Genomic DNA, 135,567 nt, shown 5'->3' on the forward strand with positions numbered 1-135,567 from the left:
TAAAAAACAAAACAATTTTAGTTACTTTTAACTATTTTGAAGGACAAACGTTTCCGATAGCTTGTGACAGAAATAATACAACTAAATCGCCATTGCACTTGTAGCCATTACTCAAATACCATACAAATGATTTTACTTTAATTGATTAATTTGGAACAATATTATTATTTAATATATTTAAAAGAACATAACAATAATTAAGATTAGGCTTTATTAAGTGGCCTACACTCATTGTTAGGTTTTTTTTTTATTTATTTATTTATTTATTATTATTTCAACGGCATCCGCCAATATACAATAATTTCACAACATTTTCATGCAACTTAAATATAACATCAAAAAATAAATAACAACTAATTAAATTACAGAAAGTAGTGATTATGATTTTATTGAATGATTTTATTGAATTTACTCAAATAATTAATTCAATATTACAATTTATTTACTGTAACTTAAAATATGATTTCAATTTTATACTTGTAGTAATTTCTAGTTTAAACACTAATCAGCAAGAAGTAACAAATCTTTGAAGAATTTGAAAACGGTAATGAATATGATGAAATTTTGTGAGACATCTTTTAAAAGTGGCTTCAAGATGTGGTTTTGGCTTTCTTAACCTGTTGGGATAATCTTTTCATTCTTCAATTTCACAAAAGCGGTTGCTCACTATCTAGGCAAGCTATAAATATTGTAAATATCTTCTGATAACTTATGTATATGTAGACCATAGTTGGTTTTGTTACAAATTTCTAATTTTATTGTTGAACTTATGTTATTAAAAACTGTAATGTATTATTCTATTTGTTAATGAATTATAATTTTTGTGTATGGTTATTAGTAATAGTTGGACAATATATCAAACTGTTTGATAATAACAATTGAATAAGGAGTGTAGGACACTATTATTAAAGTGTACCCATAATTAATTGTAAATAACTTTAATTAGAATGTGTTAGTATTGGAGGGTTGAGGTATTTATTATTGATAATTTGGTAAACTGATTCGATTGTGGTGGTAGCCGCTTACTATACTGCAGCTTTTTTATGTAAATATTCCTAATGGTTCACCTTTCGCAGTCAATCTAGGCAGGCCAAAGATATCATAGGCTGTCTATAAAGATTTAAAAATTCAAACTTAATAAAACAAACCATCCCAAGTTTCAAATTGACTCAATTAATTGTAACAGGCCTATGCTAATTAAATTTTTTAATTTGTTTTGTTGATATCAATTTAATTATAATATTAGTTAAACATAACCTAAAACACAATGGTACCTATAAAACAGGAGTTACCCTATTAATAGCTTTAAGTAACAATAATGACTAGCTTACCTGTTAGTTTAAAACCGTATCACTATAACGTCACAATTCAATGACAGCACAAAAATAATAAATTAATTTTCAGATGAATTGAAGCTGACCCGAGAGCATTCCAAACCAACACGAAAATATTTTAAAACACAACACACTCGATGTTCGACAAACGATAAATAAAACAATAAGGGTTTTGTAAGTTTAATTACAAAACAAAAAATAAAACAACTATTTTGGGTAATTATACCACTAAAAGCTTTTTGTATTAATTCTTCACTGAAAAATCAATCAACAAGCTTAGTTTGAATAAAGCTATTCAGTGTTGTTGTGACGCTACTAGCGATCATGGCGTCAGTTCAAACAACCATGAATTCAATTTCAACGCCATCTTGATCAAACATTCAAAGCACACATCTGACTACTAATACATAGATAAACATGCCATATAAAAATTCTCCATTTCGCCTCTGATCATGAATCAGTCTCTGGAAAGTCAAAGACATATCTTACACTATATTAATTTCTGTTTGTTTCTTGATTATTAATTGTCAGCTCCCTACAATAAGAATTAACCACTGATTTACATATAGGAAGATCGGGTTTATACTATATAAATAGAAAACAAAACTTATTTTACTGTTTAATCATAAAAAACCATTTACGAATTTTTAATGTATGTTTTACAATAATAGTAGTAAAATATTTCTTAGGGTAAATATTGTATCATTTCTATAAATTAAAATCCACCTATGAATCTGCTGGAAAAAAGTCCTTGAGTCTAACGCGCATTGTGACAATTAACAATGAATCAACTACTTTAGAATACTTATGAACTCGTAAAAAGTGAATAACGACATTATTTCAAACACAAAGAAAATAAGTGAACAATGCATTCATTTTAAGGGGGAATCAGCTGATTTAGGAACAGTTGTTAACTTTTGTTTAAAGAGTGTATTAATATTTCATAGGCTAGTTTAAAAAAAAATAGTAAAATATACTGTTAATAAAAATCAAATTTCTTTATTATTTGTAAACCGATCTTAACAATTGAGGTGTCAAATGTTTCAAAAATTAACAAGCTGTTTTTATGATTCTGTCTACTATGGTTTTTATGAAATCAATGCATAGTATAAATTGAAGTTGATTTTATGTTGGTCTGTTTGTGAATCAATATTTTCTAAACTACTCAAGGATTTTAATATGGTTGTCACTATCGGCTCGATATGAACTAAGGTAGGTTCCTAGGTATGATACATCAAATCATAGATAACAGGAAAAAGATTGTATAATGCGAAAATTAATATTTTTAGCGCTTTCATTTTTAATACTGACTAAAACTTAAAAACGGCTGGACCAATTTGGCTAATTTTAGTTTAAAAATATTTTAGAAGTCCAAGGAAGGTTTAAAAGGGGAGAAACATTGGAAAAGTGTCTTAGAATATATAATAATTCTAGAAAATAATTATATTTCTGATTAATTCTTTAGTTAACTGACTCTAAACAGCTGTTGACACTTTCAGCTGAAGTTCGCCAAAGTGCAGAAACATTTGTTTACATTTAAATTTTATAAAATTGGACCAGTTACGAATAAACCATTTAATGCATTGAAAATAATATTTAAACTGTGTCCTAAAACCCACCTTGAACAAAGCTGTACATTTTTGCACATAAGGTTATCAAATTATCTCATCAATTTTACTGTAGTTAAATGAAAACCAAGTGATGGCACACTCTTCTCCATATATCAAAAGCAGAATACAAGCCACAGAAGTAGATGCATTTGGACCAAAATAGTCCTTTTAAGCTTGCATTTTCTTGATCGGGTTAAAAATCAATATTACTTATAGCACCAGAAACATCGCAGACCTCAAATAACAGTGCGTGTGCAGTACACACACAAACATGCACGTCACTGGTATGCATGTAGTGGATTTAGTTTATGTTTATTTTAATGTTAAATTATTTAAGATGTTGTTGATTAGGTATTATTTTTGTTTACGCATGTTCCTGATTATTTATCTTTTCTTGCATGTTGCTAGTTATATATATTGTTACTTTTGCATGTGTCAAATTTTGTTATCACTTAGTTGTTATTTAGTTCTTATCATACACCACACACATTTATTTCTGTTGCTTCATTTTTATATCTAACTATTTATTATTGTTTTTGTTTTTTTACCTTTTTTTGATTATTTGTTAACTTATATTTATTACTAATTCACTGTTTATTATTTATTTTATCACTGTTTGTTATTTAATTATATAAGTATACATTATATTAGTGCTGTTAATAATTTATACTCTTTTTAACTTACTACATGTACTATTCGTGTAATTCCATTAGAAGAAGAATAAATAAATAACTACTTTTAAATCTAACTTAGATTCAAAAACCCACATATGTGTTTATTTACTTGGTCAGTGAATATAATCGGTTGTATCTGACTCTTTTGGACCAAAATAACTTTTCAGTTGGATGTAAGTTATATCTTTTTTTATCAGGACAAAAAAGTTAACTGTCACTATGGCACTTGGAAAATCTTAGACAGAAATTAAATTAAAAGAGCCGAATGTATACCCTTTTTAATCGAACTTAGTTTTTGTTAATTTATATTTTTTTTATCGAGGGAACAAGTCAAACTTAACTATAGCACTTGCATTAGCTTAGATAGTAAATAAATCCAAACAGAAGAAAGTTGACCCTTTTTGACCAAATTAGGTTTTTGAGACTTATGTGTATATATTTATTCATAAAATAAAGTTTAATTACGTTTTGAATCTCTCAATCACGGATACTGAAATAATATGTACCTGATAAGTCTACTTGTGTTTAAAAAAATGGTAGGGCTCCATCATATTGCATCATAAATACTTTTACTAAGAAACCTAAGCCTTCGAATTAGTGGCTTACCCATTAAAAATTGGGTAACTGCTAGTTCAGCATAAAAACTTTTAAATGATCATCGTTTTAAAACTAGTAAAGATAATTTATTGATCTTTTGCAAAGTGTTACTTCTTAAACAAACAAATACTCTTACAAAATTGCATTCCTATAGATTAAAAAACTTTTGAATTATGAATTTTTAGTCAAACACACAAAAAGTCCGAAAATAAACCATTTTAGGACATGTGTTTATAGGAACTTTTTTTCTTTGTTTTAGCATGACTAATCATTCTTAATATTTTTAATGTAATTTTGTGACACCCTGTATATATACACCACTACTCCGGCAGTGGGTGATAAAACTGCTGTCGGTCATTACGGTACTAAGATATGTCTTGGTTTTTAACTCATAAGGTGGTTTGAACATCTTTAAGTTACTAATATTCTTCCCCACAATCCTGTAGACATTAACACTCATTTTAAAAGCCATGATTATGCATTACATACCAATGAAATACAATTATTTATTTGTTTTTCCCGTACGGTTCTCTCCAAATTTGAAAAGGCATGTTACTGAATAGAAAATTCTCCAGAAAGATTGTAAATACAAATTCTTTCATCCATTTTTTTAACAGAGTTCATAATACACGTTTAACGTTAGTAGCTGCCACTGAAAAAGTAAACAATGAATACAGTTGGAAATGTTACACTTCAGGAGTACCAATATGAGAAAAAAAATTTTGAATCCGAAAATTCCCGTTACTTTTTGAACACACCTTGCACTCGCTTAGATCCATAACAATTAACCATTTTACCTGATGCATTTGCCTATCAATCATTCAATAAACGTGAACTGAATTAGTCGACATTGCAGCGTGCCTAGCTGTAGTATTTGCATTCAAGAAGTTTCAACAATATCTTGAACACAGGGAGTTTGCATTACATAGAGAGTGCTCCACATTGGCTAATTAATCACCCTCGGCATGCAGGCAAAATTGAAACGTGAGTTTATCTTATTAATGCCTTTACATTTGCAGTCCATCACACCATCCATAGCACACAATACTCTTCTTTATAAATTACAAAATTTGACCAAACCTTACATGGTCCTACCAGTTAAACATTTTGATCTCACTTTTAAGCATTACCATGAATATCCAACATCCAGCATTTAGATATAAAAATGTATCTTGATCATATTAATAAATAGTTTTGTTACAAAAGTTTTAATTTAATTATCATTGGCGAGGTAAAATCTTGCTATTTGTGTCAAAGATGCAAGCAAGCATTGACATCGAAGTGAGCTGTCTGTCTTTGGAAGTTGTTCCTAAACCGTGTGAAAATATTTTCATTGATCATATAGGCCCATTATCTAGAAGAGGAAATAAATATCTTTTAATAGTTATGGAACTTTTTCAAAAATGTTGGTTATTTCTTCAGATTAAAAACACCAAGAATACTTCAGTTAGTGTGCTTACTAAAAGCGTTTTTGCCAACTTTGGTTTCCCAAAATACTTGGTATTGGATGTCTTCAATTTTAGATCATAGCAAATGAAGAACATGTGAATAGAGTATGAAATACAGCACATCCATACACGTCACTACTATCCAAAGTAATCAAATGCAGAGCATGTCACTAAAAATCTGGAGGTAGCTATTAGAATTAGAATTTTGAGTATCAAAATAGCTTTTAATTCAGCAAATCAGTAAAGGACAAAACTTCACCTTTCTAATCGATTTTTGGGCGACGAAATTTTCATGTCCTCTTAAAATACAGTGGAATTTAGATAAACTGGCCAGCAATGCCACTCATGACTGAAAATGCAAGAAATGGTCTCAGGCGCTCAAAAATTTTTAGGGAGCTAGAATTTGTAGGTAAACCTAGTATGACGAGAGGAAACCCGCCAAATTCAAACCTGATGATTACGTAATGCATAGGGAGAATCCTATAAGACAGTTGATAAGGTCAACCTAAATATTCTGCCCATTGATGAAAGGAAACCCGCCAAATTCAAACCTGATGATTACGTAATGCATAGGGAGAATCCTATAAGACAGTTGATAAGGTCAACCTAAATATTCTGCCCATTGATGAGAGGAAACCCGCCAAATTCAAACCTGATGATTACGTAATGCATAGGGAGAATCCTATAAGACAGTTGATAAGGTCAACCTAAATATTCTGCCCATTGAGAGGAAACCCGCCAAATTCAAACCTGATGATTACGTAATGCATAGGGAGAATCCTATAAGACAGTTGATAAGGTCAACCTAAATATTCTGCCCCATTGAGAGGAAACCCGCCAAATTCAAACCTGATGATTACGTAATTCATAGGGAGAATCCTATAAGACAGTTGATAAGGTGAACCTAAAATATTCTGCCCATTGAGAGGAAACCCGCCAAATTCAAACCTGATGATTACGTAATGCATAGGGAGAATCCTATAAGACAGCACAGAGCACAGAGGCAACTGTGGAGAGGCCTCACACACAAACGAGTTTGTCAGAACCCTGAGGAAGCAAGTAGCTGAGCACCAGGCGCAGAAACAGCCAGCTAGATAATCTCTCCTTCATCGCAGTCTCCACTCTCCGGTGAAGTTGTTGTGCTCAGTGATATGGGTCTCAGTGTAGATACATTTGCATCTTGTTTGTTCCTCACTGACACACCTACACTCTCACAGAATATTTCTCTCACTGACTCTTCTGCATCTTCACAAAACACCTTTCTCACTAAGACACCTACAAAGTTACAAAATGTCTCTACCACTAATACATCTTCAACAAATGTAAACTGGTAATAGTGTAGATTTAAACTAGAACTTCTTGACAACGACACAGTCCTCGGCAAACTTAGACCAGCCATTAATTCCAAATGTAATTAGCAGAAATTTTCCCAAAGAAGACATGCAAAATCAACTTCATAAGGCTAACTTAGTATGCTCCAAAGCTAGTAATAATATGCATGCTAGAAACTATAATTTAATAATGCACTACAACATCCGAGGTATAAGCCAAGACAAAATTTCAGAACTAAATATATTTTTATCAGAATCAAAAATAAAGATAATCTCACTGAAACGAACATTGGCTTGATAATGAGTGTATAAATATATTTAAATTCATTAAATAATTATATTTTAGGTGATTATTATGTAAGACAAAATAATCAAAGAGGAGGTTCTTGTCTTTTAATAGAAAAACACTATCCCTATATACCAATTAAACTTTTTATTGATTTATATGAAGATTTTATTTTTGAATGTTCGTGCATTGAGCTTCTTGATCATAGCGTAGTCATTGTTTCTATCTACACTATACCAGACTATAATGCCAGAAAAATATTTTTTGCCAAACTTTGAGAAAATGTTTCTTAATAATTGAAAAAGTATTAAAGAATAAATCGATCTTAATAGTAGGTGACTTTAATGTAAATATAATAGTAGAAAATGATATAACAAGCAAATTCTTAGAAATAATTGAATGTAATGGTTTTCAGTGTATGTTTGGTGATCCAACTAGAGTGTCAGTAAATACTTCAACTTGTATAGATAACATATTAACTAGAAAAGGATATGACTGTTATAGCCAAAATGAATATTGACCTAGGTCTTTCTGACCATAATGCGATTTTTTTTTAAATATCCCACAAAAATACAATAGAAAAGCAAGGCTTTAAAGAAATACTGGTAAGGAAAAGGATACTCTCTAGTAAACAAACTAATATTTTTTATGGAATCACTAAAAAATTGTGACGATTTAACAGTAAGCCCAAGTATAAATGCCGAGGAAAGCTACAATAACTTTCTAACTTGTTTTTTAAGACATTTTGAGTCTGCTTTTGTTCCAAAAACTGTTAAAGTTAAACAGAAAAGAAAAAAAGTAGTTTACATTGGATTACACAAGGAATAAAAATATCAGCAAAAAAGAAAACGTGAACTTCACTGGAAATCAAAATTCAGTAGAAGTATACAATTTCTAAGTTATGTTAAAATCCTACAAAAAGATTTTCAAAAAAGTAGTTATTGAGGCAAAGAAGAAAAGGGCAAACTCCTCGTTTATACAGAACTCAGAAAATAAATGCAAGGCTGCCTGGCATGTTGTGAATAAAGTACTCGGTGCAGATAATAAAAACAGAGAAGATAAAATTACTTTAATAGATTCAAATAACACGGAAATAAGTAATCCAGCTCAAATTGTTGAACTTTTTAATGATTATTTTTTCTAACATTGTACAAAAAAATTAGTGTTCCAAAGGCTACTGTAAAAGGAATTCATAATTCATTAAGAAAATTTTTGTACTGAAGAGAGGGTTGCATTGCACAATCTTGAACCTTGTACAGTTGATGAGATCAGGAGATGTGTTCTAGGTCTTAAAAAATAAAATTTTCTGTAGGGTGGGATGGGATACCAATAAAACTAATTAAAATCTCTGTTGATATTCATTTCAGAACCATTGACACAAATAATCAACAAATGTTTAAATGAAGGGGATTTTTCCTGATAGATTGAAGTATTCTCAAGTTACTCCAGTTTTTTAAAAAGGGCTCGAAGTTAGATTTAAATAATTATCGACCTATTTCAGTTCTAAGCAATTTCTCAAAGATATTTGAAAAGATTATTCACTCTAGATTAGTTGATTACTTTGAAAAAAACAAACTCTTTTACGATAAACAATTCGGGTTCAGAAAAAACATGAATACTCAATCAGCTTTGACAGAATTTACAAACAGCATATTACATGGTCTGGACGGTCACGGAATACAGCCGGTATTTTCTGTGATCTGTCTAAGGCGTTTGATTGTGTAGATCATTCGGTCTTACTGTTAAAGCTACATGACTATGGCATTAGTGGAAATTGTTTTGTCCCTTCTAAAGTCTTACCTAACAAAAAGGAAACAAAGAACAGTTATTCAAGAGAACTACAATAAAGTGTATTCAAATTGGAAAAGTAATAGTGTGGGAGTGCCACAAGGTTCTATCTTGGGTCCTCTTTTCTTTTTAATTTTTATAAACGATCTTCCTAGATCTATTACCAAAGATTTAATATTATTTGCTGATGACACAACAGCTATTATCAAAAGCTCTACTAGTGAAGAACTAATAATCACTCTTTCAGAAGTGATGGATGATTTGGATTCTTGGTTTCATTCCAATGGTTTAAAACTTAATATAGATAAAACCCAAGTAATAAAATTTGGCATTAGAAATAATAAAAATGGCAATTTTAACTTTCCCAAATTTAGTTGACTCACATAAATTCTTGGGAATTAAAATTGATAGTAATTTTAAATGGAAAGCTCATCTAAATGACCTTCTGTCAAAACTAAGATCCATTTCTTTTATATTTTTACACTTAAGAGAAAATGTTTCATTTGACGTTCTAAAAATCTGTTTTACCATGGTTATGTGGAATCAATTCTTAGTTATGGGATTGTGTTATGGGGTCTAGCTCCTGGCATTAAAGCAGTTTTCAGATTTACAAAAAAGAATTATCCGAATAATGACAAATTCTCATTTTCGAGCACCTTGCAAATCATTGTTTAGAAATAAAAAAATATTAACTTTAACCAGTTTGTACATATATGAGTTGTTGGTTTATATCCATTTAAGCAAAGACGAAACTAATAGAAGATCTAAGATTTCAACATAATTATAACACTCGAAATAACGCTAATTTTAGAATACCCCTCCATCGCTCAACATTCTATGAAAAAAAAGCCCTTTGTATTCGGGGTTGATATTGTACAATAACCTACCCTTAACATTTAAGTCAATGACCATAGGAAAATTTAAAAAATGAATTAAAGACTGTTCTTATTGACAAAGCTATATATGAAATAGATGAACTACAGCTAAACCTCCTTAGTTAATTCTAAATAAAAATCAAGTGTTTGTTATTTTTTCTGACTAAATTTTATTGTAACATAATAAAATTACTATAAGGCTTTAGTATGTATTGTATATTATGACAATGTACCAGTTCACTATTGTAAAAAACATGTAAAGAACGTTTTTGTACAAATAAATATCTATGTCTATCTATGTCTATGTCTATAAGACAGTTGATAAGGTCAACCTAAATATTCTGCCCATTTGGTCAAAACCATGCATTATAGAAGGGTTTTCATCACCAGTGACGATTCATCTTATAGATCCATCAACTGCAAACTTTATCAGAAGTGCATACATTTCGCAATTAAAAAGGTTTTTTGTACCGAAATACTGATGCTCCGTGGTGATATTTGCTGTTTTTTTTTTTTTTTTTTTTTTTTTTTTTTTTTTTTTTTTTTTTTTAATTTTTCCGTACACTAACACATACTACTATTGTGAGTCTGGAGTAGTTCCGTCTAGGTTTTTTTAGAGTCCTCCTAGAACGAAAGCTCATTGAATCACAACCGGATGATTAATTTCACATACACACACCCTCTGAACTGGCTGGAAATAATTTTACATAGTAAATAAAATTATAATTTTAAATCAGCCTCTCTTAAAACACTAACTTCTTTTTGAAACTTTTGTTTGTCATTTGAAATAAGCCTTCTGATGACTGTGACCGAGGGCTCAATCTGAGTAGACAAGGTTGAACATTGAACTCTCGTGTTGCCAACAGTATCAAGGAAAAGAAAATAACGGACTTATTTTAAGTTACTTTCAACAAGTAAAATGAGACAATATTTACATTGATCTATTTCCTGTAATTTGGTTACTATTTGATATACACAGTAGTTTTAGGTTTAATTTTGCTCTTGGTTGCAGGGAATACTACTTAGTTTTTTCCTTTGCAACTCGAATTTTCTTTTCTTTTTGTCTCTATATCTTGTTTACGTCTGTAAGTCAAATTCTATTTAAAAGTATAACCTTAATAACTGGAACAATTCATATCTCGAACTATACCTAACTTGAAGCAAAATGGACATCCCTTGATATTCGAATTAACGAGGTTCAACTGTATTTTATGTTGATGAACTATTACATTACTAAGTATTATGCAATTGTGGGTTAATTAATTTAAACAATATTTTCATGACTACAGTTGGCTATTCCTTCTCTTGAACATTATTCCACTACATTCACAGATATCTGAAGGTGGCATCAAATTTGTTTTTAATCCTCAAGGGGGTGTGGATACTGCTGCTGTTGATGGCTAGGTGCCCAGACTGATATATATATATATATATATATATATATATATCAGCTGATGTGTGAGTGTCGAACAAATATCTGAACTTTGATACCACTATAAGTGGCAGTAGATCCAGGGTGAGCACACGGGTCAGATCAGGTCAGTGGGAATCTACAGATTCCTCAGAACCCATGCCGTGTCAAGCCAGAGACTATGACAGCAGGGCAAACCATCCAGAGCATATCAGAATCAGAATCAGAAATAATTTATTTCGTTAATAACATAAAGTTACATGAAATAAGTCATAGATAAAATAGTAGATAAATATAATAATAACAATTAAATAAAATCAACAATCAAATAGTCAACATAGGTTATTTCACATGTTTGTGCAATCTGACAGGAATTCTTGAACAGAATATGGGCATTTTTCAAGCAAATTAGTTTTAACGTTTTTTAGAAAAATTTGTGAGCTGGTTATGTTTTTCAGGTGCCGAGGCAGCGCGTTATAGAGCCGTAGAGCTGAATAGTGCATGCCCCTTTCAAAAATTGTCAATCTATGGATCGGGTAGACCATATTACCCCTGTGGTGGGTATCGTACTGATGATTAAAAGTGTTCTCTGCAAAAAGATGTGGGTTATTTTTGAAGAAAGTCAAAACTTCAAGTATATAGATACTTGGAAGAGTGAGGAGATTCAGATGCTGAAAAAAAGGCTTACAGTGGGCACGATTACCTGCTGCAGACATAATGCGAACAATTCTTTTTTGGAATCTAAATACCCTTAAAATTTCACTAGAAGATCCCCAGAATCCAATAGCGTATTTCAGTCTACTGTATACATAAGCATAGTAAATTTGAACGATAGTTTCTTTACCAACTGCAGGCATTAAAACTCGAAAAGCAAAGGTAATTGAAGACAGCTTTGAGCATAGCGCATTACACAATTATTGTGTAATACACATATAAGTCACTACACTTCATGAAAACAATATGTTGGATGGATGTTTTAAATAACAACATAAGTATGGCGTTAGACAGATTTAATTTTGAATAGTACATCAGACTAACAGATTTATCGAAAGCCTAAGATACATGTAGGAATGCAGAAAGTTATTGGTAATAATAAAAAATACTCAAATTTTCACAATACAGGGAATACATTGTACCAGTTTCTTTCTTATTGGAATAGATTACTTAATTAAAAAAATATTTATTTCAAGTATATGGGTCTGATGATGTTTTCTTTAAAAACAAAAGGCCTCACAGAAATAAAATTGAGTGATTATTATTGGATTGTTTGTTTTTAAATTGAGTAATATTAAGGATTTTCACACTCTTGGTAATTTTGTGTATAAAAAAAAATGTTTTATGTATTTTCACTTATAATAGAGACTTTAATTTTCCTTGTATTCCCTGATATTCCAACGAAGCTGAACCCCTTTAGAGACTAGATTTCAGGTCTTTGACTGTTTAGTTGTATTGCTTTCGATTACTGTAATAAAAACAGTATAAAACGCTTGCCTCCTAGTAATCATTAGTTTTGTAATCCATGTTACAAAACAACAGCAAATTCAAATAAATAAAAACAATTCAAAATTAAATAACAATAGTTTAATTTCTATAACAAAAAACTAAAAATAAAATTATATTATTATAAAACACAAAAATAAATATCATTTCCTGATAAAATTATCCATAATAATAATATACATTTGATAAATTGTGTAATAAACATTAACCTAAAAAATATATCTAATTCAAACAAATCATGAAATGGTACATCTACATATTACAGAAAAAATACAGTCATTACAAACTCTACAGCTTATAACGCTTAATAGAGTGTAGCATATTTAATAACATTACTATATCAAAATACTATCCCCGTACAAATTAAATGATTGATAATAATTTGATTATTAGCAACATTTAGGAGGTACAATCAATTTAATATTTCTTCTAACCTACTGTTATTTTTAAAAAGGCACTATTATTTCTAAAACAAAACTAATACCCCATAAATACATTTTTTACAAGTAGGCCTACATGCTTCATAATTGTATTCAAAGACAGTTTCAAATTTTGTACTATGGTATGGTATGGTTGGAACAGAACGACTTTGTATTCAATGTTCACAGCAGAGAACACTCTCTTCACGTTTGTGCAACTGGATCAAATATAGTCTAATAATATTCACAGCCTCTGAATTGGGAACTCCGAAAAACACTTCACGAAGTGAATTAGTTAAACAACAGCTTCACTGAGAGTCTCTGGTTGGACTTGCTCTCCTCTTCTGGCCCTTGCACCCAACAGCTGTTAACACAATCATGTTTTATTTTATGTTAAAACAGTAAAATAGCTACATATTACAAATCTAGGAGTATCAGGAGATTGGTTACAAGTAAATAAAGGATATTTGATATTAATTATAAAATATGCCTGTCACAATAGGGCAATGTATGGTGATTGAATCGGATTATTCAATTATAATGCAGAACTATGATACTGATGGTCTGTGTATGGCCAGAGAATAACAACACTAAAACATAACTGGATTGTTCAATCACACAGTAAGATCATGTGAAACTATGATACTAGCGGTCTGTGTATGACCATAGACTAACAACAAGTTAACCGGATTGTTCCATCTTACAGTAAGATAACGTAGAACTATGATACTAGCGGTCTGTGTATGGCCAGAGAATAACAACACTAAAACATAACTGGATTGTTCAATCACACAGTAAGATCATGTGAAACTATGATACTAGCGGTCTGTGTATGACCATAGACTAACAACAAGTTAACCGGATTGTTCCATCTTACAGTAAGATAACGTAGAACTATGATACTGATGGTCTGTGTATGGCCAGAGAATAACAACACTAAAACATAACTGGATTGTTCAATCACACAGTAAGATCATGTGAAACTATGATACTAGCGGTCTGTGTATGACCATAGACTAACAACAAGTTAACCGGATTTGTTCCATCTTACAATAAGATAACGTAGAACTATGATACTAGCGGTCTGTGTATGGCCAGAGAATAACAACACTAAAACATAACACATAGTAAGATCATGTGAAACTATGATACTAGCTGACCATCTAACAACAAGTTAACCATTGTTCCATCTTACATAGAACTATGATACTAGCTGTATGACATAACTGTATTGTTCAATCACACAGTAGATCATGTGAAACTAGCGGTCTGTGTATGACCATAGACTAACAACAAGTTAACCGGATTGTTCCATCTTACAGTAAGATAACGTAGAACTATGATACTAGCGGTCTGTGTATGGCCAGAGAATAACAACACTAAAACATAACTGTATTGTTCAATCACACAGTAAGATCATGTGAAACTATGATACTAGCGGTCTGTGTATGACCATAGACTAACAACAAGTTAACCGGATTGTTCCATCTTACAGTAAGATAACGTAGAACTATGATACTGATGGTCTGTGTATGGCCAGAAACCAACAACATTCAAAGACAGTTGTACAAAATGTATTGATTCAAGAATTGGCTTCCGCTATTTCCTGTTTAAGGGTCTACGACAAGCTTTCATTTATTTCAGAACTGGGAGACTTATTCAGTTTCTGTAGCCTCCCAACAGTATAAAATAGTTGAGTTGTATATTTAAAATTATTGCAACTTAACAATATTTTTCAACTTAATGTTAAAAATTGTGCCAAAAACCAAAAGTAAACAATGTCAGGCGTTATATGATGCGAGCACAATTGCGGACATTCCACACACTTTGAACTGAAGTTCACAGTTCATATTTAAGACTTCAACTGTGTTTCTTTTGCTTAAACGTAACTACACTTAAACATAAATTGAGCCACGTATAATGTTTTTAGAATTTTTATTTTGTGTAACATGTAACATTTCTAACATAACAGCTATATAAAAATATTTTCTTAAAGTTAACATTTTAGGTAAGTTTAAAACCAATAAAAAAGTAAATTTTGAGTAAAATGAGGACAGTATTAACAGATTTTGATAAAATATCTAATTACTTAGTTAAACCCTCCTGTGGTTTATTGATGATGCATCTTCAGCAATCACACTAACGAAGAGGTTTAATGCTGATGTAATTATTCAACAACAATGTTCCTGAATTAATTACATACAACATTGCATATTGGCAAATAATTACTGTTCATGTTTCTCTATATTATGGCATTTAATGCCATTTTATGTTACACTAACAGTGGTTGGAATGCAGAGTCTTTCCAAATTTTGTATAAATAAGATGCGTTATTAGTTCACTCTTCGGATGTGTGTTCATTTTGAGTTTGTCTCTTTAGATTGGAAGGGTTTTCAGTTCTATTTCTATACATAACGTTTCCACAAGCTGTTCGTTTTATGTGTGACAAATATCACGTGACAATTAATTATAGAAACACCTGACAACCCATAAGACTGCATAGGTTTCAAATCAAAATACTATGTAGGTTATTGAACATCTGAGTGTTTCTGAATGCTTATGTAGTTGTAAGACATGATAACACGAGGCATATCCAGAAAGTAAGTGTACTGAAGCTCTCATGGCCAGAAGGAATTTTTTTTTATGTTGGCTACATTGCCATGTAGCTTGATTCCTCTGCAACGAAACAAATTCGAGGTCAGTACGTTGAAAACTCCAGTCGATGCGACAATACATTGAGTGAAAAATATAAATCCAATCTCCCGCCAAGTGCGAAGTACGTGGTTTCATACATTACCTCGTTTGAAAGGAAAAACCTTTGGTTGAGGTTTATAATGAGGTAAAGACTGTATTAAGTATATATAAAAAAAAGATGGAGCAGAAAAATTTATCTCTATTGAGTTTGTAGTGTCTCAAAAACTTTTTTTCGATGAAATTTTCATGAAACTTATTTTCGCATCGACAATTCTCAACGAACTGTCCTCGAACCGGTCTCATTGCAAAGGGGGAGGAATATACACAAAAGTGTAGCCAACATATCGAATAAACTCCTTTGGGCCATGAGAGCCTCGGTACACTTACTTTCTAGTCGTGCTTCATAGATATACATGGAAATAAAGAAAGATATAAGAGCGATGTTAAGGCATTTCTTAACTGAAAAGGCAAGTATACAATCTAGCTTTTTCTCCAAAATATCAATTAAGGCAAAATAAAACCATGGTACAAATAAGTTATTTAAAGGAAAAATAAAGATAGGAAATGCTAGCTTTGTCTTAAGAAATTGATATCTGTCAAAGACCTGATGATTTTGTTCTCACTTCTAATAAATAATCACAGTTTAATAAGTACAAATCTTTGGGCTTTTGTTAATTTTTATAAATATTGGGGTACCATATGCCAATTTGTATATTTGAAATTAATTATTTTAAAATCAGCAAATGTGGTTCCAGTGTGGTTTAACTAGTATGAGATGTAAAATATTTGTTTGAATGTGTTGTAGTAGATGGACTTACATTGCACATGGCACACAAGTGCTTTGGCTCCCATCTTATTAAGACTGTGAAGCCACACTCGTTGTTTCATTGACAGCTGATCGTTGGGGCTTTTCACCTCAACAAATATACACTGGAACAAACAGAACACATTTAATTTAAAACAGAAATAATGCAAGTTTGCTCTTGTGTCACATATTTTCATTATTATCCTTTAGTTATGTGTTTAAAATAATACTGTAGAAAATAATTAACATAGACATTACTACTTAGATAATAAGGTAAAGTATGAGTCCGTAAAGTATCCTTAATATATTATAATTCTGTTAGCTTGTGAAAGTTGCATTCTAATTTTGTAAACATGTTAAGAAGTAGCTGGTTAACTACGCTGGATTGAGACTAGTGGACGAGAGGGGGAAAAGAAAAATCAATCAATCTGTTTAGTAAAGGTAATATTTTATAGATTATAACATTAACCTGTAAAAGTTGTACCTTATGCTCTATAGGATCCCACAGTGTAAGGTCAGGAAAGCCAGCTCCATAAGTTCTGTGGTGACGCAAAAGTAGTCGGGACAGGTTCAAAAACACGTCAATATCAATAGATCTGATCAAGCTCTGAAACAATTCACAAAATTTTTATTACTTTATTAAAATAACTTTTTATTGAGTAACTACATTTCACTATACAAATAATCTCCAATTAATGATAGTATGACTCACCTTGGTGATTTCATAGTTGTCAATATAGCTCCAATTGACCACACTTTCTTTATTGATGTTGTTTTCACATGATTCTTGAAATGCACTTATGACAGCTTCGACACCACCTTCTGCCAGGTCTTGCAGCTTGCTCTAAAATGTAAACATTGAAATATTAAAATTACTTAGTCTTGTATTAAAACAATACAAGACTAAAACTACAATTTAAGACCACTTGATTGATACTAAAAATATCTGGACAGCTCTCCCAGAATATACAAATATAAGAGCTATCATAAGTAGTATCAATAAATATACGGAAAATATAATTATTACCATACTTAAAAAACTTGAAATGATATTTATTGAGTTGGCTCTTACCTGTTTGACAATTACATTCATGTGTATGGCCAAGCTACTTAAGTTATTATTGTTTTATGTGTTTCCATTATTCAATTCATCAGTTAAAAACTCATTGCAATTTCTTGTACATGGCCTAATAATAGACATCACATGCAAGAAACCTAAGTAGCCTTTACAAATGATTAAAGAAACTTCGCTAATTGAGTTAATGACCATATTTCTCACTTAAACATGATTTAGATGGACAAACAATGAAATAATTTACATTTACCTTGGACAACACTTTCCTTTCCACTTATTGACATCCCATATAAAAACACACTTACATTATCTAAACAATTTACTAATAAATCTACCTTCAATTTCTCTCTCCTCCTGTCATAGAATGTTTCGCTGTTCCAATCCAAGGGCATAGTCTGGTACTCAGAATGGAAGAGCCCATGTCCATCAGCCATTGTTTCTCCATAGATTTCATTCCAGAAACAAGTAAAGATCAGTGATTTGATAATTCCTCCCTCATCATGAGCACCTAAAAAACAGAAAGCTACTGTTACAAAAAAATATTTAGTACTATAATCCAGCTACTTTGAGGGCAAGTATTTGAGATTTTTAATGATAAGGTTTGACGGCACACGTTCTCACATTGTACCCATGTCTAATCCCAGCTAATACGGACACAATAGAGAAATTAAGTGTGTCCTGGTTGATTAGCAGATGTCACAGATCTTAAATAATGTGAGAATTGAGGGATAGCTTTGTCAATCTATAGTCTATTATCAATCAAATCAATATTTAGAGCTACGGAAAGATTAATATGAGGTTCACTGTTATAGATAATTTTGTTTGATGTTTAGCGATCTATTCCATTCATTCTTAAACTTGGAATTTGGTAATAATTTTGTGATTAACAATATTAGCGGCTATGATTAACAATGGGAACACATTTTATCTCTTCTGATACATTTCTTCACAAGACCTTGATATTTGTTAATCTTTTGCTCACTTTGTTTTTAAAATAATTAAATATTCCTTGTACTTCAACTTCTAGTTGGGCAAATTTACTGAAATTAACATTTGATTTTCTGAATACAATGTAACAGTGTTCAGGATTGTTGGATAAATTCTTACCCCAATTCGGGCACCAACTTGTAATAGTGAGAATTCTTAGAATATTGTTGGATGAAGCCTTACATTAGGTATCAATTTGTGTGTGGAATTTGAATATTAAATGAGTCAATTTTCAAAACACAATTCACTGTACTAATAAAATTATAGGAGTCACTAGGTCCTTTCATATAGCTCCAAAACCATATCTTGAATTTATTTCAATCAAAGTTTAGTCAATTATATTTATGGACTCACTTGAGCAATATCACAGCTTATTTAGATATTCGATTCTCTGTGGAAATTTGTTCTCTGTAATTACTTACTAAATGTTGCATTCTTCTATGAATGAATTTTGAGGTGCACAAAATTATCATTAAGTGTGACAGAAGAAAAACTTTTATTAGTGCTCAATTCATTACTTCATACTTAGTATCAACATTAAATATCAGTCTAAGAACTTATGTCTGAGCAATAGGTCAACACGTGGTTACTCAATGTTCACCAATATTACAACAGTTTGCCTTACAAATACTACTATTTCATAGCTAATTTATTCCTCATGTAATGTTAGATAAAAATGTACACACTGTTAGTTCTTTACTTCCCAAAAACTACTAAATATTAAAACAAATATAATGATTTATAGTGAGGGGAAAATGGAAGAAGGTCCCTTTCACTTTTAATCTCGGACCCATACCAATATATTCAAAATTCAATATATCTTTTTATACTCTTTACAAAGTATTAATTTCTGTAGTAATTGTTATAATTTAAGTATTTGAATTTGTTATTATAAAGTTATTTTACCTTTTCCCTATTTAAGTTTATTTTTACGCTTACACGTGGTGAATTTCTCCAGTAGCGACGAAGCTATGTTACGCAACTTAAGTGAATTGTACCCACCCACCAATTTGCCGTGAACATCCACTCCTTTAAAATTTGTTTTGCTTAATGCCAATCTGTCACAACAATAACTAACTTACAATAAATTCAAGTTCCATTCTGGATGTTGTTCTATCATTAGATACATTTTTTTTAGGTACAAACATATTTTTTATTTATATATTAAAACACTACATGTGGCAATTTGCTCATGCACAGTCGTCTAGGTGCTATATATTTTTCACCAGATTTTACAATACTTTTGATATGTTTTTTATATACAAAGTTTTACATGCAGATTATTTAAAGCAATATATTCTAAGAGACAGTTATTCAAACTAGTCCTGCAATTTTTTGAGATTTCACATTCAAGCAAAATCACAATTCAAAAAGTAAGCTGAGCAAATTGCTTTTGTGTGATTTCTTGTGTCCAGAAAGTGGGTGCAATTCTTCCCATGTTAATGTATTTATATCGTTTGTTTTTTGTAACTATAGAAACATGATTTAAGTCTAAGTTCAGTAGTACTTACTTAAAATAAAATAATTTAAAAGCCTTTCAATTAAACGATGGTTAATTCACAATATTCAATAACTGTTCTCCTTATTTACAATTCTTCTTAAAGTAAAACAAGTAATCAAAACAGCTTGTTGTATTCTATATAAGACACTGAATGATTTCAATAATCACAGGTATCATCTTTACCTGAAATATGTATTCATTTTGAAAATCTCAAATTATTTAGTTCTAGTCAATTTGGTTACCGCACTGATTGTTCAACGGTTAAAGCTGTAAATACTCTTGTAAATAATGTTCTCTTAGCTTTGGAAAATAATTGTTGGGCTCAGATCACACTTTGTGATCTGAGCAAAGCATTTGATTGTGTTTAGACCTGATATACTGGTGAACAAATTGGAATTCTATGGGTTTCGTGCAAAGAATTTGAACATGTTAAGGTCCTATCTTGCAAATCGCAAACAGGTTGTTATGGTTAATGGAGCTTATTCCCAAGTGGCTGATATAAATATAGGTGTGCCACAGGGATCTGTGTTGGGTCCTGTTTTGTTTATTATATTTATTAATGATTTAAGTTTTAATGTCTCTAGTTTTACTACTATATATGCTGATGATACCACTTTGTTAAATAGTCACACAAATTTGCTTTACTTAAACAACTTGGTAGAGACTACAATGAATGAAACTGTTAACTGGTTTAATGTAAATGGTCTCTATTTAAACGCAGAAAAAACAAAACAAATGTTAATAACTCTTAAGAATATTAATAGGCCTATATTTGAATCTGAAGTTTTTGTTAAGTTATTGGGGATAATAGTGGACAACAGGCTATCTTGGAAACAACACATTGATTATGTATGCAAGAGATTGTCTAGGGTTATTTACTTATTGTGTAATTTAAAAAAAATAGTATCACAAAGGTATATAAAAATGGCCTACTTTGCATTTTTTGAAAGTATTATTAGATATGGTTTAATAATTTGGGGTAATGGTACAGGCATTGATCAGGTGCTAGTAATCCAAAAGAAGGCTGTGAGAATTTTAGCGGATGCACCTGTGTTAGATCATTGTAAACCTTTGTTTGTAAATATTGGTGTTTTAACTGTTATAAATCTATATATTTATGAGGTATTAGTAGATGTAAGAAAAAAGTCACACATGGTTTTGAAAAGAAATGATGTTCATCACTATAATACAAGAAATAAAGATAAGTTAAATGTAGATAGAGCTAGATTAGGTAAAACCATGAATTACCATACAACCTTAGGCATTAAAATGTTCAATCTGTTACCTTATGCTGTTCAAACTTTACCATGTCAAGTTTTTAATAATAAATTGTATTCTTGGCTAAAAAATAGACCTTTCTATAATATTAATGAATATTTTAGCTGTGAGATTGTTCATAAGGATTTTTAACTTTAGATTAGGCTAGTAATTTAAGCCTTAATATTTGACGAAGCCTATTGTAATTTTATTGAAAATTATTAATGGCCAATAAATTGTCTATTGTCTATTGTCTATTGTCTATACCACTTTTGGGTCACTCAACCATAAGGTCAACTTTATTATTCCAGGAAGTTAGTCTTATCTATTTTTCACCACACTCAGTGCAATAGCAATGAACCACCACCACCATGGCACTTAAAGACCATGTTTCTCCAGTCTTAATTCTAAGTTATCACTTGTACAGTACAGTTCTGTACAATATTACTGTTATCCTTTTTAGTGCGTGTAGCATTTTGTATTTTTATACAATTAACACAATGAACAGAGAAAAACTTAAACAAGTTGTAATGACTATGAAACAAGAACAATTAGTAGCTATAAACAACATTAGACTAATAATTATAATTTTACAGTTTTGAATTTTTGTTTCACCTTTTTTCCTTATCTGATTCAGTTTCTGTCCCATAGGTGTTTGGTTCAGTGCGTGTTTACCGTATTCAAATGCAAAGTTAACCAATTTCTAGTGTAAAGTTTTATACTAACCATATGTGAACCCTTGTTGTCTAAAATGTTCCCTGGCAACCTCTTCCACAGAACTAAGCATCTGTCCATCCGCAGAATTTTGGATATAGACTTGTTTCAATCCTGGTCTGGAGCTAGAATTGAAAATATAGACAATTTATTATTTAAGTTGATAACGTACAACACTAAGAAAGTAAATTCATTATTGTATTAACTCTATAAGCACAACTAATCGTGATCGTAATGCTGTAGAGCGCTTCCAAAGTAGTAAGTGCTGCTGAAGCACAATCGTAAGTGAGTTATCTGCACACCCAAGACATCAAATCAGGATACCTGAGTGGTCTAAGGCGCTACTCTCGGGCATTAAGTATTTTTGTGGTCTGATGTCACTTGTCTATTGGTAAAGCTAGCGAGAGAGCCCACCTTAAATAAATGGTGGTTGAGTTGGGTGGAAGTTAATAGGATCAGTACATTCTTGTTTAAGTATACCAGACCCAAAACACATGGTTTGCATTTTTTATTTTAACTAAAATAAAAACTCGATTTGTGTTCTTTTATGGTTTGCAAGGCATTTATTACTAAATCATAACCACAATAGTAAGGTTTAAGAGGAAAATGGTTTTCACCTTCAGGAGACTGTTTTTATAATTATGAAAATATATACAATACATAACAATTTTATTAATATATTATTTTTATTTCTTAAAGGTTTAATAATTTACCCTCTCCACTCCAAAAATTTGAATAAATCGTATCTGAAATTATTATTTAACCCTTTTAATGCCAGACCTATTTCAGCCGTTTTACTGTGTTTTACTAAAAAAATTGTAAAAATTACAAATATTGAGATATTTTCCTAATTTTTTCATTGTTTTGCAGTAAAATAAATTCCCTTATACAAAACTATAAAGCAAATTATATTTCTAAATGTAATAAACTTAAAAAAATTTAAAAAAGTAGACATTTTACTTACAGTTTTATGTTTTTCCAGCTTCACATGAAAAATAGTACTTTAAAAAAATTATTTCACTATAACACATAATATCACTTGAAAGAGGAATTAAAACTGAACACACATAAAAAGTTTTGATTAATATTTCAAAAACCAAAAAAATCATGTTAATTTTTTTAGAAAGTTACATTTTCACTTTTTTGTGTTATTTACACTATTTAGCTTCTTTATAAAGCTTATATTTTCCACTATGAAACCATTAAAAACTGTCTGAAACTACTTTCTACTTAAAAAATAATGTACACTTTGTAAAATACAAACAAAAAAATTACACACTTTTGTACATAGGTACTATAGTTAGGCGGCGGTAACACAAGTATGGTGAGGCAAACATAAGGGATGCAATCCTTTTTTTACAGCGTTTGCACACAAATGTGGTTTTCTTTCTTTTCCCACCACTTTTAGTGCTAGCTGCACTACATACTGAACAGTTTTTTCCCTTTTCAGGGGTAATTTTTCCAAAAAGTCACCACTAGCCCCAGCATCTCTACCACCATTTCCAATAGGGTCCCCTGTAATAGTTGGCGAGTTTTGGACATTTTTGTTTCTAATCCATTCCCTTGAAAGCTCTTCAATGATATTTAGAATGAAGTCCAATCTAGTCCCAGGATTATCTGAGTTTTGTTTGTAGAGTATATAAGCATTCAGTACCATTCTTGACATGATGTTAAGTGCTACTTTCTTCCACTGTTTCGTTGACCTTCTTTCTTCTAAATAGTGATAGAGCATTTGATCCGAAACATCAATCCCCCCCATATAGTCATTGTATTTTCGAATCATAGAAAGCTTATTTGTAATCTTAACATGTGTCCCAGAGGTTCTGGACCGTCTTTCACTGGCAGCTTTAGAATCAGTTGATAACAGCAGTACTTGTTGTTTTTGGCTTTGTTTCTCTCTAAACCCTAACATGATTAAGTGCTGGGACCTTAAATATTTTTTTTCTCCCACACTAAATCTATTGAGCATTTCTTTAGGAATTCCTTTTCTGTTTTTGTTTAATGTTCCAGTAAGAAAGGTTTCATTTTCATAAAGATGGTTTGCTAAGTTGACGGAATTAAAAAAATTATCAATAAATAAATGGTAGCCTTTTCCTAACAAGTCACACATTTGTAGCAATTTAGTTACAACTACAAAACCAAGACCATGTTTCTTTATTTCATCTTTTTCTGCTCCCCTTGCAGCACCTTTGTAAACACAAAATTGCATGCAGTAGTGGGTAGTAGAGTCGCACAACATCCATAGCTTGACTCCCCAACGGTGGTGTTTTTTTGGCATGTATTGGAGCAATTGGCTATGGTTTTTTGTGGCTATCATACTTTCATCAATACTGATATATTGGTATGGAGTAAAATAAAGTCGAGATACTCTGTTAAAATGATTAACCAATGGTTGAAATCTAGATGTAGGGTCATAATTTGGGTCATTTGGACGTGGAAGGTTTGTAGTGTCACATAAATGAAAAAAAGTCAAAATTGCCTGGAAACGGTATCGAGGCATCATATTTCTGAACCAAGAACTCTGCTGACAAGGGAGAGTGGACCAATAAAGAGCCATAGTGGGTTTTTTGACAACTCCCATATTGAACAAAACTGCCAGAAAAGCAAACATTTCTGCAACAGTCACATCTTTCCACTGTCGCAGCCTGCTTGTGTTACGTAATCGATCTACATTGGACTCAATAAACTTTTTGGCATACTTGTTTGTAAATTTCACAAAGCAGTCAATCAAACCCAAAGTGAAAAATAGCCTAAAATACATAATAGGGGCAGAATTTCTGGGGGGGGGGGGGCAGTGTTTTACACCTGCTTGTTTACCATATATAAAGCTATGTGCAAATCCAGGGTCATTTTCCTCATTTACAGATTGCAATACAGGCCTATTGCCCTCAGTTTCACGTTCTTCATCAATATTTTGTTCATCAAGCATATCCTGATTTAGTCTAGGCCTACCAGCAGGACGGCCTCTAGGCCTACCTCTATTAGGTTGAGTACCTGGGTTATAATCATCTTCGTCACTGCTGCTTAAAGAATCAAACAACATTGGTCTTGATCTGATCTGACTAGGCCTACCTGTTGAAGTTGAAGGCATAGAATTAGGTTCATACCACGGATCTTCATCACTGTCATCAACAACTGAGCTTTCAGCAGACTCGTCACTTAAAGCACCATCACTCAAATCATCTGATTCTAATACGGCACTGAACTGTATTCTCGCTAAGTGGAGATCGCGAGTTTCATTTTATTGAAGTTTACTTTTTATGTTAGTAAAACATTGTTAGTAAACTATTTATCAACAAATAAACACTGTGGAAGCAGCAACACAAACAACCAAACACAGAGGTTAGACGTGAACTATTAGCTGACACAACTTTGTCTGATGCAACAACCACGGCCATTTCTATCATGGCTAAACACCTGACTAACCTTACGATATTACTATTATTATTTTTTTTTTATGTAGATTGGTTCATTCTGATTGTTTGTATACCAACAAATTTATAACAAGTTAAAAAATGATTGCGGTATGACTTTTACTCCGAACGCCGGTATATACGGACGTCAGCATTCTTCGGTAGTTATTCAAACGTCCGTATACACGGACGTTGGCATTTCTCGGTAGTTTTTCAAACGTCCGTATACGGACGTTGGCACTAAAAGGGTTAACTATAGTATTTAATATCCGTGGTAACAAATTTAAACATTTCTTTTTACTACAAAAACATGATGGCAGTACTATCATAAACTTCACCAAGGACCAAGAAAACATTTTTTCTTATAACTATATAATACTTGTACTGTTTTAGTTTTTTGTAATATCTCAATGACAAATGGTTGAATTCCTAACAAAATGATAGTGACAACCTAAAATATATTGTGAACAAAGGGAAAATATATTGTATTTCACACAATAATAAAAATAAACCAAAAACCTAGAGAACCTGGTGTAGACAATTCTGGTCCGAGAATCCATGTATAATCAACAGTGACATTTATATTATCAATACTTCTATAGTTAATTACTTGTGTCACATAATTAGATAATAGTGTATTTTAGTGATTTTTTACAAATATTTACCTTTTGTCCTTCCTTTTCATTACACTCACCTATTCATCATTTGTTGTGATATGGTGACAGAAGGAGGTTCTTCTAGAGACTCTACAAGCCCCCTTTGTGCTGCCAATGCATCCTTCAAATAGTCCTTAAGGCCATTTTTCTTGCGGCCTTCCAGCATAGCTGCCCGTGCGCACAGCGTGTGACGCGATACTAAATCAATATACTCGTCCCGTAGTCCTCTTAACACTGCTTGTGTGGCCTAAAGCAAATAAAACATTTTGTTCTACTTTGTAGCAAGTTAACCATGTTACTTAAATTTAGTTTTTAACACTCCAAAAGCTGGATTAAAATCAAATTTGTAACATAAAACTTTTACTGTAACTACTTGAGTGAAAATATGGCAATTTTTAGTAAAATGCAGACCCCAGTTGAATTTCATATGTTTCCTGCATTAAAAAAAATGCTAAAGTTAAATCAACTGTTGATTTACATAACATAAAACAACCCAATGAAAATCAACATTGAACAGATTTTCATGATTCTTCACTCAACTACTCATAATGAAACTGATAATAAATCTAATATTATAATTTTGTTATTTAATTATTTTTGTATGCCTTAATTTATTTATTACTGTTACTGTTGTTTATTACTGGATAACAGAAAAACACAACAAGAAAACTGTCTATTCAGCAGTCAGTTCTGCTATCATGAGCTGTCAGTTTGACAGCTATAACTTATCATTGTTTTGAGATAACAAAACACTATTGTAGAGAAAAGTGAATTTTACTAATATAAGTAATAAAAAAATACACCTCTGTTAGACAATATCATCTATTTTGTTTACTCATACCATCATAACTGCAATCAACTTATAGAAGCCTGTTTAGTATTAAAGATAAAAAAAACAAAAATAAAACAATCAGAAAAATGAAAATATGTTGTTTGTTATGTCTACAACTTCTCTTACAGATAGTTAGTCGGAGTAGTTCAAGAACTTCCCGCAAAATAGAACTAGCTGTTACCTCGTGTTATATAGACATCAAACCACTTACAGAGATTGTAAGTCGGGGCATCCGTTCACCTTCAAAGCGTTAAGGAGTGAATTTGAAAAATATGTTGTACTATGTCATGATTTTCCTTTTCCCATTGTAATAACTCCCCAACAAATTTCTATCTTTAGGCAGTTTTTATTAAATTGCCACCGCTCTGGTTTATCAATCATCAAGGATACATCTCTTTGATCCACAAGAATACCATTTTTATTACCAGTAACTCTCTTCACAAAGGGTTGCCTACAGTGACGCGGCCACGGTCTGTCGGTCGCGGCCCGCGGGGCCTCGCGGCGTGTTGTGGTTGCTGGCGTCTGACGGTGCTGCCCCGAGCCGGCGCGTGCTTCCGTCAGCCCTCCCGGATCTTCTCTGCCAATCTCTTACTCCTTTCTCCAACTTCTTAAAGGCAGCTCATGTCAATGCTCAATCTCTTTATGGCCACATTGATGAATTTCGTTCCATTTTTCACTTATCTCCTGTTGACATTGTTCTAATTTCAGAAACCTGGCTGAAAACCCCACCTAAGTGACAGAAGTGTTGAACTTCCCAGGTTTTAATCTGTACAGAAATGATCGCCTGCACAAAGGTGGTGGCGGGGTGGCTGTGTACGTCAGATCACACTTCCTTGTCTCTGTCCTCCTATCATCAGATACATCCAGAGATGGACGGCCAGAATACATGTTTCTGGACGTCCTGTGTTAATGGAACACACATTTTAATTGCTGTTTGTTACAGAGCTCCTCACCTGGGCTACATGGCTGAGTTCGAACATGATCTTCTAGGTTTTTTTGGCTCACTACAGTCATGTTATTGTGATGGGAGATTTTAATACTGATTTACTCGGACCAATTACTTTTGACCAAACTTTTTTAAACTAATATGTTTTACTCGTGTAACATGACCATACTTCCTCTGCAAGCCACTCACCACACTGAGACTGACGACACCTGGCTTGATGTCATTGCTGTTCTGTGACCAAACCCTGGTTGCGCACCACGGACAACTTCCTGCTCCTGGCCTTTCCAAACATGACCTTATTTTTCTTGCTTATAAACTAAGAACTCCCAAGATCGAACCAAAAGTTATGATTTTATAGAAACTACAAAAATGTAAATCCTTATTCCCTGCTTATCGATGCTTCTCTAACTCCATGGTATGAGGTCACATCGGCTGATAATGTGGACACTATGGTATCAAAAATTTAATTCATTAATGAATGGTCTTCTTGATAAAACACGCTCCATTTGTTTCAAAAAGAGTAACGAAAACAGCCTGCTCCATGGATCTCAGAATTTATTCGACACCTCCAGAAGCAAAGAGATAGAGCTTTCCTTAAGGCTAAGCGGTCCAAGTTTCGTGATGACTGGGCTGCATAAAAAAAAATTAAGGAACAATGTGCAACAACAAATTAGAAATGCCAAGATCAGGTTTTACTACTCTTCCCTGTCTAAAAAACAATCTAGCAGAATGTTGTGGTCGAAATTAAAAGATCTTGGAGTTGGCAAGCCTAACACTTATTCACCGGTTACCCTTAATCTAGATGATATCAACAACTTCTTTGTTGAGATTCCTGTTGATCAGTCTGGGGGTCAAGATTATGTCTCCGAGCTCGAAGGTGCTACTTTTAATAAACCTGGGTCTCAGTTCTCTTTCACTCCAGTGACAGAGACAGAAGTGTTAAAGGCTATTATAAGGATGTCCAGCAACGCAGTTGGGGCCGATGGCATTCCTATAAGATTAATAAAAGACACTCTTCCAGTCACTCTTTCAACTATCACTGCTATATTCAATAAATCTCTGGCTACTTCAATGTTCCCACTGACATGGAAGTCTGCTTTAGTTCGCCCACTTCAGAAGTGTTCCTCTCCACTAAATCCTTCACAATTCAGGCCAATAAGTATACTTCCTGCTTTATCAAAGTGTTTGGAGCGGATTGTTCATCAGCAGTTTTCAATATATCTAGAAAGTAATAACATTTTATCAAATTTTCAATCTGGTTTTCGCTCCAACCACAGCACTACTACTGCACTTCTAAAAATAGTTGATGATATACGCCTTGGAATTGATAAGAGTCAGGTAACCATTTTAACCCTTTTCGACTTTTCAAAGGCTTTTGACTGTGTTTATTATCCCCTTCTCCTCATCAAACTTAGGAAGGATGGTTTCTCTGATGGTAGTGTCAAGTGGGTTGAGTTCTTACCTTTCGGGACGGCGCCAGTGTGTCAGATCAGGTGAGAAGCAGTCGAGATGGAGACCAGTCACTCGTGGAGTTCCACAGGGTTCAGTCCTTGGGCCACTTCTATTTTCACTGTACATCGATGACATTACTACTCAAATTACCCATTCCAATTTTTCACTTATATGCAGATGACTTACAAATATACCGCCACTTTTCCTTAACAGAAATGCAAACTTGTGTGACTCTCATGAATTCCGATATTGACGCTGTTACTCACTGGACTTGGAAACATGGACTAAAATTAAACGTAGACAAAACTCAGTGTATTATGATAGGTCATCCAAAGCTTGTTCGTAAAATTGACTTTACTACGGCTCCCAAATTAAAAACTAAATGATCAAGAGCTAGAATACTCTGAGAAAAGTTAAAAATCTAGGACTTATTATTGACAAACACTTGAGATGGACTGAACAGGCTTCTTTGACATGTAATAGGGTCTTTGCCGGTGTTCACTGCCTTAAGCGGCTGGCTTCATATCTACCACAGCAAGTTAAAATAATGCTGATAAAGACTCTTGTACTGCCTCAATTCAACTACTGTGGACATAGTCATTAATGACATGACTGTGGAGCTTTCAAATAGACTCCAGCGTGCTCAGAACTTTTGCATTAGGTTCATTTTCAATCTCAGACGTGATGATCACGTAACGCCCTACTTCAATCAATTATCTATCTTAAAATTAAAGGACCTTCGAGACTATCACTCACTCATTCTGTTGCACGCTCTTTTAAATACAAATTGTCCTAGTTATCTTTCAAACAACTTTCGAATTTATGTCTGAAATAAGTGAAAGAAGTACAAGGAGGGGTACATCCTTATTATCTATCCCAATTCATCGAACAACTACCTTTAGCAAATCGTTTACAGTTTCTGCCTGTCGATTGTGGAATGCTTTACCCGTGAACATCAGAGCCATCGATAAGCGCGCTCGCTTTGGGGCGGAGGTCAGGGCCTTGATGCTGGGGGCTCAGGGGGGTATAGCGGTTGGCGGCTTTGGTGTGCGGTACTTAGGGCAATTGCATGCAAGTTGAATGAATGCGAGTGTGTGTCTTGCGATATTATTGTAAATTTGTATATAGTTACACTAATTATTGATGATTGTTTTTATTTTAAGATTCATTTAATATATAGTGTAAATAAATAGACTAAGTTTTAGTTATAAATATATTCATATATATATGTTAGTTTAATTTTTATGAGGTTAAGTGGTAGAGAGGACTTTATAGTCCTAACTTCACCTCTAATAAAGTCATTTTTTCATTTCATTTCATTTCACAGTGAGCAAAGAGATCATTAGCCTGAGAGAATAGTTTGCATCAATCTACTACCTTAACGTTGTCTTTTAAGTTGTGCTGGTACAGGAGAGCGAGCTCTTCGAACCACTCCCCTCTCCGATGTCGACTGAACAACCTCTGGTCGAGGAGCAGTAGCAGGCAAGCCTCGGCCTCGCCTAGTGTTTGCTCTGTCTTCTTCAGCACTTTGATGCCTGAACCGAGCGCTCGCACATAGCATCCACCCGCTGTGAACCTCCGCAGAAAGTCTGGCATTGCTTCCACCTCCTTCCTGTGTTATTGTGGACAGATAATAACTACTCATTCAAATGTTTGCATATGATTGTCAATTATTTCTTAATTAGGTGCCCTATAATTTTTGATATTAGGTGCATTTTGTTCGTTTATTTCTGGCAAGTAAGTTTGTGTAATTATGCATTACATTTGAAATCTATATAATCAAAAATAGTATATTAAAAAAGTCTATAATAATTTGTGCATACAAATATTCAGATTATTTTGTTTAATAACTAATTCTAATTGGCAAGTGAAATATGTTTTAGTAACAAATTAATGTTTATACAATAGAAATTGAAAATTATATTTAGTATTCGAGAAAATGCTACTAGTAGATCATCAACAAAATGGGGTTCCGCAACGGACACCAGGAGTACTCCAAGAAAAGGTTTTGCAGCTCCAATATACAATCACCAATAAAAATACAGTATGTAATAGGGACCAGGACTATTGCTTCTACTAACTAATGCCAACTTACTTATCAAGAACTTGTCAATCAGCGATGTACGAGTATAATAGTCATCTTTATTCATTATAACGAACATTACATGCAACAGATGTAGTCAAATGATTTTGAATTAAAATAATATTTACTTAAAACTAATAATTATATCAAAGTTGGATATATTAGTAAAATTAATTATAGTATATTTAAAACATTAATTGTTGACTTAAAAATTTCATTATTGATTAACTTCATTGAGTTATCTTAACAAACTAAAATAACAGATAAACAGTAAACAGTTTATCAGCAACAACAATAAGTAATCTTAATAATATTATAAATGTGAAAGTGCCTTTGTTTGTTTGTTTTCTTTTCACGTGTAAACTACTCACTGATTGTACTGAAATTTTACATGGACATTATTACAGTTCCTGGGAAGAATATAGGCCTACTCTTATTTCGAAATTCGATGTGGGGTATGCCCACTGGTCTTTAAATGCCAAAAACTAGCGAAAAATGCCATCTCTAAAGTCTCTAAAGTTGTGTAATATTAATTGAATGAGCCTGTCAAATGTAATCAACTGTTCTGCGTAAACATTGTTTACTATTTTCAATTTGTTTACATTTATAGTGAGTGTGAGTGAAGTGAATTGAACTGTAGAAGACGGGGTGGTTCTCCTCAGAGCAGCTTCTGAAACAAATGACTGCTGGAGAGCAATGCATCAGTGTGATACAGCATACACTTTAGTGCTGGGGGAGAATAATACAGTGCGTAGATGAGTAAAGAAGAAGATGTATGTGGTCAGCTTCAAGAAGTCTTACGCTCACGATGACAATACTGGATTTGACTTTTTCTATCCAGCGAAACAGATATCTATTAATTTTTAATTCTGTGTATTGAGTGGGTGGGTTGAGAATCAAGACTTATGGTATTTAAATTTACTATCAATAAATAACAATAAATCCTAATAATTTTATAAATGCAACAATGTCTTTGTTTAGCTTCCAGGCTAAACTAAACTGCGACTGCAGTTCAGCGTGAACTAGCTCCTTGAACCCGGCAGTGAGAAATGTTGTAGCGGAGAAGATGCATGATTGACTACTGCACACGCTGCGGACCTGTCACGTGCTTGAGATCAGAGGTTGAAAACAAAACAAAATGGCCCTTGTAATAATTTTCTTCATCTAGCCAACAAGGCAAACTCGGCCTTTTGTCGTTACTGTAGTGTTAATCAACAAAATGTTCTCAATCAAACATTCCCTCACATAATCACTTCTTATAATATACTCCGGCAACGTATCAATTTAATTCATACACTATTGGATTCAGGAAGAAAAATGCTAATAAAAACTAAGGTTTTATTTCTTTTTATTATTATGGTTGTGATATAGCTATTTGATTATTTCAAACGTAACAGAAAATATCACCTGTTTGTTGTGAACACCATCTTTCCAGCATTGTTTACATCTGTGCCAAGCCATGCATAATTGTAAGTTTTTGTAGTTTTATTCGTGTTTTAGTGTCGTATTAAATTTGTAGTGTGTTGTTGAATATTGCAATAGTGCATATAAATATATCTTTATATTTATTTCTTGTATTTCTTCGTGTGTATGTGACTGAACTCCTCCTAAACGACTGGACTGATTTTGATGAAATTCTTTGTGTGTTTTCAATGGAATTCAAGAATGGTTTAGATTCACAATTTGGTCCACTGGAAAAAGTTTTTTTAGTTAATTTTTCATTTGTAAGTAGTTGTTGATTTTGGAATGTTTTACCTTCGATCTGGCAGACTGCGCTACGACACGTAATACAAAGAGAACTGATACTTAAAAGCTGTTAATACTTTCAGCTGAAGTTCATCAAAGAGGCAGAAACATTTGTTTACATTTAAAATTTAGAAAATTATAATTGTAAAGTGATTGATCAGTAGTGTAATGCAGATTGCGTAGAAAAAGTTACTGCTTAATTTTAGATTTAGATTGCACTAATGATCAGTCAATTATCTAATGCAATGAAAATACTATTAAACGCTGTTATACAAAGCACCTCATTGTACAAGGCTGTGAATTTTTGCACATAAGGTAATCGAATTTGGTTAGATCAAAGGTAAATGAAATGAGCCGAAAGAAGACGCTTTATGATCGAAATTGGTTCTCGTTGATGCACTTTCATAATCGGAGCACAAGGTAAACTCCACAATAATACTGGAAATATCTTAGAGATAATATTAATTTTAACAGACCGAATTTGATTCTTTATAACCTAATTAGTTTATCGAGATTCATCCATATAAATTAATTGTACAGAAGAACTTATTAACATCTAGCAAAAACCACGAAAGATAGAGGCAGGAAATATCGTACATACCTTCATAATGCGCCCAAGAGGCTCACAAAGGAACGACTACCAATTATCTCAGGAATGTTTAGAATGTGATAGAAAAAGAATACGTGAAAAATAGTGTGTTTTTTCAACAGGAAATTGCGTGCGAAGCCGCGGGCAACTGCTACTATATGTATATATTTCTTGTGTGCGTGTATATGTCACTGAACTCCTAAACGACTGGACCGATTTTTATGAAATTTTTTGTGTGTGTTGAAGGGGATTCGAGAATGGTTTATATTTAAAACTCTGTCCAATTTACATTGTTTATTTATTTAATTAATGTTTTATTTATAACTTGTTGTTGATTTTGGAATGTTTTACCTTCAATCTGGCAGACTGTGCTACATCAAGTAATACAAAGTGAACTGATACTTAACAGCTGTTAATACTTTCAGTTGAAGTTCATCAAAGAGGCAGAAACATTTGTTAACATTTAAAATTTAGAAAATTATTATTGTAAAGTGCTTGATCAGTAGTCTAATGCAAATTGCATGGAAGAAGTTATTGCATAATTTTAAATTTAGATTGCACCAATGATCAATAAACTTTCTAATGCAATGGAAATACTATTAAACGCTGTTATAAAAACCACCTCATTGTACAAAGCCCGACACTACAGGATGAAATGACCACCAGTTGTAGGGTTAACTAATTAGGCTATGGACTTTTTTTTTAATTGCCTGCAAAGCAGTGGTTAACAGCTAGTTCCTATTGTTGAAACAGCTGTTGTTAGTATATATAAAATCTTCGACTTAACAAACAAAGGTTAAGAATGTCAGTTTACGTAAGCCTTTGTAACTTATTAATCAAATAAAAAAAAAATACCTCATTTGTTCATCTGCTAAATAACTTTTTACTTTCTGATAGATGCTTCTCACTCTACTCAAAGCCAAATCCCAGTTCTTGTCTTCTTTAGCTTCCGTCATTGCTGATGATTCAATTAATGCAGCTTCGTAACTGTAACAATAACAATATTTGCAATGTTGTATTTGTTTGAATTCTTAACTTCATTGTCCTTAAGTATTCTCTTCTAGGAAACAATAAACAACCTGTGGTGAACCTCAGTAGCACTAAAAAAAGGAATTATAATTATGTTAAAACTTAAGTAAGATGACATTGTAAAAAAATTACTTTTGCTGATCTTAGTAACATGACTACTGTATTTACAGTTTGTATATACAGGGTGTAACAAAAAGGTTGGGGTGGCTCTATGTGAAAAAGATTATATGTGTGATTCTAAGCTAAAAATTAAGAACAATGTGATTTTTTTAAATTTACACTTTGTTTAGTAGCTATGCGACATTTTGTTTTTTTAATATATATATGTTAAAACAATTTTATCTTTGTTGTTATCATTAAGATTGTTACAAAACTTGGTAAATGGGTCTATGTCAAAACGTATTATATCAGAAAATATTTTTAAATCAGTATTAATATTTTTAAAATTGCAGCCATTTAATTTTGGTTTTTTGTTAAATATTTACAGTCAAAAATGCAGAGTAACATAAACAAAATATATAGCTATATTTTTACAAGTGGTAGGTACAATATATATTTTTTTTCTTTTCTTTTTTTTTCTTAGGGTAAGAAGCTTATAAATTGCACCTAGTCCTGTAAGGAATCCTTTGCACTGTTTCCAGAATGACAGGATATTCAGGATGGGTAAGGTTAGGAGGTAGGGGCCGCCTCCTATCGAGATACATGAGAAAGAATTAGGGCACTGATCTCTAAGTCATGTCTTCCTGGAAGAAGGAGAGGCCAGCTCTGAACCAGCTCCTACAATCAAAGCAGGCAAGGGGTGGCACACCCTTGTTGAGGCTAACAAGAACCTCTGAGGTTAGGGAACAAACCCCACCAACTCCAACAGTCATCTCCCCCAGCAGACTAGACCGATCGAATTGCCCTTGAACCCCAGAATCTCGACATTTGCGGTTAGTAATGTGCTGCTCCTGGACATCCATAAGGTTGTCCAGATTTAAGTGACACATCAGTTATAAGTTCAACTGGAAGATACAAACCAGCCATAAGTGATCCCTTCTGGGTTATTTTTGTAAGTTACTAAACTAATAATCATTTAAAGATTTACCTTAAAAAATGTTCCCTGGAGTGAAAAATCTGTGTGCGCGTGATTTCGTATGTGGGGAAGGTCAAGTTACGAACCTGACTCACAAGAGCCAGTTGATCTGAAAATCTGTCTCTCTCCAGTCCACGAAAATGGGGATAAGAGAAGAACAGCAGGCAACGGGAAAATGTTTGACATGGACCATTCTCCACTTTGATAACTACTCCTAGCATCTCATAAATCCTGAAAGAAACCAAATACATTTTTAATGTAAATAAAATGTTGTTAGATTGCTCTTTAATAATAAAAATAGGTTTATTCTATCAATTAATTATACTGGTAGGATACTCCTATCACATTCACAAATCTTAGGTTATATCCACAAGGTTGAATAAATTATTTATTAATTTTCGTATTGTTGATCCCTTTGTTTTATCCTTATTAAAACAAAAATGTTTTTAATCCCAGCATAAATTTTCATGGAAATGACACTACAAATTTTGTAAGGCCAAAATCTAATTTCCCAAATAACAACATCTCACGTAGCAAATATTATACAGATTCTACTATTATTTTGGTCAAAGTAATAAAAATCCATTTTTATAGGCTAACTTTAAGCCTTGTAGCTCAAAAACACATTTATGAACTAATGTTCATAAACAGAAAAGGTTTTATTAATAACCTCTAAGATTTATTCATAAACATCCTGAATGTTAATGATTCCAATAAACAATATTAATAGATACTTACTTGCCACGAAGAAGGGTTTCACCTGAAGAATTATTTGTGTTCTGAGCAAAGTAATTTTTTATAGAAGGCTGCCTGGCTCTTGCTATAATTCTTGATATCAAGTCACTTTTTACACCAGATTCCGGTAATTTGTAAGACTTGCATAGTTTTTTCAAATCTGGCATTGTGAGTAAATTAAGCAAGTTTTCCAAACTTTCATTACTGCAATCTAAACAGAGCAACAGATTAGAAAATATTTCACTTCCACAAAATGTGACAGTCCTACACATACTATACTTTGATACTATAAACTTTGTTTATAATATTGAAACTAATGACAATAATACATGTCTGCATATAACTTATTACGTAACATACAACGTAAGAATTATGAGTACTGTATTTGAATTTACAGGTTTTAGCTGTAGCACATATAACAAACTTCTTAAGGTTCTAAGGGAAATTTATAATAATGAAACAATTACAAAATGTAAGCATTGCATATGTCACAATCAATCAATCATAATATCTTTATTCACAAACTATACACAGATAACTACTACTGTTCTTTTTGTACATTTCTAGTATACGTCTCTCAGAGATTACCTGCTTTATAGTATTATAGTTATGGGTATTACTTACCAAAACGTTACACTGGCTTTGGATTATGTTTTACTGTTTCAAAAATATTAAGATTATAAATGGTCAAAATGCCAATTTCAGAAAAACAGATGTCTGATTGAACTGTTTAGTTTTAAGTACACATATTTCTACTATATTGTTTCCATGAGAAGAATTTTACTAAGGTTATGTTTTTATGTGGACCTATAAACACATATACCACAGGCTTTATATGTATGAATAAATTAAAAGTAAATTATTGAAATATGATATGAAAAGGTAATGGTCCTAAGTTCAAACCCTGTGGGACTCCATAAAGAACTGTTTTTAGTGAAAATGTATAACTGTTATAATATTTACTTTGTTTTGCTTCTGTTTATTTTTTATTTATATCTGTGATAAAGTTTAATGATTTTAATCAATAAATAAAGTGTTTGTTGTTGAGAAAAATAGATACTACGGAATCTGTTTGATAATTGCTGCTATCAGTGCACTAATACTCTATAAACAAAACATATCACATGAAATTTCTATTATCAGAGGAGTTATCTCTAAAGCAGCATTAGAGCTAACATACCCACACTTACTATCAAGATATTCTCTTCAAGGCTTAACTCCTCATGTAAAGAAAAAGGTTAGGGGGCTCAGTGACATTCAAGAAGAACCCCAGAGAAGAGTCAGGAAAATGTAAATACTGATTCCGTGGAAAGGACAGAAAGACAAAGACATTGTGATGCAACTGTAATAAATTACTGTGAGAAGAGCACAGCAACGTGCATTGCAATGGTGTGTGCCAGAATAACAGATATGAAGATCTCAACCTATACTGCACCGTCTACTGCAGCTCTGAAGGAATTGTAATGAACGTACAATGTTTCAAAACTATAAATAATTACATTATATATAATATTTGGCATCAGGCCTGTAAAATGAGTCCTGTTTGTATGAATTGTTTATATTATTTTGCCTACAAAAATGTTGTAAAAGCATGATTATTTTGTTTGGTTTATATATTTATCATTTTTAAGCTATTCTAATACAAAACAATAATTGAACTTCAAAAAATTAAGTGTTACGTTCAATTTAAGGAAAATATAATAAAGACATTATTACTAACAAAAAATCAGCATATTTAAAACAAATAAATTGAAAAAAATGTTTTACATACATGGTTTATTCCAAAGAATTAAGATGTAGTAATATTTAGTGACTAATGTTTTCCATAAATATAAGAATTAGGTATTTTATGACCAAAATAAAATGGGACTTAATCCACCCACGGTTGTGCCCAAAATTGGTGGGTGTGGCTGAGGATTAATGAAACTACTGGACCTAGCTTAAATTTTCAATGGCCATGTCTAGTAATAAATATTTTGAGTTGATTCTATGAAAACCATGAAATAATTTCTACATTTTTTATTTTTATTACTGGTGATTTTGTATTTTTTTTAATAGAAAGTGACATAATTAGCATTTAAAAGCTATCCTGAGAAAATATTTGTACATAATATTAATCATATAATAACCAAGCCACAGTGAAGCGTCGGGTCAGCTTTTAAAATGATAAAATACACTTAACATTGATAGATTTAAGTGTTTTCAGTGTATGAAAAAAATAAATGTACATAGTAAAATTACATATCTTGTTATTGATATTCGTAATCTTATTTAAACTGCTACGAGGGGGTACCAAAAAAAAAACCGGAATTATTTTATAAAAATTATATATTATCAAATTTTTTACAATACGACCTTATCTCCTTCAAAATAATCTCCATTACAACTAATACACTTGTCCCAACGGTATTTCCATTGATCAAAACATTTTTTGTAGTCATCTTTAGAAATGGCTGCAAGCTCGAGCTTCGTTTTTTTCTTAACCTCTTCAACGCTGTCAAATCGTTGACCTTTCAAGCCTCTTTTCATGTGTGGAAATAAAAAAAAAGTCGCATGGAGCGAGGTCAGGCGAGTAAGGTGCGTGGAGCAGCGGAACCATGCCATTTTTGGCTAAAAACTGCCTAACTGAGATGGCTGTGTGTGCCGGTGCGTTGTCGTGGTGGAAGAACCAGTCTCCAGTCTGCCACAAATCGGGTCTTTTCTGGCGAACACTGTTGCGCAATCTTCTTAAAATCTCCAAATAAAATGTTTGGTTGACAGTCTGACCTGGAGGAACAAACTCAGAATGAACAATGCCTTTAGCATCAAAAAAGCAAATCAACATGGTTTTGATGTTTGATTTGACTTGCCGACATTTTTTTGGACGAGGTGAAGATGGCGACTTCCATTGGCTTGACTTTGACTGTTGCTTCGTTTCTGGGTCATAACCATAGCACCATGACTCATCACCAGTAATTACCTTTTCCAGAAAATCGGGATCATTTTCGAGATGTTCTTTCAGAAGGCGGCAAGTTTCAACTCGATGTGCCTTTTGATGGTCAGTCAGAAGTCGAGAAACAAATTTGGCAGCAACCCTTTTCAGTCCTAAATCTCCTGTTAAAATTCGCTGAACTGAGCTCCAAGTTAACCCACTACTCTCTGATAGTTCCTCAATTGTCTGTCGACGGTCGGTGAGCACAAGTTCACGAATTTTCTCAACATTTTCGTCCGTTCGAGAGGTTGATGGACGTCCAGAACGAGGTTTGTCTTCAATCGACATGTCGCCATTTTTAAATCGAGCGAACCACTCGTAGACCTGAGTTTTCCCCATAGCATCATCTTTGTAAGCTGTATTCAACATTAAAATAGTTTCTGCAGCATTGTTACCAAGTAAAAAACAAAATTTCACAGCTGCACGTTGTTCACTTAAACTTGCCATGACAAAAAACGAAACAAGAACAAAACAGGGTTAGTGAAAACAGTCACTACGAACGAACAGAATGCACTAGGACAACGGAACTGGGGTCACTGAGCTCGCAATGGGTTGCGCAACACACGCCTAGCGGCAGGAATGTGTACTACACGCTGCCGGCTGCCAGCAATACAATTCCAGTTTTTTTTTGGTACCCCCTCGTATATCCACCAGACTATGCTATAAGCAATAAATAACTTACCCGATGTGATGAATTTATTCTGCCGCATTAGCTCCAACTGTAAATTAACATCTCCATATTTCATGGTTGAGGTTCTAATCCAATCAAGTTTCCTATTGAGTAAACGTCCGTACAGTCTCTGAGACGGTTGGTCAAATTGATTAAAAGTATTGATATGATCATACTCTTCATCACTGAACAACTTAACGCCATCAGGATCAGTATCATTTATCATTATATCCATTATAATCCTCAACAAAAAAGTACCATAAACATCTTTTGAACCTGTAATTTTTGAAGATGAAAGAGTTAATTTCTTTGTGGATTCTGGTGTTGAACTATTGCTTTTTTCAGGTAACTTGGTTGGAGTATTTTTCTTTGGAGTGGTGTTTGGTGTTTTATTTTCTGGTGTATTATTTATAGAAATTGAGGAAGATGAATTCTCTTCGGTATGTTCCTCTTTGGAACTCATTCCCTCCACAAGTGACTGAGAGTTATTTGTGTTCATATTTGAGGTAGTTCTCAAACTAGAGGAAGCCCAAACATCTTGTAAAGGTTTAATACCTTGGAGTGCTTTTTGAGGTTGACTACTTTTGTTTTCAGGATTGCTTTCTTTAACACAGAAAAACCTCTTTATGCTCTCTTTTGGATTGGGATTATGGACCTTCTTTCTAAATGGAGAATACTTGCTTAGTTTTCGTGGAGTTGTTTTCTTTCTGGGAGTTCCAGGACTTTTTATTGGTGTTTGGGGTGTACTGAACCGGTTAGGGCTTCTTTTTAGAGCAGGTGAAAGTAATAACGAGTTTGAGGTTGGCTGGTTATATGTATAACTATTACTTTCTCCCCATATTGTTTTTAATGGACTTTGTGTATTTTCTGTAGACTGACTACTAGATTCATCATTTCTGGCATCATTTGTTCCAAATAAATCCTTACGAACAGCAACTTTGTTGGTACTCTTCAAACTTAATCGTTTTTTATCCATTTATATTGGTAGGGTATAAAATAAATATCATAATAGATGGTGATTTATTCTGGGTATCTGAAATCAGAGAGATATTATACAATAATTATATATGCTCTAAAATAAGTATTATAAGATAATATTTATTTATAATTTTAATGATGTTAACATATATGCAGGCTAAGCAACATGTTGAACTAGTTCATTTACAACTTAGTCAAAAATTAGCTTAAATTATTGACCTGAACCTTCACTGTAACAGAGGGTGAGGCTGCAGCTCTCTAATCAGTAGGTCATGGGTCCAATTCCTGGGGTAGTCATTAAAAATTTCCTACGATGGATTTTGACTGTTTTCCCTTGAAAATGTTCAGTATGATCAATTAAAATGTGATTGGTGTAAAAAGAATCCTCTAAAATTAACGCTGAATATCTATAATAAGATCACAACATAACGTAACAAGTGAAAAATACAGGTGTCCAACAATAAAGACAAAGCAAAACTCAACCTAATCTTTGAATATATGAGAAACATCAATCTGTTTAAGAAAACATCTAGAGATCTAAACATTAAATTTATTAGGGTTTACTATTTCAAGAAAATTTCAGCCATTACACAATATTTTTGTGTACAAATTACATTGATACGCCTCATCATAAAACAAAATAAATAGATTCATACTTACCTAAGTCTATGCATGGAAAAAAAAATATATATATATATATATAAATGTAGACATTAGTCAAATGCTATTATGAGCTATAAAAAATGTAACAATATTTATAGAGTAAATTAATTTATTCATAAACTTTTCTTATTACATAGTCCGCACAAAGGAGTTAATACAAGATATCAATTTTAGTGCGCCAATTAGAAATTTCAATTCTTATTACCAATTCCTTCACTTAGGACAAAAAGATAAGGAAACCCTCATTGTATGTAGTCTTAAAAGGACCTTTTCACTGCTTACCCTTGACGCTCAAAAGATTAAATGTTTTTTATTTTAAAACTAAGTTATTTATTACAGTTATGGCTGACACCAGTTTTAATTATAGTATTAGCATTTTATATCTTGACAATGCATCTGTTTGTTTTACATTGTTTGTAAATTTGACCAATGTTGGTAATAAAAATCTTTTATCTTTTTATTTCAAAAGCTTCTTTTACTGAATATTCCAGACTAAAATAGTGCTGCAGTTGTAGATTGTTTACTTCTGAAGCCATGTTGAACATCTACTATCATATGATTGTTTTCCACAAAGACCAAGACCAAGGCTGTCAACTGTTTTCAGAAGTAAACAGTAAAGTCCACGAACATCTTGACTGATATTCTTCACTATATTTAATAGTCTACTTCCTTATGACTGACCTCTTTCCAATATTCAATTCTGACAATGTGAGATATGACACTTAGGAGACAACATATCAGTCTGAGACATTGGTAGCTTTTACCAATAAACATTTACCATTTCCACATTACTCCTACACTATCAACTATATCTAATATTACTAAACAAGCTTAAACATCTTGGAATTGAAGGACTAGTTCACAACTGGTATAAAAACTTATAGAAATCTTAGTAATTAAAAGCAACTGGTGTAAGTGAGTGACATCATAATGTCAATAATAACTGTGACAAAGAGAGGAATTCCTCTAGTTTCACTCTTGGGATCATCTTGCTATTTGTGAGATGTCATGGTCATTTATGACATCATTCTCCTGAGGAGCAACAAAGACATTAGAAGTGGATAATTCCATTGCCATTAACTAACTTTGCAAAAGACTATCGTACATATGCAACAATAGCGATCTGGTCTTTAATAGAGAAAAACAATACAGCTGTTCTTGAAAAATATTTAATCCAATTCAACAGTCTCCCTAACATTAAAACTGTAACTTCAACCAAGCACATAGAAGTTGTTCTGGATGACAAATTAAACTGGAACCAGCAAGTCTGCTTATTGTGCAGGAAACTCAGCTCTGCAATTTTCTCATTCAAGCAAGTAATCAGCACATCAGAAGCAATAAGGACAAGTTATTTGGCTTTTTGAGTCCAACCTCAGATATAGTATAATAGTCTGCCCGTTGATCATGGTAGGAGAATCTACAGCTAAAATTAATGCTTAAAAAAGTACACTGGGCTGCAGTATTATAAGCGGTCACCACCACAACTGAATCATTATTTTATGATTATCAAACTACCAAAACCAAAATGTTGAATTGAATTACATTACAGGTTTTTCAAATTACAGTATAGTCCAGATTTAATTATATCTGAAAAAGTATTAATTAAACTCATGAATAGAAACTATCTAAGCTATAGGTATTTATAAAATTAAACTAACTAAACAGAGAATCAATTAGGGGTAGAGTATGATGATAAGCGGACCCGGTTTTCATGTCAATATTGACAAACTATATTACTCAATTATAACCATCTATATAACCAACCCATACTGATTAATTAATTACATAAATATAATTAACTTATACCATCTGTATTAACACAATCATACAAACTTTAGGACTGAAGGAGAGTGAACTTTAGAAAACATAATGAAATAGCTTTAAAAAACGATAACGCATTTTTTTCTTGGCTTCAAGGTATTTGTCCGCTACCGAATAACCCATTATGTAAACAACCATTGTCATAGACATGTGGCAGGCATATTTTGGGTTGAGTGAATGTGGTTTTGTGCTTTTTACTGTCAACATAAGTCACAATTTTTACCCGGCAACTGGAATTCTCAGTCAGTCGAAAACTTGTGGAGAACCATGAAACAAAGTTTAACAATTGGCATACCAGCAGACCTGCTTGTAGATCATCTCTGTAAGTACAGAGTGCAGAAAAATAGTACAGTTTTCTATATATGATGCTTTCAACCACTTTTTGAAAGTGGTTAATTATTGGTAACCAGAAGAAAACAAATAGTTCCACAAATTTCCTATGCTCTGTTTTAATTAAATGTGTGTAATCATTTCTTTATTATTTGTGAGTTTTTCTCCATTTCTTATTCTAATTGTTTGTTTGGTTGTTATGGTTCTTTTATAATTAATGAGATAATTAAATTAATTATTTCAATTTAAAACATGATTTCTATTACGACTATAGATACCTTGATATTGATTGGTAGTCTAGTATTCTATATACGTTATACTAATCAATATTAAAACCGGATCCGCTTATTGTACTCTGTCTACAATTAGTTACTTTTTGTATTTTTAAGGATAAATGTATCTGACAGCTTGTAACACAAATAAAACACATACTTTGCCATTGTACTTGTGCCTATTACTCAAACACCATACAAATGATTTGACTTTGTTTAATTACATTTGGAATAACATTCAATACAATAAAAAGTTATGGGAATAACAATTGTAAATCATTATAATTAAAATGTTTTTGATTACATTGTTGGGATATTTTTAATTAATAATTTGGTACCCTTCAGACTGATTGTGTTGGTGACCCGTTTACTATACTGTAGCTGTGCAGTTCAGTCAATGATTAATCTTCAACAAAGCTAGAACTGTACACAGTTTTCAAAAGCTTGGAATTCTATTTTGTCTACTTGTACGAGTATTATGACAAAACAAAAAAAACCACACAAGTTAGGTTTTGGTGAGTATTTTACTTTACTTTTACTTTTGTATTATAGTTGAGGCGTTATGCAACTAATTTTCTCTTGGCAAGAAACAGCAATCTTTATAGCTATGTACAACATAAAGCATAACAGTGATTTAAACCTGCTCTCTCACCAAACTTATTTTCCAAGAAATAAACCCTCTGCTGGAGTGAGGCTTTCCCATCTGCTTACAAATGTCAACATCAAAGACGAGATTGTGGTACTGGCTTAACCCTTACAGCACCATTACTTATTTTGTTGGTATGGCCTAAAACGCCCAGGCTTATTTTAGCCTAAATGTAGGCTATAGTTTTACATTAACAATTTTAGAGATAATTTCAATAAGTTTATTGTTTTTTAAGTTAGTAAATTGTACTTATTAAATGAATACTGTAAGACAAAATACATTAAATAAATAAAAAAAGTACTTAAAAATTGATTTTGATTTTTTTACTTGGATGGACATAAATATATTTCCGAAAAAAGTATGAACCACGCTTCAACAACTTCCATTCATTCCTAACTTACTTTCTAACATGGTTACCAAATTTGAAGACCTTACCTTGAAATTTTCAGCAGATATGGGTTTTCTAACATCAGTTCAAAATTTAAATATTGGTCAATGTTAGAATATTCTTCAAAATGTTACTGATTGAATACAGAAAAGAATTAATAATTTATTGACGCACTATCACTATGTAGAGAAGAAGTTCATAAGTATTTACACTATTTACAAGGTTATTTTTAGGATTACCACTTATTTTAAACATTTGTGACAAGTAAAGCACACTCCATGAACTCACTTCTCCCAGCTTATATAAAGGGTTCTGGATCTTCTCTTTTCCCCCCCAGTAGCTTTCCTTTCAGGGGTACACATACAACAGATCCAGTGGATGGGTTCTAACATTACTACGATGATACAACATTGTTTTGTAGTAATTCTAATGTAAGTACTCTTTTTAACCAAATTGACAACAGTCTTAAGGAATCTGAAAACTGGTTTGATAGTAATGGCCTTTTGTTAAATGGTAATAAAACGCAATCTGTTCTTTTCACTCTTAGCTCTCTAGAACTTGGTTCACAAGATAATGGCTTTAGCGATAATGTCAAGCTATTAGGAATCAACATTGATTCAAAACTCTCATGGGTTCCTCATATTCAGGCTGTGTGTAGCAGGCTTTCTAGAGTAATATATCATTTGCGTAATTTGAAAAAGTATATCCCAAAAATATATTTGAGAATGGCCTATTTTTCCTTTTTTCATTGTATAATCTCTTATGGTATACTGCTCTGGGGTTGTAGTACCAGTACAAAAAACATTCTGTTACTCCAAAAAAAGCAATCAGAATAATTACTTACTCTAATTATAGAGCTCACTGTAGACCATGGTTTATAAGTGAACAAATACCCACAGTTTTTAATTTGTACATATTTCATTGTCTAGTTAGGGTTAAGTTGAGGATTGATTCTTCCCTGTTTAGGAATGACATTCACAACTACAACACCAGATACAGACAGAGATTTACTTGATTTACCTCATGTTAGGCTTAGCAAGACACAAAACTCTTATTCTTACGTAGGCTTAAATATGCTCAACAAACTTCCTAGAAATGCTTGTGATATTGATTTTAAATGTTCTAAAACAAAATTGTACAGCTGGCTACTGAGGAATCCTTTTTACAGTGTAAATGAGTTTTTAGATCTTTCAACCATTGACATTAGCTTTAATTGATGACCTTGCCTTATCTGTGATATTACTGTTTTAACAATTTTGAATGTTTTGTATATAATGGAATTTTTTACTTTTATTAATTAATTGATGACCTTGACTTATTTGACATATTAATTATTTTGAATTCTGTGTATATAAAGGATCTTTTACATGTATGTTTTTACTTTTTATTATCGTTGTGAATTACCTTAAATGGAATTTTAAGTCTTAATTAGTTTTGTCCATCAAATATTGACTAACTTCAATTGTTGTACTCCGCTTTATCTATACTCCCATTGTTAATTGTATAGTTTTAATTTTATGTGAAGAATTGATTTTATTACTTGAACTCTATTTTAACTCTTAAGTGAAGATGTATCTGTAAAGACATAAGTAGTATTAACTATTATTTGTTGTGTAATGCCTTGTGGCAACTTGACGTCAACTGTATGAGTTACCAACTTGATTTTTGTTGCAATAAAGACTTTGACTTTGACCACCCCCTCCTGCAGCAGGTGAGGAATTATTTTTGGAAATATTTTTATCCAGCCACTGTTTCTAAAAGCTTGATACAATTTCAAGAGTAAACAAAATTTAGTCTGTTCGTATCTTTTCCTGTATTATTTTCCTTGTATATAATATATAAATTTAAAATCATCCTACCTAAAACTAAATACAACTTTTTCTCAATACTTTACTGGTCTCCTCTCATCAACATAAATGTAAAGCTTCTGGTCTGATTAGTCAATGCCTCCCATATATTTATTATAAGAGTCAATAATTTCTGGTACATATTTCATTTTAGTATTATTGTTTCTTTCTTTACAATGTTTGGTTGAAAGAACAACAGGGTTTTCTGGCTACCTTTTCTCTGTATCTAAGCATAAGTTATCCTCATGTCTTAGATAAAATGTTTTACCTACTTAAAGTTTTTCTTTCATGACTGATGGGATTCTTTCAAAATTGTTTCTTAAGGATCCAGTTATAAAGGTTACGTTTCTTGTAAAAGTACTAAGCGAGAGAGATGGATGTAAAAAGAATTATCCACAAAGATAGAATACCCTTTGAAATATGGCCCTAATTTTAGTAAGCTTACAACTACATTGCATGCCAATCCATGTTCTGTAAGAAAAACCAAAGTGACGAAAATATTTCCTCCACGTAGCCCGTCTCCCTGTCAGTCGATTCATGCAATATCACGTTATTTGAGCGGCCTTGTGTACGAAAATAGAAATAAAAGTGAGCGATCCGACCGTGGTGTTTTAGGAAGGTGTAAGGTAATCTGATATATTGGACCGTGGTGCTAAAAAGGGTTAGCCTAAATATAGGCTAATACAATCTAGAGGAGTTTGATGAAGACCTTAGCTGAACTATAGTATAACTTATATCAAATTCAGCTTGACTGTATTGTATAGAGACTATTCTGGGTGTTGATTACTCATGAAAAAACAAACTAGGCTATATTCTAGCAACCTCATCGGTATTGTCCTAATGTTAGTATAGTATTATGTAATTCTACTTTAAACTCTTACCATAAAGCTTACTTGAATAAAAATGAGATATACAAACCAAAAAAAGTAAAAAAATGACAATCGGTTATTGTATATTAGGAGCAAAAAGTTCTATTCTTGATGTTCATAGCAAATTGATTGCTTTAAAACAAAACAGTCACAACAATAAACTGATATATCCCAACCCTTTTCCCCGATTAGGTCACTGTTGACTCTGTTTGAAGATCAGCACTAGCAATTAGAAAACAACTCACATCAAAATAAACATGATAAACTGAAGTTTCCGATGCTGAATTTTACTCTTAAGTTAAGGTTATGTTTAATGTTGAGAAAAGCAAAGCAGAAAAATATTCACGAAACGTGGATTGCCGCGCTTTTGAGGAATGCTTTTTCAGTATAATATATTAATATATAACAGATAAGATATACAGTATAAAATCACAAATAAAAAAAAAACCATAAAAGAACGTTATAAAACTGAAATACTAAGGGAAATGTTGCTAATTGTCTTAATACAAATATAACACACACACACACACACATATACATATATACTTACATATACATATGTATGTATATTATATATATATATATATATATATATATATATATATATATATATATATATATATATATATATATATATATACAAATACAAAATAATTGAATCGTTAAAAGTAAGGGCTCTGTGGTGTAAAGGTAGCACATTCACCCGGCAAGTGAGATATCCGGGTTCGAGTCCCGACGGAGCAAGTACTTTTTGTGATTCAATGTTTATTGAAAAAATTATGTGTATATATACATTAATTAAATTTTTATGAATGGCAACAGCCGAATTTAATTTAACAATCCGGATCTCTCACTTGCCGGGTGAATGTGCTACCATTACACCACAAAGCCCTTACTTTTTACGATTCAATTATTTTGTATTTGGCCATATCTGTCACATATGCGTTTAAATAACCAAACTAACATATGATCATATGATTTGGTTGAATGCGTGATTGCTATCCTTATTTTACTCCTATGTAGAAGTTTTGTGTAGTATCTTGTAAAGTGAGAAACACATTGATTGTAAAATTAGGTATAACCTTGTGTAGTAGTTTATAACAGCCAAAAGTGAGCGAAGCAATATTACATTTCTTGGAGCAGGTTGATTTTGATTGCATCATCTCGATCTTCAACCGGGTGAAAGCCATCAGCACTGTTCTTATGGGCAAGTTAAATACGTTTTCCTTGAACAACTATAACTTGTCTTGACGTATCCAGTCTTCCTTAGAATATTCAAAACGAAATGCAACTGTTCAAGATGTTTAACCCGGTTATGCCCACAAATGCAATTATAATCAAAATACTGAGCTACTTTGTTTATACGAACTAAAAGTTGATACACGAGTTTCTTTTTATTATCTTAGGATCAGTTTTGATATAAAATTGTAGTCTCTTATACGTAAAAATATTACTTTTTGAGTAGTTCTGACAAAATATTTCTTTGAATCCTAATCAACAAGTAATTTTAAACAAGCATATTTAATATAGATAACTAGAAGATCCAGTTAACTCACACATGGTGATCGGTGTCACGATTAATAATTTCTTCGTCGGGTAGTGACGCTAGTTGGGTAACACGCTGAAAGGAGGCTAGTCATGGCTCCTCGTCTCTGATTGGTTAATAAATAAATGGCTTCATAAGTTACTAAGTACTAGCTGTTACCGCGAATTCACACGAGATTTGTATACTCGAAATCCTTATAATACTTAGTAAAGCACTTATTATGTAATATAATATAGTCCTAAGACATATTCCAAACGTATAAGCATACATCAGGTATATAATATTATAGTGGTCATAGTTAAGAGAATCATACTTTAACCTAACTGTTATATAACGTTTTGCAAATGTAGCATAATATCTGGTTCTAATTTATTATACAGTATTTCCGACGTCATAATTGTATTTGCCTTGTTGGCCCAACCAAAAAATTAAAAATTCATAGGTCTCATAAACCTATTTCGGTTTACTTCCAGTCCTTTTTATACATTTCCTGTCTATATAATTTCCGGTGCCATAGTTGATTTTATCTTGTAGTCCCGACTAAGAAACTATAATATACATACGTAGGACTGAGAAGCCCACCTCGGTCAAAAGTTGTGTACTTCCAGTCGGTTAAATTTACTAACGTTGCCATAACTGAGTTTGTCTTATCGCTTTGATAGACAAAAATATATATTTACTTATATAGAGCACTCGGAAACCTACCCTGATTAAAACATGTCTACTTCCGGTCTAAGATATTTCTAATTCCATAGTAGGATTTGCCTTTTTGACCCGATGAATATAATATAAATAAAGCATTTACATACGGAGGATTAATAAGCTTGTTACGGTCTAGGGGAAACTCCTATCTGCTTCATCTATGAGAAAATTCTTATTAAGTTCACGCAATTTTTATTGGGTTTTGCGTTATATAATTCTTGTTGTTATTCGGACAACCTCGACTGCATAAACGCACCCATTAAAAAGGTCTTTCTTTCTTTCTTCCTCTTGTTTGCTGAATTTCAGCAGGTTCTGCTTACTTTGAGCATGGAACCTCGATAAACATTCTTGTATGTATGACCAGTTTACACTTTTTACACACAGTAAGTTCACTATTGCACTCAGTATCCACGAGGGTTGTATGCTTGGAGACAAGGTTGTTCTTGGTGTTCTCGGTGTTGTGGGTGTTTTCTATTTTTTGTTTTTATTTGTTAGTTTTAGTCACAACCTATTAAGTCACAACCTTAAGTCTATTGTTAATACTTCCTATTGTTTGTTGTGTTACTTTGAAAGAAGTTGGGGGAATTTCTTTAAGGAAGGTATTTGATGTGTGTAGGATTAAATAGGAACTGTTGTGCACCCAACTCCAAGGATAGAATGCTTCACGCCAGAGACCCTTCAGGCGGCTTCCTAGTCCAGAAACAGGAAATGGGCCTTGGAGAGAACATTTTGTTATAACCCATGGTGAAGACATTCGTGTTCTTAAGACAGGTCACTTTCAAGACTTAAGTTATGTTAGTATGTGTTTTTTTTATATTACCTTATTTATAGATTTAAGAAAACTTACAATTTCCAGTATTATTTCCATATCAAAGCTCGTTAAAAGATCTTTCAATATATAAGGTGGATCTATTTTCTTCGCTTTCAGTTTAGTGAGCAATTCATGTCTGAAGTCGTTATATTGCACACAATCAAAGATTAAATGTTGAAGACTTTCTATGGAACCTGCATTGCATTTGAGGCATAACGGAGTGAAATAACAATTTATCATAAATAGGGTTTCATTGACCCAAGCATGTTCAATTCTTAGTCTATTTATCGTTCTTATTTTATTTCTACTCAGTTTGTAATTATGATACCATGGGGAGGGGCTATCAGGGGCAAGTAGTGATTGTTTAATCGCGCCAACAAAATCTTCCAATGACACTTTAAAATCTGTTGGTTCTTCACCTGCTTGGGTTGCCTCTTTTGCCAGCCTATCTACATGTTCATTGGGACCTATCCCCACATGACTTGGTACCCATTGAAAAGTGAAGTATTTATTACCTCTCATCATGCAGATTGTAATGGCTGATGCCAGATTTTCTTCATAATCTGCTGAACTTGCTGCCTTTATGGCTAGTATAGCAGCTTTTGAGTCAGAACATACTACAATGTTATCATAATTTTGTTCGTTTGCTATTTCAACAGCTTTCTTTATGGCATACAGTTCTGCGGAATAGCTGGATGCCTGGTTTGGAAGTTTATATTTGTATTCTATTTTTAAGTCCTGTATATACACGGCAGAGCCTTGGCCATCCTTGCTTCGTGAGCCATCAGTGTAAATTCTTAGATAGTTTTCATATTTCTTTCTCATTAATTCTAGAAATAATGCTTTAATGGCTTCTGGTGGGAGTAATGATTTTTTCCCAACTGTGTCATCAATCTCTAGTTCAAATGATATTTTTAAGTTCTTAAGCAGTAGGGGGCTATCAACGAATTCCAAAAGATTTGAATCACTTACTGCAATATTGTTTAGATTCGCCAGATTATCTACTGTGTTCACCAGTTCCATGTATAGTGGTTTGGTTTTTTTGACCCAGTACTTATGATGATAAGCTACTGCATGTAAATATCTTATATTCACATAGCATGGGTGTTGTGGATTACTTAGTGTTTTAAACAATATTTTCTCTGTTAAGAATTCTCTCCTTGTATGTAAGGGGGGTAATGCTGCCTCTGCATGCAGAGTATTAGTTGGGGAAGATTTCATAGCTCCGAGAATGCATCTTAAAGCATGGTTTTGGACTATTTGTAGGCTTTTAAGGTTGACTTTTGGGGCATGACCAAAAATAAAGCAACCATACTCCAGCTTAGATCTAATTACACTTTTATATACCTTTGTTAGAAGCTGCGGGTGGACACCTAGCCTCCCACAGGCCAGTGACCTCAGGATGTCAAGGTCTTTTAGGGATTTGCTTACCAGTGATTGGATGTGCTCCTTAAAGTTTAATTTATTATCGATTATAATACCTAAGATCTTATGGCTATTGACTACAGGAATGACTTGATTGTCAACAGTCAATGTGGGATTTATGATTTCTTTCCTTCTACTTATTATGATAATTTTACACTTTCTTGGATTTATATTAAGCGATACCTTTAACAGGTATTGTTCAAGGCTGGACAAGGCTTCTTGGATCCCAGCTGCAATAATGTATAGCTCTTTATGACTACAGATTAGGGTTATGTCATCTGCGTACAGTAGAGGTTGTACCTGTCTTGGCATATACCTACCGATATCTGCAGTATACAGTGAAAATAATATTGGACTGAGCACACACCCCTGGGGAAGGCCTCTATATGCAGTTCTGATGAAGGTACCCTGATTGCTGATGAAGGTCAACCTTCTACAACTAAACCATTTAAAAATGTGCATTATAAATTTTTGCTGGGACAACATATAACTTACTTGCAAGTGTTGGTATGTGCATTATAAATTTTGCTGGGATTCCTAAAACATATAACTTACTTGCAAGTGTTGGTATGGAGACTGAGTCATAGGCACTACTTAGGTCCAGGGATGCAACAACTGCAGTTCTATCGTTTGTAAGGCTTACCTGAGCTTCGGTTATCAGGGTCAGCAGGAAGTCATTGCTTCCACTCTTCTTTTTGAAACCAAATTGGTTGTCAGGAATAAGTTTGTTCTTAGTGGTAAACCATTCTAGGCGGTATTTAATCATTAAATTGAATATTTTCATAATACAGGATATTAATGAGATAGGCCTATATGAGTTTTCAGATGTCCTATCTTTTGTTGGTTTTAATATGCCTATTACCTTTATGTTTTTCAGGTATTCCGGGATGCTCTTTCCCTGCCAAATGTTGTTAAAGACAATTAGCAGAAGGGTTTTGGCTGAAGGGGGCAACATTCTTAAGATTAAATAGTTAATACCATCCAATCCAGGGGCAGTGGACTTGGACCTAGATTTGATGGCATGTTCCAGTTCGATTTCTTTGAATTCACCCTCAAGTTGGTGATTATTACTATTTTTCATGAAGATGGGGAGGTCAGTTTCTGATTTTTCTGGAACATAATCTGGGGAGATAGTTTTCATGAATTTATAGCTTAGGTCCTTGTCATTTGCTAAATACTTTTCGAAACTATTTGAAGCATTCTTTCCTTGCCTTAGTCCATTTATCATTTGCCATATTTGAGAGTTATTATTATAATTTAATCTTTCGCATAGTGAATGCCATGCAGATTGTTTAGCTTTGACTATGATTTGTTTTGCTTCATAATGAGCTTTATTGTAGTGGCTATAGTTAACAGGTGCCATCTCCTTCGTAAATTGGCTAAAATACCTTCTTCTGATGGCAACTGCCCTGGAACACTCTGGTGTCCACCAGGATTTTGAGTTAAAACCAATACCTTTTGGGCCATTGTGACATTTTGGCACTGCATTTATAATTGATTCTTTCAGAATTTTCATAAAATCCTCATATTCTATGTCACCTTTGGCCTTGACAGTTAGAATTTGTACAGAGGCTTTCTCGGCAGTATTGGAGAATGCACACCAGTCTGCTTTTTTGAAGTTTCTATCCTGGAAATTTAAAAAGGTCAATTAATACCAATTCCGTTCATATCTTCTGAAGCCACATTACCCCTCAAATAGAAGTTTATTTTCCTCCAGATCTGAGTAAAATGTCAGCTGGTCACCGACTACTATATCAATAATTTTAGACTACATAAAGGAGGGAAATTGAATGAGAGCTGCAAACATCAAACGCATCACTTACCCTTTGAAATTGGCTTTACTTTCACCACCTCATAGTACTCCAGAATAGTGTAGCTACTAATGGATTTGTCCACCAACTCTATGAGGGGTTTTGTCAATTCACTATCACAGAATCTGACGGCCATACAAAACCCACCAATTCCTGCTGAAGTTTTAAGCTTAATGTTAACTTCATTGAACGTGTTTTATTACCCTAATATTTTATCATCAATTGCTTTGTGATAGCCTAATCTTAAGTTTACTGTAGGTGCTGAATATTCTTTTAAATTTCCATTACGGTAATTATTTGACCTTTATGTATGAAATATTCATTAACAAATATAAGACTTTTTTATCTACCGATTGTTAATTAATTATTTAAGTTATTTTATAATGTTGAACTATTAATATCTTATTTAAATACAAACACTTTTTCATTTAATAAACAATTTTTAGTGATTATGATCTTGTGACATAAGATCCCATACTGTTTCGTGTGAGATGTAAAGAAGACTTTCCGTAACGTTTTTCCGTTGAATTGAATCGTTATAATTGAAGCATTGAATAAAGGTGAATGAGCATTGGATGGAGTTGGTTTGGTAATGTCAATGTGATTTATCTGCATGTTGTAAGGAATTAGAAGTATCCTTGTATGGTAAGGTTTTAAATTTACAATCTAAAATGTTTTAACATAATTTCTGTTTCTTTAGCATACAATATATAAATATTTTTGTTATAATTTTTGATACATTTCCCAAATGTGTGGTGGAGAATGTTGCGATCATGATCGTTGTTTTGATTAATTTAGACTAGTAGTGTTTAGATTGTTTTAGACTAGTAGAAATTCTTGAAGAAAAAGAGGGATTTAATGGTTAATGGAATATGGTAATATAGTAATAATGAATTATTCAATTAATGTATTTGTTATACAATTCAGATAATATATTCATAACAATAAATAAGGATATGAAAATGGGTGGAATTAAAATATTTTTACAGTTGTCTATCAAGTCTATGTAAAAATTACAAATGCATAGGCCTAAAATGATTTATAACATTGTAAATCATAGCCTGGTTATATATGAAATAGGCGTACTAGTTTACAAGATCAATGTAGCATGATTTGTTGATTTTTTAATGCAAAGTAGGTCATTTAAAAGAGTTAAGGATAGTAAACTGGTGACTGCTTACTTTAGCCACTTCACAGTATTTGTCAAAATTCTAACTTAAGGCATAGGAGAGTAGGGCTGCAGTATAATAAGTGGCCACCAATACAATCGGATGATGATTATCAAATGATATGGAATCATTGATATTCATGACCGTCCAAAGGACTGAAAGCAAAATGTCAGACCAAATAATGTAACAGATATTTCAAAGAACAATCTGGTTATAGCTAGTTTTCTATGCAATCTTTAGATAGTAATGCATATAATTGCAACAAAATAATAACATTTACTTACTGTATGTATTTTTATGGATAAACGTAACTGCTTGTGAAATAAAGATAGTCACAATTTTAAATAAAGCAAACAAGTCTCCACAGTGTAGTACTGACGATTTCTTTAGCCAATCTGAAATGGTATTTCTGCAGGTACTGATGCCGTCAGAACTACATTCATTAATGTCATAGATTGTTTGACTTCAATTAAAATAGTACATGATTTACGGTATACTCACAATACCAAATTTAGATTGTAAAAAAAAGTCTTCTTAAGTGCGATTTTTGCAACGTCGTGTTTGTTCTGACTTGTAAACACTATTTTATTTCTACCTTTAATTCTAGTTTTCATCTTCCCACTACAAACAGGATACTTCAAATTTAAGGAGCTAGCTCCTTTTCTTGCAGCCATTTAAAAATGCTCAGTGTTTATAAAAACATTTTGAGTCAATATTTGCATATTCATCGCCTAAGTCCTCCAAAGTATAATATGAAATATAACTGGCATTCCTCAACTGTTAAGCATAGCTTTGAACTGTTTGTGTTTCTTCTCAGGATTTAGAAAAATATTGTGTATTGCATTTCCTGAGTTTGCACGATGTAATGAAGTTTTGATCTGCATAACTTAAGCCCAACACCATTCCACCAGGATTAATATTGTTATCCCCCTAAACACTTTTAAGAACTTTCCAGAAAGAAATCAATAAATTATGTGAAGTGGACTTGTAAAAATGCACTCTTTAAATTTCAATGGAAAACACCATTTTATACCACAAAACAAAATCAATGCAATACAAAAATGAGTAGACTCAACAAATAAATCCCTAAAGAGTTTTGGACTTGGGAATCCTGTTTGTTTGTGGACCAGCTCTCTGCCAGTTTTTTATATCTAATATTTTAGCGTAGTGTATGTCTTAAAAATAAATGGGCTCATCTAAAAAATTAGAGGGAAAATCTTCAATGTTTTGAAGTTGTAAAATGAAATTTTGTTTGGACAGAAGTACAACATACAAACTGTACATTTCAACTTTCAAAATAACAACTACATATCTCCAGTAATCTGTTTTGTCCTTTTAAAAGTTATATTATTGTGTTTCAATTAATTGTCAATGTTGAATGGTGGTTGTAAATCAAGTGACATTAGAATTCAACTTTTAAAATTATTGATAAATTTATTGAAAATATTAAAAAAGACTTCTACAAAAATCAACCATAAACAAGAGAAACCAAAATATTGCATATTACATATGATTAATACAATTTAAATATGAAAATATGTAGTTCACTGACTAAATTAAATGTACAGAGCTATAGTTTTTGTTTTCAATTATTAGGATGATTAATAACACCTTCACTGCTGCGGCTCTATTCTGAGTGATCTTGACTAATGTTAAAGAAACTGATATGAGTAATTTGTTTTCAGTTTGAAGTTTAAAGTGTGCAAATTAAAAAATGAATACTCATTTCATTCTCTATACGTTCTGGGAACAGATAAACAGATAATCATTCAAAAAAGGTATGTTTAAATTCCCCAGCAGACAAAAAAGACACAAATGTGTGAGCCTATTAAGTGCCAGACTTCAATGACATTCAATCAATTCCATAGTTTAGACATAAACCAAATGAGTACGATCAAACCCCGTTTCGACGTGTCGTTGCAAACAAAACTATGAGCATAGGGTCTTGTTGTTTTTTGCATTGTGACCTGTTTCACTTCACCTCTTCACCTAAGGAGTTGTGTATAAGTAGACGATTTCAGCTACTACACGTCTTCCTTAGGTCAGGATGGAGATGGTAAGAAAATCTCTTTGCAACAAACTAATACTTCATTTTTCCAAACATTTTATTTGATGGGTTAACATCTTTCAAGTACGATGAAATTAATTTCCTTGTTACAATAGATCCATTAGCTGCCTCTTTCGATTGGAATTGAAATAAGAGCATGTTCTATTAAAATGTTTATTATATTATAAATAGTCTTTGTAAAAATGTGACATGTTGAAGTACTTAGTAACATGAATAATAGAAGTACTTGGTAACTTATGCAGTTTCTGTAACTCTTTATATAAGAGAATGCAATGTGATCCTGATTAAAAATAAATCGTATGTGTTATATCCTAATTGTAATTAATTTTAAAATTTTCAGTAAAAATGTCTGAACAAGAAGTTGAAAAAATGGTGCAAGATGATGAACCTACACCAGATTCAAATAAAGACCATGTATTTGTGAAACCAGAGGTAAGTGAGTTATAAATTGTGTTTGTAAGAAATTAAAGACGAGGAGAAGATTTATTAATGAACGTTTGAATAATGTATAAATGTATACATTCGTCTACTGTACATGATGAAAATAAGAGTCAAATAATTGCTATTATTATCTAGTTGACAAATAAATAGGAATATCACAATTTGTAAATGATGCTCATAAAAAAAATTTAGTAACCAAAGTTTTTAAGGCGTGACATTATTCTAATGCCATTTTATCTGCAAAGCTTCTAAACTTAAAAGATAATTTTTATTTTGTCAAAGTTGTTTTATAGAATGATATATATTTATATTCTTTTATTAGATTTTATAACCAAGTAGTTAAAAGCACTAGATCTCAGTAAATGTGTTGTAAAAACAGCATTTGTTATTATATTATTAGGTTTTACTAAATTTTAATTCTGCGTAGCACATAACTTAAAGTATATGGCTTTTTTTATATTTTAGCTTCTGAGCAATTGGTGACCTGGGTTCAAAGGGTCTAAATTAAAAGAAAATGGTAATAACAATGAATGAAGGAGTGGAGTAGTTTCCACTTTAAAAAGTTTTAGACACTTCAACTTGTACATGTCAGATTGTAAAATATATTCAAGTTAGTACTTACCTTAAAATTCACATATATAAGCCTTTCTTCATAAAGTTGAGAATTAATTGTGACAATTGCACCACCCTCTGTAATAAATAATGTCCAACAATACCAATTTTTTAGACCCCATACCACACCGTAACTTTAAGACTGCAGTGGTATTTTATGAATTTCTTGTGGGTATTTTATGAACCTGACCAATAGCGACAATTCCGCTTGCTTACAGGTCCATTCAAATGGAGTGAGCTTCATCGCTCACCATTAAAACAGCATTTTCAGTTGCAATGATATCAAGCATTCTCTCACATAAAATTCTTTGCTCCAAAACACGTTCTTGAACCTTCTGAACAATCATAATCTTCTAAGGATGGAATTTAAAGTCACATGACAGGATGCGCTTTATCGATCAATGTGATACTCCAAGGTTGGAGGACACCGCTTAGTCAAGCGGTGAGGACTATGAAGAACTGAGTCTTTGACATTGTCAACGTTTTGTGAAGTTCACGCTGTAAGAGGATGACTAGTCAATTTATTCTTTGTAACTTATCCTATTGGACGAAACTAGTTTACTCAACATAGTATTGTTTTATGATACTTTACGAAAGTTTTGTAAAATATTGATGACAGATTTAATTGAATTGAAAATACTGTTCATCAGCAAACACCCAATGCTGCACGGTCCACTGTGCTATTGCTATTAAAACTGGATGATCTAACCTTCAAAATAGCATCGCTCGGCGGTCACAGACAGCTCCCCTTCACTGATACTATGCTACTCAAATCCATGCGCTCTTTTTGTTCCATAAACCTTTTAATATAACATTAAGGTTAGCGTTATTGCTGTGAATACTATTATGCTACTATCTCGCTTTCCGTTATGTTCTAAGGCTATAAATAGAATTATGCACATGATGCCATATAATACGCTTTCGGATAATAAGCGTACTTGTATTCACTCTTCACAAAACTCATTTGAAAGGTATCAGTGATTTATCCTTAAAAATTTAAAGATTCAAACAAAATATTTTAAAATTATAGTTTATTAAATAAACAATCATAAAAGAGCTTGGTTATTAACCCTTTTAACCCCGACGTCCGTACTATACGGACGTCGTAAAAATGGCGTCAACTCCCGACGTCCGTATAGTGCGGACGTGCACTTTTTATTACTTTACTGGCCACCTATTTCACCAAATGCTTTGAAATTTCACAGACTTGTGCACAAAGATATTTTGCATCGAAATATATTAGTTTGTAATGGTTTGACTTCGTATTTTGTCAGTCTGTGACTGAGCAATTGCAGTTCGTCTCGACTGACTGCTCACGCTTGTTGCAGACAGCTGTATATCACGTATATCAGCTGTTCTTCACAGTTTTAGGTTAAATCAGTGTAAAGTACGGCAGTTAAAGTTTAGTTTATTATTTGTTTGATTTCAAAATGAGTAAAAGACATCGTTCAAAGTCTCCCGTAAGTGAAAATACACTAATTAGTAACCTAGTTGCAAATGGTGTGGATGTGATTAGTGACGACGATTTGAGTGATGGATATCTTGAAAATTTACATTTTGTAGTGATGTAAATATTGTTTTAAAACTTTTTTTAAATTTAGATTATGAACAGTTTTAGTTATTTTGTCAGAAATAACTTTGGTTTTATGTTTATTTTAAGTACAGTGAATTTTAAAGGTCTTGTTACGTTGCCTTGGCCAAAAATGGCAAAAAGAAAAATTTACACGGCTTTACATAAATTGATGTTACTCCACTTGTAAATCAGGTAGGCCTATAATTTTTGTTTCCTTTTATTAAGGATTAAATATATCATAAAGTAAATGGGTATTTTTGTGTCAAATATTTTTTTATCCATTATGGTTTCCATGATCAAACTTGAAATTTTTTCATTTTTATTTATTTTTTATATATTCATATGTATGTAAAAAAAATTACTTTCAAAATAATAATTTTATTTGTATATGTCTGTAAGCTAAATGTATAAAGAAGTAAAACAAAAAAAAGAATTACCTAAATATCTTAAAAAATAACTGAGTTATGAATTTTTTACAAAACCCTTACATTTTGTCTGAAAATGGCTTGGGATTTCTGGCACATCACTTGATTTAATGGCCGGGGTTAAAAGGGTTAAAAAGAAATGTAATATTTTACTCACAAACTATAGTAAGTCATAGTTTTTTAAAAAAAGTCTTTAAATTAAATCACTTTACGCTATTATATTTTTTGTACATCCACTTAATGTTATCTTTAGTAGTATTCCCATATCTGCACCTCATCCAGTTTACTCGATCCAATAGTCTTTTCATTGGAGCTATCCTGTGTAAAAAACAAAAGTTGGTGTCATAACTAGTTGAACACTCTGTCCCATTGACCCTCATGATACGTGGTGTTCAAATCTATCTAAAATCGAAACTGAAGTACCTTGGTATATGGTTAGGTACAAACCAAAATTTTCAGAAATATTGGAGAAGTCACGGCACAGACAAATAGTGTGGCTACTGGAATCTCAAGTCAAGTGAAAAATATAAGTGGAGCTTACTTAGAAAACCACTTGCTGGTAACAATAGTCTCTTGGTAATGTTATATAAGCACGATTAAAATAAGGAAATAAGAAAACAGCTGAACAAGGTGCAAAGAACGATTGCTCTGACATTTACGAGCTGTTATAGAATATTTCTGATAGAGGCATCTTTTTTCATAGCCCACAAATGGAGAGAGGTAGACGGTATAAGAAGAGACGACAAGTGGCAAGGAAATTGGGGTGTAATTGAGCCTGGAGCAATGACTTGAATGTTTTTTCCACTTGAAGCCATTAATAAGACGAGGAGGAGGGAATTGACACCATGGCTTGTATTGTAACTACTGAAATGGCAAAGAACAGGGCACTACAGATAGATTGTAAAGAAAAGGCAGAGATGGAGAGGTGGTATGTCATATAAAAAGAAAGTCAAGTAAAATATAGAATTGTAACACCAAGAAATATTGTAACTACAATGCTTGATAGCAAAATCAAGTGGAAGGTCTATAATAGTGGACATTTAATGTTCATCCTCAAGTGTACAGTAAATAATCAAAAAGAATATGTCAGAAAAAGAAGTTTAAAAATAAGTAAAATAAATTTGCTAATACCCCTTGCTGAGAGTGATGTAATACAACATCAGTAGTTTCAGATCATTGTAAAAGGTGGAAGAGAGGTGAATTTTAGTGAAAACACCACTTAACCCAATGTGTGTCAGACGAGTTCGAAAAGTCCCTGCATAAAATGGACCAAAAACACAGGGACATCAAGCCAGTTAATGTCTTCCATTTTCAGCGGGTGGCGACTTAGCATGTTGGATGAATCTTACCTCACGTTTGTTTTGAGACAAGATATCTGGATGGTATGTTGTGTTGGTGGACTTAATTTCAAATTATCATTGTCTATGAAAACGATGGCAAGTGAAGTGTCGTAATTCAGCTCGATTTTGGGTTTCTGTATTTTTTTTCTGGTGTTGGTTCAGTTATCAAGTGTGATTTAAGTTTGTCTGTAGTTGACCATTTATTATTAGAGAGTGGCAGGTAGGGAGTGAGGGTGGAAGTGATAGGGCACATATAGTTGGAATGATATTATCATACTTTATGTGCTTGTAGATTTTTGCTGAGGCTTGTGACCTCAAAGAAGGGAAGTTGGGCAACTGTGGTGAATGTAATGCTGCTTTAGTTTTTTATTAGTTTTAATACAATTTAGTCATAAAAAATAATTGGACAATAGGTTAAAACACAATATTGAACTTGAAATAATGTTGGAATGTTCTGTTTGGAGCATGTCCATGATCTGGAACTATTGCTATCCACTTTAAGCAAAGATATTGTAATTATGTCTTTGATCATGAGGGTCTTTGGTGTGCAAATTAATTTGTACCCACTGCAGCAATCTACACCACCAAATCAAATAGTTCTACAATAGGTTAACTGTTTAACAGCAAAGAAAGTGGTTTATTTTTAAGAGAAGACCATTGATTGCCACACCTTAATAGTATCTGAAGGGATTTTCCCCTCTTCCATAATTTAAGAGGTCATAAACTTATTTTAAATACGATGAACATATATACTATTAAGAATTTTTGGCTGACAATGTGGATCGATTTCAGTGTTAATATAAGTACACCATATTTGTTACAGATGTCAACAAATGAGGTTGAAAAACTAGAAGAGGCAAAACTAAAAGCCAAGTATCCAATGGCATCCGGTATTCCTCTTAGTGGGCATTCAGCTTTCCTGCAGAAAAAACTTGCAAAAGGGGTAATTAGTGCTATATTACTAATCAGTTGAATTCATAACACTCAATAGAACATTAAGACCACCAGTATAAAAACTATACCATAGTGAATAATCAATATAAAGCATAAATGTAATGGTGTTATTTTGTTTGGGGGCTATATTTTTCTGATCACAGCAGACAAAAATTAAGCACTACATATGATGACTAGCCTAATTTCTAATGCTTAATCATGGGTGGAAGGTAGATTAAGGTAACGGTTACTATGGATGCGAATTCTGACGAAAATCTGTTCTGACGATCACTGACGAGTTCGTACGGAAGTCGTTCCGAACAAGCAAAAGCCTATTTTCTAATGATACTGTTTACAGTGGCAGCGACTTTTGCGTCAGAAAAGACACGAAGTCGATTTAAGCGATCAAACAAGTTTGATTTTTTCGTGCGGCCAGCAACTTGTTTCACACTGTGCGTCGAAGCTTAGAGTTATTAACTTAAATTAACCATGGATATTGATAAATTAATCGGTCTTGTGTACAAGAACAGGTGTTTATGGGACATGAGAGATAAAAATTACCACAACAGAGATCTTGCTCGGAAGAATCGGGATAAGGTTGCAGCAGAACTCAGCACAATTTATGGAAAGTGTGGGTAAAATGTGGGTTTTCAGTAAAACTATTTTTTTTTTAAGGAAAATTATTCTTTTTATCAAACAAAGGTTGTTTTATTTCTAGGGTTAATTGTTATGTCAATCAGTTTTTAGGAAAATTATTCTTTTTATCAAACAAGGTTGTTTTATTTCTAGGGTTAATTGTTATGTCAATCAGATTTTCAATAATTTTATGAATCTAATTTGTTTTTTTTTTAATGAGATTGTTTTGTTATAATTAATAAATAAATTTTATTTGACCAATTAAATACATTATTACATACATAGTACCAAATATCGGGTTACCATATTCTGTTTTTACCCTATTCAGCAACATTATTTTTAATAACGGGCTTTCAAGAAAATATTGTTCATTGAGTTCATCCATTTAGCTGGGCGGCTTTGACACGTAATGACTATCAGAAGATCTGAAAACGCGCACACTGTAACCGCCTTGTTCTGACGAGGGTTTCGGACGTACTCGTCAGAACAGATTTTCGTCAGAATTCGCATCCATAGAAAACGTTACCTAAGCCATTCCAATCATCAGAGGTCTACTGACAACATGGAGTTCATGCTGCTATCTTTACTGTTATTAGTGAGTGCTAGGATTACATCCATGTACGTAATACTATGAGTTTACATCAGCTGTTTGTGTTTTATTTGTAATTCAATGAACTGATGATGGCTTGCAAGTGTTTTTTTTATGTCTGTAAACATTACATCAACTGTACATAATTTTATGAAGCACAATGAAAAATAATCAAAAACATTGAGCTATATGCTTTAATAGTAGCAAGGGATGGAAGATTAGAATCCATACATAACTAGTTAGTAATTAAAAAAAAAGAAACCGGGTTTATACTCTTATTAAAAAAACAAAAACAAAAATCTTAACTATAAACAATGTTGGTAGATATTTTGTGTTATTAAAAAGTGTATATAATTTAAATGCAACCTTAATAGCATTTGCAATAATTGTTAGAAGTAGAGCTATACAAAAAAATACAATGCAAGTAATTGCGTACAATTTCTTTTATTTCTTGCCTAATTGTATTTGGAGTAGGTTCCTCTAATATTCTATATACAAATAAATGGATTGGAAAGGGAATAATAATCTGCACATACGGATTGTTGAAATCTCTGGAATGCTTTAATCCGAAAACTGATGACTGTTATGATTCCTTATCATAATTTAAATCCTTTTCATATTTATAACACGTAAATTCATCAGTCGTGTTCTTATTTATTAATGTGTTAAGCGTTGAATTTAAAACAATCTTAACAGCCCTAATGGTGAGTACTATTACAAACTATGACTCTTTACTTTCCGCACAATTGCATTGCAGTCCTAACAAGGGTACATCCCTTGTATGTAGATTTTGTATACAAAACTGGCCTAATGCAATTGTCTTCCTGGTAGCATTACAGAAAATGTTTACATGGCTTCACCGAACATGACCTCTAGCCAGACAGCAAAACCACCTCCAGTTCTAAAGTTTATATACATAGATATAGTAAATGCATGTCCCTGTGGAGCAGCAGATTATGATCAAGTTTTTGGCCAAGGAAAGAGTGAGCTCAATTGAAATTTTGTAGCAATTACTAGCACAGTTTGGGTAGAATAGTCTGTTAAGAACCCATGTGTTTGCTTGGCAAAAATCATTTTTGAAGGGCTTAAAAAGTTTGTGAATGAGAGATACGATTGTCATCCAAGGATGAGTTTAACCGAGGTCAACATTGAGGTAGTCCAAAATCTGATTGAGGAAATTTGGCACATAACTGTCTTTGAAATCACAATCAATGCACAATATTATTCTAAAGCACTGAATGCTGAAAAATAATAATTTCAAAGAAAAAGGAAGCAGCAATTGGACAGAAATGACATTCTTCTGCAACGTCAGGCCACATACGGCTAACGCCTCGAGGTTGCATTAGGATGGGAAACACATCATTTACCCTATAACCCTTACTTGTGCCTTTCATCTTTGGACCCTACAAAGAAGCACTTGGAGGCTAGCGTTTTGGGGGCAAGAAAGTGGTTGAGGTATTTGTGCTCCATTGGTCAAGAGAACGTTCAAAGAGTTTAATTATATGATGAAATAAAGAAGCTCCCAATCTGATGAGAGAACTGCATTTAGTCATTTGCATTTAGAGAATGGGAGAATATGTAGAAAATAGTATATGTTCACAGGTGTTATCAAATAAAGTTTCAAATTTGTAAAATAATCAGTCCCATGTGTATTTGATACACCCTTGTATAGGGTGTATACAAGGGTGTCTTCCAATAACTTCACCTCTAGAAGTGAAGTTATTGGAAGACATCTATCTATGGAACCACTTCAGAAAAGTTAACTTTAAAAGCGAGTGGGCCATAGTCCTGAAGTCTGAGAGCAAAATATATTTTTGCTGAGCACCAATGAACAAAACATTTTTCAGTAAATTTCATGGTATTTGGTTCAAGTATTTTGGTTGCTGAGATATCTTTATTAGTAAGTTAGTGGAATGGTCTTTTTTTACATTAAATTAATTTGCTTAAGTTTATAATTTAGTGAACATTGTATTGTTTGAATAAAAATGTTTTGATTGTATAATATTTGTAAAATTTCAGCAGGAGATATGAAATGATAAAACATTTTATTCCTACAGTAATGATTCTACCTAGTTTAACCCTTCGACGCACCGCGACATACGCCGTACGTATAGTGTTTACCACTGAACTCGGCCCGCGACGTACGCTGTACGCATCGCGCAGTCCGATCTTATAACGAATACATTTCGGTTATTTTCTGTGTAATACATTCGAGTTATACATCATTGGAAAAAAGATTAAATGAACTATCGGTGTATCGATACCTATGTATCGAAAGCCGTTCAACATGTAGTTTATAGTAGACGAAAAACATCGATCAAGGTGGTGCTTGCTGTCAGCTGTTTCTAACTACGCAATTGACTGTGAAACGACTTTGTCTGCTGGCATGACGATGTTATTGTTTGTGTGTAGCTGTTTATTTGTTTGGTTATGTTTGGTATTGTAGTAGAATATAATAAGAATATCGGGGGTGTGGACCTTAGAGATCAAATGCTAGAGAACTATCTACTGGAAAGGAAAAGAGGTACTAAATGGTACATGAAAGTCTTCAAGCGTATGCTAAACATTACCATTCTGAACTCATACATCATTTGGAAGTCAAAACACAACAATATTGATCACTTAACATTTACATTAGGCCTAGTAAAAGAAATGTTGGAAAGATTTCAACATGAGGTACCAAGAACAGTTCAAGGCAGACCATCCACTGAGCCTCCACCAATGCGCCTAACTGAAAGACATTTTATTGAAAAGATTCCACCAACTGGGAAAAAAAGCAAAGCCTCAAAGGAGATGTGTGGTTTGCTGCAGAAGAAGGGACACAATCTACTGGTGTCCCCAATGTGAGGCTGGCCTATGCCTAGAGGACAGCTTCAAGACATATCACACAGTTGCAAATTTCTAATATAAGTACAGCAAAGAACTTCCAGTAAACATGTCTTAAAAAATATTGTAATGGTATTTTGTACATGTTTGTATGGGTATACTTATATTTTAGCAATATAATCACTTTTACAAGTATAGGCTTAACAGAAAATCATTTAATGTATGTATAGGTAATGTTGTCACAAAACTGTGAAAAACAAGAAATTAAGTGGACCACTTAGGGGGTGTTCAGTTCAAATTAAATAGTGCGTTAAAGGGTTAATTATTGTTGTTCCCTTTGATTGTTTCAGCAAAAGTACTTTGATTCTGGTGATTACCAGATGGCTAAACAGACCACAGCCCTCAAGACCAGACAAGCGCCACAAGCCAATTTGGCATTTGGGACTGGGGAGGCCATTCCCACTCCAGAATCAGTGCCTGTGCGGAAAACGTCCATAATTCAGCCCAAATTTACTCCTAGCTCAACCACATAACCTAGTGAAGTACAACCAAGCCTTGTGCCAAACAGTCGGTTGCTATGTGAACTCGTGGTTTTGGATCTTGTTTATAATATTTGTAGTTCTACTCAAATGATAATCGGTTCATATCAATGTAAGAAAATCTCAAAACTTATGTAAGTAAATGTGTTATTTTATTCAATGAATGTGCGAAAACCCAAACAAGCACAATCTCAAAAATTGTGAAGATTGTAATTAAACGGTTTACAACTAAGAGTGACCATTTAAGTTCCTGTAAATCCATAGTATAACAGATTGTGAAAATTTTGATAGTAATGCCTTTGCCTGATTAAAATGTTAATATGTAAAAATATTTCACAAGTTAAAACTTGTTGAACAGTATTGTGTAGGATCACTGATTGATATTTTTAATGATTTAATCTAAACAACTGTTTTGTAAGTTTATGTTTGCAAGTTAAATAATTTAATACATAAGCCAAAACAATATTTTTCTATTATTTTCTTTTAAATTTTTAATGATACCGTGATTTTTGTGTGGTATAATAATTTTCATATTTGATGTACATAATAATGGTTTGATAAAATAATTTGTTACTTTCCTTTTGGCTTTCATTTTTAGTTTAAGAATTTTTAACATAATTTTTAGGAGTAAGAAATGTTGTTGCAGTAATAGATATTAAAAGTAAGTTTAAAAAACTGTATTGAATCATTTGAATCCTTGATTATAGTGAAATTTCTGCTAATGGCTGTTTATTTTAGTAAATGAAAGTCTTTATTTTAATCTCTTAATACTCACCATTAGCAAAAAAAATCCTAAGAAGTTACAATAACCTATGTAACTCCTTGATTTCAACCCTATGTTTAAACAGAGACACCTCTCACATGTTTCCATGAGTTTTCTAGTTATGCAATGTCTGACAATTGTAAACAAATAGTGCTTCTAGTAGTGTGTCTTTGAACTTTATCAATGGTCACTAGTGTTAATTGCTAATACATTCTAGTGGCTATTCAAAGAAAAATTATCAAAGCATTTTTTTTAGTTTTCATAACCTAAAAAACAGTTTAATCAAAACAGAAAATTGTTCATTAAGCTATCAAGTGCAGGTTGGAACAGAATAAGAATAATTTATTCATACAATAGAACTCAAAGGTCTTCTGTGCATGTCAAAACATTAGTATCAAAAGTAATTATAAAAAAGCAACAGAACAACTGTTTGCAATAGAGCATAAAATCTAAGATAAAAACACAATAAATTCAGTGTTAAGTTATTTGTACTACAACAAAAATTGGTCTAATCAAGTCATGGGTATCATGAGAGCCTCATGGAGACTGTAGAAAGCCTTCCCAACCAAGTAAGCCTTTAAATTATTTTTGAAACTGTTTACATTTGTTTGAATTTTGATTACATTTGGAAGTAAATTGTAGTTTAGGACCAAAATAAAAATTGAGTTTATAAAAAGGTTGAGTCTGAAATTAGGTCATTTCTGTGCCGTTTGTTATGATCATGATTTAAATGTGGATTATTTTGAAAAACAAACATTATCAAATGTAAAATGAGAAGGGAGGCCAAGGTTAGGATCCCACTAGATCGGAAACGCTCTCTACAGCTCTCATTCCCTAGACAACCCTCAACGCTCTTTTCTTGAAGAGTGAATACTCTATTAAAGTTGATGACACTAGAAAATCCCCAAAATATTCCGTACCTCAGCTTTGACTCAAATAAGCCTAAGTAACCCAGTTTAAGAACTTGTTCTGAGGAAAATGTAGAAAGGAATGTAGCAGAATTTAGCTGCTTTGATAATGTGTTTATATGAGTGTTCTATTTTATTATTAAGTTATTTTTTCAAATTTAAATTAGGTTTGATAAAATGAATCTATAGATAGCTCTTATGATGGGATAATGGATGATTTAGTACTATGACTACCTAAGTTGAAAGTTTGTTGTAAAAAAGTAATGGTTAAAATACTAATCTTATAATTTTAAAGATACCAACATTCAAAAAGCCATTATGTTTGGAAGTAAGCATATTTAAACAGTGAGAAACGGTGAAATACGTTTCTGCTGAAAACAAAACACACATCTCTTATAATTAATTATTCATAGAACCCATTTAAAAAGAATTTTTTTAAATCCAATTATTAAATATAGTTAATATTTACCATTAAAGTAACTGATAATTGGATACATTTTATAGTTATAATTTATCAAATTGTAGCAATTTTAACAAAACAACTTGAATTTTATGATTAAGATTAATAGGTTAATTAAGGAACTGCAACTAACTTTATTGTAGCATCCTAGGTCTCAGGCTTAATGGCTGTTTCATAACCATCATGTAATTTTTCCAGTTCAAAATACATGAAAATATATATCTAACACAATTAAAATATCTCAAGTTTTGAATTGTGTTAGTAATGTTTCAATTTGTTGTGTGAGCCAGAAAACTTAGATGACGTTAGTGTAACATTTTTCATTCAATTTATAAAGATCTGAATTTCATTATTATCGAGCAAAATAAAAATATGATTGCAAACACACTGATCCAATCTGCAGTCAAATTACCACATAACCTTATCTGAATTGAGCACTTAAACCTTATATTCTGGTAGGTTTTGTGTCAAAATTAATTTGTTTTGTACATTTTTGACAGTAGTCGCCAAATGTTCGATGTGAAAACCATGTGCTCCTCTATGACTGGCTGACACTCAAAGGACTTCTTTGGTAGCACTTGATATAGTGCCTGTTTATGATATGGTTGATTAAATAGTGTGACCAGCCACCAACTGTGGGTATTAAATTCCCACCCTTATACAAACTTGACAGTTGCTAAAAATTAAAAAATGCTCTAAAAAAAAGTATTACTATATACCTTCAAGTACCAAAAAATGCTTAATCACAAATAGACCTACCTTGATTTTTATGGTCAAAGTTTATATTATTTGGTTTTAAATATTAGAATTGTTATTAATTGTAAATTTCAAAATTAATTTCTTGAGTGGAAAAAAATATATAAATACCATCATAAAATCTATTTTATGTAGCATAACTTCTAGTCATTAAAAATGTTCTCAAGGGTTTTACAACCTTTATACTGAGATGTAAACAAATGACTACTTTTCATGTTTGTTGAAGTATGTTATATTACTAGAGAAACATGATCCTTAAATTTATATTATACGCTTTTAGGCATCACATTTTAAATATGTTATTAACACGTTCGCTGCGGGTGGTAACTCTGGTTACGGCTGCAAGGAGCGGGCAGTAACTATGGTTACCACAGAGCCTTTGTTCTGAAATGAGGTCAGTGTGCGCCAGCACTCGAGCTATCACAACACTGTAGTTCTCACTCCTCGGAAGGTACTTTTCCGCATTTTTATGCACTTCGTTTTTACATTAAACTTTTTCATTATTTTTAATGATTTTTTAAAGTTTTTATAGTAGTAAGTGATTATGCAACACAATACAATCTACCCCCGGGACCAAGTGTTGTACAACAACCAAGTTCTAAGCATACAACAGAGCCAGTATTGAGTTCAAACAATGAGGATGATAACATGGACGATGTGGAGTACCAGACAGACTCGGAAGTTGAGGATCCTGATTGTGAGACCAACCCACGCCAATGGAGCGCTCACAAATGGATTGGAATACATTTTTATAAACTTATGTATTACAATATTTTTTGTATTATTTCAAGTAAACATTTAAATATATTTTGTTATAATAACTCACCACATATTTGTAAATAATAACTGAATTTGAGTGAGTTAGCGGAGGTTACATAAACTTTTACATTGTTTTTGGTTTTCACATTTAGGTATAAATATTATTTATGTTTGTCTAAAACGAATAAAATACAGTTTACTTAGCTACAATGTACAGTATTCGTTTTGAATATTCCCATTGCCATAAAAGGGTGTTCCCATGTGCGAACGGTAACTTGAGTTACCAGCTGGCAAGGAAGACTGTCCTCAGGAGGTGGGAGCTAGTGGTAATTACCGCATTCTCAAAATGGTAGAGAGTGATAATTTTTGTGACTCATATTTAATCCAAAAGTGAGTAAAAATATATTAAAAAAATTTCAGCATATAGGCAACTCTATATAGGGATTTTTAGCAGCAAACGTTTTAAGTGACAACAATAATTATATTATATTTATTTTTATATAATTGGTATACAACTAATTCCATTTCAAATGCTGCACCAGTTTGAATGATCTATGATAACAAATAGTTAATACAATAACTCCATGTTATTATATTTTACATAAAAAGATGTTTTCTGAATTTTGTTAGATTATAACACCAATGGGCAATAACATATTTTCTTCCATTTATACTTATACTGTATATCATTGAGTAGACTTGAACAATTAACAGTAACTGTCTTAAACGAACAACAGTAACAGTCTTGAACACAAATTTTAAATAATCTTTAAATTCCCCCCCCCCCCCAATACTTAAGTCATATGACTTTGTGAATATTCTCCCAACATTTCACTTGTTCTTGAGTTAATACTTTCTTCTAAATGTACTAGAACTGTCTGGTGGGTATAGATAAAGCATTTGTTTTTAATCAGCGTTGATGGTTGTAGGTATAAGGTCTAGGAAAAAAGTTTATAGTGAAATAATTACATTAATACATTATACTTAACGTTGATTTCCCCCAGAGGGAAAACCAAATTTATAAATAAATCATTGACAAATGGTAATTTTTTTTCCAATCAATATACAATTATTCTGGTAAAAGAAACTCGGCCAGATCTTCATCACCAAACTCATCCTCCATCTGACTGCGGGATCGAGCAGCAGTTCTGGGTCGCTCCTGGGGGCCAAGTGGGTCAGCATAACTCGCATCTGTGCCACAGATAGTTGTTAGTTTTACAAGTATCTTCTACTGTATCCAAGCCTAGAGCACAGTATTGTTGAGGGCTTTTTAACATCAATATACAAACCGACATCACGGAACTGGCTCCTGCCAAAGTTGTCTCCAGCTGTGCCAGACTCCAGTGCTGACAGTCTAGCTTGTCTGCCTCTAGTGGGCGGGGTGGAGTCACTGACAGGACTCGGCAGGCCTTGTGACGACCGCCCACTGCTGCGTCGTGAGCCTGTAACTCTCGTGATTGTTAGTGGTTACATCATTACATCACTAACACACAATCATTATGAACATTGAATGTAGTGATTACACAAGACCTGATTGTTGTATGTAGTAAAATGTAACGCATTTTATAACTTTATGTGGAGTCGATACATTGTACTGCACATTATGTATTTTATTAGTGGTGCCAAACTATTTTACTTCAAACCAGTAAGAATTTTGTAAACACTTTAGTCTAACTACTGTTGCATAAAAGGTCAACATCAGTAATATTTCCAATTTGCCATACTTCAAAATGCTATAGTCATAGGTTAGCTTAAATTGTCAGATGTCAGTAACTGAATATACACAAAAGTTCAAGTAATATCTTATTCTTGCCATGACTTATTTTGGTACAAGATATATTTAATTGACTCGCCATACCAATTCTCTGATATAATGGCATCGTTTAAAAAATTCAGGATTTTGAACATACACTATTTTATTTTATTGGAATGTACAAAATTATATATTATAACTACCTTTTAGCCCTTTTGGGTTTATTTTTTTACTAATACACATTACAGAATGTTATTTAAATAAACAACTTAGTGTAGAAAAGTTTCAGTTAAAAAAATTTGTCTAGGTAACAAAAATATCTATGTAGTATGTTTTAGAGAACAGTAGTTTTAAAGAAATTAAATTAAATTTATTTGTCCCGATAATTTTTACTGTACAGGCTCTTTTAGCTCAATAAGATATTTTAGAGGCACTTTACATAATAAATAAAGGGTTGTGAGGTTGGTAGATCCTGTATAGAAATTAATATTTTGATACATCTGCCAGTAGGTTTATGAACTAAAAACATTATTCTATTACTCATCCATGACTTTGTGGACATTCCGACTTTCCTACACTTAACTTTACAGTATTGCTATAACTATAATGCTTTAGCAGGTAAGAAGCTATTTCATTGTGAATTTTTAATTCAGCAAAATATCAGTAAAGGAATTATTATATTTGTGACTTGTGGAATAGTTCTGTAAGACAGCTACTTTAAAGCAAAGTATATGAGGTGACAAGGTTTGATTATGTCAAAAAGTTCATGTTGTAACTTACTACTACAGTAATCTGGTTTACTAAGGAACCTCAATTGTATCTTGTCAACTAGAGAATTTTGCCAATACTGAGGGTAGCTCCATTTCACTTTCTGCTTAGTGCAGTGTATGAAATCTGACACTGATACAGATTGACATGAATAACTCTTCATCTACATTACACTGGATAGTTGCTAGGTAACCAGACTGAGCTCCTTTGTGATGTATGTATCTCTGATGTCGGAACAAAGCAAAGAGTCCGTTTCAAACATCTTTGTCAACGACTTTTTATGAATCTCTTCAGACAAACATGGACTCCAGATTCAAGGAGTCAATCTGTATCAGTGACAGATTTCAGACAATGCAATGAGGGAAGGCGAAATGGAGCTAACAGTAATATGGCATTGAAACAACCCTTCCCATAGCTATATTATGCATTGAGAATTATAGTGAGATGCCTTGGTGATCATCTACCTAAATGGTCTATAGCACACATTAAACAATAGTTCTATTAGCTTTTGGAAAAAATAATCTCCCCTGATTCAATTGAGCCCACGATCAGTGCAAATATAATTGAAATCGAAGCACCAGGCAGAAAGTGGACAATTTTTGGGACTGAGAATCCATTGAGATGGCAGCAATATGAATTGGTTGCACTGATGAGTGATACAATTCTGTAGGGTATCAAGGACATAGGATAATAATAATAGCGAACAAAGGTTGGAAGTAAGGACATATACTGTACAGTATTAGATTTACAAATATTCAAGAACAAAAACCTAAGGTTGAAACAAGGACAGTGAGCCGGATGGCTCATGAAGCAGGCAAACTTACGTGGAAGGTGCCAACCAGTCTGTATTCTATTGTTAAGTTACAGAAGCAAGGCATTCTGCTCGCCCACTCCATCAGCAGCGTTACGCTAGAGCAAACTTGCATTTACCAAACTGTTCAAGGAGGTGATGATGGGGCATATGCTATCAAGTCTTCAATTGTCCTTCAGCCACTTACAAGTAGATTGCAGAGCAAGGTAACAACTGTAATAGGGTTCAGAACACAATGGAATGAACTGCCTCATTATCCCTATTTTAACCCAAGATGCAGCACCTCTGCTTTTATGTTTATTGGCAACTACAGTATTGCAAACTGCAGGTGCTATAAGGGTGTTTTTGAAAATTACCAATTTACTAAAGCATATAAGACATTAATGGTAAGAGATAGCAAGAAACGTGTATGAACAAAAGATGCAGAAAATTTTATCAGCTACCCTGAAATACTCCCCATGGTTGGGTTTTCGCTTATTGACCTTTGTTCTAGACCCCTCCATTTGATCAATCATTGACTAGACTATTATTATTGTTGCTGAGTGCAAGGTAGGTGTAGAGTACCTGAACCTGATTGGCTGCTCCCTATCCTCTCCCTCAGTTCCTTAGCTTTCTCAGCCCTCTTCAGTTGAGTGGCGTATGTCGCTGCCTCAGGAAGGCCCATGTCACTGCACATTCTTACCAGGAACTTGAGACCTGTTGAGAGGCTTTATCATGTAAAAATAACAACAAATTAAAATATTAAGAACATAATCTACTTAAAAATTCAAAGTTTACTTTATAAATAAATGTTAATATACTGTAAACAATTTCTTTTACTCTCTTTGACAACGTAGTCAAATTGTTTTAATTTGTATTAAACTGTTAAAATGTCATATGCCATACATCATAACAACCACAACCGAGTATGTTTTTGGCCATTAACAAACATTGTGAGGAGAAATAGCTGCCAAACTCTTACACATAAAATAGATCAACACATCATTACTAGATACCATCACCACTTAGCTATGATTTTGACAGCAAAAATATTATGATCATGAAAAGTGTTCAATTAAACCCCACTAGATTTTACAATATTTCAGTGATATCATTATTCCTCAGCACTAGCTTATGAAAAAAGCTGTGCTCCTGAACCAAACAAAACATACCATACACACTCATCTGCCTGTTTTTTCCCACACTTGTCAACAGCTTAAAAGGATTTCACTTTAAAGTATGGCTATATTATGAATTTATTCTTACAAAATACTTGTTAACACAAAATGATGTGCACACCTAGTATGTACAGATCTGATTCATGACCTGTGTATACCATTTTATTAACATTACTGAATTACTATAACTGTAAAACTGAACAATTGTACACTACACTTACACTCGATATTCTCCGGGAACTCAGCTAGTATATCCTTGTAAGTGCGAAGAGCCAACTGGTAGTTGCCACTGCGCCTGTGACACGAGCCAATGAGAAGCTTCCACTTGGGTTCAGTGGGCTGCATGAGAGCTGCCTTCTCATAGAATGCTACAGCCTTCTCAGCCACTTGGAGAGAAACATAATAGGCTCCAAGCCAGTCCAACACCGTCAGGTTGGATGGGAAATAGCGAAAGGACTGGAAGAAATAATGTTATTTCTTTACTGACAGTAATTTTAAATACAATACATTTTATAAGTCTTGTCAAAAAGAGTAAGTATTTAATTAAGGTTTGCTCCAAAACAATAATTGAACATTTATAAAATGTATGTATCCATAAAGTCAATAAAATTAAATTTGATTACATAACATTGGGAAGTAGCTTATCATATTCTTCACTGCATTTTGTAACTGACTGCTTTCTTTAAATGTTAGTTATTTTCTTTGTCTTTTAAGGCTAAAAAACTACAGAGAAATACAATACATATTTTAACACATCTCCCACATATAATAGACCTCATTACAAATAATGTTCACAACTGCAAAAACTAACCTCAAAGTGATAGTGATACGCTTGTTGTTTGTCATTCTCACTGTCGAAAATTTCTCCCATTTTATGCAGTATCCCTGAATCAGTAGGTATTATTCCCAGCAGTTGAAGGAACCTACAACAGCGTACCATCAGTGAACGAACAATGTTCTCACATCAAATCATCGATGGGTTGAAACTAAGGACTCACCATTCGATGGACTGGTCCACATCTCCCACAAGCTCATGGAGGTGTGCCAGCTGGTACAACACCTGTGGGTGGTGGCTTACGATGGCATGTAACTTGAGGTAACAATCCAAGGCCTCCTCAAACAGTCCCAGCTGCTTGTTCACCAGTCCTTTGAATCAACACAGGTTGCAACAAATCTTATATCAGGCATTGCAGTGTATAAGCCATCTTATTATTTCCATTGTATTTTTCTACAGTTTCCAGAAACGATAACAGTAATGACAGATTTATGAGTGAGACATCTAGACAAGAAAAGAGATATGCCTTAAATAATTGTCCTGAAGGAGCATTACCTACCACAATATCAGTTAATTTGATAATCACCAGTTAATTACCATTCAAATTATATTATTTTTAATGGATAGGAAAATCACCAGGCTTACTTTGAAAACTTCCTCCAAGGATCCACTAATTTAAAATAAACTAATGGAAATTTATAATAGGATCCTATCCAGTCTTGGATGTTAGTCCCAATAAGTATTAATTCTTTGATTAATAAAAACATCATCAGACTGAGACGACATTTCTAATTATTAAAGCGCTCCTCCTGTTAATACAAATAAACAAATTTAATGTTCTGATGAAGTTTATGCTCATGTCAGATGATATTCGATGATGTAAAGTCAATATTTAAAAAAATGTGAAAAAGAAAACCAAAACACCTGATTCCAGATCTTTCCTCTTTTTTAAAGAATTCTCTCCACTTTAATGCTTAGTTCTTTAAGTGCTTGATTTGTTTTTCTAGTCTCCTTCGTAACACATGACCAGTCAACAAGATCATTCCTATTTGGCAGATTGACAAGTATAAACATTTCTTTCTTTGTCATTTTAAAGAGTATATTTCAGTATCCTAACCAACATATCAGATTGATTAGCTGAGAGATCAGATTGATTAGCCCTTCATCATTTGACCCACACACGATTGCTAAGAAATTATCCCTGGATATTATTTCCCTATGAGAGGTTGGAGAAAAATGCCCACTTGAAATAATGCATTTATTAAACGTGTTAGGAGTACAACTAAAAATCTGGCACAGGACTTTAATATTTTAGATGATGTTTTATCCAAACCTCCAGAGGTACTGTTACGGAATGATTTTATGACATTGAGTTAGAGCCAAGTTCAAAGAGGGATGTATAATCCGAGATGATTTATAGAACTCAGCTGATGAAGAAGACCCTGACGAGTTCAATCGTGTTCCAACCTGGCTAAAAATGCTTTGAAGTCTTTAGACACAACACAAGGATCCTGTACTACAAATCCCTCTAGTGTAACAAATGAATGGGGTTGGCTTTTTTTCTGTTTACTCAGGTCCAATAACAATTAATAATTTGCTATGCAGCCATTTGAATGTCATTGAAATTTTAGAACTTTTTTAAAAATAACTTAGACTTCACATACATGACATTCCTAAATTCTTTTTTTTACTCTACTATATTGGATTTTGAAAGGATAATTACAATCAAGATGCTTAGAGGTAGAGTATAATAGTAACATCCGTTCTCTTAGCTTTAACAGATTTTTGTCTAATTTTATCTTAGTTAGACATGTACTTTCTTTTTGTTTGACTTCCCTATCAGTAAATGCTAAGTTATATTAGTTCAAAACCTTATTAAGATAAAGAAAAAATCCAAGTGAGACATTATATGAAGGATATCATCCCAATTATCTTTTACAAAGAAATGTATAAAGATATGAGTGTTATCTTGAGAGAAAGATTTAACCTTTTTGTAAAGCATAATTTCTTTGATGGAGAGTCAAGTTTAATATAACCAACTTGAGCACGATGATTGCTAAAACCAGTTACTAGGACCACAGCATTAAATTAAGAAGGAATTATGTTCGCAAATATATTGTCAATTATCGATCTTAATCCATCATATTTCTTTGTGAAATTTGGATTTGTTAGATTTGTATGAGGCCACAGAAAGACATTAAGTTAGTAAACTGCCTGTGTTACTGTCAACCAAAATGTCAATGTTGAAATCACCAGCAACAAGGTAGGATTGTTGAATCTTATAACTAAATTAAGACAATTCAAGATGGAATTACAAATACTCATTCACATAAGATTGGATATGTATTGGTGGTCTACAAACAACTATGATTATATAATTGAAATTGTTTGCAGATACTTTGACAGAAGTAAGCTGAAAATTCCCTTAAAACAAAAAGAACTTTCATCAAAAGGCTGAACCTGCAAGGTATATTTTGTTAAGATACAAACTCCAATCCTATGAAGCCTAAACCAATAAACCCCAGGCAGAAGGAAATTACTTCATCTTGTTTAAGAAAGTGTTCAAGAACACTTAATATATCTGGAGTTGTCAGCTTGACCAAAATTTTAATTTGCTCTATCTTTGAAACCATTCCCTGAAAATTTTGATGTATCAAGCGCAGTGGATGTGCACTGAGTTGTGTCAGCTGATGCAAGTTTTTGGCCATGCAGTCAGAGGAGCTCCAGGATTGCTGACCACCATTACATTGCATCACTCAGCTTGTTTGCAGGATTGGTCTGAGTCCTTCGCCGTGACTATCAGTTGCCAATAGTATCCTTTTCTTATCTATTCTTCTCGTACCAGGATGTTGATGTTTTCCAGTTTCAATGTTATGACATAATTTATTTTTGACTTTATTGTTTCTATTTTTTTATTGGTTATTATCGTTAAAGACTAGGATAATCTGCGAGGACTTGGTAACAGTTTTTGACAGGTTTCGAGAGAGTAGGTGGTGAATTAGCTACAGGTTAATGAAGCAGGTTTCTTGATTTCTTCCCTTTTTATAAATACCAAGCATTCTAAATGTGTTTATTTTGCATTAAGATTTTTATTTCCTCTCTGGCTTCTAAAAGATCCTTGTTGTGTTTCTAAGACAAGATTGATGCTTCCTATTGTTTCTCTCATTGTCTGATTAACACATTTCTCTAGTAAACAGTCATCTGTAACCTCATTGGCTTGTATGTACTTTGCAACTTGGTTCAGTTTACCAATTTGCTTAATGAAGTGGATGTTTCAAAAGTCCACTGGAAATCTGTATTTGGTCCGTTTTATGATTGGGGTATACTTTAATAATTTTAAGTGCAGAGAGACAATTACCACTCTTATTTTTAATGAGAACTCATCAGTACCGTCTGATATCTTGGGTTTTAAATAGTTTACAATACCTTCTATTTCTGCAGAATTTTCTACAGTGAGTTAGTTTTTGTGAACATAACTGTTAGTTGAGGCTTAATTATTCCTTTATTGTAGTCTGTGGATATGAATCTACACCATTAGAAGATAAAAGAATTTTAAAATAGCAGAATAGACTAATGTCCATTCTTTTAATATAAAATATTATTTTTCAAAGTTTTCAATTCTAAGGCCAAATCAAAAACTTTAAGTAAAAATTATTGTTACTATACAAAATACAGATGGGAAAAGTCAGTTGGGTGAGCTCAGAACCACTGTAGCTGGTGTGGAGCCTGGTGTAACATCTTTAGTGCAGGGCTCAATGGAATGCAGCATGGAGTGTTATGGAGGGTAAACATACAGTAAATTAACATAAAAAATTACATAAGACTGACTAATAGTGACTGTACACATTATAGAGTATGCTGGTATATGTACTAACAACAATATCACCCATACTGCTGTTTGTAACAGTTGTGTTTGTTTAAAGATCTGTATTATTATTTTGTAATTTATCTGCAAACATAACACTTCCTCTTAAGAGGGGGGCCCAGGTGCGGACAAACCTGCCTAAGGCCAGCCTTGGATGATCTTACCGAGGTTGTACAGGGCCTCTATACAAGAAGCGTCATTGTCCAGCGCAAGAGAATAGAACTGCTTAGCTTTCTGCTGGTCCCCCTTGGCCAGGCTGCAATTGCCCAGGTTGACATAGGCTGCTGCGTTGTATCCGTCCACCTCCCTGGCCAGCTCACCACACTTTTCTGCTTGCTCCACATCCCCTTGCTAAAGATCAGAGAACTTAGTTAGTTTTTAGCTATCACAAATAGATATGCAGTAATTTTTGTTTCTATATATCCAGAGTGACGTACAAAACAACATACTATTACAAAAAATGGTTATTATTACCAACCAATATATCACACAAAACATAAATCATCAATACAATACAAGTCACATAAATGAGTTTTTGTTCACTATGGCAGGAAACGGGGAAAGTTTCTAATAAAATTAAACATCACAAACATTCATAGCCATTTAAAGACATTTGTAGGTGGGGTAGAGATCCTGATATGAAGTGTTTGTTATTATGAATATAAACTATAAAAACTAGACCATTTTTTAACAAACAGAGTAAAGTACTGTATAATAATTTATGGTCAGACCTTAATACGGACATGAAAATATGTAAGTAAAACTTAGTTAATTGATAAAATATTTCAAACATAAAATACCAACCAAACAAATGTTTTTTTTGGGGACAGAAACTAGATTAAGGTGAAGAAATAACTTCACCAAAACATCTAAAGCACAGGGGTTGGAATGTCATTATTTTAGTTATTGTTATTCATTTTAAATCTGTAAACTAATTCACTAATATTATTTTTACAATTACACTTCTAGATTTGATAATGATGAAATAATTAGTTGCTTGATATTACGTCTATTATAGATTGTACGTAGTTACTTTTTATTTTAATGGCTCATTTTGCCTTTTAATTTGATTGAAACTGTTAGTCTTTAACAATATTATGAAAGAGCACTGAATGATAAGTGAAAGCCAATGATGAAAAGTACTAAATAATTACAACTTTGAATAAATTATACAATTAAGTACTAAAAAACATTAAAAGTGTACTACCAAAAAATGCACAAAAGCCATATTAGATGCAGCAGTGCTAGCGACTTTGCTTTCTTTCCGTTGGAATGTTTTCAAAGTATCCATTGCTTGTGATATCTCCTTCTGTTTAAGGAATGTCACAGCCTTGTTGATCTCTAGATCTCCAGCCAGAGGAGCATATACCGAGTTGTTGATTGCCTCTACACACCAGTTATATCCTGAAACAATCATTGCTTGTGATATCTCCTTCTGTTTAAGGAATGTCACAGCCTTGTTGATCTCTAGATCTCCAGCCAGAGGAGCATATACCGAGTTGTTGATTGCCTCTACACACCAGTTATATCCTGAAACAATCATTGCTTGTGATATCTCCTTCTGTTTAAGGAATGTCACAGCCTTGTTGATCTCTAGATCTCCAGCCAGAGGAGCATATATACCGAGTTGTTGATTGCCTCTACACACCAGTTATATCCTGAAACAATCATTGCTTGTGATATCTCCTTCTGTTTAAGGAATGTCACAGCCTTGTTGATCTCTAGATCTCCAGCCAGAGGAGCATATACCGAGTTGTTGATTGCCTCTACACACCAGTTATATCCTGAAACAATCATTGCTTGTGAGATTGTGTTGTATTGTATGGAGCAACTAGTGATATAAATTTGCAAAATATATTAATATTGCAGGTAGGAGTCAGTAAAACAAATAATTTCAGACTTAGGTATTCAAACCATTTATGGGCTTTATTTAGTGGAGACGGTCTTAGCAGTAATGCTAGCTAAAGTCACAGTTTACCTAATTTAGACTCTTTCACACAATTATCCAACTAGAAACTGAAATCAGTTGGCACCCCACAGATTAAACTAGAATCTACTAGGAAAAAACCAACAGTTGTAGGCATTTGATTTTTTAATAAATTACCAATAGATATTTTACCAACAAACAGTGTTATGAATTTTAAAAGTAAGCTTAAATGGTACTTAATTGCCAGGTCGTTTTTATTTTTTATGATTTTTTCCTACAACCGTAATACTTAAAATGGATTATTTTAAACTATTTTAAATTTAATAATCAACATTGACAAAATAGTACAGGTCTAGATTAAGACACTGGAATTATTTGTTAGGTTACTATGTTTATTAACAACATTTCATGTTTGTATATTTATATATTTGTTTATGCACAAATTTTTGTATAAAGTTTAATATGAATTTGAATATCCAGCAGATAGAAAGAGATGCTTCTAAAATTAAAAACAATTATGGCTTTTAGCCTGTAGTAAAATAAACAAACTCAAACAAATATATTTCAGTGGTTTGGTTTAATTTATAGTTTTATTTCTTACTAAATTATAAATACTCACTGTGTGGATGTCTTACTTGCAAAATTTTAGAAATATTAACCCCTTAATAGCTTTTGCCGAATTACTTTGTCACTAACTTATGACCAAAAAAGGGCCATTGGCCAGTAAATCTGTCATGTAACAATGATTCATTTTGTTTTGTTTTGTTATGGGTGACGATTCAACTAGCAGGGAATTGGCAAAATAAATAACAATACATATTTGACTGTTTTACCCCTAGATGATGTGGGCATGCTGATTAACTTACATTGAGACCATTGCAATATTACAAACAGCGATACTCCTTTGTCTTCCTGGTAAACAAGTGCATGTCTTCTTGCTTCAAGGTTTTCCATATTGAACAAAAAATTACTGAAACTGGCATTTATAAACAAGTATGTGTAAATAATATATGAAATAATATAATACCTCGATTTTCATTTATGTAAGAGACCTATTTAAAAACTGAATTTTTTGCAAATTTTAGTTAAATAAATTATTTTTTATTTTTTTGCAATTTATCAATCAATAAATAAAAATATGTAATAAAGGAATGAAAATAGGTAATGTACTGAATATTCATGGTTTTAACAATTAGTTATAAAAAATATTTTAGTTTAATGATATTATTAATAAAACGTTTTTAAGCAAAAATGTCTTTTAAAAATGGAAGAAAGTAATTTTTATGAATTTAATAACCAATACATAATATCATAACTATGAAAAACAGTAAAACACCACCTTTTCACTTATATTAAAAGGATATCTTGGTATAATTAACAGACATATGTAACATCATCCTTTCAAAAGTTTGTGGGATACAGTTCACCCAACAGGACTACCAAATACTCTGTCACGTGAGAATGTGGTGAGGCAATGCTGAATTATAACCTATTGTATGGAGTGTATGTACACTTTCAGAATTTAACAGCCAAAACATAAACAAACATATAAAGATACCTGCTGTAAAGTTATCCTCTATAACTGGGGCTATCAGTTTGGCTGCTGTCAGAATACTCCTCTCAGCCTCTCTCTTGATCTGTTTCTCTAGAGCGTGGAGACTGTCAGTACGTATCGCTTCCAACACAAGGTTCGACATGGGATCTTCCTGCAACACTGACTGTGACTAAATTTATCTGCAACAACTGGATTGTCAGTTTGATATGCAGGATTCAATTATCTGAGGTTTAAATTTAATGTATCATATATGTTTTATATGAATCAATACTAGTCTCTCAATCAACAATACAATTTGTGGGAATGCTTTAGACTGATAACAAATCCACAGACTCAGATACAAATAAATCATTTCCGCAGTTAGTATGATCCATAAATGCAGTACAAAATTTGAAACAATATTATATTTATAGTTGGAATATAAATATGGAGAAGGTATTAGTGTTCAACTTCAAAAACTATTATAACCAAATTTAGGAGGTCAAAAACGAGATAAAAGGCTATAGTTAAAATCTTGTACGTAATGGTCCCCCTAACATAGACGCATTTGCGATAAGTTTAAGTAATCTATTATGTATTGTCAGTTTGAAGTATTTGTGTGTTTTTTTTCATTTTATTAGACACTGTCATGAAGACCGAATAACCTTGTAAGATATGTGATGATGGTTACATTGTGACCAATACTGGTCATGCACAGTATATTGTTATTATATACTTTGTAAACTACCTGGATACTGCAATGCTGTAGCTCTTAAAATGGTATAATGTATTTTTTACTTGTAATAAGTTTATAGCAGGACATATTGGGAAATACATTTAAAAAGAACGTTAATAAATTGTATTAGTACAAAAACACAGTATAGTTTTATCTCTGTTATTGGTTATTAAGATCTGTGTAGAAACATTTTATAATATAATAACAATTTTATAATAACAGTACCTTGTTAGTTGTGTATAAAACATTGCTTTATACAGTAACGTCAAACATATTTACTTATCGGAGTATTCACCAATATACTAGTATTATAATACTAGTAGTACAAACAATATTTAAATTAAAAGACATTATTTCTTGGCTCAAAATTGTGAGACAGATTAGCTTTTCCTCCTAGACCATCCATTGAATGGAATAGATTCTTAGATTCATTGTATTGGGATTTCTTGAGAATGGATTAAGTTACTACTTTTAATCGAAATAAATTCCTTTCCCAGAATTTGTAAAACTAATTTTTGTTTTTTAAATTTTATGAACATTATTGCTTATTTTAGAAAATAGATGAACTGGAGAATTGCATAGTGCTTAACATTTAGTTTTGCAACAATATGTTTTACAATTTTGTAATATTTGCAGTAAAAATGAGTATAATCAAACATCAAAATGTTAATACAGAATAAAATTTTTGGAAACTCAGTATTTTCATGAATTTTGATTCTCATCTATAAATAAAAAATACATGAACTACCAAGTTTATTTACCGATGTTGGAATATACTTGTCTTCATCATCATCAATATCCAAGATCACTTCCAGTAACATCTGGAATCCCTGCTTCATTCTGTCCTTGTCGTCCATTGCGTAATAACACACTATTGCGTGAAGTCCTGCAATCATGACTCTAATACAAACTTTGTTTTGGGAAATATAGTGTACTTTGAGTTTGGAAATATCATAGTTATTTATTTGCAAACTTATATTTAATAAAATTACATGATTAGATCATCAAAATATTAAACACTTACACACCAAAGAAAACTTATTCTACAATAAGGATATGATGTAAAATAACAAAATCGCAATAACAGACATGTTTAACATGGCAACAGTACCTCAAATTTCATTGAACTATTTCCGTGCAGTTTGCAACAGTAGGAATTTTAGTATAAATGCTGACTGCCATTACATAACAGTATTCTTTTATATAAGAAGTGTAACTTTATGTCTTGGATAGGTGAGCCTGTTATTATTGCATAAAAGAAACATTTTTAACTGTGCAAATTCTGAATTTTACACATGAAAAAACTTATAAGATTTACTGTATATATGTATGTATATAAAGGATGAATAAAGAATGTTTGTAAATTTTCAAAGAATGGGCTTACTCGGAATATTATTTTAAAAAATCAAAAACTTAAAAGCTAAAATATTCTAGTCAAGACTTCCTAGCTGTTACAGATTACAGGGATTGTCAGTAATAAAGGTAGCGAATTCCTACAGGCAGTTATTTTTAAAAGGCTTTATATACTGTATAATACTAGTATTTAATTTTAACGAAAGGTTATTAAGTTGTTGCCAAAGTAAAAAGGTAAAAAAATGAAGGAAAACACATTTACTGTGCCACCATCCAGAATTGATGGGAAAATGATTATGCACTGTCAGCAAAATTAGTTAGTGTGTGGGACTCACAACCACTAAAACTTCTTTTGGGACCGCTTTCCACATTACTTCAAGAGGGTACCTACGTAAGCCAACAGAGGGCTCTTACAATATCAGGCCATTGGTTGGGCAACAATAGGGTTGTATTACCTTTCTTCTAATTTCTTGGTTTTCAGCACCCTCTCTACATAAGCAGAGACAGGATTGCAATCTGTCTGTCAAAGACCATTTCCGAACAATGATGTCCGGTGAGAGTTGGCCAAAGGCAATCTCAGTCTCCTTTCATTTTCACACCATCTGCAGAAGAACATGTGGTTGGCAACGTCGTGCTCCACAACCCCATAGGTACATTCCGAGCTTTAAAACTTACCCATCTTAAAGAAGTACCCTCGAAAGTTGCCATGACTGGTGGGAAACTGGGTCAGGAAGAAATTTACCTCCCCATGTTGTCGCACCACCCATTCTCCTAGGTCTCTAATCAGCCTATTCAACGTCCTCTGCTCTTAGCACCAATCCTTTCGTATACCCCCTTCCTTTTGAAAGCGAGCTGGTTGATTGGGATGGTCCCGCCACCAAGAGAGGGCGGCTGGTTTGGAGGCATTCAGTAAGCACTCGTGAATAAAAGTGCTCCTATTCTCTGTAATGCCGCCATCTTTCACCTGAAGCACAGTTGACGTAGAGTGTCTACCTTAATCTCGCACCCATACGGGATCACAGAGTGTGTAACAGACATGAGCAGCTGCCACTTATTCGCCAATTCGCCACAGGTCCCATGATATTCCTCATCATTTGGCTCAAAGAGACGGTTACAATTGCCACCCCAGAGATATGGTCTCAGCTTGGAATCAAGTGGACCTGGACAATGATGTCAATCCTCCGTTGTAGACGACATTCCACAGGTCCGGTCCCAGGATTGAGCCCTGTGCAGCTCCTGTTGTGATATTCCTCCAGCGCAGCCCTTCAGCAGTCATATAATTGAACTGCCTATCTCTGAGATAGCTGTTACACATTCATAGTAGTAGGTATAGGTAGTACAGTACCTGCTGTAATCAATGTGTTAAATATTACACTGAACTATACTTAACCAGTAGCACTGAGTACAATATTCGGGAGTATCATGGAAGTGAAAAATCATCTGCAACAATATACAAAGGAAGTAAATTTACTAACCTGCCTTAAAGTCAGGTTTCTCTTGCATAATATATTCAAAGCTTGAACAGGCATCACTGAATTGTCCCATCTTGACAAACAGAATACCAATGTTGTGCATTATTTTAATCCTGAAAATAATATTTATATGTTACTACAACTCTCATGTTAACACTGAAGAGTTAATCTTATGTAATATCTAAAAGAAAGAATTGTAATTTTCATAAATCTATTACTTATTACTACATTGTTGAAACTGTGCAGGAATAAATAAAAGAGTGCAGAGAGATTTACTATCAGTGATATTATACCTGAGATCCTTGTGAGTGTTAGGAACTTGATCCAGTGCCATTCGGTACATTTTTATAGCTTTAGGGTATTGGCCCAACTTGACATAAATATTGCCAATGTTCACTTTTAGTTTGTTGGCATTATGGAACATTCGGTTCTTTGTTATCACCAGGTAAGTGTTAATTGCTTCCGAATACATCTCATTTGCTGCATACTGGCTGGCCAAGTTAAATAATACCTGAAAATATCATTATTTGGTCCGACTTTGATTTTTAGTGGATTTTACTGAAATAAATAAACTATAATTTAACTTAAAATATGATGTGGAAATAAGTAGTTGGTAATTTATTTTACAAATCAGTAGTTTTGCCTGGACCTGAGATTTATGAAACCTGCCTCCTATATTCTTCAAGTTTGAGACCCAAGTATGACAATTCAGTACAGGTCTGTTTGAAAAAGTAACATGTCTGGAATAAAAATACTAAGTTTCCTTTTTTAAAAAAGTTAAAATAATTTTGAAATGCATCAAGATGCTCCAGCTTAAAAAAATTGTATGCCTCTAACAATAAGATTAATTAGTAATATTTGTTATGAAGATGGAAGTTTCTTTATTGCCAAAATAAATCAAATATACAGGTAATAGTTAAGCAACATTAAAAAAAGACAATGTTAATTACTTAATTAGTTCAGCACAAACAACTTTTTAAGGTTAGTTTGGAACATCATTTGTATAAGCCATGCAGCATTTCTTCAGATAAGTGTAGGCACGCAATCCAACTAAGATTTAGCATTACTTTTTAATTCTACTCACTGAGAAGGTGAGATCCAAATTGTGAGTGTCGGATAGTCCGGCCTGCTCCTGCAGCCGTATGAGATTCCGTTCCTTGGCCGAGGCTTCCTTAGCCTTGTCTAGTGCTTGGCGAAACTGTTGCCTGGATGCTGCCAGACAACTCTCATCAATCAGTTCTGTGATCCTACGTTCCACCTTTTTAATTTTCTCCTCAGGCCTGTTGGTAAATACTATCTCAATACATTTATATAAAAATTTCCCCCAAAACAGATAAATAGATCAAGTTTAAAATGCAAACACTTGTTACTTTGATTCTCTAAAATTACCAAGATTTTAACACTGGTATCTAACTTTTATCTGCCTTTATAGTAGCTGTATAATATTTTTTTATTTTAGACTTATTTGTGTATTACCTTGGCAGTTTCTTAAAACATACTGAAAAAATACTAACGTTTGCATATTCAGTAATAAGCCCCAAATTTATTTATATTCAAGAAAGATAAGTTTCAGTTCATTAATTATAGATGATTTAGTGGTTCCACCAGCGATAAGATTGCAGAGGGTCTGCAGACAGGGAGGACTCCCACTATACAACCTTAATTTTTACATATCCACTGATATAGGAATGCAAATAGTACTAAATTCAAAGCAATAATTTTACTGTACAAATCAGGACAAATAGATTCATTACCAATAGTTTATAATCATTTAATACACTAAAGAGCAACTTGAAAGAAGAAAAATTGGTTTATTTTTAATGGTAAACACCATCATAAAGGCTTTCAAAAAAATTAACCAACAAAAGTATTTAAAAACCAAACAAGCATTCAGATGCATATTTATCATTTTTAATAGTGATAGTTCCACTACAGCTGGCTCTTAATATACTATCACTGTAGCATGAAGTCCTCACACTTGTCTACCTCACACATACTACTGTAATACATGCAACTGCAAATCTATTCCAGTTTAGGAACTCACAATACGATTTTGTAGAATTAAATAACACAGTAATGGTTACAACGTGATATGTACTATTACTTTTCCTCCATTTTCATCTGAACGAGTGGAGCTGCTGATGCCTGATTGAGAGGGTCGAAGACAGCCCTAGTGGCAGAAGTGTAACCTGCACCTCTCACTGCCGTCATGGGCCTCGTAACTGACTCCTGTCCTGTCATCGTACGTACAGAGCCTTCCCTGTACTGCAATAAACAATTATGTAAGCTCATGTATTGTACAGTTGCAATGATCAACACTCTGTGCCCCTTATAAGTATGGCGGTGCAAGATAGATACACTTGTTGTAGATTAATAACACTACTGGGATGGAAGTGTTATTATTTAATTTAAACGTAACTAATCTTAATTAAGCAACATATACTGTACCTTTTATACAATTTATTGATGGAAACACTATGATAGAATAATTGAAATAAATTTGACAACTATAATTGTGTGACTGATTTATCTTTATAAGTACTGGAAAACATGAATTGTTTTTTAAGGTGATAAGTATTATAGAACAAGGATAATGTAGGAGAGTAGCATATGGTGCTTAAAAGGTAACACAGGGTTATAAGTATTGGGTGGGCTCTAGCCTCTTTAGTTCAACCTTTAAAACAATACAAACATCAATAAGAATAAATATTATTGAAAAATAAATGTGCTGGTATCAGTACAGTTAAGTAGCTAAACAGATTCCTAAATAAAAGATGCAGATATGGTTGAGACGTTTGTCCAGAAATCACAAGCAAATTAAAATTATAAAACCAGTTTAAAATATAAATGTTTGAAACACAAGTGAAACTGTGGCTTGTGGTTAAATTTTTGAAAAGTTCATTTAAAAGTTATTTTTACAGATATCAAATGTTGACGAAAAATTTTGTAATACAAAAGAAAAGCAATAATATTTTCTATGAAGTTGAATTAAATTGTTTCAAAAGTAGTGCTGTATGAATATAAGTGTTTAGACTAAACTGGATTAATAAAAAAGATTATAGTTTTAAAATAAGTTTCAAAAACTTGTGAGCGATCTATGTAAATAACACAAGTTTACACCAAAATTCATTCAAAATAACTTATGTTCATTTTATATGCATCTGTATACAATAGTCAAGTTGCTAACATCGAGTCATCAAAAGCATAAATTAATTTTACTACATATAAAATTTATACTTATAAACAAACATGAGGTGCATCCAGAAAGTGAATAATGTTAAAAAAAAACTATAAAACCATTCTCATATAGTCTAAATAGAAAAAATTGCCTACACATTTTGATATAAAATAAATATAATTTGAAAGTAAAATAACAGTACATACATCTACATTAGGTTCATAATGTATATGTATGTTGTAGCTTATGTATTGTTAAAAATATATATTGTACTTTAATACACATTATAATAAATCTGTGACTTTTACCCCTGAAGATGTTCCAAACCGCATGGCCGTGCCAGGTTTTAGATGACACCTGCAATACAAAATTATATTACATCATTATTTTACAACTAACGCTTCATAATATATATTATATGCATTTTATACCACTTACTAACTTTAAATTAATTAGTTATTATTTAAAGTGGAACATGTACCTTTTATGTAAAGTAATATTTACTCACGTATTCAGCCCGTACTATCCAATGATATATTACTCCTTTGAGAACAAACAAGGAATGTTGAAAAAAAAGAATAAAACCAATAATAATAATAAATTCAAACCAGTCTGAACCAATTCCATGTGAAAATCAATATGGAATAAATTATAAAAATATGCAGTGTGTTGACTTCTTAAGTTATATACAAAACGCACAGTAGCAATCTGTAACCTTTGAATATGATCCACATCCTCCCTTAAGATACTGTTGCCATGTAGAAAAGTAATAATAAAAAACAAGACGGCATCAAAGATTCTTCAAGTTCCAATTTTCCCCATTCTACTAATAAGGGATGATAAAAAGAAGATGGCCTGGTCATCTTTTACAGGCATTTTCATCACACTGCAATCCACAGCGTCCCATGGATTCCTTGGATGGCCATGGACACAACCGTGGACGTGCCATTTCACATCTGGCATGTGGAACATATTTTGTAGTAGCACTGGAGTCATTTCCCCCTGTCTTACTCTTAACAAAACAGTCTTCGACAAAAGAGATGATGATCCTTTTGACGTGGCCGTGGGGTAGTGATGTGGTTTGTGTGAAGACGTTACCGTGGCCCTTGGATTGTGAAAGCTAGTAGTAGTGACGACGAATGACAACAGGTACTGTTATACAGTCATACCAAAAAGATCTAAAATGGGTTCACCCAGATAAAACAAAAAACGAGAAAAAGTTTGGTAGAGTAACCACCATTTAATTAATGACGCGATCTCAAGTTAGATGGACGACAGGTTTTCAATACCTATTTTTAGATTAAAATAAGGACGGAGGTTCGAAGAAGGTTTTAGGCAATTATTGATGAAGAAAATTCTCGAAAAAGGATACAAAAAGCCTGGGGGAAAGCGATTAGTAGAGTCCGAGAACAGCTCTTGCCTTGTGCCAGGTCGACCTGCGCATGCGCGTCCACGTTCGAATTTTTGGGTTCTCCAAAGCTGGATCGCTCCGAGAGCAATCTATTGTGGACGCGTCTCCAAGATCGTCCCCGGACATACGGTTGATGTCCATGTATGCCAGTTTGGTGCGCCATTAAAAATACATGTTAAGCAATTTTTTTTTTCCATTCCCGTCGATGGTGATGTCCATAGGATGACCAGTGTGAACCCCCCCCACCCCCCCCCCCCCCCACCCCCCCCCCCCCCCACCCCCCCCCCCCCCCACCCCCCCCCCCCCCCACCCCCCCCCCCCCCCACCCCCCCCCCCATTCTCACTCCTCGGAAGGTACTTTTCCCGCATTTTTTATGCACTTCGTTTTTACATTAGACTTTTTCATTATTTTTAATGATTTTTTAAAGTTTTTATAGTAGTAAGTGATTATGCAACACAATACAATCTACCCCCGGGACCAAGTGTTGTACAACAACCAAGTTCTAAGCATACAACAGAGCCAGTATTGAGTTCAAACAATGAGGATGATAACATGGACGATGTGGAGTACCAGACAGACTCGGAAGTTGAGGATCCTGATTGTGAGACCAACCCACGCCAATGGAGCGCTCACAAATGGATTGGAATACATTTTTATAAACTTATGTATTACAATATTTTTTGTATTATTTCAAGTAAACATTTAAATATATTTTGTTATAATAACTCACCACATATTTGTAAATAATAACTGAATTTGAGTGAGTTAGCGGAGGAGGTTACATAAACTTTTACATTGTTTTTTGTTTTCACATTTAGGTATAAATATTATTTATGTTTGTCTAAAACGAATAAAATACAGTTTACTTAGCTACAATGTACAGTATTCGTTTTGAATATTCCCATTGCCATAAAAGGGTGTTCCCATGTGCGAACGGTAACTTGAGTTACCAGCTGGCAAGGAAGACTGTCCTCAGGAGGTGGGAGCTAGTGGTAATTACCGCATTCTCAAAATGGTAGAGAGTGATAATTTTTGTGACTCATATTTAATCCAAAAGTGAGTAAAAATATATTAAAAAAATTTCAGCATATAGGCAACTCTATATAGGGATTTTTAGCAGCAAACGTTTTAAGTGACAACAATAATTATATTATATTTATTTTTATATAATTGGTATACAACTAATTCCATTTCAAATGCTGCACCAGTTTGAATGATCTATGATAACAAATAGTTAATACAATAACTCCATGTTATTATATTTTACATAAAAAGATGTTTTCTGAATTTTGTTAGATTATAACACCAATGGGCAATAACATATTTTCTTCCATTTATACTTATACTGTATATCATTGAGTAGACTTGAACAATTAACAGTAACTGTCTTAAACAAACAACAGTAACAGTCTTGAACACAAATTTTAAATAATCTTTAAATTCCCCCCCCCCCAATACTTAAGTCATATGACTTTGTGAATATTCTCCCAACATTTCACTTGTTCTTGAGTTAATACTTTCTTCTAAATGTACTAGAACTGTCTGGTGGGTATAGATAAAGCATTTGTTTTTAATCAGCGTTGATGGTTGTAGGTATAAGGTCTAGGAAAAAAGTTTATAGTGAAATAATTACATTAATACATTATACTTAACGTTGATTTCCCCCAGAGGGAAAACCAAATTTATAAATAAATCATTGACAAATGGTAATTTTTTTTCCAATCAATATACAATTATTCTGGTAAAAGAAACTCGGCCAGATCTTCATCACCAAACTCATCCTCCATCTGACTGCGGGATCGAGCAGCAGTTCTGGGTCGCTCCTGGGGGCCAAGTGGGTCAGCATAACTTGCATCTGTGCCACAGATAGTTGTTAGTTTTACAAGTATCTTCTACTGTATCCAAGCCTAGAGCACAGTATTGTTGAGGGCTTTTTAACATCAATATACAAACCGACATCACGGAACTGGCTCCTGCCAAAGTTGTCTCCAGCTGTGCCAGACTCCAGTGCTGACAGTCTAGCTTGTCTGCCTCTAGTGGGCGGGGTGGAGTCACTGACAGGACTCGGCAGGCCTTGTGACGACCGCCCACTGCTGCGTCGTGAGCCTGTAACTCTCGTGATTGTTAGTGGTTACATCATTACATCACTAACACACAATCATTATGAACATTGAATGTAGTGATTACACAAGACCTGATTGTTGTATGTAGTAAAATGTAACGCATTTTATAACTTTATGTGGAGTCGATACATTGTACTGCACATTATGTATTTTATTAGTGGTGCCAAACTATTTTACTTCAAACCAGTAAGAATTTTGTAAACACTTTAGTCTAACTACTGTTGCATAAAAGGTCAACATCAGTAATATTTCCAATTTGCCATACTTCAAAATGCTATAGTCATAGGTTAGCTTAAATTGTCAGATGTCAGTAACTGAATATACACAAAAGTTCAAGTAATATCTTATTCTTGCCATGGCTTATTTTGGTACAAGATATATTTAATTGACTCGCCATACCAATTCTCTGATATAATGGCATCGTTTAAAAAATTCAGGATTTTGAACATACACTATTTTATTTTATTGGAATGTACAAAATTATATATTATAACTACCTTTTAACCCTTTTGGGTTTATTTTTTTACTAATACACATTACAGAATGTTCTTTAAATAAACAACTTAGTGTAGAAAAGTTTCAGTTAAAAAAATTTGTCTAGGTAACAAAAATATCTATGTAGTATGTTTTAGAGAACAGTAGTTTTAAAGAAATTAAATTAAATTTATTTGTCCCGATAATTTTTACTGTACAGGCTCTTTTAGCTCAATAAGATATTTTAGAGGCACTTTACATAATAAATAAAGGGTTGTGAGGTTGGTAGATCCTGTATAGAAATTAATATTTTGATACATCTGCCAGTAGGTTTATGAACTAAAAACATTATTCTATTACTCATCCATGACTTTGTGGACATTCCGACTTTCCTACACTTAACTTTACAGTATTGCTATAACTATAATGCTTTAGCAGGTAAGAAGCTATTTCATTGTGAATTTTTAATTCAGCAAAATATCAGTAAAGGAATTATTATATTTGTGACTTGTGGAATAGTTCTGTAAGACAGCTACTTTAAAGCAAAGTATATGAGGTGACAAGGTTTGATTATGTCAAAAAGTTCATGTTGTAACTTACTACTACAGTAATCTGGTTTACTAAGGAACCTCAATTGTATCTTGTCAACTAGAGAATTTTGCCAATACTGAGGGTAGCTCCATTTCACTTTCTGCTTAGTGCAGTGTATGAAATCTGACACTGATACAGATTGACATGAATAACTCTTCATCTACATTACACTGGATAGTTGCTAGGTAACCAGACTGAGCTCCTTTGTGATGTATGTATCTCTGATGTCGGAACAAAGCAAAGAGTCCGTTTCAAACATCTTTGACAACGACTTTTTATGAATCTCTTCAGACAAACATGGACTCCAGATTCAAGGAGTCAATCTGTATCAGTGACAGATTTCAGACAATGCAATGAGGGAAGGCGAAATGGAGCTAACAGTAATATGGCATTGAAACAACCCTTCCCATAGCTATATTATGCATTGAGAATTATAGTGAGATGCCTTGGTGATCATCTACCTAAATGGTCTATAGCACACATTAAACAATAGTTCTATTAGCTTTTGGAAAAAATAATCTCCCCTGATTCAATTGAGCCCACGATCAGTGCAAATATAATTGAAATCGAAGCACCAGGCAGAAAGTGGACAATTTTTGGGACTGAGAATCCATTGAGATGGCAGCAATATGAATTGGTTGCACTGATTGCAGTGATACAATTCTGTAGGGTATCAAGGACATAGGATAATAATAATAGCGAACAAAGGTTGGAAGTAAGGACATATACTGTACAGTATTAGATTTACAAATATTCAAGAACAAAAACCTAAGGTTGAAACAAGGACAGTGAGCCGGATGGCTCATGAAGCAGGCAAACTTACGTGGAAGGTGCCAACCAGTCTGTATTCTATTGTTAAGTTACAGAAGCAAGGCATTCTGCTCGCCCACTCCATCAGCAGCGTTACGCTAGAGCAAACTTGCATTTACCAAACTGTTCAAGGAGGTGATGATGGGGCATATGCTATCAAGTCTTCAATTGTCCTTCAGCCACTTACAAGTAGATTGCAGAGCAAGGTAACAACTGTAATAGGGTTCAGAACACAATGGAATGAACTGCCTCATTATCCCTATTTTAACCCAAGATGCAGCACCTCTGCTTTTATGTTTATTGGCAACTACAGTATTGCAAACTGCAGGTGCTATAAGGGTGTTTTTGAAAATTACCAATTTACTAAAGCATATAAGACATTAATGGTAAGAGATAGCAAGAAACGTGTATGAACAAAAGATGCAGAAAATTTTATCAGCTACCCTGAAATACTCCCCATGGTTGGGTTTTCGCTTATTGACCTTTGTTCTAGACCCCTCCATTTGATCAATCATTGACTAGACTATTATTATTGTTGCTGAGTGCAAGGTAGGTGTAGAGTACCTGAACCTGATTGGCTGCTCCCTATCCTCTCCCTCAGTTCCTTAGCTTTCTCAGCCCTCTTCAGTTGAGTGGCGTATGTCGCTGCCTCAGGAAGGCCCATGTCACTGCACATTCTTACCAGGAACTTGAGACCTGTTGAGAGGCTTTATCATGTAAAAATAACAACAAATTAAAATATTAAGAACATAATCTACTTAAAAATTCAAAGTTTACTTTATAAATAAATGTTAATATACTGTAAACAATTTCTTTTACTCTCTTTGACAACGTAGTCAAATTGTTTTAATTTGTATTAAACTGTTAAAATGTCATATGCCATACATCATAACAACCACAACCGAGTATGTTTTTGGCCATTAACAAACATTGTGAGGAGAAATAGCTGCCAAACTCTTACACATAAAATAGATCAACACATCATTACTAGATACCATCACCACTTAGCTATGATTTTGACAGCAAAAATATTATGATCATGAAAAGTGTTCAATTAAACCCCACTAGATTTTACAATATTTCAGTGATATCATTATTCCTCAGCACTAGCTTATGAAAAAAGCTGTGCTCCTGAACCAAACAAAACATACCATACATACTCATCTGCCTGTTTTTTTTCCCACACTTGTCAACAGCTTAAAAGGATTTCACTTTAAAGTATGGCTATATTATGAATTTATTCTTACAAAATACTTGTTAACACAAAATGATGTGCACACCTAGTATGTACAGATCTGATTCATGACCTGTGTATACCATTTTATTAACATTACTGAATTACTATAACTGTAAAACTGAACAATTGTACACTACACTTACACTCGATATTCTCCGGGAACTCAGCTAGTATATCCTTGTAAGTGCGAAGAGCCAACTGGTAGTTGCCACTGCGCCTGTGACACGAGCCAATGAGAAGCTTCCACTTGGGTTCAGTGGGCTGCATGAGAGCTGCCTTCTCATAGAATGCTACAGCCTTCTCAGCCACTTGGAGAGAAACATAATAGGCTCCAAGCCAGTCCAACACCGTCAGGTTGGATGGGAAATAGCGAAAGGACTGGAAGAAATAATGTTATTTCTTTACTGACAGTAATTTTAAATACAATACATTTTATAAGTCTTGTCAAAAAGAGTAAGTATTTAATTAAGGTTTGCTCCAAAACAATAATTGAACATTTATAAAATGTATGTATCCATAAAGTCAATAAAATTAAATTTGATTACATAACATTGGGAAGTAGCTTATCATATTCTTCACTGCATTTTGTAACTGACTGCTTTCTTTAAATGTTAGTTATTTTCTTTGTCTTTTAAGGCTAAAAAACTACAGAGAAATACAATACATATTTTAACACATCTCCCACATATAATAGACCTCATTACAAATAATGTTCACAACTGCAAAAACTAACCTCAAAGTGATAGTGATACGCTTGTTGTTTGTCATTCTCACTGTCGAAAATTTCTCCCATTTTATGCAGTATCCCTGAATCAGTAGGTATTATTCCCAGCAGTTGAAGGAACCTACAACAGCGTACCATCAGTGAACGAACAATGTTCTCACATCAAATCATCGATGGGTTGAAACTAAGGACTCACCATTCGATGGACTGGTCCACATCTCCCACAAGCTCATGGAGGTGTGCCAGCTGGTACAACACCTGTGGGTGGTGGCTTACGATGGCATGTAACTTGAGGTAACAATCCAAGGCCTCCTCAAACAGTCCCAGCTGCTTGTTCACCAGTCCTTTGAATCAACACAGGTTGCAACAAATCTTATATCAGGCATTGCAGTGTATAAGCCATCTTATTATTTCCATTGTATTTTTCTACAGTTTCCAGAAACGATAACAGTAATGACAGATTTATGAGTGAGACATCTAGACAAGAAAAGAGATATGCCTTAAATAATTGTCCTGAAGGAGCATTACCTACCACAATATCAGTTAATTTGATAATCACCAGTTAATTACCATTCAAATTATATTATTTTTAATGGATAGGAAAATCACCAGGCTTACTTTGAAAACTTCCTCCAAGGATCCACTAATTTAAAATAAACTAATGGAAATTTATAATAGGATCCTATCCAGTCTTGGATGTTAGTCCCAATAAGTATTAATTCTTTGATTAATAAAAACATCATCAGACTGAGACGACATTTCTAATTATTAAAGCGCTCCTCCTGTTAATACAAATAAACAAATTTAATGTTCTGATGAAGTTTATGCTCATGTCAGATGATATTCGATGATGTAAAGTCAATATTTAAAAAATGTGAAAAAGAAAACCAAAACACCTGATTCCAGATCTTTCCTCTTTTTTAAAGAATTCTCTCCACTTTAATGCTTAGTTCTTTAAGTGCTTGATTTGTTTTTCTAGTCTCCTTCGTAACACATGACCAGTCAACAAGATCATTCCTATATATTTCAGTATCCTAACCAACATATCAGATTGATTCCCTGCTTCATCATTTGACCCACACACGATTGCTAAGAAATTATCCCTGGATATTATTTCCCTATGAGAGGTTGGAGAAAAATGCCCACTTGAAATAATGCATTTATTAAACGTGTTAGGAGTACAACTAAAAATCTGGCACAGGACTTTAATATTTTAGATGATGTTTTATCCAAACCTCCAGAGGTACTGTTACGGAATGATTTTATGACATTGAGTTAGAGCCAAGTTCAAAGAGGGATGTATAATCCGAGATGATTTATAGAACTCAGCTGATGAAGAAGACCCTGACGAGTTCAATCGTGTTCCAACCTGGCTAAAAATGCTTTGAAGTCTTTAGACACAACACAAGGATCCTGTACTACAAATCCCTCTAGTGTAACAAATGAATGGGGTTGGCTTTTTTTCTGTTTACTCAGGTCCAATAACAATTAATAATTTGCTATGCAGCCATTTGAATGTCATTGAAATTTTAGAACTTTTTTAAAAATAACTTAGACTTCACATACATGACATTCCTAAATTCTTTTTTTTACTCTACTATATTGGATTTTGAAAGGATAATTACAATCAAGATGCTTAGAGGTAGAGTATAATAGTAACATCCGTTCTCTTAGCTTTAACAGATTTTTGTCTAATTTTATCTTAGTTAGACATGTACTTTCTTTTTGTTTGACTTCCCTATCAGTAAATGCTAAGTTATATTAGTTCAAAACCTTATTAAGATAAAGAAAAAATCCAAGTGAGACATTATATGAAGGATATCATCCCAATTATCTTTTACAAAGAAATGTATAAAGATATGAGTGTTATCTTGAGAGAAAGATTTAACCTTTTTGTAAAGCATAATTTCTTTGATGGAGAGTCAAGTTTAATATAACCAACTTGAGCACGATGATTGCTAAAACCAGTTACTAGGACCACAGCATTAAATTAAGAAGGAATTATGTTCGCAAATATATTGTCAATTATCGATCTTAATCCATCATATTTCTTTGTGAAATTTGGATTTGTATGAGGCCACAGAAAGACATTAAGTTAGTAAACTGCCTGTGTTACTGTCAACCAAAATGTCAATGTTGAAATCACCAGCAACAAGGTAGGATTGTTGAATCTTATAACTAAATTAAGACAATTCAAGATGGAATTACAAATACTCATTCACATAAGATTGGATATGTATTGGTGGTCTACAAACAACTATGATTATATAATTGAAATTGTTTGCAGATACTTTGACAGAAGTAAGCTGAAAATTCCCTTAAAACAAAAAGAACTTTCATCAAAAGGCTGAACCTGCAAGGTATATTTTGTTAAGATACAAACTCCAATCCTATGAAGCCTAAACCAATAAACCCCAGGCAGAAGGAAATTACTTCATCTTGTTTAAGAAAGTGTTCAAGAACACTTAATATATCTGGAGTTGTCAGCTTGACCAAAATTTTAATTTGCTCTATCTTTGAAACCATTCCCTGAAAATTTTGATGTATCAAGCGCAGTGGATGTGCACTGAGTTGTGTCAGCTGATGCAAGTTTTTGGCCATGCAGTCAGAGGAGCTCCAGGATTGCTGACCACCATTACATTGCATCACTCAGCTTGTTTGCAGGATTGGTCTGAGTCCTTCGCCGTGACTATCAGTTGCCAATAGTATCCTTTTCTTATCTATTCTTCTCGTACCAGGATGTTGATGTTTTCCAGTTTCAATGTTATGACATAATTTATTTTTGACTTTATTGTTTCTATTTTTTTATTGGTTATTATCGTTAAAGACTAGGATAATCTGCGAGGACTTGGTAACAGTTTTTGACAGGTTTCGAGAGAGTAGGTGGTGAATTAGCTACAGGTTAATGAAGCAGGTTTCTTGATTTCTTCCCTTTTTATAAATACCAAGCATTCTAAATGTGTTTAATTTGCATTAAGATTTTTATTTCCTCTCTGGCTTCTAAAAGATCCTTGTTGTGTTTCTAAGACAAGATTGATGCTTCCTATTGTTTCTCTCATTGTCTGATTAAAACATTTCTCTAGTAAACAGTCATCTGTAACCTCATTGGCTTGTATGTACTTTGCAACTTGGTTCAGTTTACCAATTTGCTTAATGAAGTGGATGTTTCAAAAGTCCACTGGAAATCTGTATTTGGTCCGTTTTATGATTGGGGTATACTTTAATAATTTTAAGTGCAGAGAGACAATTACCACTCTTATTTTTAATGAGAACTCATCAGTACCATCTGATATCTTGGGTTTTAAATAGTTTACAATACCTTCTATTTCTGCAGAATTTTCTAGAGTGAGTTAGTTTTTGTGAACATAACTGTTAGTTGAGGCTTAATTATTCCTTTATTGTAGTCTGTGGATATGAATCTACACCATTAGAAGATAAAAGAATTTTAAAATAGCAGAATAGACTAATGTCCATTCTTTTAATATAAAATATTATTTTTCAAAGTTTTTAATTGTAAGGCCAAATCAAAAACTTTAAGTAAAAATTATTGTTACTATACAAAATACAGATGGGAAAAGTCAGTTGGGTGAGCTCAGAACCACTGTAGCTGGTGTGGAGCCTGGTGTAACATCTTTAGTGCAGGGCTCAATGGAATGCAGCATGGAGTGTTATGGAGGGTAAACATACAGTAAATTAACATAAAAAATTACATAAGACTGACTAATAGTGACTGTACACATTATAGAGTATGCTGGTATATGTACTAACAACAATATCACCCATACTGCTGTTTGTAACAGTTGTGTTTGTTTAAAGATCTGTATTATTATTTTGTAATTTATCTGCAAACATAACACTTCCTCTTAAGAGGGGGGCCCAGGTGCGGACAAACCTGCCTAAGGCCAGCCTTGGATGATCTTACCGAGGTTGTACAGGGCCTCTATACAAGAAGCGTCATTGTCCAGCGCAAGAGAATAGAACTGCTTAGCTTTCTGCTGGTCCCCCTTGGCCAGGCTGCAATTGCCCAGGTTGACATAGGCTGCTGCGTTGTATCCATCCACCTCCCTGGCCAGCTCACCACACTTTTCTGCTTGCTCCACATCCCCTTGCTAAAGATCAGAGAACTTAGTTAGTTTTTAGCTATCACAAATAGATATGCAGTAATTTTTGTTTCTATATATCCAGAGTGACGTAAAAAACAACATACTATTACAAAAAATGGTTATTATTACCAACCAATATATCACACAAAACATAAATCATCAATACAATACAAGTCACATAAATGAGTTTTTGTTCACTATGGCAGGAAACGGGGAAAGTTTCTAATAAAATTAAACATCACAAACATTCATAGCCATTTAAAAACATTTGTAGGTGGGGTAGAGATCCTGATATGAAGTGTTTGTTATTATGAATATAAACTATAAAAACTAGACCATTTTTTAACAAGCAGAGTAAAGTACTGTATAATAATTTATGGTCAGACCTTAATACGGACATGAAAATATGTAAGTAAAACTTAGTTAATTGATAAAATATTTCAAACATAAAATACCAACCAAACAAATGTTTTTTTGGGGACAGAAACTGGATTACGGTGAAGAAATAACTTCACCAAAACATCTAAAGCACAGGGGTTGGAATGTCATTATTTTAGTTATTGTTATTCATTTTAAATCTGTAAACTAATTCACTAATATTATTTTTACAATTACACTTCTAGATTTGATAATGATGAAATAATTAGTTGCTTGATATTACGTCTATTATAGATTGTACGTAGTTACTTTTTATTTTAATGGCTCATTTTGCCTTTTAATTTGATTGAAACTGTTAGTCTTTAACAATATTATGCAAGAGCACTGAATGATAAGTGAAAGCCAATGATGAAAAGTACTAAATAATTACAACTTTGAATAAATTATACAATTAAGTACTAAAAACATTAAAAGTGTACTACCAAAAAATGCACAAAAGCCATATTAGATGCAGCAGTGCTAGCGACTTTGCTTTCTTTCCGTTGGAATGTTTTCAAAGTATCCATTGCTTGTGATATCTCCTTCTGTTTAAGGAATGTCACAGCCTTGTTGATCTCTAGATCTCCAGCCAGAGGAGCATATACCGAGTTGTTGATTGCCTCTACACACCAGTTATATCCTGAAACAATCATTGCTTGTGATATCTCCTTCTGTTTAAGGAATGGCACAGCCTTGTTGATCTCTAGATCTCCAGCCAGAGGAGCATATACCGAGTTGTTGATTGCCTCTACACACCAGTTATATCCTGAAACAATCATTGCTTGTGATATCTCCTTCTGTTTAAGGAATGTCACAGCCTTGTTGATCTCTAGATCTCCAGCCAGAGGAGCATATACCGAGTTGTTGATTGCCTCTACACACCAGTTATATCCTGAAACAATCATTGCTTGTGATATCTCCTTCTGTTTAAGGAATGTCACAGCCTTGTTGATCTCTAGATCTCCAGCCAGAGGAGCATATACCGAGTTGTTGATTGCCTCTACACACCAGTTATATCCTGAAACAATCATTGCTTGTGATATCTCCTTCTGTTTAAGGAATGTCACAGCCTTGTTGATCTCTAGATCTCCAGCCAGAGGAGCATATACCGAGTTGTTGATTGCCTCTACACACCAGTTATATCCTGAAACAATCATTGCTTGTGATATCTCCTTCTGTTTAAGGAATGTCACAGCCTTGTTGATCTCTAGATCTCCAGCCAGAGGAGCATATACCGAGTTGTTGATTGCCTCTACACACCAGTTATATCCTGAAACAATCATTGCTTGTGATATCTCCTTCTGTTTAAGGAATGTCACAGCCTTGTTGATCTCTAGATCTCCAGCCAGAGGAGCATATACCGAGTTGTTGATTGCCTCTACACACCAGTTATATCCTGAAACAATCATTGCTTGTGATATCTCCTTCTGTTTAAGGAATGTCACAGCCTTGTTGATCTCTAGATCTCCAGCCAGAGGAGCATATACCGAGTTGTTGATTGCCTCTACACACCAGTTATATCCTGAAACAATCATTGCTTGTGATATCTCCTTCTGTTTAAGGAATGTCACAGCCTTGTTGATCTCTAGATCTCCAGCCAGAGGAGCATATACCGAGTTGTTGTTGATTGCCTCTACACACCAGTTATATCCTGAAACAATCATTGCTTGTGATATCTCCTTCTGTTTAAGGAATGTCACAGCCTTGTTGATCTCTAGATCTCCAGCCAGAGGAGCATATACCGAGTTGTTGATTGCCTCTACACACCAGTTATATCCTGAAACAATCATTGCTTGTGATATCTCCTTCTGTTTAAGGAATGTCACAGCCTTGTTGATCTCTAGATCTCCAGCCAGAGGAGCATATACCGAGTTGTTGATTGCCTCTACACACCAGTTATATCCTGAAACAATCATTGCTTGTGATATCTCCTTCTGTTTAAGGAATGTCACAGCCTTGTTGATCTCTAGATCTCCAGCCAGAGGAGCATATACCGAGTTGTTGATTGCCTCTACACACCAGTTATATCCTGAAACAATCATTGCTTGTGATATCTCCTTCTGTTTAAGGAATGTCACAGCCTTGTTGATCTCTAGATCTCCAGCCAGAGGAGCATATACCGAGTTGTTGATTGCCTCTACACACCAGTTATATCCTGAAACAATCATTGCTTGTGATATCTCCTTCTGTTTAAGGAATGTCACAGTCTTGTTGATCTCTAGATCTCCAGCCAGAGGAGCATATACCGAGTTGTTGATTGCCTCTACACACCAGTTATATCCTGAAACAATCATTGCTTGTGATATCTCCTTCTGTTTAAGGAATGTCACAGCCTTGTTGATCTCTAGATCTCCAGCCAGAGGAGCATATACCGAGTTGTTGATTGCCTCTACACACCAGTTATATCCTGAAACAATCATTGCTTGTGATATCTCCTTCTGTTTAAGGAATGTCACAGCCTTGTTGATCTCTAGATCTCCAGCCAGAGGAGCATATACCGAGTTGTTGATTGCCTCTACACACCAGTTATATCCTGAAACAATCATTGCTTGTGATATCTCCTTCTGTTTAAGGAATGTCACAGCCTTGTTGATCTCTAGATCTCCAGCCAGAGGAGCATATACCGAGTTGTTGATTGCCTCTACACACCAGTTATATCCTGAAACAATCATTGCTTGTGATATCTCCTTCTGTTTAAGGAATGTCACAGCCTTGTTGATCTCTAGATCTCCAGCCAGAGGAGCATATACCGAGTTGTTGATTGCCTCTACACACCAGTTATATCCTGAAACAATCATTGCTTGTGATATCTCCTTCTGTTTAAGGAATGTCACAGCCTTGTTGATCTCTAGATCTCCAGCCAGAGGAGCATATACCGAGTTGTTGATTGCCTCTACACACCAGTTATATCCTGAAACAATCATTGCTTGTGATATCTCCTTCTGTTTAAGGAATGGCACAGCCTTGTTGATCTCTAGATCTCCAGCCAGAGGAGCATATACCGAGTTGTTGATTGCCTCTACACACCAGTTATATCCTGAAACAATCATTGCTTGTGATATCTCCTTCTGTTTAAGGAATGTCACAGTCTTGTTGATCTCTAAATCTCCAGCCAGAGGAGCATATACCGAGTTGTTGATTGCCTCTACACACCAGTTATATCCTGAAACAATCATTGCTTGTGAGATTGTGTTGTATTGTATGGAGCAACTAGTGATATAAATTTGCAAAATATATTAATATTGCAGGTAGGAGTCAGTAAAACAAATAATTTCAGACTTAGGTATTCAAACCATTAATGGGCTTTATTTAGTGGAGACGGTGTTAGCAGTAATGCTAGCTAAAGTCACAGTTTACCTAATTTAGACTCTTTCACACAATTATCCAACTAGAAACTGAAATCAGTTGGCACCCCACGGATTAAACTAGAATCTACTAGGAAAAAACCAACAGTTGTAGGCATTTGATTTTTTAATAAATTACCAATAGATATTTTACCAACAAACAGTGTTATGAATTCTAAAAGTAAGCTTAAATGGTACTTAATTGCCAGGTCGTTTTATTTTTTAATGATTTTTTCCTACAACCGTAATACTTAAAATGGATTATTTAAAACTATTTTAAATTTAATAATCAACATTGACAAAATAGTACAGGTCTAGATTAAGACACTGGAATTATTTGTTAGGTTACTATGTTTATTAACAACATTTCATGTTTGTATATTTATATATTTGTTTATGCACAAATTTTTGTATAAAGTTTAATATGAATTTGAATATCCAGCAGATAGAAAGAGATGCTTCTAAAATTAAAAACAATTATGGCTTTTAGCCTGTAGTAAAATAAACAAACTCAAACAAATATATTTCAGTGGTTTGGTTTAATTTATAGTTTTATTTCTTACTAAATTATAAATACTCACTGTGTGGATGTCTTACTTGCAAAATTTTAGAAATATTAACCCCTTAATAGCTTTTGCCGAATTACTTTGTCACTAACTTATGACCAAAAAAGGGCCATTGGCCAGTAAATCTGTCATGTAACAATGATTCATTTTGTTTTGTTTTGTTATGGGTGACGATTCAACTAGCAGGGAATTGGCAAAATAAATAACAATACATATTTGACTGTTTTACCCCTAGGTGATGTGGGCATGCTGATTAACTTACATGGAGACCATTGCAATATTACAAACAGCGATACTCCTTTGTCTTCCTGGTAAACAAGTGCATGTCTTCTTGCTTCAAGGTTTTCCATATTGAACAAAAAATTACTGAAACTGGCATTTATAAACAAGTATGTGTAAATAGTATATGAAATAATATAATACCTCGATTTTCATTTATGTAAGAGACCTATTTAAAAACTGAATTTTTTGCAAATTTTAGTTAAATAAATTATTTTTTATTTTTTTGCAATTTATCAATCAATAAATAAAAATATGTAATAAAGGAATGAAAATAGGTAATGTACTGAATATTCATGGTTTTAACAATTAGTTATAAAAAATATTTTAGTTTAATGATATTATTAATAAAACGTTTTTAAGCAAAAATGTCTTTTAAAAATGGAAGAAAGTAATTTTTATGAATTTAATAACCAATACATAATATCATAACTATGAAAAACAGTAAAACACCACCTTTTCACTTATATTAAAAGGATATCTTGGTATAATTAACAGACATATGTAACATCATCCTTTCAAAAGTTTGTGGGATACAGTTCACCCAACAGGACTACCAAATACTCTGTCACGTGAGAATGTGGTGAGGCAAGAATTATAACCTATTGTATGGAGTGTATGTACACTTTCACAATTTAACAGCCAAAACATAAACAAACATATAAAGATACCTGCTGTAAAGTTATCCTCTATAACTGGGGCTATCAGTTTGGCTGCTGTCAGAATACTCCTCTCAGCCTCTCTCTTGATCTGTTTCTCTAGAGCGTGGAGACTGTCAGTACGTATCGCTTCCAACACAAGGTTCGACATGGGATCTTCCTGCAACACTGACTGTGACTAAATTTATCTGCAACAACTGGATTGTCAGTTTGATATGCAGGATTCAATTATCTGAGGTTTAAATTTAATGTATCATATATGTTTTATATGAATCAATACTAGTCTCTCAATCAACAATACAATTTGTGGGAATGCTTTAGACTGATAACAAATCCACAGACTCAGATACAAATAAATCATTTCCGCAGTTAGTATGATCCATAAATGCAGTACAAAATTTGAAACAATATTATATTTATAGTTGGAATATAAATATGGAGAAGGTATTAGTGTTCAACTTCAAAAACTATTATAACCAAATTTAGGAGGTCAAAAACGAGATAAAAGGCTATAGTTAAAATCTTGTACGTAATGGTCCCCCTAACATAGACGCATTTGCGATAAGTTTAAGTAATCTATTATGTATTGTCAGTTTGAAGTATTTGTGTGTTTTTTTTCATTTTATTAGACACTGTCATGAAGACCGAATAACCTTGTAAGATATGTGATGATGGTTACATTGTGACCAATACTGGTCATGCACAGTATATTGTTATTATATACTTTGTAAACTACCTGGATACTGCAATGCTGTAGCTCTTAAAATGGTATAATGTATTTTTTACTTGTAATAAGTTTATAGCAGGACATATTGGGAAATACATTTAAAAAGAACGTTAATAAATTGTATTAGTACAAAAACACAGTATAGTTTTATCTCTGTTATTGGTTATTAAGATCTGTGTAGAAACATTTTATAATATAATAACAATTTTATAATAACAGTACCTTGTTAGTTGTGTATAAAACATTGCTTTATACAGTAACGTCAAACATATTTACTTATCGGAGTATTCACCAATATACTAGTATTATAATACTAGTAGTACAAACAATATTTAAATTAAAAGACATTATTTCTTGGCTCAAAATTGTGAGACAGATTAGCTTTTCCTCCTAGACCATCCATTGAATGGAATAGATTCTTAGATTCATTGTATTGGGATTTCTTGAGAATGGATTAAGTTACTACTTTTAATCGAAATAAATTCCTTTCCCAGAATTTGTAAAACTAATTTTTGTTTTTTAAATTTTATGAACATTATTGCTTATTTTAGAAAATAGATGAACTGGAGAATTGCATAGTGCTTAACATTTAGTTTTGCAACAATATGTTTTACAATTTTGTAATATTTGCAGTAAAAATGAGTATAATCAAACATCAAAATGTTAATACAGAATAAAATTTTTGGAAACTCAGTATTTTCATGAATTTTGATTCTCATCTATAAATAAAAAATACATGAACTACCAAGTTTATTTACCGATGTTGGAATATACTTGTCTTCATCATCAATATCCAAGATCACTTCCAGTAACATCTGGAATCCCTGCTTCATTCTGTCCTTGTCGTCCATTGCGTAATAACACACTATTGCGTGAAGTCCTGCAATCATGACTCTAATACAAACTTTGTTTTGGGAAATATATTGTACTTTGAGTTTGGAAATATCATAGTTATTTATTTGCAAACTTATATTTAATAAAATTACATGATTAGATCATCAAAATATTAAACACTTACACACCAAAGAAAACTTATTCTACAATAAGGATATGATGTAAAATAACAAAATCGCAATAACAGACATGTTTAACATGGCAACAGTACCTCAAATTTCATTGAACTATTTCCGTGCAGTTTGCAACAGTAGGAATTTTAGTATAAATGCTGACTGCCATTACATAACAGTATTCTTTTATATAAGAAGTGTAACTTTATGTCTTGGATAGGTGAGCCTGTTATTATTGCATAAAAGAAACATTTTTAACTGTGCAAATTCTGAATTTTACACATGAAAAAACTTATAAGATTTACTGTATATATGTATGTATATAAAGGATGAATAAAGAATGTTTGTAAATTTTCAAAGAATGGGCTTACTCGGAATATTATTTTAAAAAAATCAAAAACTTAAAAGCTAAAATATTCTAGTCAAGACTTCCTAGCTGTTACAGGGATTGTCAGTAATAAAGGTAGCGAATTCCTACAGGCAGTTATTTTTAAAAGGCTTTATATACTGTATAATACTAGTATTTAATTTTAACGAAAGGTTATTAAGTTGTTGCCAAAGTAAAAAGGTAAAAAAAATGAAGGAAAACACATTTACTGTGCCACCATCCAGAATTGATGGGAAAATGATTATGCACTGTCAGCAAAATTAGTTAGTGTGTGGGACTCACAACCACTAAAACTTCTTTTGGGACCGCTTTCCACATTACTTCAAGAGGGTACCTACGTAAGCCAACAGAGGGCTCTTACAATATCAGGCCATTGGTTGGGCAACAATAGGGTTGTATTACCTTTCTTCTAATTTCTTGGTTTTCAGCACCCTCTCTACATAAGCAGAGACAGGATTGCAATCTGTCTGTCAAAGACCATTTCCGAACAATGATGTCCGGTGAGAGTTGGCCAAAGGCAATCTCAGTCTCCTTTCATTTTCACACCATCTGCAGAAGAACATGTGGTTGGCAACGTCGTGCTTCACAACCCCATAGGTACATTCCGAGCTTTAAAACTTACCAATCTTAAAGAAGTACCCTCGAAAGTTGCCATGACTGGTGGGAAACTGGGTCAGGAAGAAATTTACCTCCCCATGTTGTCGCACCACCCATTCTCCTAGGTCTCTAATCAGCCTATTCAACGTCCTCTGCTCTTAGCACCAATCCTTTCGTATACCCCCTTCCTTTTGAAAGCGAGCTGGTTGATTGGGATGGTCCCGCCACCAAGAGGGCGGCTGGTTTGGAGGCATTCAGTAAGCACTCGTGAATAAAAGTGCTCCTATTCTCTGTAATGCCGCCATCTTTCACCTGAAGCACAGTTGACGTAGAGTGTCTACCTTAATCTCGCACCCATACGGGATCACAGAGTGTGTAACAGACATGAGCAGCTGCCACTTATTCGCCAATTCGCCACAGGTCCCATGATATTCCTCATCATTTGGCTCAAAGAGACGGTTACAATTGCCACCCCAGAGATATGGTCTCAGCTTGGAATCAAGTGGACCTGGACAATGATGTCAATCCTCCGTTGTAGACGACATTCCACAGGTCCGGTCCCAGGATTGAGCCCTGTGCAGCTCCTGTTGTGATATTCCTCCAGCGCAGCCCTTCAGCAGTCATATAATTGAACTGCCTATCTCTGAGATAGCTGTTACACATTCATAGTAGTAGGTATAGGTAGTACAGTACCTGCTGTAATCAATGTGTTAAATATTACACTGAACTATACTTAACCAGTAGCACTGAGTACAATATTCGGGAGTATCATGGAAGTGAAAAATCATCTGCAACAATATACAAAGGAAGTAAATTTACTAACCTGCCTTAAAGTCAGGTTTCTCTTGCATAATATATTCAAAGCTTGAACAGGCATCACTGAATTGTCCCATCTTGACAAACAGAATACCAATGTTGTGCATTATTTTAATCCTGAAAATAATATTTATATGTTACTACAACTCTCATGTTAACACTGAAGAGTTAATCTTATGTAATATCTAAAAGAAAGAATTGTAATTTTCATAAATCTATTACTTATTACTACATTGTTGAAACTGTGCAGGAATAAATAAAAGAGTGCAGAGAGATTTACTATCAGTGATATTATACCTGAGATCCTTGTGAGTGTTAGGAACTTGATCCAGTGCCATTCGGTACATTTTTATAGCTTTAGGGTATTGGCCCAACTTGACATAAATATTGCCAATGTTCACTTTTAGTTTGTTGGCATTATGGAACATTCGGTTCTTTGTTATCACCAGGTAAGTGTTAATTGCTTCCGAATACATCTCATTTGCTGCATACTGGCTGGCCAAGTTAAATAATACCTGAAAATATCATTATTTGGTCCGACTTTGATTTTTAGTGGATTTTACTGAAATAAATAAACTATAATTTAACTTAAAATATGATGTGGAAATAAGTAGTTGGTAATTTATTTTACAAATCAGTAGTTTTGCCTGGACCTGAGATTTATGAAACCTGCCTCCTATATTCTTCAAGTTTGAGACCCAAGTATGACAATTCAGTACAGGTCTGTTTGAAAAAGTAACATGTCTGGAATAAAAATACTAAGTTTCCTTTTTTAAAAAGTTAAAATAATTTTGAAATGCATCAAGATGCTCCAGCTTAAAAAAATTGTATGTCTCTAACAATAAGATTAATTAGTAATATTTGTTATGAAGATGGAAGTTTCTTTATTGCCAAAATAAATCAAATATACAGGTAATAGTTAAGCAACATTAAAAAAAGACAATGTTAATTACTTAATTAGTTCAGCACAAACAACTTTTTAAGGTTAGTTTGGAACATCATTTGTATAAGCCATGCAGCATTTCTTCAGATAAGTGTAGGCACGCAATCCAACTAAGATTTAGCATTACTTTTTAATTCTACTCACTGAGAAGGTGAGATCCAAATTGTGAGTGTCGGATAGTCCGGCCTGCTCCTGCAGCCGTATGAGATTCCGTTCCTTGGCCGAGGCTTCCTTAGCCTTGTCTAGTGCTTGGCGAAACTGTTGCCTGGATGCTGCCAGACAACTCTCATCAATCAGTTCTGTGATCCTACGTTCCACCTTTTTAATTTTCTCCTCAGGCCTGTTGGTAAATACTATCTCAATACATTTATATAAAAATTTCCCCCGAAACAGATAAATAGATCAAGTTTAAAATGCAAACACTTGTTACTTTGATTCTCTAAAATTACCAAGATTTTAACACTGGGTATCTAACTTTTATCTGCCTTTATAGTAGCTGTATAATATTTTTTATTTTAGACTTATTTGTGTATTACCTTGGCAGTTTCTTAAAACATACTGAAAAAATACTAACGTTTGCATATTCAGTAATAAGCCCCAAATTTATTTATATTCAAGAAAGATAAGTTTCAGTTCATTAATTATAGATGATTTAGTGGTTCCACCAGCGATAAGATTGCAGAGGGTCTGCAGACAGGGAGGACTCCCATTATACAACCTTAATTTTTACATATCCACTGATATAGGAATGCAAATAGTACTAAATTCAAAGCAATAATTTTACTGTACAAATCAGGACAAATAGATTCATTACCAATAGTTTATAATCATTTAATACACTAAAGAGCAACTTGAAAGAAGAAAAATTGGTTTATTTTTAATGGTAAACACCATCATAAAGGCTTTCAAAAAAATTAACCAACAAAAGTATTTAAAAACCAAACAAGCATTCAGATGCATATTTATCATTTTTAATAGTGATAGTTCCACTACAGCTGGCTCTTAATATACTATCACTGTAGCATGAAGTCCTCACACTTGTCTACCTCACACATACTACTGTAATACATGCAACTGCAAATCTATTCCAGTTTAGGAACTCACAATACGATTTTGTAGAATTAAATAACACAGTAATGGTTACAACGTGATATGTACTATTACTTTTCCTCCATTTTCATCTGAACGAGTGGAGCTGCTGATGCCTGATTGAGAGGGTCGAAGACAGCCCTAGTGGCAGAAGTGTAACCTGCACCTCTCACTGCCGTCATGGGCCTCGTAACTGACTCCTGTCCTGTCATCATACGTACAGAGCCTTCCCTGTACTGCAATAAACAATTATGTAAGCTCATGTATTGTACAGTTGCAATGATCAACACTCTGTGCCCCTTATAAGTATGGCGGTGCAAGATAGATACACTTGTTGTAGATTAATAACACTACTGGGATGGAAGTGTTATTATTTAATTTAAACGTAACTAATCTGAATTAAGCAAAATATACTGTACCTTTTATACAATTTATTGATGGAAACACTATGATAGAATAATTGAAATAAATTTGACAACTATAATTGTGTGACTGATTTATCTTTATAAGTACTGGAAAACATGAATTGTTTTTTAAGGTGATAAGTATTATAGAACAAGGATAATGTAGGAGAGTAGCATATGGTGCTTAAAAGGTAACACAGGGTTATAAGTATTGGGTGGGCTCTAGCCTCTTTAGTTCAACCTTTAAAACAATACAAACATCAATAAGAATAAATATTATTGAAAAATAAATGTGCTGGTATCAGTACAGTTAAGTAGCTAAACAGATTCCTAAATAAAAGATGCAGATATGGTTGAGACGTTTATCCAGAAATCACAAGCAAATTAAAGTATAAAACCAGTTTAAAATATAAATGTTTGAAATACAAGTGAAACTGTGGCTTGTGGTTAAATTTTTGAAAAGTTCATTTAAAAGTTAATTTTACAGATATCAAATGTTGACGAAAAATTTTGTAATACAAAAGAAAAGCAGTAATACTTTCTATGAAGTTGAATTAAATTGTTTCAAAAGTAGTGCTGTATGAATATAAGTGTTTAGACTAAACTGGATTAATAAAAAAGGTTATAGTTTTAAAATAAGTTTCAAAAACTTGTGAGCGATCTATGTAAATAACACAAGTTTACACAACTTCATTCAAAATAACTTATGTCCATTTTATATGCATCTGTATACAATAGTCAAGTTGCTAACATTGAGTCATCAAAAGCATAAATTTATTTTACTACATATAAAATTTATACTTATACAAACAAACATGAGGTGCATCCAGAAAGTGAATAATGTTAAAAAAAAAACTATAAAACCATTCTCATACAGTCTAAATGGAAAAATTGCCTACACATTTTGATATAAATAAATATAATTTGAAAGTAAAATAACAGTAAGTTACATACATCTACATTAGGTTCATAATGTATATGTATGTTGTAGCTTATGTATTGTTAAAAATATATATTGTACTTTAATACACATTATAATAAATCTGTGATTTTTACCCCTGAAGATGTTCCAAACCGCATGGCCGTGCCAGGTTTTGATGACACCTGCAATACAAAATTATATTACATCATTATTTTACAACTAACGCTTCATAATATATATATATATATATATATATATATATATATATATATATATATATATATATATATATATATATATATTATATGCATTTTAAACCACTTACTAACTTAAAATTAATTAGTTATTATTTAAAGTGGAATATGTACCTTTTATGTAAAGTAATATTTACTAATGTATTCAGCCCACTACTATCCAATGATATATTACTCCTCTGAGAACAAACAAGGAATGTTGAAAAAAAAGAATAAAACCAATATATAATAATAAATTCAAACCAGTCTGAACCAATTTCATGTGAAAATCAATATGGAATAAATTATAAAAATATGCAGTATGTTGACTTCTTTAGTCATATACAAAACGCACAGTAGCAATCTATAACCTTTGAATATGATCCACATTCTCCCTTAAGATACTGTTGCCATGTAGAAAAGTAATAATAAAAAACAAGACGGCATCAAAGATTCTTCAAGTTCCAATTTTCCCATTCTACTAATAAGGGATGATAAAAAGAAGATGGCCTGGTCATCTTTTACATCCTGCCATTGATGTAAACGTAACAAAAGTCGTTTACATCAATGGCAGGATGTAAAAGATGACCAGGCCATCTTCTTTTTATCATCCCTTATTAGTAGAATGGGAAAATTGGAACTTGAAGAATCTTTGATGCCGTCTTGTTTTTTGTTATTACTTTTCTACATGGCAACAGTATCTTAAGGGAGGATGTTGCCAAAAGTCGAATAACGGTTCGGGACTACTAATTAAATATTATTATGCAGCCTATCGCCATGCACTTACTCTTCAAGAGCCTTTTGTGCACCCCAGAAATATACCATGAGGCCAGTCAGTTTACAGTTCTACAACACCGAAAACAACTGATCAAGTCCTCCTGAGAAAATTCACGAAACTTTGTCCAGACTACCAAAGATTATAATTCAACTTACCAAACCTGGTCTTTTGCTGTATGATGACCGAAGTGCCATCTGAACAAATTCATCCTGATCCAGATTTTTAGTATTAAACAGAGCAGAAGGGAAATCGTTAAAACCTGAATATAAATCCTCTTCTTCATCATCAGGTACAAATCTTATTGTTTCCATGATTTCTGACTCTATGAAGATTCTGGATAATCAATCAATTATATTAATTATACTTATAAACATATTAATAGTATATTTTAATAACTACATTATTAATGCTTATACTAAATTTAAACAACTTCCTGCTGAAAACTCTTTTCAATGTTATGCTATAGAGGTCTAACGAAAATGGGGAAGATTTTGAAATAAATATTGATCTGAAACAATCTAATTATTTTATCTAAACCAACAAGAGTCATTAAAATATTGAGATTTCTAAAAATTGTGCTATAGCTACATTAAGTTGGATAGCTGTTACTTATTTTTACATAATATAAGGTATACAACCTAAGAAATAAGTAGAAATGTAGTCGGCTTTAGCATAGTACACGACCACCACCACATTTGAATCAGGGTACCAAATTATCAATTAGAAATGCCAAAAACTACCAAATACAAAAAATCCTAATTATAGTTATATACAAATAATTATTGCCAGCTCTTTTTAATGTATTGAATATCAACATTGTTCCAACTTAATTCAAACAAAGTAAAATAATTTGTACGATATTTCAGTAATGATCGCAAGTACAACGGTGATATACATGTGTTATTTGTGTCATAAGCTGTCAGACTTGTTTATCCTTCAAAATAGTACAAAATAACTAAATAAACACTGTTTACACTGTTTTGTTTGTTACATTTTATAAATAGACATAATCCAGATATTTTTTATTCATAATTAGGTTATTACGTTTTTAGATACAAAACCAGCTAAATCATACTATTATTTGAAATACCTGTAACGTAATTCGGTTTAACATTCTGGTTTTATAGTTTAGATAATCATGAATATCAATGATTTGATTGTGATGGTGGCCGCTTATCATACTGTAGCTGTATGGTCAATGGTGTAAACTTTTAAAAGTATCTGAACAACCTATTTTATTTACTGTACAGCCAATAACTGAGCTCATTTTTATAATTTACTCATAAATATGATTTCTAAATGTTGTTTTTTTTTTATATTCTTAACCAGACATTTATGTACATATAAATATAAACATATATTTATTCATTTGTTGCTAATCCTGAAATGTTTCTGAAGTTCACAGAAAAATTGGTCTACTATCATTCCACTCCACTTATTAGCCTGTATACTTTAACGTATAACTGAAGAAAAAAAACAACAACTAGTTATATACTGTTCATTATCTTTATTCAAATTTATTTGTTTTTTTTTTGTGTAGCAATAAATATACATAAAAGGGGCTATAGAAACATAAACTGAACAGTCTATTTTTACTTTAAATTGTTTTAAAGGAATTAGTTATTTTTTAAATTAATGTTTAAACACATTTATTGCCGACCAAAATGTTCGTCCACATCTAATGCAGAAAAATTTTTTTAAATCAACTAAAAAAATACTTTATAACACAGTAAGAAATGCAATAATATTTAACTTATAGTTTGGTTAGAAATACAGTAAGGTCTGGGTAGGGTGCGATAAGCGGACCCGGTTTTATATCGAAATTGGCAAACGATATTACTTAATCATAACCACCGATATAATAAATCGATAATAATTAATTATTTTGAACAATTAACTTGAATAATCTATATCAACAGATGTGAAAATTTTCAAAAAATACAAGTAGGGTAATATTTCAATTTTACATGTTATTTTAACATGTGATTATTAAAAATGGCAGTAAATTTTAGAAAACTACACGACATTGCTTTGAAAGATGATAAGACATGTTTTAGTGGCTTCAACATGTTGGACTCGTACCGAAAAACATATTATGTGAAATTTGTGGGAAAGAAACAACTGTAACTGTAAGAGGAGCAAATAATATCGTCTTCAGTTTTCCTTATTTTGATTGTAATAATTGGTTTGATCACTGTAAATATTAAATTCATATTTTAATTAAAACATATGATTTTTATTGAGGACTATTGATACTTTTACATCGATTGATGGTCTAGGATTGGAGATGTGAATATTAGGTATCGATGATTATACTCTTCGATATAAAAAACCGAGTCCGCTTATCGTACCCTACCCTAAGGTCTTGGTAGCAATCAACTGTATTTTCATTATTTCTGTAAGCGCAGGTTCCTAGCTCTCCAGCCACTGAAATAACCAAATTCTAATAATTCCTCATAAGCAAATTATGAATGCTAATGTGAGACAATAAACACACATTATGATTAAACATTATACTTTGTAACTTAAAAAAACACTTGTTTACCTAATGGATCCCATTTATGATGGGATTCATACCATCATAAATGTTATATTGAACATAAAATATCTACAATACCAATATCTATCAGTGTAATTAGCTTATCATCTGAGTATTGCACTATAAATTTATTTATATTAGTTTGAAATTGACTTGTATGCAAAAGAAAATACAAGTAAGATATTGTATTTTGGAATGAAAGCTATCTTAAAAATCATATTGATAATACTTTTAGAATTATGAAGAATCACTATAATAGTAAAATAAAAATGTACCACTGAAGACTAAAAACTATATAAAGTTTGTTTACAAAATATACACTTTCTAAAACAAAGACGCTTGTTACTTCTTTAATGTTACTGTTTATAGAAAATGATTTGTAGTAAGGTGACTTATAATCATCACATTATAGCATGTATTTTGAATAAGTAAGTGAACTAGCTCAATCTTATCTCAAACAGTTATCTGTTTGTACTTAACCACGCTTAGTTGCCATGGCAACGTTTCACAATTTCATGACATACGGGCTGCTTAGAGACAAGGCAGGACAACGGAGAACTACAGTGGAGCAGGACACAGGAGAAACTTTTCGATATATCACCAGTTATTGATTTAATTACTTCATATATTCATGCTTCTTGATTGATGTGTATTTTGGTAGCCGAAGTCTTTACATAGTATATGACAAATGTATTTAATATAAGGTGTTCAACTTAAAGGAGGCCCCATTGCTCATTAGGTGGTACAAAACATTTTTATGTAAATGGATATATTTGTGTGAAACGGGTTAAATACTGTTTATAATGTTGCTAAGACTGGAGCTGGAGTGAAGATGGCTGTTTATTCCAGGGGTTAAAAAATAAAATGGAGTGGTTACCAACCTAAACAGCTTATATAGGGCTTGAAGCAAAGTCGACCATATCGGATAGCCTCGCCGGCAAACATTTTAGCGGCTGGAGTGCGAAATTTTTAATTCGCACGCATTATTAAAACCGCTTTTACACAGCCTTACAGTGTTATTAAAATATTGAAATTTTGATATGTTTCACTCAGATATGTCCTTGAATGAACCATCTAATCAGAATGATATGTTTTTACCGTTAATGAATAGAATTTAATATTTTAATAGGACCTTGATTATTAGTTTTTCAAACTTTACAAGAAAAAGCTGCTCGGCTGCCAATTTTTTCATTTTTTTTGCCAGAAAAGTTTTGTCTGTGAGAAAGTTTGAGATAAGATTTCAAAGTTAATTTTACTTTAATTCTTGATTTTTTATGTCAGGAGGTTTTCACGAAGTCGTTTGGTATTTGAGCGTAAAAATGTACTCTTAATGTATCAGTACTCGCTCTGCCGAGTGCTGCCGTTGTACTGGAAATCCGACTAAAAACCATAGACTAACAACCTTGTACTATAGTATTTTACAGTGCACATTCGGCCAAATAATTTCTTATCACGAATTAAAATTAAAGTATTATTATTTGGTGCAACAAAGGGAAAAACTTTTAGATCGCAGGTTCAATGGTAGAAATGCATTTCACTACACCAATATTTATTTGTCATCAAATATTGTGCAAAACTAATATTAACGACTTCATAAGCTGCATAAAATATTTATTTTTCTTACAGTTAGTTTTTCAATTAACTTTTTATTCTTAATTTATTATTTATGATCTTTGTCAATATGTTGGTACATTTTAATTATTGTTTCTCAAGTTCTTGTTTATATGTTGTACAACTATTGCAATGTTGTTTACCGATGAAAATAAACCATGTTTCAAGTTGTTGTTTAGTGTAGTAAATGATTATAAACTATCAGTAATTAGTCTATCTGTAATGATTTGTTCAGTTACTTTGCTGCCTTGAATTGAGAGCTATTTGTGGTCTTACGTCAATGGATATAATAAAAACGAATAGATTGCTAGGTCATACAGTGAGTCAATAAACATTGGACCTCTTTGCTTCAACCACATGCGGTCTATTGCTGGCCGGAACAACTAATAATCGATTTATACATCTATAATTAGTTAATAACAGCAAATTCAATCAATGAATTTACTAAAATACTTTCGGATGTTTTTCAGTTGATTTCTTCTGAACTAGAAATACAAACTGTGACTTTGGTTCTTCCTGTCAGTTGTCTGTTTTTATTTGTAGGAAATGCTATTTATATTGTTAGAAACTAGTTGATATGTATAATGTATAATATACGAAATTGACAAATACATAATAAAAAACACATAGATTTTTATTATATTACAATCCGACAGCTTAACTCATAGATTGTTCATAATAAAAGCCAATAGTCATTAATATTACACTTCAATCCGTATAGAATAATTACCTCTTAGCTTTTTCTTATAGGTACTAGATGTACTTTCTCTTTGCCTATATGTATAGTAAATATTTTTTTAAATTTTGGTGGGAAATATAATCTTAGTCAGTGTGGCCGTGACAAATGGTTCTCTTAGTTGTCTGTTCATCAAGTTATTATGGACTAGAGTAATCAGTGACAGTGAGTGAGGGGAGGTTAAATTTGGTGTCTTTCGAGTAAATTGAGTGTTGTGCCTTGTTCATTCTGAATTGTTACTTACGTAAAATAGGAAACATCATTTAGGTTATGTGCAGTGATCTTAGACTGATAACATACTATTAAGCACTAACTTTTAAATGTTAAAACCAAACTGAACCGAGAAATAAACTGGCATATTGACTGCCTGTAATAATGGTTGGGATAGAGATAATTTATTCTTTTAAGTATACAAGTATTTCTAGTAGGCCTATTTATATGAGCAGGGTAGGGTAAGATAAGCGGACCCTGGCAAATGATATTACTTAATCATAACCATTGATATAATCAATTGATACTGGTTAATTATTTTGAACCATTAATTAATCTATATCAACAGCGGATAGGGTACGATAAGCGGACCCGGTTTTTTTATATAGAAGAATGTCATTATCGATACCTAATATTCGCAGCTCAAATCCTAGACTATTAATCGATATAAAACGTATCTATAGTCCTCAATAACAAACATGTTTTAAATTAAAATGTGAATTTAATATTAACAGTGATCAAACAAATTATTATAACCAAAATTAGGAAAACTGAAGACGACCATATTTGCTCCTCTCACAGTTACATTTGTTTCTTTCCCAGAAGTTTCACATAATGGGTATTTCGGTTCGAGTCCTGGGTACGGTCCAATAAGCGGACCCGGTTTTTTATATCGAAATTGGCAAACGATATTACTTAATCATGACCATCGATATAATCAATCGATACTGATGAATTATTTTTAACAACTTAAATAATCTATATGAACAGCTGTAAACACTTTCAAATAATACAAGGTAATATTTTAAATTTCACGTAACATTGTGTATTAAAATGGCCGTCAATCTTAGGAAGCTTCACGAAATTGCTTTAAAAGATGATAAAAATATGTTTTTTATGGCTTCAGGATGTTGGGTTAGTACCTAAGAATCCATTATGTGATATTTGTGGAAAGGTAACAAATGTAACTGTCAGAGGAGCTAACATGGTCGTCTTCAGATGCAAAAAAAGAAGGTAATGGTGGACACAACTTTAGTAAAAACGTTTTCGTTCTGTTTCATTTAGTTAAAGTTATGAGTTTCCCTGATTTTGGTTATGTTCATTTATTATTTGTTATCATTAAATTCACATTTTAATTTAAACATATGATTGTTATTACTTTTATATCGATTGATAGTCTATGATTCGATATACGAATATTAGGTATCGATGATTATATTCTTCGATATAAAAAACCGGGTCCGCTTATTGGACCCTACCCCGAGTCCTACATGTTGAAACCACGAAAAACTTGTCTTATAATCTTTCAAAGCAATGTCAAGTAGTTTTCTAAAATTGACTGCCATTGTAATAATCAAAATGTTACTTATGTAAAATTGAAATATTACCTTACGTGTATTATTGTTTCCAGCTGTTGATATAAATTATTTACGTTAATTATTGTTCAAAATAATCAATTAGTATCGATGGTTATGATTAAGCAATATCGTTTACCAGTTTCATTTTTAAAAAAACCGCATCCGCTTATCGTACCCTACCCTCAACAGCTGTAAACACTTGCAAATAATACAGGTAGGGTAGGGTACGATAAGCGGACCCGGTTTTTAATATCGAAGAATGTAACCATCGATACTTAATATTTGCAACTGAAATCCTAGGATATCAATCGAGGGTAGGGTCCAATAAGCGGACCTGGTTTTTTATATCGAAATTGGCTTGCAAACGATATTACTTAATCATAACCATCAATATAATCAATCGATACTGATTAATTATTTTTAACAATTAACTTAAATAATCTATATGAACAGCTGTAAACACTTTCAAATAATACAATTAAGGTAGTATTTTAAATTTCACATAAGTAACATTGTGTATTAAAAATGGCTGTCAATCTTAGGAAGCGTCACGAAATTGCTTTAAAAGACGATAAAACATGTTTTTTATGGCTTCAGAATGTTGGGTTAGTACCTAAGAATCCATTATGTGATATTTGTGGAAAGGTAACAAATGTAACTGTCAGAGGAGCTAATGGTCGTCTTCAGATGCAAAAAAGGAGGTAATGGTGGACACAACTTTTGTAAAAAACGCACTGAAGAATACTTTTTTTTGAAGGGTCAAAGTTCGGACTGCGCAATATTGTGACTTTAATGTACTTATTTTCCAGAAATCAGACAAATTACGATTTTTTTAATTCTTGAGTGTAGTTCTGATTTACACACTCCATCTAGAAGTACGATATCTGACTGGCTGTCGTTTTGCAGGGAAGTGTGTTTTTGTTTGGATAGATGATAAGTTTAATAGGGAAGAAAAGCTTGGAGGTCCTGGAGTGGTGGTGGAAATTGACGAGTGTAAAATTGGTAAACGTAAAAATAACAAAGGGAGGTTGGTAGAAGGAACGTGGATTCTAGGTTTAATAGAAACTATACCGGAAGGACAAAAACGTGGGGGTAGATATAGGATAGAGATTTGTCCTGAAAACAAACGAGATGCAAAAACTCTCATTCCTCTCGTACTAAAACACGTGCAGCCTGGAACAACCATAGTTACAGATATGTGGAAAGCATATTTTGGATTAAGTGATTGTGGTTTTGTCCATTTTACTGTGAACCATAGAGAAAACTTTTTAAATCCAGCAACTGGTGCCAACACTCAGACAATTGAAAGTTGTTGGAGAACCGTAAAACGTAGTCTAAGAAGTGGTATCCCAGCCGACCTTCTTGCAGATCACCTCTGTGAATATTTATATAGAAGAGAGGTACGGTTTTCTGAAGAGGACGCATTCAACCATTTCTTAAAAGCTGTAAAAATTGCTACCCAGGCGAAGACATGTAGATAGTTCGACAAATTTCAGTTTCCTATTCTAATTATTTTTTTGTTCTAATTTATTTTCTATTCCCAATGTTTGTTATCATTTCTTAATTATTTATGGTTTTGCTGTTTGATTGTTCTCGTTCTGTTTCATTTAGTTAAAGTTATGAGTTTCCCTGATTTTGGTTATGTTCATTTATTATTTGTTACATAATTAAATTCACATTTTAATTTAAAACATATGATTGTTACTACTTTTATATCGATTGATAGTCTATGATTCGATATGCGAATATTAGGTATCGAATATTAGGTATCGATGATTATATTCTTTGATATAAAAAACCGAGTCCGCTTATTGGACCCTACCCATCAATCGATATAAAAGTATCTATAGTCCTCAATAACAATCATATGTTTTAAATTAAAATTTGAATTTAATATTTACAGTGATCAAACAGATTATTATAACCAAAATTAGGAAAACTGAAGATGACCATATTTGCTCCTCTCTCAGTTACAGTTTTGTTTCTCTTCCACAAATTTCACATAATGGGTTTTTTGGTACGAGTCCAACATGTTGAAGTCACAAAAACATGTCTTATCATCTTTCAAAGCAATGTTGTGTAGTTTTTTAAAATTGACTGCCATTTTTAATAATGGCATAGTTTAATATTTATTTCTGATGAACTGTGTCACTAAGTATCCAGAATCATGCCGGCTAATGCATGACTGAGTCAGGCATAATTTGGACAAACCTCTGTCGGAGAGCAAAACTGAACTTTGCTCTCTGAACAGGTTGGACAACCAATGAAAAAAATCACTGTTTGCTGGCATTATTCAACAATATTTGGATATTCATAGAAACCTATCAGCTCTGGTTCACGTCAGTAGTATTAAAAAATAAATAAAATAAAAAGAAAACACTACAATTGGAGGCTCGATTTTAAATAACTACTTAAGTTGCTGTACTCTAAATTAAGTGTCTTAATATTATTATTAAATTATATCACTGGCCACACTACTGATAATAGTGGTCAGTAAATTCCGAAAAAAGTTATTGTGAATTATACTTTGTAAATTATTGATGGAATAAATTATTATTATTATCAATACGTATGTTACTTATGTAAAATTGAAATTGAACATAAAATGTTGAAATATTTAATATTAAAATTGAAATTGAAATAATACCTTACATGTGTTATTTGAATGCATGGTTACAGCTGTTGATATAGATTATTTAAGTTAATTGTTCAAAATTATCAATCAGTATCGATGGTTATGATTAAGTAATATCGTTTGCCAATTTCTGTATAAAAAACCGGGTCTGTTTATCGTACTCTACCCTATATGAGCAAGCAATAAAGGTGGGTTTACAATTCTTAGCAAAACATGCTATATGTGGCATTTGTTAAATGCAGTAAATGTTATATAACATTAAATTCAGTACTTTGTAATCCTGTAGGCCTATATGTTACATGGAGCAAATACTATATATTACATATAGAAAATTTGAGTATATATAAAATTTTAGATCAGTAACTTTTGTGAATGCTAAATGGTAGATACAGCAACTCTGTTTTCAGTATCAGAAATACGTGGAGAAGGAATTTACTGCTCATAGCTGCGATAATTGTGATTGCCCTATGAGAAGCCTCATTTTCCTCTATACCTCAACCTTATCTAACATCATCTCCAATGTGATGCTCGACCAAGCATAATGTTTTTTATTGTGGATTTTATAATCTGTGCAAGTTGGATCCTATAAAGTGGGCTGTTCACAGAAAAGGTCAATTAAATTAATAATTATGCCCCTGACCCACACACCGTCACAACCTTCTATTTCCAAACTATTCTCAACAAGACAACAAAGACAGCACACAAACTACAAAAGTTGTTCACGTTTGCCTGGATTCCACTTAATTGACAGAAAATGCTACATGTACTAGATGCTAGACGAAAATATTGCATATAATATTTCTACATGTAACAATTGCTTGATGTAGCATGGGTTTCTTCGATCGTTATTGACTCTGAATGGATAGCAGAAGTTTTGCTAAATGTCGCAGAATCTGCTAGAAAATAAAGAATTTATTTAGATTAGCAAAAATGAATTTAGATATACCATGTTATATGTACTTTTAAAACTGAGTTTGTCTACTTGTAGCAAATGTGATAGGGTGATTGAACCGGTGAATGAACATTTAGAGACTTGATAGATTTACATTGTTTTTATTTTCTATACAAGACATATTTTATTACATGGTTTTATTCCATTATAATAGTTAGGTCCTGTAGAACTATTCAAGTATGTAACTAGAATGTGTTTTTACTACAACTAAAAAGATAATCTTCAGTAATGTCAAGTTTACCAAAATGACTAGTGAATGAACACTTACCACCACTAAATGAATTCCACAACCCTATGAATGAACACTCATAACACTATAGCCTATAGCGTTTAATAGAGCCTTTAAGTCTTTAAAACCCGTAATGATTACAATTCTAAATTAATATACAGTCTTAAAAACCTTGGTATGGTCATGTCAGCAGTCTTAAAACAGTAGATCTATTTACTTAAATCAGGAAAACTGTACATTCCTCTGGCATTTTCTAAAGTTGGTAACGACAAGAGTCCAACTATTTTATCTTCATTATACCAGATTTGGTCTTTGGTAGTGGGCCACTTCCAAAGGTTTGGCCCGCTCTTAGTCATCGCATTTACTTCATATTCATTACCTTTAATATTCACAATCATCCCTGGAAATTCTGAATTTTCATAGATAACAGTGTCATAATCGCCCAGTTTTAGTAATTTTTTGTTAAAGACCAAATTAAAATTTTTGTTATTGGCCTTGTTGTTTTGTGTATTTTCACTGTCTTCTTCAGAACTAAAAAACTCTGTTTCATTTACTTCCTTTAATATTTTTTTCTTTTTAGTTCCTTTCTTGACTTCATTTTTGCACTGCGCTTTCCTTTTCCTTTCTTCAGCCTTTTCTTGTTTAATTAAGATTCTTCAATGTCTGTCACTTTATTTACAATTTATTACATATATATATATACTAGCTGACCCGGTGAACTTCGTTTCACTTATCTCTTTGCCATGTCGCTACCTTTGTTAACATATTTACATATGTACTTTATCGATTTGACAGAGTTACAAAATTCCACATTGATGTGAGTTTCAAAAGTTTTGGACAATATTGGCGAGTACGGCACAATCCAACGATTGTCTACATCAACATTTTGTCCTTTTATCTTCACAATTACAGATCACCCACCGTCCTCAACTCATTGCCGACGATACAACGGGTAACCATCATTTCCCGAAATGGTACAGCAATCAATGCTCTAGGGCAGGGGTGCCCAACCTTTTTTTACCCAAGGGCCACATTGTAAAGCCTTTATGGCCAGGCGGGCCAACATCCCAGGGGATTTGGAACCCCAAACAAAACGTATTGCCCGGGGTTTGTTCCAGAAATCTTGTGCAAAATATGAATTTTAAGGTTATTTGGCCCTTGTTTCCTGATTATTGTAATTTCTTATTATTTATTAGTTGTTAGGTAAAGGTTTATAATATATTATGTTTTTAGGTTCTTTTAGTAGAAATAAATATAAACCCAGACTTTTGGATGTTTGCTCTAATTCTGAGGGAACAATAAAAAAGTTACCAATAAATTGAATACATTGATTTTAATTAAGCCTACTAGGATACTAGGACATACAAATTACGTGGCGAGTGGTGACCTTGAGTTGGGTAGGGGTTACGTCGCCGCACCGCGCGCTGTGCTGTGCTTTACGCGCGCTCTATTCGCCAGCCGGCAGCCACCACCGTAGTCAGTGAAATCTGTCTGCAACTACTTTACTTCTTTCAACACTCATACTCCACCAAATGAATACGGCTCGTTCTACGTGAAATCGGCTGGACTGCTTGGTTCTCAAAATTTGTATTTATTTAATATTTCAAATGCTTGTAAACAAATTTGGTTGTTTTGGTAACAAGGCGGGCCATATAAAACTGACAAGCGGGCCGGATCCGGCCCGCGGGCCGTAGGTTGGGCAGCCCTGCTCTAGGGTATCGCTTAGAACACTTGCCGTCGACCATACAGGGTGAGTTGTTGAAAACTCTGCAAGGTCCATGTATCATATGTTTACTTACTACTGCATGCAATTTTGGGTCAAGTGTTTTATCGGGAATCTCGGCTGAAATTATGGAATCAATGTCTTCTGGCCTTAATTTATCAACTAACCAAACTAATATGTGCGTATGTGGCAGACCACGCTTTTGCCACTCAACAGAGTACATCCAACAACGTACTTGGCCATACACACGATGCTTTATAATGAAATTCATTAAAGATTTTAATTTTTGCTTAACACTCTGGCAGTGATGTCATGTCTATCAACTGGTGTTTGGCCGTGTAGCAATTCTTTCTTAATTTCCATCCATTGTGGGTTACAGGTGAATGTAATAAATAGGTCTAGACGGCCATATTTTCTAACATACGACATCTCATTTTGCGCGTATTCGTGCATGTGGCGCGGGCTTCCAATGTAAGTGGCTGGCAAAATTGTCATTTCCCCACATTTTCTGCATTTGCATCGGCATTAATAGCATCACGAAGATGAATATACTCTTCAGATCGAAGCTGCTGTTGGTTTAGATGGATGTACTCGTTCAGTCTCAATTTTGACATACATGTCAACTGCAAACTAATGAAAAAGCCGTTGACACATCAAAATGTGATTTACTTCACCTTCACGGATCATGAATCTGTATGAATCAAAATTCATAGCACTGACTTTTTTGTTGGTTTCAGCACCTGGAATCAGAAATGATAAACAATGACATTTTTGTATACATTAAATACAACACATTTATTGTCAAATTATCATCATTATCATATCGGACAAAAGGCAATCAATACAGGTAAAAATACAGGTAATCAATTCAAAGCTTTCTGGTAAACAATATTTTTTGTCTTTTTTTACGGTGCGTAAATATAAAAAGATATACTTTACCATTGTGTAACAAAAATCTTCGACATAAAATATTGGGTGCTGTCAGGCCCAAACACGACAGTACTTTATTTGCCATCAATAAACACATATCTTCTATCATGATCAATGTCTCATTGTAAATTTCCGCATTAATTAGTAGTGTAGGATTCGAAGTTTGACATCGCACACGATGTAGCACATCCTCAGACATGTCATCCTTATATTATTTCATCCACAAATCTTCTGGATTCGAATGGAAACATTGTGGATATTATAATCGCAAACAATGTTCGAATTTGATGTGGTGATGAAGATATGATGGAATCCTTGAGCGTATTATCCCAATGTAAATCATCCTCGAGTAACTATAATAGTTGACACGCCTCATGGTAAGTAGCACACAGATATCCATCAACTGTTCTCAATTAATTGTTGAAACGATGTCGAACCACGAACATGCACCAATAACAATCTAAGATAATAACAATCAGCGTTATTTGGATGTACTGTATTTGTCGGCACTACAATCGATTTCTGGATCATAGGAGAATGGTGCTCGTTCCAGGTTCACAGGAGCATTGCGTTTACGGAACCGGTCAATTTCCTCTTCCCCGGCTCGCTGCTGTTGTGATCGATGTGCCCGAACTCGTTGCATTCTTTGTCTATCCACTTCATTCTGATTTACTGTAGAACGCAAATGTGCCATACCAATACGACTGTTATCATTATCAGTGTCTTGCTGGTCTTAAGTGCGATTAGCGCGTGAGGTAGCTCGCTGCACATTCGATCTACTTCGACAACCTATGTTAGGTTGTTTTCTTCTCGGCATTGTAAGGAGTATTTGATATTAATGTTTTCTTGCACTAATAATGTTAACCTATAATGACTACAGCTTTTTTACCCAAAAATTGCATGCAGTAGTAAGTAAACATATGATACTGAGACACTTCGTCATTTGTATTTGTTACAGCTGTTAAACTAATTATGTATACATGAACATCAATCAAAGTTTGACAGGTAAGAACAGTTTGTATGGGAAAATCAAATTGTCGTTTTTAGTATTTTCCTTGCAATTTTCTTATATTTTCTCATCGTTTAAACCTTCCCTGGACTTCCACGAACATTTCAAGACCAAAATTAGCCAAATCGGTTCAGCCGTTCTCGAGTTTTAGCGAGACTAACGAACGGAAATTCATTTTTATCTATATAGATATATATATATATATATATATATATACAGTCAAGTCAAAAATCTTTATTAACAATTTCTTCAAGAAATGTAATAGAGTCACAGAATTTACAATCATGTTTACAAATACAGTTAAAGGATTTAACAATAAGTCAAAAATTGGTTTATTTATTAATTGTGTGCAGTTATTCCTAGGTGGTCCTGTAGTTCCTGCAGCGGTCAATGAATTCATTGAGGGTATAGATGGTTTCTTCTTCAAGCAGCCAGTTTCGCAGTCTTCTTTTCAGAGTGTTGTTGTCTCCTCTCTTGATTTCAAAAGGAAACAAGTTGAAGAGCTTTGCGCCGGCATATGATGGTTTCTTCGTAAAGAGTTCCATCCTGTGTAGTGGGAGGATGTAATCCTGTGCGTTTCTAGTTGCATGCCCTCGAAAGTCTCCAAGCTTCTTCAAGTTTTTCTTTGTGGCGTGAAGAATTACCTCCAAAATATAGATAGCCGTTACTGTCAGGATTCCGCGATCCTTTAACACCTGTCTGCAGCTTTCATGTGGCAATAGACCCACCATAGTCCAAAGGGCACGCTTTTGCAGGACAAGAACTTTTTGAATATTTGTACTAGATGTACTGCCCCACAGTACCACACCATATCGTAGGTGACTCTCAAACAGAGCATGGTAAGCGGTGGTCATAGCTTCATCTGTACTGGTGGCCTTTACCCTTTTCAGAACAAATGTTGCTGTGCTTAGTTTTTGGCACAAGTAGTCAACATGCAGAGTCCATGAAAGACAGCTATCCAGAATCATTCCCAGGTGTTTTAGTGAGTCAGTCATTATTATATTAGGAGGTCCTGATACCCTATCTTTTAGTCGTCCCAGGTTCATCTGTTTTTTTTTTTTTTTTTGTTTCATTGAACACAAGGTCGTTCTTTTCACAATAGTCTTGTGCTATACTTAGAGATATGTATGCATTTATTTCCAGTTCTTCTACAGACCTGCTGGTAGTGAGTAAGGCCGTGTCATCAGCATACATGATGGGATAGCAGTAAGCTTCTAAGTACTTTGGCTAGTCTGAAACAAATAAAATGAATAGAGCGTATATTAGGGTATTGTTATAGTATGAGACATATTAATGCATTGGTTGTGTCAAATGAACTTCGTTTAATGTAGTTAACTCTGAGATATATTATTTAAACTTTGAATGGGTATAGAATGATTAGTTTCTTGTGATAGGTAGCACTGATATTAAAATTATGGTACTTTGGGATTATACCAACCACACCAGTATGAAGAACACAAAAATATAAATTTATAGAAACAAACATGATAGAACGAAAAAACAACTCTTTAATTACAAAATTACAAACTTACAACGATTATCAATATTGTTAATGGGGTCAGATTCCGTTATATGCCCCCAACGCTTAAACTTTTTTCAATGAACTTAGAACGTTATAAAACGATGTAGTTGTGTAACAGAACTAACATTCCATCAATCAACAAGCATTTCCAGTTATTGTGATCGGTATTGTTCTCGCTGTTATCTTATCTTATCTTTCTCAAGAATCCCGATTAAGGCGGCTAGGCCGAGAGGCATCACATGATCATTTAAGTTTTTTGCACGGTACATAATTGCCTTTCCATTACAATTCAATTTATATTTCTGATCAGCCCCAAATTTCAGATTCAATTTCTAGAATTTGATATTTTACTGATAGGTACTATCTCGAGGGATGTTTTTTTTTTTCGTTGACATCAGTGTGGGCTTCGGCAGCACCTTCCCGCACTTTTTGGGCCGGAGGCACTCGCATTTTGGGTGGCGGAGTGTGATCAAGAATAAAAACAAGTTTTGTGTGTTTTTTCAATAAAGAGTTTAGTTTTTGTTTGGTAATGTTTGTTTTAGTTGAAGTTTTGTGTTTGGAGAAATGTAGGGGTAAAACACGTTATCTACTAGACCGCTCGACTTTAACCTCTGTCTGAGGATGGGGAGGGGTTTGCGATAGGACAATTCCGGTTTTATATTGACGAAATATTGTTCTACGCTAATCTAGTGATCAGTAGAAGCAAAATGTCAAATAACGATTCATGTCTGGGTGTGGTCGGTATAATCCCAAAGTACCAAAATTATTAATTGAGATCTCTTTACATTTTTAATTGATAATAAAGCCAAATAGCCAGGCTTGCAATGATAGGCCTCATACTAGTATTGTAATTGTAGGTAAGAAATCAGTTTTCCACCAACTAGCCTATATTATAATAAACTTTCTTGTCAAAGTTTATGAAATTAGAGAAAGTCAATATGTAGATTTAAGGTTGGGACACACATAACCGCACCGTGCCCGACACGTGAGTCGGCCGAGTGTCGGTGCGGGCTCGGCTCGGTTACCGTGAGGCCACACATGTCCGTATGCAGTCCGAGCGCAGCAATCTCACTGTTTGTACTAGAGCATGTTTCTTTTGAATTCGAAGTGACAGGCACTTAAACAATATTCGGAAGATTAAGTATTGATTGTGATAATTGTTAATCGTTCATTGTTGTTATTTTTTATTATATCGCTGTGGTGAATGAAACATTGCAATGCTACAGAAAAGCTTTGTACAATCAGCTAGTATGTAAAATTTGTAAATATCATTATCTTGGTTATATTTTTTATCCCTAAAATTCTTGTTCATTGTGTTTCATTGGAGTGAATTTCGGTTAAATACACTATAAACAGTATGTTTGGTTTTTTTTTTTTTTGTATTAAACCCAAGATTATAGTGTGATGCCAGAGAGTTTGCCATGTTGCAAGCCCGTTTATAATAATTTGTAAAACATAGTAAATATTTTTTAAATATATACTGGAGAACATACAAAAAACACATTTTACAAAAATGTTTTCTTTTATAGCTCCGAGGACATATAATTTATTTCCAGAATTAGTCAAAAATAGTAGAAATATAAATATATTTTCTAAAAAAAAAATTAGAGTACGATTGATCGGACAAAATGATATTGAGTATATGTTTAAGATAAAAAATTAGTGTATGGTTAGTCTTGTCTGCTAAGTTATAATATTATTTAAATAGACTCGTTAGAGCATTATAAAATAATCATTTATAATATAATATTTAATGTTAACATGTTTAAAATCCTAATATTTTAATTGTAAATCGTGCATAAATCCTTTTTATATAATACAGCACAATAGTTATACTAAATTTAAACTTTGAAACGTAATAGTACATTATTTACTTACATGAGCTACAATAACTCATTTTTATCATTTCATTCTTGCTAGTTTCCGCTACTTTTATTTTTTACCCTTTTGTATATAGTATCCCCAACACAAACACAGCCTTATGGGGTACCTAAAATTTCCCTTATTTTCTAAATCTATTGGCCTAATTATTAGTTAAAAAAAAAGAAAAACCTAAAAAGGATGTAACCTACTTTTTATATTTTATTACTCTAAGTACGTAAATTAGAAATAAAGTAAGTAGAAAAATGTACAACGTTGTTAAATTTATTTTGTATTTGTTATTTTTCTGATATTGAAAATACGTTATGTCATAGTATTATTTATTATTAAGCACTGGCAACAATACAGTATTTATTTGTAATATTCAGTTTGTTATTACCGGGAAATAAATTATTTATTATTATTTATTTTTAACATGGGGTTTTTTTGCTTGAAAATCTTATTGTAAATACAATATTTTTATTTTTCCTTTACTGAAGTGAAAAGAATAAAAAAATACAAATGTCATAGAAACATTCTAAATATGACCCTCACAAAATACCGGAATACTCGTAAATTTATCAAGTAACTTCAATACATCAAAGAAAAATAGATTTTTTAGCAAATAATTACATGCTTGTTATTTTTTAATTAATGAAAAATGTATTTAGATTTTTCATAATTCGAATTTAGTTGTTTAAAAATCACCTAATGTACAACATGGTTTTCAAATTTGTTGTTGTAATAAGAAAATATGCACAATAAGAAAATATGACTAGTTTACTCTAAGGTAAGAAAATGTAATACTTTTATCAATAAATATGATTTTGTACGGGAACACAAGATGTAGAGTTAGTAGGCTATACTAAATAATTCAATAAAATAGAACGTGTATACTACTTAAATAGTTTTAAAAAGAAGAACGCAACAGTAAACAACATATGATACCGATCGTAGACCGCACCGTGCCCGTCAAAATTCAAAATCCAACATATCGGTGACGGTGCGGGCACGGTGCGGCCACGACGGTCTGGAGTCGGTGCGGACAATGTGTGGACTTGCTGGTTGAAAACTGCGCTGCAATTCTTTTCACCGTATGACGGCCAGCACACGGCCGACTGACGTGTCGGGCACGGTGCGGTTATGTGTGTCCCAACCTTTATACAGGTAGTCCAGGTCTGGCTGCAGTTCTGTATCAGACTACTGTACAACAATCTTATAAAATAATAAGAATTAAAACTATTGACATATTCCATTAAAACTATATCACAAAATAACATACATTTTATCCTGGTGTATAAAAAACAAGTTATTTTAGTTTATATTTTGTATTATATTTATTTACATTATGTTTTTTGAATACTACAAGCGTATTGGTGAAGGGTATATGAAAGAACTCAATTAACTGTATTTCAATTTGTGAAAAGCCTATATTTTAAAAAGTCGTGTAGTAAAGTGAAAGATTTTGTTCCTGGTATAGGCTGTCAAAGTATGATATAAGTTTATGAGGACATAGAAACAAGATGCTATTTAGATGTATGAAGACAAAAAAACTGCCATTTATTACTGTAGTATTAACTTGATAATTCTGAGCAATAATATTTCTTTGAATAATTGAGCAATTACTTTCATATTTCAATATGACAATCAAACAGTCTTTAGCAAGCAAGAAACATGAAAATTAAGTGTCAGAAGTAGCCATTGTTTGCTGAGGGATAAGAAGATTCAGAGTCCACACATTTATCACTGGCATAGGTATAACACATTCTAATCAGTCCTGTGCATGAGTAGACTGTGAGTCTGTAATATGTATTATAGATGGATAAAAGTGTAAATTTATCCATAGCTTATTTAAGTCATGAATGCTATACTTATCAGGATTGGAGTGCTAGCATGGTCTAAGCTTGAATTTAGGTACTATCTCAAGGGGTGTTTATCTATTTCTGACATCAGTTCGAGCTTGGATGATATCAAAGCCCACATTGATGGTCAGGAGCAATTATGATAACTATTTTGTCATACTAAAGTATTTAATGTAAAACTACCTACTGATAACATATCCCCTCGCTTTGGTGCCACTCCGCACTGCTAGTAGAAAAAGCAAAACATCCCTTGAGATAACTTACTTACATTAAAACATAAAACCAATATTTAATACTTTTATTATTTTGTGAGGCTTTTTGTATTTACTTTAGTGATGTGTCTGAAGAAGATATCCTTGATATCGAAAGGCCTCACAAAATAATAAAAGTATTAAATATTGGTTTTATGTTTTAATGTAAGTAAGTTTTCAGTACCAATATAAGCTTCATCTACAACATCCCTCGAGATAGTATCCAACAATCAAGCTCATATCATATGAGAGCCATATCATATGAGAGCCTCAACTCCCTCTTCAGATTGAATGAGATAAGTAATGTCTTACATCAATAATTCTGTATATATTATCGCTCAGCAGCGTCAAAAAATGGTCTTCCAACATTTAATTTTCATGTTTCTTACTTTCTATGTATTGTCTGATCATCATACTAAAGTATGAGAAACATTGAAGTTAACTCAATGATTGATCAGAATAACCTTAATTTTTTACTATTGAAGTATAATAGTATATTATATCATAAAATTAATGTTTTAAATATATGTTTATATTTTACATTATTTTGTGGTGCAACTGTGGAGTAAATTAAAAATTCAAAGCAATGTATAAAATATTCTACCTTCATCTACTATTTCAATTACATTAGGTTAAAAGATTCCATGTTTGGTGTGTTTTTACTGTTAATAGTTTAATTTCTAAACCTGAAACTTGCTGAAAAGATGATCTGTACTGTTCAAGACTGAATCAGCTATCAACAGCCACTTGCTCATTTTA

At 33.0% G+C, this 135,567-nt stretch overlaps 4 protein-coding genes across 6 annotated transcripts; 1 reads left to right on the forward strand and 3 right to left on the reverse strand.

Annotated features, from left to right (window-relative positions):
• Positions 1–12,349: 12,349 nt before the first annotated feature.
• LOC124354909 (fanconi-associated nuclease 1-like) lies at positions 12,350–48,632 on the reverse strand. The gene is made up of 13 exons (XM_046805709.1): positions 48,367–48,632; positions 40,516–41,536; positions 36,866–37,073; positions 36,140–36,358; positions 34,879–35,010; positions 30,983–31,217; positions 26,414–26,622; positions 22,319–22,431; positions 18,183–18,355; positions 17,485–17,616; positions 17,257–17,379; positions 16,786–16,897; positions 12,350–13,637 (listed from the first exon to the last, which is right to left on the reverse strand). The coding sequence occupies exons 2-13, from the start codon at positions 41,477–41,479 to the stop codon at positions 13,582–13,584; spliced, it is 2,676 nt and encodes an 891-aa protein (XP_046661665.1). The 5' UTR covers positions 41,480–41,536; positions 48,367–48,632; the 3' UTR covers positions 12,350–13,581.
• An 873-nt stretch (positions 48,633–49,505) lies between these two features.
• Positions 49,506–67,995, forward strand: LOC124354910 (cAMP-regulated phosphoprotein 19). Of its 3 annotated transcripts, none has more exons than XM_046805711.1 (4): positions 49,506–49,524; positions 58,190–58,281; positions 63,064–63,183; positions 67,575–67,995. In XM_046805711.1, the coding sequence occupies exons 1-4, from the start codon at positions 49,521–49,523 to the stop codon at positions 67,755–67,757; spliced, it is 399 nt and encodes a 132-aa protein (XP_046661667.1). In that variant the 5' UTR covers positions 49,506–49,520; the 3' UTR covers positions 67,758–67,995. The 3 variants fall into 3 exon arrangements, with proteins under 3 accessions (XP_046661667.1, XP_046661668.1, XP_046661666.1); XM_046805712.1 differs by lacking the exon at positions 49,506–49,524 and adding an exon at positions 55,098–55,257; XM_046805710.1 differs by lacking the exon at positions 49,506–49,524 and adding an exon at positions 55,359–55,487.
• Positions 67,996–72,438: 4,443 nt separating this feature from the next.
• On the reverse strand, positions 72,439–92,290 carry LOC124355851 (intraflagellar transport protein 88 homolog). The gene is made up of 16 exons (XM_046807006.1): positions 92,175–92,290; positions 91,047–91,095; positions 89,665–89,825; positions 88,645–88,840; positions 87,854–88,071; positions 87,564–87,673; positions 85,497–85,621; positions 84,024–84,171; positions 81,746–81,942; positions 80,703–80,889; positions 76,897–77,044; positions 76,710–76,821; positions 76,120–76,354; positions 75,306–75,437; positions 72,699–72,851; positions 72,439–72,600 (listed from the first exon to the last, which is right to left on the reverse strand). The coding sequence occupies exons 1-16, from the start codon at positions 92,288–92,290 to the stop codon at positions 72,479–72,481; spliced, it is 2,409 nt and encodes an 802-aa protein (XP_046662962.1). The 3' UTR covers positions 72,439–72,478.
• A 1,553-nt stretch (positions 92,291–93,843) lies between these two features.
• On the reverse strand, positions 93,844–115,709 carry LOC124354911 (intraflagellar transport protein 88 homolog). Its single transcript, XM_046805713.1, has 16 exons — positions 115,537–115,709; positions 114,505–114,552; positions 113,120–113,280; positions 112,100–112,295; positions 111,310–111,527; positions 111,020–111,129; positions 108,963–109,084; positions 107,490–107,637; positions 103,073–103,269; positions 102,032–102,218; positions 98,306–98,453; positions 98,119–98,230; positions 97,529–97,763; positions 96,713–96,844; positions 94,104–94,256; positions 93,844–94,005 (listed from the first exon to the last, which is right to left on the reverse strand). Exons 1-16 carry the CDS (start codon positions 115,690–115,692, stop codon positions 93,884–93,886), a joined length of 2,445 nt encoding a protein of 814 aa, XP_046661669.1. The 5' UTR covers positions 115,693–115,709; the 3' UTR covers positions 93,844–93,883.
• Positions 115,710–135,567: the final 19,858 nt, after the last annotated feature.

The sequence above is a fragment of the Homalodisca vitripennis genome, chromosome 2, assembly GCF_021130785.1.
Source record: "Homalodisca vitripennis isolate AUS2020 chromosome 2, UT_GWSS_2.1, whole genome shotgun sequence".
Lineage (NCBI taxonomy): Eukaryota > Metazoa > Arthropoda > Insecta > Hemiptera > Cicadellidae > Homalodisca > Homalodisca vitripennis.

Excerpts from the sequence above, each read along its gene's own strand:
- LOC124354911 (XM_046805713.1), bottom strand. The coding sequence starts at position 115,692 with ATGGAAACAATAAGATTTGTACCTGATGATGAAGAAGAGGATTTATAT. Across the intron at positions 112,296-113,119 it reads CAGATGAAAATGGAGGAAAA|GCCTGAGGAGAAAATTAAAA; the intron begins GTAATAGTACAT and ends ATTTACCAACAG. Across the intron at positions 111,130-111,309 it reads AACACTCACAAGGATCTCAG|GATTAAAATAATGCACAACA; the intron begins GTATAATATCAC and ends TATTATTTTCAG.
- LOC124355851 (XM_046807006.1), bottom strand. The coding sequence starts at position 92,290 with ATGGACATCAACCGTATGTCCGGGGACGATCTTGGAGACGCGTCCACA. Across the intron at positions 80,890-81,745 it reads TGGCTTTTGTGCATTTTTTG|CAAGGGGATGTGGAGCAAGC; the intron begins GTAGTACACTTT and ends TCTGATCTTTAG. Across the intron at positions 72,852-75,305 it reads GAGCAGCCAATCAGGTTCAG|GCTCACGACGCAGCAGTGGG; the intron begins GTACTCTACACC and ends CGAGAGTTACAG.
- LOC124354910 (XM_046805710.1), top strand. Across the intron at positions 58,282-63,063 it reads ATGTATTTGTGAAACCAGAG|ATGTCAACAAATGAGGTTGA; the intron begins GTAAGTGAGTTA and ends TATTTGTTACAG. Across the intron at positions 63,184-67,574 it reads AGAAAAAACTTGCAAAAGGG|CAAAAGTACTTTGATTCTGG; the intron begins GTAATTAGTGCT and ends TGATTGTTTCAG.
- LOC124354909 (XM_046805709.1), bottom strand. The coding sequence starts at position 41,479 with ATGGATAAAAAACGATTAAGTTTGAAGAGTACCAACAAAGTTGCTGTT. Across the intron at positions 18,356-22,318 it reads ACAACAAGGGTTCACATATG|GTGCTCATGATGAGGGAGGA; the intron begins GTTAGTATAAAA and ends TCTGTTTTTTAG. Across the intron at positions 13,638-16,785 it reads ACTTGTGTGCCATGTGCAAT|CTGTTGGGTGCAAGGGCCAG; the intron begins GTAAGTCCATCT and ends TTGTGTTAACAG.